This window comes from Atractosteus spatula, chromosome 9 (assembly GCF_055471065.1).
Source record: "Atractosteus spatula isolate fAtrSpa1 chromosome 9, fAtrSpa1.hap1, whole genome shotgun sequence".
Classification (NCBI taxonomy): Eukaryota; Metazoa; Chordata; class Actinopteri; order Semionotiformes; family Lepisosteidae; genus Atractosteus; species Atractosteus spatula.
The window spans coordinates 37492271-37614166 of NC_142714.1; the positions used below are offsets into that span (position 1 = coordinate 37492271).

A 121896-nucleotide genomic window follows, 5' to 3' on the forward strand; every position below is an offset into this window, starting at 1 on the left:
TATAAGTTAAGGATATCTCAGGAATTCCTTTTCTTTGGTTACTGATGTTGATCAAGTTAAGGATATCTTAGGATTTCCTTTTCTTTGATTACTGATTTTGAATAACATTCAAAAGAATGTTATTATCGCAAAAGTAAAGTAGCTATAGCTTTAGAAACATGATAGCTGAATGAAGGTAATAGCATACCAGCCAATATTTCAGGTTTAAAATCTGTTTTAGTGAAATCAAAAAGCTGACATCAGCTAACTGGACATGAAGCAATGTCAGCTGTTTTAGTCCTACTGTATTAATCACTATTTCCATAAATATAGAAAAGTTGGTAAAAACTAGATTTAAAAAATAATTTGAATGACAAAATCAGTGAAGTTGCAAAGTTTGGGAACACCATCCACAGAAAGAAATGGGTAGAAAACAATATTTGTAATTCTTCTTTAAAATAATCCTCCAGTGTACTAATATATTTGCATTCCTAAACTGCCTCCACTTTCAGAATACAGTATACTACAAACCCTGAAGAAGAAATTGACTATGTGTAATGGCAGCCCAACATTTTCGCCTTTCTGTAGAGACTGCTTCATGGGATGATATTAGGTTACATGGTTGAATAGCTGCTTAAGTTTTAAATCTTTGCAATAAATAGAAGATAGTGAGAGGAAAAACCTTTCACATGTAAATACTGAAAGCTAATATTAGGTAGCATACACACTCTACATTAGTTTTCCAGTAAAAGAAAGACCATGGGCAAATGTGTAACATCAACACATGAATGTCTGTGGTACTGTATTTTACAGGCTATAAGAGGAGATGGTTATTTGTTTCTGGTGTCAGGGCAGCAGGTGGTGTCAAGATGATTGAACCTGGTCTAAACTGTATTCACCGGTGCAGAATGTCCTGCCACACTCAATCACCTGATCACTGGCTAGAAGACAATTGGTAACGTGATGATTTAAAACCAGGAGGCTGGAAGGTTCCAATGAAAAAAGAGAGAAAAGAACAGCACAGAAAAGAACAGAGGACTCTTTGTGAAATAGTGGGTGCATCCCATGTGGAGCAGGGAGTCTGTGTGATGTGAGTGTTTTGGGAGAAGTCTCAGAGGTCTGAATTGTTGATGGTTTGTTTTGAGGCCAGTAAGCAGCTTAGCCTCCTGGTGTGAATAGTGAGGGAATCTGAAGAAGTCAAGTCTTTGAAAAGCTCAAAAAAGAGACAAACATTTGTGTTTGTTTTGGGAGTTTCAGTCATTTTCTAGCGCTACACAAAAGCCCTTGTTTTGTATCGTACTGCTGTGTTTGTAAGGCCTGAGACCCCCAACCCCCTATTAAAAGATAGCTAGCTACAGCACTCCAAACACCCAGGTATGTCACACTGAATGCAATTACAGTAATGAACCTGGGAAATAAAGTATGCTATTTTTTTTTCATTTCCCCTAGACCTTTTCCAAACTTTTCAAGTACACTGAATATAAACAACAAATAAATTAGGATTAATAGGGAACTGTTGGATTAATAAACGCGAAATAATGTTAGCACAGAAGTTCAAATATTGAACAAGTAAAGGTTAATTCCATTCTGAAAAATAGAAAGGAGACACACAATGATTTGGCTGATGAGCCTTTGTTAGGTGTGAGAGTTGAGAGCATGTCATTGCCCTTCAGGTTCCTGCAGTGTATACCCAGCAAGAAAAGACAAATATCCCTTTCATCTGAATTATTACACTTATTTAAGAAAACCATTAAAAACAATTAAGAAAATGTTTCAAATTTTTCAAAAAGAAAACATTTTTTTTCTTTTTCAGCCGTTCAGTCATAGATTTACTGGTACATTTTGGATCATTGGTCATAGATTTACTGGTATGTTTTGGATCATTGCCCTGTAGCATGATCCACAGCTAAGCATTAGCTGTTGGTCTCACATTTTCCTCTAGAAAGTGCTGTTATAGAGAGGAATTCCTCATGGGTTTAATGATTGTGAGGAGTCCAGGTCCTGAGGCTGCAAACCAGGTCCAAATCATCACCCCTTCACCACCATGGTTGATGGTTGATATGAAGTTTCACTAAACATGTCATTTTGCATTACAGCCAAACAAGTCCACTTTGGTATCATCCATCCAGAGGACATTGTTCTCGAAGTCTCGTGGTTCTTTAAGGTGTTGTTTTGCAAACCTAAGCTGTGCAGTAAGGTTCTTTTTAGAGAAAGGGGGTTTTCTCCTGGCTATCCTTCCGTGAAAGCTGCTCTTGTTCAGTCTTTTTCTAATGGTAGAATCATGAACTCTAACATTTATCATATTGACAGAGGCCTGTTGATCCCTGGATGTAGCTCTGGGGTCTTTGTGATCTCTAAGAACATCATATGGTCAGGTCTTGGAGTGAATTTGTCCGGGTGCCCACTCTTGAGTAGATTGGCCACCGTCTTGAAATATCTTCATTTGTCAAATTTCAAATAATCTTTCTCACTGTGGAATGATGGATCTACACTTTGCAAATGCAAGAAGATATATTTTAAGGTCACATGATCTTTTCTGGCAGTATATACATAAAATCTGCAACTACTGAATGTTGGGTAATTTTTTGTTAAATCATGACAAAATTTGTGTGTGTTATACTGTATGTCACATGAGGTTTAATTTATCTATTGTTATGACATGTTGTGGACTAAGTGAATGTCAGACATGTCTTTATACAAAATACCATAGAATTTTAAGGGGCTGTACTTTCTTTTTCACATTACTGCACACACCAAGACCAATGTTCCCAGAAGTCAATTAACCTACTAGTATGTTTTTTGGACTGTGGGAGGACACCAACGTAAGCATAGGATAAACATTCAAACTCCACACAGATAGCACACCAGGTCTGGAATTGAACTCTGGGCTCTGGCACTGTGAGGCATTAATGCTAACTATTGAGCCAACATACTACCCAACTCTATATCTTGCTCTCTTATTATAAAAGGAAACAACAAGAACTTCTTCTAGCAGGACCACTAATCAATTTTTGCACAGCTTGTCAAGGAAATAATTTTTCTGATCCCATTACAATTTCTCTCAGTCTGTTACGTCCACCCTTTGTACCCTTCATGTCTCCATCCTTAGCTTTGTCCTTTATCTCAAAACCAATCACATCTTCATTACCATCGTTACCATCTTTGCCGACACAGACCTTGACCTTGCCAGGCTTGTTACTTCTCCTGTTGGCCTTATTTGTGCAACCATCTGAATTATCAGCCCAGGCTTCACTTCTCAACTCCTGCTACCCTAATGCCTGGAGCCCCATGTAGAACACTGTTGGCACTAGATTTTCTCTGTCCATCATTATTTTTGCTGTCTTCTTTTGCCTTGGTTCCATCATCAGCCATATCATTATAACCTCCCAGCACCAAGCATCCTCCTTACAGCATATTTATCTTGTTCCTTCTTTACACCCCTTTCCACCACTTCTCCCCATCTAAAACTGGCTACAGCTGTTCCTCTCATTCTATCATCATCCAGCTTGTGCCCCTAGAGCCCCTTATTCAACCCTTACCTGACATATTCACAGTGTCAAGAGCAGCCATTCCCACGGGCTGCTTCTTTGCCTTGTCTGTGGTCTTTATTCCCTGCCTTATCTCTCCTGCCCCATCATTATTTGGGTATTACACACTAGCCACAGCTACATTCCCCTTAAATGCCCTCTTCTTTAACCACTCTTTCTGACAGCATGTAAATCAAGGTTTTGACACTAATTTATCCTCCTTGTGGGCCTTCCTACTCTACCCCTCCACATCAATCTGCAAATATCTTCTATCTTCCCTTTCCACTGCTGATGCCATCAAGCAATGTCATCGTTGAAGGGATCATAATCATGCCCTTTTCTGGGCTTCCTTTTGCTCAGTACTGGATTTGTTCACTTTGTGTCACCTTCTGCTACTACCTCTGCAAAAAGTTCTCTTTATTATCTTCTCTTTGTTCTGCTACAAGATTCAACAGGCTAAATTCCTGGTACTGGTAGTTCCATACAATATGCACCTTCTATTCTCAACTACCACTCCTGTGATTCCCTACCGGAGGAGAAACCTTACCAAATATCTATGTATCTTGCTCATTATAACTATGTCTCAGGCCCATTACTCCATTACTGTACTTCACTAGGAATAACAACACCCAAGAATAAAGTGTCCTGAGAGGATTATGGCGTGTTCAGTGAAAATTTGATTTAACCTGCTTGGCTGAGGGCTAACTTCCTGGCCATAGAACGAGGAGGCCAGGACCCCCATGCAGAGTGAGATGTGACCAAGGGGTAGATGCAGAGGTGAGACATACTGTATGCAAGGGAGAGAAGGAGATCATGTACAGTATATATAGAGTTTTAGGAGAGGAAATGAATCAGAAGTGATTGCTAATAAGATCACTTTATTAGCCATATACAATGGAACTTGTCTTTTTTGCATACCCCAGCTTGCTCTCCATGAGACCCACAGACAGAGAGAAGCTTGGGATCAGAGCACAGGGTCAGCTATTGTACAGCAACCCTGGAGCAATTGGGGCTAAGGACCTTGCTCAGGAGCCCAACAGAGTAGGATTCCTCTGCCAGCCATAGGATTTGAACCACTAACCTTCCAGCCACAGGCAGAGATCCTTAGCTACAGTGCCACCGCTCTGCCCAGCTACTGTAACTGCTAACAGCAGGACTGATTGAACGTGGTTGTTGTCATCCCTCCTGATCTCCCATTACAAACTCCATAAAAATGAATCCTTGTCCTTTCTGGCTAGCTCATTTATTTTATACTTGCAATTAGTCATGACCACTCTCATCTCTTCAGTATTGCCTCTTATATACCTTCCTTATACTATAACTTTATTGTAATTGCCAACTGTGTAGTGGAGGAAAGTTAGGCTATTACAATTGCTTAACAGTAGCAAGAGCCACAGCATAGAATCATATTACTTTCTACAATAATTCCATTTTGTGCCTTGAAGATCTTTAATAGTTTAATTTTGTTTCATTTCATTGCATTTGCAATATGGTTAGATGAAAGTGGCTTGAAGCCTGATGGCCTGAGGAAATATCCCAGTTCCAACTTTTGGATACACCTTTTGTGTTATGTGACCTCTCCCTTAGTTATTGCTCTATTCCTTTGGTTTCAGGAATTAGCCCTCATTGTTTCTTATATCATGTCCACTCTTCATAAATTAAAACCTTACAATTTTATTATTTTAAGACTTCTCACTTGCTGGTGCTTTGGTGCTTGGTTACCTGGTTATTTAAATAATGTTACTCTCTCTTCATTGCAGAAATTTAGTAGTTTGGTTTTACTAATTTTCCTCTAAACCAAACAAGTACATTTTGCATTTCTTCCTTAAATTAATAAAAGGTAACATCTGCTCATCAATTTCACACCTGTGTTTTAACTGAAGATTCTGAAGATGTCTACAAAAATATATAATTCTTCTTAATCAAGCACATCTAATCACATACATTAAATCACATACATCTTTCCTTACATAGCAATGTTCTTTACAGAGCTTTCTCATTCTCTGAAAATCAAATTCATTCATGACCAAAATGCACAACACCCTGTACTAGTTTTCTATGGTTTCCTTTTCTTTAGTCCTCAGCACCCAACATCTGCTTCAACCTTCTTTACTCCCATGCATGTCAGATCTTTCATTGTATTCTAATGGCATAACATTGTTTCATCTTAATAGAAGCAAAACTCATCCATCAGTCAAGGCTAACCTGGCTCAATCAACTTTACAAACATCTCCACTCATATTACCAGTTAAGTCTATTAAATGCAGCCCTTATTTCAAACTAACGCAAAAAATGTCCATCACAGTGTAATTACTGATGTACTGTACATTATCAAAATCATTTTGGGGTTTTTTCTGCTAATCACATATAAATGATATTGAAAAGAGAATCAGTCTTCGATGAGAACAAAGCCATTTTTGGAATTGTGTTCAATAAGGCTAACATTGACCAAACTACAAAAATAAAAGACTGAAATAAAGTTCACCTCTGAAGTTTCAAGCTTTTTTTTATCTCACGACCTTGCTTTTGTAGCTGTGAAATCACAGATAAGGTGATGTGTTTTTTCCCATAAGTGGTGACTTTCTCAGATTTAGCTTTGAAGCAAAGTGATTTCCATCCATTTATAGATTAGTATGTCTGCTGGTGTGACATCTAAGAGGGTAGCGAGTGTGGTGATGCTGTTAGCAGCAATGTGTAACTGTGAGAACTGTGGAAATGATGACAACCAGATAACGCTGACTGGATGATTATGGTAAAGTGCAAAAAATTTGTTAAAATTAGACTGCGAGGGAGCTTATTGATTAGCAGTCACTTTATAAATCAGTACAGGATATTTTTTTAGATACCTGACAAGCTTTCTTTTTGATTTGTGGTTTATCTGAATAAAACCTTTGAGCATTTGTTCTCAGACATTGCCAATGCATCTTTGAAAAAAACAAATAAGGGGAAAAAGTCTTAGTTTACCACTATGCATTCAAAAAGCTTTGAATGAGAAAGTGTTTTAGACATGAGAGTGAGACAGAGAGAGGAGGAGGAAGGCAGAGATGCATTAAGAATGTGATACTATTTATATCAGACAGGCAAGAGTGACCTAGTAACTCACATGTGTTATACAACATGTGAATGTAAAAGGGAAAAATACCAACATCTCTTAAAGGGTTTGATGGAAACACTGCACAGGCCTATTAAAATCAGATGATTTGCTCAAATGACTTCAGACTTGAAAGAGCGACACAGGAATGGCATTCTATGCAGGAGTGTCCAGCAGAGGAAAGAGACATTTTATTTCAAATAATCTATGCCTGAGTTCAATAGACAGACATTGACAAACAGACACATCAGTGAGCTACCCATCTGGGATCCTTGTTTCAACAATGATCAACCTTCTTCAGGCCTAGAAGCAACAAAGATGACCAAGAAAGAAAAAAATATTGAGCACTTTCCATTGTTTCACAGACTTAAACCTACTTTTTAGTGTCTGAATTAACCACATTACTTTAGGAAAAAAACTAAATTTCCTGCTCTACTTTGCTGCACATACTGAACAATGCAGAACTATTTACTGGAAATCAAAGAAGAAAAATGAAGGAGATTTATTAAGTGAAAATCTACGTTTAAAACAATCACTGCAATACAGTAGATTTCTACATAGTCTCTTAGTTGTTATATTGGTTCTCTTTGTTTACCTTTTATTAGTTAAATCCCCGGCATAAGCATTGACTAAAACTACCAAAAGTGAACAAAACTCTAAAATAAAACATAAAGGATGTATGTGACACATTTATATGTTTCTGCACTAGCACAGTGTGTGAATTCTGCCTTTTAAACATAAAATAATTATGTCTAACTGAGTTCTATACATATCAAAATATTGTGATGAACCCAAGTCTTTTTGTATTATTTGCTAATAAAAAATTAAAACTAGGGAAATTAAATACTGTATGAGGCAAAAATGGGTCCAATATATTGTGTACTGAATGTGTTTTATTGAATGTCACCTGTAGTAAAAGGGAGACATTGGGATTTTGTTGTTATAAAAGCCAAGAATTTTTATTAATTTATTACAGATAATGGAACCCTTTCTCTTGTCTAACCATTTTAATGTTCAGTGCTTGTTGAGATATACATTTTCCATTTTTCTAATGCTCTGAAAAATCCAGCAAATCTCTCTCAATCAGTAGAAATATTTGTGCCTACAATGGTCATGTACTGTACAATTTATTTTGACTACTAGCATCTCTGAAGCATGCAAAACAATTAACAGCTAAGACAAATGATATGCCATTCTTTTCAGAAGGTTGGCTAATGAAATGATAAAAGTACACAAATGTTTGCTGTTTTCATCTGACTAGATCTACTATTAATATCACATGAAAAGGTGGCGCTACTTCTCATGGTCTGTTTGGGTAAGACCAGAAAAAAGGGAGCTACAGTATGTGTTACCATTGTCTATGGGTTAATGTATACAATGTAACGAAAAAAAAGTTGTACTGTATGTGGACTGAAACACAAATGTTAGCAATTTATCTTCCTTTACTGTATGTAGAACATTCTCCAATGAGTGCTTACGTCACAATTGAAATAATTACATCAAGGCTGCTGGCTGCTCCTCTCATGGGTATGCTTATGGCACACAGAAAAGTCTTTGATCTTACTGTAATCATGCTAGAGCACTACATTCTCTCTCATCATTTCCTTCAGATGTACAATTCTCAATTGGTTAAGTGGACTCAAACATTTCTGAGATCCCATTACAAAAATTCAAGCTGGGTGCTTATAAGCAGGGAAACTGTATCAAGCAGTGGTGCTGTATCAACTGTGTCAACAGTCAGATGAATATTATGTCATATAGAGTTAATGCATGAAGATTCCTACACAATATAAGTAACAGTTTACATCTTATGACTTTTCACCAAAGCAAAGATGTGGAGGTTAAGACATACCAAATGCAAGCTTTCAAAATTTATGTAATAAAGTATGAGGTTAAAATAGCATCTTGTTTCTTCCTACATGCATTTGGTTAAGGGTAGCGGTATCCTTGAAAGAGGATATTTCTCGAGGACACACTTGTGAGGATGACCAAAGTAAAACTCCAATAGTTTAACAGACTACTTACTGTACACCCTAGATTCTTTAGTGAAACTGCACAATTGCACTCAAACCACAGTCATACTTGTGCATCTCCATGCAAAGAGAATTCCTTTATGTTTCCATAGAGCAGACAGAGTAAATAATTCCACAGTGTGATTTCTTATTTTGGTGTAGCAAATGCCTAGCATTCATTCTTGCTTTCAACTGATTACAGGGCAAAGTTTAGGACTATACTCTATTTGACTTGAACACATGTCTTCTCTAATTTCTGCTATAACTATCACGTATCTGCACATGACCTTGAGAAAGTGTTAATTGGTTTTTAATTTTCATGTGACCAAAGTTGCTTCTAGAAAAACATGGAAACTTGGAGAGCTGTAAGTATCACTTCTAAGGTGTGAGCTGGAATAAGCCAAGGGAAAAACCTGCACAAACTATTTTACTTTAGTTCTTTCATATGCTGCCTGTTGTGATAACTTGAAACTTTCCAGTGTTTTGTTTCAAAATCTGCAACACAATTTTATGATTCCCTTTGTATTAAAATCATGCTTACCTACAGGAAGAACCTTTTTGTTCCTCTACGTTTTTCCTAACATAGTACTATATATACATTTGTTAGCATTGCTGCCTTGCATTGCCGGGGGCCTGGGTTTAATTACTGGGGTCCTACTGTATCCATGTGGAGTCTGAATGTTCTTCCTGTGTTCATGTGAGTTTACAAGTGCTCTGGTTTCCTCTAACTGTCCAAAGACATGCTGGTAGGTTAATTGGCTTCTGTAAAATTGCTCTAGTGTAAGTGTTTGTTTGTCTGTGTGTGCCATGCAATGGACTAGTGCAGGGTGCATCCCACTTTGTGCCCAATGTTTCTCTGAATAGGCTCCGGGCCACCATGACCCTGAATTAGATAAATAGTTATTGAACGTGATTGTGATGGTACTTATAATTGAATGCTGTGCAGTCCTTCAGGTTTCATTGTGTCCAGCTGTTAGAATCTTTGTTAAATGTTAATTTATCTGTTGGATGAATGTCATCACATTTTTCATTTTTTATCTTTCACTATGACAAATGGAGTTTCAGAGAGTAATTCAGGAGGAAGGTTAGATTCTAATCTTGCCTGGCTTCACTTTCCTACATTTATATTTCTTCTTCTGAACCTCCCTTTTATACATCCTTGTGGCAGCTCCCTGGTTCATTCTTTGCCATAGTATGGAGGGATACGGTCAGCTTTATCCTTATGGTGAGGCTGCCATTCCCTCAGCCAGGTAAGTTATGCTAAACAGCCTCTAATACATTTTGTCTTTCTATCACATAAAAGAATGGAACTACTGAATAAAATGCCTTTGCAATATTTATTTTAGCTTATTTGTTTTGTGTGAACAATGAGGGGCATTGTATTGCTTGAATAACACTCATACTGAAACAACTAACACAGGACACTTCCTCAGGCAATCAATACCATCAAACTCCATAACAGAGGTTCACAAAGCTATGACCACACTTAAGGTGAACATACTGAGTTTCACTTGCACAGGGGTCCTGCTACTGGCCTGAAATATACAGAAAAATCAAAATCAAAGGGGAACTGTCAGTTTTATGAAGAGCTTTTCCACAGTTGATCACAACAATTAAAATGGTATGGAATTATGTAATCTCACTTTAATAGGTACCTTACACATATATGTGTGTACACCCATTTTCTTTCTCAATTCCCACAGATTATGTCTAAAAAATGTTTAAACAACTGTTTCAATTAAATGTGGTATTTTTCTTGATATCTGTTAAAAACAGCTAAAGCTTCAAAGTAGTGGTGTCATCACTTTTAACCTATTTTTGATTTGAGTACTCGGAATACTATGTATTCACTGTTTTGGAGTACATCCTTTGAAAATGCAGAGTAAAGCGCAGGTTGATTAATTGGATAATTTGTATTCAGTTTAAAAAGTGTATCCATGCTTGGAACAGTGCCGATGAGATACAGCCACAGGTTGACTGAAGCCATAAGCCAAGTTGAAGAATGCTATGCACATGTAAAACTAAAGGAAATGAAACACAAAACACATGCAAAAAGCTTCTGTCTCTTTCCTGCACTGTTGCAGGTTATCATGTTTTCAATTTTACTTTTTAAATCTATTTCAAAACAGTAAAAGACAGTATTTTGTATGTATATTCGGTGCATTCAATGATGAGCTTTAAAATTGAATGAATCTAGGGGAATTTAAGGTAAAAGGTTTATTTAAAAAACAAGCATTGAGCAAAATTGTGTAAACATATGTTTTTCTTAAATCTGTCTTTTCCTGATAAAAGAGCAAAAGTTACTAAAAGTAACATGGACGTTTTTTTTTGTAAGCCAATGCTATTGTTTGCACTGTTCTCTAATATTAAAATAGATGTACCGTACACACAAGCACGTATAATAAATCAATGTGAATGTGGTGGTGCATTTCAAATGGGGAAATCATCAGTCAGAATTGTGTAATTCCAATGAAGTTGGCTTTACTCTATGCTAAAATATATCCAGGTCTATATTTAATTAAAATGTTGCAGTAGCTTTAAAATCGGCACTTAGCCTTCACTAATTAAAGTGCTGGAATGGTATTGAATCATCGGGTAATTCTTAATTCCATGTTTTGGATTAGCTGTTTTAACAGTTTTTTCAGCAAATATTTTTGTTGTGGCCACGCAGCTGACTAATGCAAAGACAACGTTGAATCTCCCCTTTTCTTCAAAGTTTAAATAATTCATCACGTCATTTGGTCTCTCGTCTGTTGCTAAAAAGCTTTAAGACATTAACAATTAACCCATGTTTATTAGTAGTAAAAACAACGTTAAATTATTAATGTTGATGTTAATTATACGTACTTTTACGTATTCATTCCAATAAATTTACGGCTGTGCTAATAGCATCATCGTTGAATGACCTGTCCATGGTCCTGAAATCTCTCCAGGCTAAATTAGGGACATTAAGAATTGATAGGCTGAAGCTGTTCGCCTTGTCCCGGGGAGTTACAAATCTGAAGATTTTTTGAAGAATTTGCAAACAATCCATTTTGAAATATTGGGGGAATTTAATACAACTAAGTAAAGTTATAGCTTTTAAACTGTTAAAGACTTGTTTAAAAGATTTCTTCCGTTTGGCATCGGATTTAAACAAATTTCACCAGTTACATATTATTTTTCCACATGCGTGGCGACATATGGGGTAGACACATGAATATGTCACACCATAAGTAATTTTACATATTTAATTTACAAACTGTATAGGAGTTTTAATTTAACTAACTCTCCGTTAAATAATTAATCGTGATAAGGATAGGATGTGGTGATCTATATTTCATGGAAAACTCATTCCAGCTCCTGTCCATCACAATCATTTAAGCTTATACAGATCTAATCCTTTATTTTCTTTTCGGACTAAAACGAATATTAATAAAAGTGTGTTTTTTGTTTACATTTCTAAATGTTATGCTTCAGTCAAAAACTTGAGTTCACCTTCAAGGGCTTCGATGGTTTGGATCCTGACTCCATCGGTGAACTGTTAACTCATTATACGCCTACACGTAGTTTGCGTTTCATTGCCTCTGACCTTGATTTGGTCGGTGGGACAAACTCCAGTCTTACAGATGATCAGATACTGCATGTCAGTTAACACTTTAAACTCCCGTTTTAGAAATTTAAGTTTATAAGGTAGCATAGAATTGTGCTTAATTTTCCGCATTAATATTTGTGTTAACTATTTCTGTTATTGACTGTATGATTGCAAAGCGCTTTGAGATGATGCACGATGTAAGTCTCTACTGTATATAAAAATAATCTGCTAATTATTTTATTATACTCTCAAAGCAGTGTTGATCTTGTAAAATATGTCGAATATCCGTTCATATATTCAGAATCCGCACTATTCGTACGACCGTTGCACTTTTTGAGGCTTAAATAACCCATATAGCCTGAACCATGATATGAGTCAAAATATATATTACGGAATATGATTGCAAGAGATACAGGTGTGCGTATTGTACATAGTCTGTAACTGTATTTGTTTATTTTTTATGTTATATTCATGGCGTATATAAAACAAAAACGGAAATAAAAGCACGTTCACATCAATCACAAATACCTGTCTAAATCATATTTAATTTAACCTTATCATCAACTCTACACAGTTTGATGGTATCTACTTTCAAAGCGCGCCTTCATATTTGTCTCAAACAAATTAAATGTAAATGTGTGCGAACTCTGAGCTAGATGCGGGCCATGTTCCTGTCCCGTTGAAGTGCCTTGTTCCTTTAAATGTGTCTTCGCACTTAGCCTTCGGAACACTTGTGCTGCTGCTCTGCATCACTGCTCACACTGTGTTGCTAAGCAACTAGGCAGCACACAGATCCCTGCAGAAATTCTCATTTTCTATAAACAAAATAACCTTAATTTTTTGTGCATTTATTTTAATAGTGAAAACTCCAGTATTTTTTATCACTGTCTTCTAAAAAGATGTATGAATTCGGGACTATGCTGGTAGACCTTGTTCCCTGTGACATCAAAGATGGTCCCAAAGTGGCCAGAATTGCATAAAAAATGCACCGGGATACACTTACTGCATTTTAATGGGTTGCAGGAAGAATCGTCTCTTAAAGGCACCATTTCTCAACGTCTTTTTTTCGCCACTCGACGTGGGGGCAAGACAGATCTCTTTCGTCTTTGGTTCTGTGTTATCTTTATTGGCCATTTTTACTGGCATTAATAATTACTTTAAACATTTCGTCAAAGTTGTGATTTTTCCCTTACAATTATATTTAAAGTCGTTGTTTTTTGTTATACGTGATTTTTTTCGATTTCATTTAAGCATCATCTGTGCAATGGTGCAATGGACGAAATAACGGAACTACAAAGGTGTACGCGGAATGTATTGCTAGTTATTGCTTAAAAATGAGACCTATGTTTTTGCAACAAAGCTTGCCTATCTTTCGGCATTCGAAGTAGACTGCAAGATTACTAATACCGTGCTTATACAGTTACTGATGGAATTCGGGATATTTTAAAATAAAAGGGTATACCTTTTTCACTAAAGGGTTAATATAGCCTGCTATGACGTCTGAATCTCAATTTGTTCAGTGCATTTTTTTTTTGCAATGTGCAAATTTTTCCCTTAGTGACTTTGCAATGAGAGGAGCAAATCTACATCATCATCAGCAATAACAAGGGAATGCAGATCACCCCCCCACCCCTCACCCACCCACCCAAACGTTTACATCTGAAAAAAGAAAGAAATCCTTAAACACAAAACACACTGAGGAGCTTTCGCCCCTGGAAGGAGAAGATCTGGAACAATGTGTCTCCTGCAGATCTCGACTGGGAAATTGCAGCAGCTAATCTAACTTGGAAGAAGCTGCTGCATTTTTTTTTCCTTTATGTTACTTTGCCTGTTATTTTTAATTCTTTTTGTACATTCGTTTATGTACAAGATGCCTGATTTCATGGTGTTGGTAGAAGGGATCTGTGATTTGCACGGATTTCCTTAGGTGGGAAAATATCTGACGAATTCTTACCTTCATATATATATATATCCCAGCCTTATTGATTTTCGTGTATTTCTTTATTTTTCCAAGTGGATTTTAATTAATTATTTTACTGAATTAGTATTCTTATTATTTCTTATTGTACTATTCGTTTAATTTTTTGGACCAAAGGCGGTTGGATTATTGAAACTGTGAAAAAGGAATAGTGGAAATGTGGGGTCTCCAGGAAGAGAAATTATGTGGAATTTTCTGTGCTCTGGCGGCTCTGTCATTTGTCTGCTGTGCTCAAAGGTAAGAAAATATTAAACATTGCATTGAAGTATAAACACGTTTTTGACTTGTACACACGGGTACATAAATACACTTATCACAAGTACACTCAGAAATACATACGCAAACACCATAATGTGCACACAATTTTTAAAATGAGAACACAACATACACTTTGTGTTTTTCTCCCTTTAAATCCTTACTCTTAACACCTGAAACGCAAAAGAAAATGGCAAGAGTCTGCTGTTGATTGAATAGAAATTGACAGCTATACGGGTGTACGTGACAGAAGATCCAACACTAAATCCTATAATTCCACGTTTTCAAACACAAAAAATAAGTGCACAAAATTACATTTATGGTGGGGGAAAGGGGTGGAATTATTTGTAGTGGAATGGGCTGAAGTAATGCAAATTACTCAAATATGGATTTTTCAAAGCAAATTGTTGATGTATTGGGGGATAATTCTAACCACGTAGTTTTTTAACCAGTTTTAATTGCACAGGCAGGCATTGCACGTGCACAATATCACTTTAAATAATCATAAACGGATTTTGAAAGATATGCTCTGTTTAATAGCTTATTACTGTGAAATCTAAATGCAATATCGTATTTTCAACAATAAAGTAAATGAAAACAGTGCAGATGTGTGTCAACAGCAAAGGCTAACACCGATCATTGTGTGAGAAAAGCACAGGTGCAGTCAGGTAAAGACTTTATTTACAGTTATAAATACCTATAAGTAGATTTTTGATGGTATAAGCTTTTCTTTCAGTTATTCTTTCAGAGGATGTTCAAAATATAATTTGTCATTGTTGTATGTAAGATTTCTTTATATATGCGTGAGCAATGGAAATAAAGTAATCAGAACCATTCTTATTACAATAATTTTTTTATTAAAACGTTAAAAAACTGCTTGATAAAACGTAGGCATTGGGCAACTGGATAACCGTTATACTCTATAATGGACGTTTATTGTCGTATTTACTAAACCGCGGTTCTCACGAGTATAAACCAGCTGTAGCCATAACCTGAACAATATGTCTTCCATTTTGATATTGTGATATTTCAATTCTCTTGTTCTGTGTAAGACATATCCTCAACATGAAATATATTATACATATCACGTGTTCGTTTTTATTTTGCTTTGTAATAAGATCTACCAGCGTGAACCCTGACGAAAAAGGCCTTATCTTCGGACACATTTGTCAAGCATTTTATTTCGCAAAGTCTAAAATACAAGAAGTTAATCAAAGAGTCAAGATAATAAATTAATTAACTTCCCCCCCCCTTTTTTGGTAAATAAAAATGCATATTAATTTATCTATCAAGCTACTTAATGTATCTCTCTGTGTATTTATATTAATGCAAATATACAGTACCCTGTCATCATGTCTTCAAAAAGCTCAGTTTTCCATTTTATTAATCTTATTTTTAACTGAAGTCCAATTCTGTATGAAAGCCTCCCTGGAAGATTAAAAAATGGGGTTTGAGTGCATCCTTTCACAGTAATAGCGTTGGTACAGTACCTGAGAATGGAGAATTATAAACAGCCAAAGGAGTTACAGTCTCTGCATCCCTAATTTTTTATGCTGTAATACCAATTATAGGCAGAAATATACTGTATATTGGAACAGTTATGAAAACCAACAGTTTCAACTATTTCAGTTTAGTATTAAGTCTGAAAAAAAGCATTTTCTAATGTATTATATAACTGCTGTGCGTTCGGCAGAAACATTCAACTTTTTCAGACTTAATATTACAAAAATGAAATGCTTAAAATAAATTCTTCATTGTTATTTTTTATCAGCCCTTCCACCGGAAATATATCTGTGGCAAAAAAGACAGTGGACAAATTGCTGAAGGGGTATGACATCCGCCTGCGACCTGATTTCGGAGGTATGATACTGTAAATTTCATTCTGAGACTCTGAACAGTGGTCTCTTTTTTCTTTTCCAGCGAACAGTGGGATTAGCGATAAATGGGCTTTATGCTCATGAAATATGGAAGGTTGTCATTAAATTTAAGTAACAAACTTTTAGACTTCAAACCCATCCCACAAGCCTCCCTTGCACAAAACAGAAGAACATTCATTTACCTGGGCCTGTCATTTCTGTAGTTAGCCAGTAAATAATACAGACATTCAGATATGCTCATATGCTCCAGTCCAGGACAGACAGACAAATGGATTACCATCTGATTAATACTGTAGGTTAGGGGTTAAAAATCATTCTTTCATAATATTAGCCTTGGTCACGGATTGTTTTTTTTGTGAATAAAGTAATAAAAAGGTAATACCCAGATTAATATCTAGAAAGACTCACTAGATGTGGCAGACTGTTTTTTGACAGTAATCAGCCTTATCCTCAGGCCAGACACAGTCCATCATGTATTTCATGTAAGTTCGAGTGTCTGATGTGATTCTACAAAATGGAATAAACAAGCACAGATGTCCAAAAGTTACTTCTGATTAATTAATATTTGATACTTTTGTGTTTTTTCCTTTAGCGGAAACTGTAGTTTCACGAGTAGGAAATGGTTGTCTTCTAATTGTTTGCTGTCCATTCATGCTGATGGTGTGTAAAAGCTGTACAGGACAAACCTTTACAATGACTGACAAGTAATGTTAGCAGTTTTTGCAGGCAGGTCCATTTCAGCTTCATAGACACCCTTGAAGCTCTTATTAGATTGCACGTTTGCAAAAAAAAAGGCACAAGCATAAAAAAAACTGCAAGACATCTAAAAACTGACAAGATCTAGTTAAAGTGGTTACTTTCTGTTATAAATTACTTCTGTCATTCAGACAATAATAACATGGCATAACAGGTAAGGTCTGGTAATTTTCTGCTGACGTATTTTAAGGTGCCACCATTTTGAAAAGTATAATGCCACTTCCTTTTAAATGCACCTCTAGATGTTCTAGATTTGATCTATTAAAACACTTACATGGGGCTTGGAGTGTTGACACATGTCTACACACAACCCCAGCCCTAAACCTAATCTTAGCTCTGACTGTAATCCTAACATTTGTCTTTTCACTAGTCATAAACATGACTTTAATCCTAACTCAAAACCTAGACCTATAACTAGACCTTTTGGCATGAGGCACCAGGAGTTTTGTACAGTATATCTGTTCTTTTTACATAAACCAATTGGACTCTCATGTGTACACGTTCTTATGCTCAGAGGTTTTCTGGACTGGAAAGTTTTTAAACAGATGGTTTGCTCTTAAACTCTTAATGTTATAAAGACCCAGTGAATTAGTATATTCATAGTTCACAAAATTCTACCTATTTGCAAGTCAATATCTCAAAATAACAAAAAATCTGTTTAACAAATGGAAACAGCACAGCTAAAAATGGAAACATGCACACACACACATATGTGTGTTTAAAAAGATCTGTATATTTTAAAATCATGCATTACCACCCTAATTTCTTCTAATAACAGAGTCCAATTGTGTATTTCTCACCTTCTGTCTTCTATTTTGTACACTTGCTGAATTTGCCATTTAAGGCAGAAAATCCATGCTCTGTTAAAGGAAGTAGAGAAAACTGCAAGTGAAAACAAACGCACAGGCAGTTCTGACATCCTGATTGACAGGCTTGCTTTCTAAAACATTTACTTTTTGGGGCTGTTAATGAGTTTTAATGATTGCATTTAGTATTTTTCTAAACTCAGGTTTTTGGAAGCAGAGTTGCTGGAAAGAAATTATAAGAAAAAAATGCAGACAATGACAAAAACAACAAAGGATTTTTTTTATAATCAATTCAACTTTTGTTTTTAGAAATGATTGGTATTCCATTTCAGCATCTCAAAAACAATATGTAACATATCCCAATCTGTACGTTCCAGCTAAAAACTATCAATGCACTCTGAGTAATGAAGAAACCTGCTTAAATTCAGCACATCTTCTATTACAGTTCACAAACAATCTCAAATCTTTTGAATCTGAGTTTTGAATCTCAAATTTCACAATGATCCTTGTATTCATACCAAAGCTGTACTGCATATAACTTACCAGTTAAAACTTCTCTGGATTGGTGTACTGACCAATGTGAGTGAGAATGGGCTGTAATTGGTCTTGACAATTTTAAGCTTACTTTTATACTTCCCTGGTAATGTGAATCCATTAGCTTGCATTATTGCACCTCTCCCCAAAAGTAAGGGGATTATCAATTAACTTGAGTTTAGTGATAGCAATTTCAATCATTGAGTTCATATTCTAAAAATCACAATTTGCCTTTTGAGTGTTTTCTGAGGGCTGAATAGCTTCCATATTCCCAGTGGTTATGGGTGGTGTGAGTTTTTGATATCCCTACGAGCACAAAAAGCATTTTCCAAGAGAAAAGAGTGAGACTTCATTCTTTGCTCTTTTTAACACATACAATGTAGCTATTTTTAAGAAGTTTAATAAAGCTCTGAATAATCACTTGGAAATAGGGAATTGAGTGACTTGAAAGGCAAGTAGGCAAATATCAACATATAGTATCTTAAATATTATTATTTTCTATAATAGATGATTGTGAATCTTTTCTCATGAGGTGAATTGTGCATGGCATTAACAGGGTGAAGTTGTTCATATTTGCTTACTGGATTGTATTCTGTCCAGTTGTTTTAAAAACTGTAACACAAGTAATAGAACCACTACCCAGGACCTCAAAGACATCTGGATGACATATCTATTGCTAGAAGCCAGAAAAAAAGTGTACTTGCTGACAACCTGAAGTGAGATAGGTGGGGCCTTAGTGAATTTTGACAAAACGTATGAAAACATAGCTGAGGTGTGATTGTCTGAGAGTCTTGGATGCTATCCCTTACCATATGCCTATGAGTGCATTCTCAGGTTTCCTGCCAAATCAGGTCTTGTCCAGGTACAAGCTGAGTTGTCTGGGAGTAGTATGTTTTTCCATTTGGCTTCATTAGCGCACTGCTGGCAAAAGCCATGCAGGACTGACAGAACACAGCACTTTCCTTTTTTTGGGTTCTGAGGGTGAAAAAACTGCACCACGAAATGAGCATTTTAAGAGGTAATATAACCCATTCACTTATCACTTATTCACTTATTAATGATTGGGAATCTTTTTTAATTTTCTCAAGGTTCCATTCCAGTGGCACAAAAAATAATGTTTTTCAACTTAAACTTAAATAGGTAATAAGTCTGTTATATGTGGTTATGTAAATCTGGTCCAATAGAGTATCGCTTTTAGTTCAAGTTTAATTCTGCCCTATGCTTTATTGCACCAGTTCTTTTCCATATTTATTTGTTTTTGCTGCGATTTATCAACCAAAAGCATATGGAGTTATTATCAGACAAGGTCACAGCCAAGCAGAAACAGATATCACCAAGGGATGAACATACCAAATTTAATTAAACATTAAGGCCCAACAAATTTGTTAATTAGTAATGCGACTAAGAATGTTCACCTTAGAATTAATACCCAGGCTTTTACATTATAGGTTGTATAAATGTTAGCATTTCTAGAATAAGCCCTGCATGGTGGCACAGTGGTTAGCATTGCTGCCTTGCAGCACTGGGGCCCTGAGTTTCATTCCTGGGGTGCTATCTGCATGGAGTTTGAATGTTCTCCCTGTGTTTTCATGGGTTTCTGCCAGGTGCTCCAGTTTCTTCCCACAGTCCAGAGACATGCTGGTAGATTTATTGGCTTCTGGGAAAACAGTCCCTAGTGTGAATGTATGTCTGTGTGCCCCGGTGATGGACTGGCATCCTGTCCAGGTGTATCTTGCCTTGTGCCATTTGTTTGCTGGGACAAGCACCGTCTCCCTGCGACAATGGATTTGATAAAGAGTTTAGAAAAAGGATGGGTGGACGTCTAGAGAAAAGGAAGAAAAAAGAAAACAGGAAAAAACAGACCTCTCGTACACTCGTTAATCTGGTTTCTACTTACAAAATACTTGCAAAATATGAATGGGTACAATATTGCCTGATGTGTGACACTTACATAAAGTATGCATGAGATTAGCAATCTTGGTCTCCAGATTGCCCATTACTGGCTGGTTTACTGACATCAGTTATTAGCTAGATATGAGGTAGCCAATATGTGCTTAGTGAGGTTCATTTCTGGTGAATGGCCACGCAGTAGCAGTGTTCTGGTGCCTTGATTTGAGTTTCTGTCTTTGTATGATTATATGGGTAATTTTATTCAGGACACCACCTTGACCATTCTATGATGAATTTTAATGTTCTGAAAGTGTGAAAAAACACACTGGTTAACTGTGTAATTTACCACTCAGAAATTCAAAATAAAAGTATCTGAGAGTACTTGAATCAGTTAAAAGCATATGCATATTTTTCACACAAAAAAGATAACAAAAATTAATCAGAAAAAGATCATAACATTTAAAGTACAACATGCTAACATGTACCAAGTTATATGTTACTTGTACAGTCTACATATTATACATTTCTAGTTTTAAAACCACACTCCTAGTGTTATAAGACACTACTAACATAATATATTACAAAAAACTTTTATAAAAGTTTTATAAAACTCTACTCCTACATGCCCTGCTTTTCATAACTTCATATATAACTGCCTCTCCTGAGTACACCACCCAAACATATATCCAGTTCATATTTGGTTTATGACTATTTTAGCAATACTTTTCTCACCATTTTTAGACATCCTAAAATATGACAAACTAAAATGGCTAAGCCCTTGCATATCTTGTTAGATAAAGCTATACATAAAATGTTAAGTAATATCGTTTGAAAGGTTTCTAGCAGTTTTATTGATGTTGTTTCAAATATTCATTAAATGTTTATCTCATTTATTCTACCACTATTTGACAAGAAAGCATCCAATGGCAATGTCCCTGCACATACAAGAACCCAGTAGTTAAATGATGGGAGAAATCACTGCAAGAATTTGTGTAAAAGATGAAACAGAGAAGCTCACATGTGTTTTGTGGGAACCTCCATACAACAAGTCACATTAGTCACTGGCTTCTCCTGAGCTGTTAAATGAAGTGTTTTTTAAATGTTAAGTTCAACTAATGGTATAGTGTTCTTAAGGCAAAGATAACCATGTAGGTGTGAGGTGTTGATAGTATGTGTCATAGAAATTTACAGTAGATCATCATCTTATCAGCTCTGATGTTATGCTCGCCCTTGGATTAGAGATATTTATACTCCAAGCATCAAAGGAAGTGTTCTACTCTACTTATACATGTTGTTAAAAAATACATTCTAAAGAATTTGGATATTAACTTTTTTTTGTCATTTTGATGAATTGATCACCATTTAATGGTGGCACAGTGGTTAGCATTGCTGCCTCACAGCTCTTGGGCCCCAAGTTAAATTCTGGACCTGGGGTGCTATCTGTGTGAAGATTTTATGTTCTCCACACAGATGAAGTTTCTGTGGGATTTCTCCAGGTGCTCCTACAGTCCAAATACATTCTAGTAAGTTAACTGTCTCCTGGAAAAAATGACTCTGGTGTGCGTGAGTGCGTGTTTGTGTCTGTGTGTGTCCTGCAATGGCATCCCATCTAGGGTATATCCTACCTTGCCTTCTGTTCCTTGTTAGAATAGGCTTCTGCTACTGCTACCCTGTACTGGATAAAGCAGTAAGAAGATGAATGGATGGACTGATAGGAATATACTGAAGTGACTTTTACTGTGGCATAAGCACTAAATCCTCGTTAGTGAGAGAGCGAAATTGGCCACAAGTGATTTAACCTGTTAAACAATGAGAACCTTGAAAATTAAGGAAGAAAAGCATCCAGGAACCTCTTTTTGCTGCTTAACTAGAGAACATAGGTATGTTGGATACTGGATTAAATCAGAGCACTGTCAGAACACTGAGGTATTCACAGCCAGCAGTTTGCAACCTGGCAAGACACTATAGCCAGACCTTGCCTGTCAAAGACAGTCCATTATCTATCATGAGTAACCAAGATTGACATGTTATCATGCTACATCTTCATGATGATTTTTAATACTGTTTTCACTACATCATAAATATCTGGTAGCACAAACCCATGCATTAGCAGTTCATTTTTGAGGAGGCAAGCTAAACAGTCCTAATTTTCAGACAAATGAACACAAAGCAGCCCAGTACACACCAGTATTAATCAATGGCAAAGATATAGGTAGTGTGAGTAGCACCCCAGGTGGAGTCACCAATAGGAACAAAGAGCTGGGTAGTAATGAATTAAGGTGTATTGTAGACCACCCTCATGGATGTCAGGGAGCATGGTGCAGATGTGAAGAATGATATGCTAATTGCTGTGTACAACAGACCAATCGATGTGGAGCCCCAAGTGTGATGGACTGGGTAGGAGCATCTAGTCGCTAGAGAACTCCAGTTGTGATTGATGGCAACCTGACCACACAGTGCTCTATTAATCAAGTCCATGAGACCTTACTTGCAGCCCTTCCTGGTGGCTCATCCTAACAAGACAGCATTCCAAGAGGAAATGCATGTCCTTGTGATGCTTTTGTAACAGTGGCTTTCAGTTATGTCATTCATGCCCTGCACACCAGACTTGAGTCCCATTGAACATTTGTGAAATTAACTGGGATGTTGTGTAGTGCCTAGAGCTAAGAGACCACTGAATGGGCACATATTGTCCAGCATAACACAAGATGAATGGGACAATTCCACAAGACAGCATCTGTAACCTGATGCAAAGCATACAGTATGTCATGTATTTCTTGAATTCCTGCTAACAGTCAGTGGCCTCACACCACTAGCCTGTGACACTCACACTAGATCCTGTGTTGATCACCCATCACACTATCATTCTGCCTGCTACAAAAATATATTTTCCTCATGATCAACTTGTGAATTTGTTGCAATTGTATGCAATGATATTTTTTTCATGTTCAGAATATATACAATTTGTCAGTCAATCTATAAATTAACAAGCGAGTTTAAAGGCTTATTAACTGTTTGGTCAGTCCGTAATTAAGCTTTGTCCATTAATCTATAATAAACTGTAATTTCCAATATTACCTCAAATAACACTGCCTGCTATATGCCACTAAATTTTTAGGCAGCAAATACATAAATCTTACTGGTTCAGAGACTTACGGACTTTGAAAATCAAGTCTTTATACAAACATATTTATATACTGTACATACCTGTACACATACTGTACATACACCAGCCCTGAAGATCCCATGAATTATATTATGTCTGGGGCAATGATAAGAAGAGTTCAAAAGTGGTATATCTCAGGGGAACCACAAAATCCAGTGTGGTTAGTGTCAACTAGAGCCGACATTACTGACAGCTGGGGCAATAAAAATAAATTAATTAAAACCATTTATCATATTTAAACAAAACCAGAAGTGTTTGGTTGACATAGTATTATACATACACAATACTATATGCTGGAATTCCATTATCTTCCAATTTCCATAACTGATATTCAATGGTTTATGGCATTTGACAGTTGTAGAAATGTTTTAGAATATATGTTTCATCAGTCATCATATATAGAAATGTCTGTGTAAAACGGCTTATTAGGATGCAAGCCATGGTATTTGCCTTCTGAACCAAACATTTGATGCTACTTATCTAACCAGAGACTTTAATTGTTCCATGTTACGTAAATGTGTGCATATTTATTTATATTGAAGAGTCTGTACTATAGTTTATTAACATTATAAAATCATTATTAACTTTATCAAATAATTTCAATTAGATTGCCAAGTGTGATTCCAGGCTGGTGAGGCTGTAGTAATCTGTTTTCTATAAGAATCAAACGTGCTTCCTGTGTTGTCATTTTTTTCTATGATCAAAGACTTGTTGTCTGGATGTTTTTCAATAGAAATAGTCTTAAAATAAATAAATCAATAATTCAATCATCAAAGCGAAGTCTGAATTAAGTCACAACATGGGGAGGTCATTTTGCTTCAGGTCTGAAAGCATTATTCTGGGTTCAAAACCAGAGAAAATAAATTGCTTTTTCTAAATAGAAACATGAATAGAAGAACAAAGCTCAGAATATTAGGCGTCACAGGGGTTTGAATGGCATTAAGGAACAATGAAACACATCCATACTTCTCTATTAAAGTTTCATAGTATTTTGTAATGTTTTGGATGTTTCATCAGTCATTGTTTAGGATAAAATGCTTTATTTCCTGTCTAGTGTTATTAAGGAGTTATTGCTTCAGCTGCAGCTAATGTTTTTAAGTACCTTTCATATGGCAGCTGCCTTATTATTGTTGCAAAATAATAACAACACATTTTTGGTTATTAATAGAAAATTAATAGGTATTAGTAGGAGTGAAAATGTGGTGTGCATTTAAGGTAAAGCAAAATTCTTTAAAATTATCCCACATATGTCCAGGATTTCAGCCCAGCTTAACGTCTCAGTTACTGATATATCCAAGTCACTGATGGGCGCCAAATAGTTACCACTAATAAATACAGCCGAAAGTTTCTGAATGTTATACCATTCTCCTAAACTTTATTTCTAGTGAGATTAATCAGATTTAAAAAAGGATTTAGTTAAAGCTCTGGTGAAGGACATCAGCATCCAAGATATTCTAATATCCAAGGGAGTAGGATTTCTCTACCAGCTACAGGATTTGAACCAGCAACCTTTCAACCAGAGGCACAGATCCTTAGCCACAGAGCCACCACTCCACACCACGTGGTAGGGCTAGAGGGCTGCTAGTCTGAGTTCCCCTTAGATTCAGTTGGCAATCCAACCCTGGCAGCCTAATTGCAGTAAAGGTACACTGCTGTACACCTAAAAGAGATAGAGGCTAGTTATAGGGTGTTGAGGCACAAGCACAGTAGCGTAGTGGTTTGTGTTTCCACATTAAATGCTGGGGCCTTGGGTTCAAGTCCTGAGGTGTTATCTATGTGGAGTTTGTATTTTCTTCCAGTGCTCCTGTGGGTTTCCTTTGGGTGCACTGGTTTTCTCCCACAGTCCATACTGCTAGGTTAATTGGTTCTGGCAAAATAGGCACTGGCCTGAGTGGGTGCATGTTTCTTCTCTGTGCGTACCCTGTGGTGGACTGGTGTCCCATCCAGGGTGTATCCTGCCTTGTGCCCATTGCTGGCCGGGATAGGCTCTGGCTCCCCCACAATCCTGTGTTGGATGAAACAGAAAATGGATAGATGGATGGATTATGTAGTGTTGCATCCATGACAAATGAAATGGTAGAACCACCAGCATGAGGTAGGCATCAGCACAAGAGAACAATATTTGATTGTTGTCAGTTTGTTTTTGTCAACAACCAAAAAAGGAATATTTGAAGGTGGTGAGAAGGATTATTAAACAAAAATATGGGTAAGCTGCAGCAAAATCGTCCCAAAGCTACAGGGCCAATGGCAGCAGTCTTTGAGGTTCAGTGCTGTAAATGGTCAGTAACTTGATAAAAGGTGGTAAAACTGACAATAAATGTGGAAATTATGTTTTTGTATAGGAAATCTCAGGGTGGTCCACCTTATTCATATTAGCAAGTACTGAGTAAATGAAAACAAAAGATTTAACAGCTACATATAAATTTTTGTAATCATATTTTTTTATCTTAAACTATAAAATTTAGACTAACTGTATTAAAAACAAAGAGCACAGACCTGGTAGCTCTGTACTTTTAAATAAACAAATAGTAGCCTTTGTTGATTGCTCTCATGGTATACAAAGAATTTGAAGGGGTTAGTACAGACTTTTATTGTTCATTATGATGGGTTGGGCTCCGTCTCCTGCTTTATTTATAATTTTATTGTTTTAATATCCTTATTTGTATACCTTACATACAGTGTTGCAGTTTCAGTGAATTGTGGGCATGAATGTTAACTTTCAGTTTGTAAGCAAACCAGTTGACAGAAGTGTTTTGTGGCTTCTTATTCTGCATTTTTGTGAATGTAAAATCAAAACAAAGTTGGTTGTGACATTGTGATTGGACAAAGAGCAAAGTCATATTCGTTCCTAGAATTTATTACCTGGCATAAAAGAGGTAAAACGAACAAACTGCATTTGGCCGTAACATTGCTATTTTTTTACAAGAATCAACAGTACGTCTTTGACAGGAACATTGTCTTGAGCATGTTAATAATATATCATGTAGATATCACAAACACCAACTTGCATATAGGTTGCAGAATCTGAGCTAAACCCTAAAGTTTAGCTAAAGTTTGCCTTTTCCATTTCTCCATCTCATCTGCTGTGAAGGTGGAGTACCCAGTCCATAACAGTAGAATCCTATACAGGTGCACTTCAGTGGTAGATTATGTGGGTCCCATTGTATGTCTTAAGCGTTTTTTGGACCATTACAATAAATAATAATTTATTATAAATAATTCTACTTTTAATGCAAAGCCTTTTTCGTTACCGTATCCCACAGTCTCATCGACACTGTACCAGTGATGAAAACATTTGCTGATTTGCTAAGATACACATTCATTCAAACAAGTCTTTCTGCATTATGCGAAAACTTGCTGCTCATTCAATAAGAACCATTTTAGTTTGGAGAAGTAGCTCCCCTCTTCCTTTCTACTCCTTGTTAGTAGGCATTTCATACCATGTTAAAACAGACAAAAAGCAGACCATTGAACAAGTACATCTGATATGAACATTTTGCACTTTTACTTTTACAAAGTCAATTTTATTGATTTTTTTTTCATTTCCTATGTGCCTTCTATTTCAAATTTCAAATTGTTAAAAGTGACAAGAACACTATAAGGAATATAAATGTAACAGATTAAACATAGCCAAATTGTATAAACACACATATATAAAATCCATCTTTAGAATTTACAAATTTACCAGTAATACAGAGGAAATTAGAAAAAGACATTACTATTCCTTTTTAAAAAAACTGCAATTGTTAACTAGCCCTTTTGGTAGAAAATAATTAACAAAAATATAATTTATGTTTAGAATTAATCCTTGTTTTATGTGATTTACTCTTAATTGTTTAATAATACAGAAGTAAGCACCGCATGCCTTTCCATTGGCATACACCAAACTCTTTGCTTGTGGCTAAAGCATAAAAAAAGTGTTTGTTTTGTGGCAATAGTACTATTTTACCATTTTCTCTAGGTTATCAGTATAATTATTTCCTTATCCTTTTGACAAATGTAGCCTGCAGATATGAGGTATTAGCAGACGGCTATGGTTTCTGGACATCCATTTTGTTGATATGCATCCAAGTTATGTCTTCACATATCACAAATTAAATACTGCGTATTGTCTGTTTTGAAACAGTTTTTGTTAGGAAATACAGTAGTAGTGAGGACCCTTTGTAGAAAACCTGAACAATATCCAAAGGTGTAGTCGAGACGGCAAAAGTACAAAACTAGAAGCGGAGCCAAAGCAGTGAGGAAGCAAAGAGTCAAAACCAGAGCGATCAGTAAAGTGCCAAAACCAAAACCAGGAGACGTAGTCGGGGAACAAACCAGGGTCAGGAAGCCAATAAACAAATAGTAAGTCGCAGAGAAAGTGATAGTAGCTCAAGCCAGAAAAACCCTAATACTGAGCACAAAAGAGTGTGTAAAGCAGTATTAAACAGGGTGGGGAAAATTGGCCAATTGGGAACCGTGCTGGAGTGTGAGGTGGAATGACAGTTTTGCACTCTATCTTGCACATTTTTACTGTATTCTAAAAATAGTGCCTTTTTACAGTCTTAAAACATGTCCACAAATGATTGGACAGATACATAAAATAATGTTTTTTGGCCTTTTTTTAAACAAGGTTCTAATATATGTTTGTTGAATCCCCTTGCAATGCTGTATCTCAGTTCTCTCCTATTAGCTAAATTTCATAGTGGTTATACAGTACCTAAGTCTCAAAAATGGAACAAAACTGGATATTATCAAGGTGAATGCATGTCCATCCATTTTCTAACCACTTTATCCAGTTAAGGATCACAAGAGAGCTGGATCTCAGCAAGCAACAGGCGCAAGGCCGGATACACTCTGAACAGGATGCTAGTCCACTGCAGGGCGCAGACATACACAACCACAAACATGCACACACTTACGCCAAGTCCAAGTTTCCCAGTTCACCAACAGCATGTCTTTGAACTGTGGGGGAAAACCAGAACACCAGGATGAAAACTCACTCAAACATGAGGAGAACATACAAACTCTACACAGTTAGCACCTCAGGTGCCTCAGTTCCATGATTGAACCCAGGGTCCCAGCGCTGCGAGGTAGCAATGCTAATCACTGGTGAATGAATATATGAAAATAAATCAATATACTGCAGACTGCATTCATAAATTCATCAATGTCTAGAGGGAAGCCGTCAGGTGCTACATGAATAAAATGCCAGAGTTTCTCCAGAAGGTAACTAAACATGTCAATTAATACAGGAGGTGATAAGATTGTCATTTCAGTCAACAACTGATAAATAATTAACACAGTGGTCAGTGACAGAAACCATTGAATTTTGAGTTTGAATGAAATCATGAACTGATAGTTGCTAATCGCATTTGCTTCCTAAAGTAAGGTAGTTGTGTGTGATGAAAGTGGCCTCTGTGGTCAAATGGAAACCTCATAAAAAGGATTGCACAGTGAACTGTACCAGTGTTTTTTGTCTGCATGTCCAAGAATTTTAAATGCTTCTAGTAGATTTTTAAAAGCTTTGGTAGGATAATTGCAAGCATAATTATTTAATTTTAATTTTATTTAAACATGATTTTTTTCTCTTACACCAATGTGTACAGAATGTTAGTTTTTTTTACAACATTCCTTAATTATACGATAAGCAACTTGGAGGAATAGAAGATTGCAGCAATGTTTATTATCTGAAATAGGTGTGTTTAAGTTGAGGAAAAATGTTCTCAATACACAAACAAATGAAGGCTTTAATTTCCATTTATTTGATAATGTCTGTGTTTGAAATTAAAGGGTGGCAAGGTGGTAGAGTGGTTAGTATTGCTGCCTTGCAGCACTAGGACCCTGGGCCCAATTCCTGGGGAGCTACAGGCATGGAGTTTTTGTGTTTGAGTGGGTTTTGACTAGGTGCTCCAGTTTCCTCCCACAATCCAAAGACATGCTGTACAGGCAGGTTAATTGGCTTCTGGGAAAACTGGCCCTGGTGTGTGTGCCCTGTGATGGACCTGTGCCCCATCCAGGGGTGTGTCCTGCCCTACAGTATGCCCTCTGCTTCCTGGGATAAGGCTCTGGCTCTCCCATGACTCTGTATGGATGGTTGTTTAAAATTGATTTGGGGGTTTTAAAGTTTTAAAATATGTCCACAAACTTGAAAAATATTATGATAACTACTGAAAATTAGCCTAAGAAAAATTTTCTTTCTCATTAATAAAATTAAAATGATACCACATACAGATGTAAGATCTACTGTTCAGATGGATGCAATTGTGACCCTTTGAGACCCTTTGGAAGAGCAATTCCCCAAGTACTTTTTTGTGTATTACTAGATACATTATACTTTATTGAAGTTCCTTACACACAAAATGCAAGAGTGAAAATATTTCAGAAGATATAAGGTGCTATACATAAAATATATTACTCAGAGACTGGTGTCATTAAATGGGAAATAGAAATGCCTGCAGTAAAAAAAATCTATATTGTGCCGCATATAACTAAGCATATGCCTGCATGTGAGAATGAAAACAAGGCTAAATTAAAATCTTTAATGAGCGATATCCTCTTGCCTCTGATTTATTTCACCATTTGCATTGCTGAGCTTATATATTACACAAATGGCCCATGCATCTCAGATAAATCGCTATGCTCACTATAGCTAGAGAATTACAGAACTCATTAAGACAGTGATTTATTTAGTGCCCAAAGTAAAAGACGGGAAAAATGTTACCACAGAGGTGAGTGTGAGAACCTGAGGCTATAATTTTCACCTTTTTTTTCCAAACAAGCATGTGGTCCTTTCTTTCTTTCTTTCTTTATATTTTCATTTTCCAGAAAAAGTCAAGACCATAACGATAGGATACATAAAAGAGATACAGTACCTGGATCATGTGAAAATTTCCAGCAATTTACAATATACAAATCACTTTAGATAAATTTAATCAAAGACATGAGAGATAATTTTTAAAACAGAAATAGAAATATCATATAAATTGTCATACATCCACCCAAAGTCATGAAGCTACTTATTGTTAGTAAGGGTCAGAGCAGTGCAGAGTCTGTCCCAGAAATGCAGGACACAAGGTGAGATCACAGCCTGAATGGATTACCATTTTTTAAATGGTCATTTAAAAACATATTGGTTGATATTTATTCCTCTGTAATACATTTTATTTTACTGTTAAATGGGAAGATTTTGCTATTCTAAAATCACTGTTAATGGACTGTTTTTTTAATTAAATTTAGAGAAAGGTAAAAATGGTAGGAGGTCATTTGGCCCTCTATCTCATTTATGCGCTAGTAGCAAATTGATCCAATGGTTTCTTCCAACCATTTCTTAAAAGAGGCCATGGGTTTTGACAACCTGGCTAAGATTAGGTTCTTGATTGCTCTTCTTTGGACTGATTCCCGAGCAGAAATATTTTGTTTTGCACTGGCAACATGGTGACCAGACTATGCTGTCTTTTCAGGAGAGATCTATTTACTTGACTTTATTAATGTCCCTAAAACTTTTAAATACTTGATTCAGGTCCTGTTTTGACCTTCTCTTTTCAAGTCTTAAAATAATAATTTAAAATAAGACATCACTTAAATCCTGATCCTGTTGATCACTCATCTCCTAATTGATTGTAGAGCACCAGTATTGTTTTTGTAACACCGTAACCAAAAGTATACACAATATTCAAAATGAGTTCATACTACTACATTGTACAATGTTAACACAATATCACTTGATTATATATATAATTAAAACTAATTATATGTTAAGATTGCATCGTGAACTAGTAAGACCTACTGTATTTTAGATTATTGTGCAAACGTTTGGTCACCACGTTGTGGAAAAGATGTACTGTAGCTTCTCTGGAGTCTAGAGAAGAGCAATAACATATAGTGAATCTGGGGCTTAAGGAAATGCCACACACTGACAGGCTTGAACAGAGAAGGTTATGAGGGGACAAGTATTGAAATTCTCAATCAACCTAGCAGATTTCTTCAGAAAAAAAAATGTTAAACATGAAATAGAGAGCACAATGTTGAAGTGAATTTAAAACCAAGAACATAAGGCACTTCTTCACCCAAAGGGTTGTGGGAGTATGGAACAAGCTTTACTTAAGTGCCTGCAGCATTCAACATTTATTTGTAATACTTTGGGAAAGCTTTGTGTGCTTGAAACCTTTGTCTTCTTTGAGTTTGTCTATTTTGTAGCAAGAGTATTATATTAGCATTTTCTCAAAGTTATATCTGTATAAATGCTTCCTTATACTTTTGACAAATTTGGGCAGATATGAGGTATTAGCAACTGCTGATCCATTTTCTTGTTGAAGACAGTTCCCTATAGTAGTTTCTTTCAAGCAATGTCCTTCTCTCATTTATAAACTTTCTTATGTTCTTATGTTAAGTACGAAATGCACTTCCTAAATCGATGCTGACTGTCCATTAGAATCTTACTGCCATGGAAATTACCCTCTGTTTTAGTTCTAATTATCCTGCCTATAACCTTACATATAATATAAATAAGACTGATTGGTCAATAATAACATGTTTCAGTTCTGTCACCATTTTTATGGATGAGAGAAGTATTAGCAATTTTACAGTGAGTGGGTATTATCCCTGTATTGAGTGACTGTTGCAAGAGTTTTGTTAACAGTCTATAAATAACATCTCTTGTTTCTTTAAGTACAGTTGGTAGAATACCACCAATGCTGTGGGGGTTTGCTAATCTTAAGTGCTTCTAGTACCTACAGTATAGCACTTCTGCCTGTTCCATTCTAATACTATTTAGTAGCAATACTATCGATGTCAGACAGATCACATTCTCATCAAGCTGTGGAATACAGTTCTTTCTTTTCTTATGAAGAAAAATGTCCATGTTTTTGCAGCATTCCAGTTATGTATTAATGTAAGTGAAAAGATTTGAAACAGTACATAAAAGCAGAAACGGCACAAGACAATCACAGTGTAACACCTTGCATTAAAACAACACAGGTGTTTTAAACATGACTTACAGCTGCTTCATACTTAACTAGGCTTTTATCATGTTTTTATCTTGGTAATCCACTGCTCAGTAAACTTTCAGAGCAGGATAATGATGTTAGGGCACATCTGAGGCATTGAGTGTTTTCTACTTTATTGTTATAGTTAATGTTGGGGGGGTGCAGTAGCAGTCATTGATTTGGTAGAGAAAACAGAGTGATGTGAGAAGGAACTGTAAAGCAGCAGTGTGCGATGGAGTCTCCGCCAAGGGGATACAGTGTAATGATCTTGTGTATTCAGAAAACAAAAGCAAGACAGAGAGGCTAAGAGCTGAAACAGTGAGTGCCTCTGATACCTCTGGAGACCGCAGTTTAAATCTAGCTGTCATCACAAGTGAAATGGGTTTTATGGTTTTGGCTTCCACTGTTAACAAAGCTTGAAATAGTGGCGACATATCTCTAGCAGTGCAAACGTGGTTGTCCTCCCCATAGGCCTTGGCCCCACCAGGCCATGAAAGTGAAAGACTGCTGTCAAAGCGCTTGCCTCCTCAAGTTCTGTTTTAGTGCCCTCTGATGTTCCAAAGCCAAGTAAAGCTACAGTTCTGCCTTTTTCCTACATCTGACATAGGGGGAAAAAAGCAGGAGATGCTGGCGCAGGTGTCTTTAAACAGTTTTGTTTTTACCATTGGTGCACAGTCCTTTGAAAAGCTTAGCAGGATGAATCACAATTAAACCTGATTTCAGAGGTGCATCGCACAGTATGGGCATATTCAGCAAAGTTCATTCTTTCAAATCTTTTACTTTATTTTTGAAAATGCTGATGATACATTTTAAGGTACAATACCTAGAAAAAGTTTTTTGAACCCCAAATTCATTTTTTGGGAATTCTGATTTCTTACGATAATGCCAATGTTGAATCAAAACTATTTTTGAAATAACTAAAGGGGTCCGTATTTACCAATTCAAAGTTTCTTGAGACGCACTGCTTTGTGAAGAACAAAAAAGTGAATAGTTAAAAATAAGTAGATGTGGAATAATAAGTAATCCCCTAGTTACTTAGCACCATTAAAGGGGTTACTAGAAACAGGGTCTTAAATAATTGGATAACAGTCAAAAGGATGGAGTTTTGGCCTGAGTAGAGACCATATTGTCTCTCCCCAAAGCCAAGATCTCCCCAGCAGAAACCTGAAACATCATATAGAATAATATCTAAGGATCTGCAGGCATCTGACACATTAGCTAATATCAGTGTTCATTCCCTCATCACTCAGAAAACAATGGATGGGAATTGTATTCATGTTTGACAACCGAGAAGAAACAAATAGCATTACCTCTTTTCTCAAGTTTGTCAGATTACTAGAAGACAGATGCATCAAAAATGCCACTTTCTGGCCACAACGAGACATGTTTTTTGTGACAAAAAACAAACACTGACTTCCAAAATAAGAACATCCTCCCAGCTTTCAAGTATGATGGTGGGAGTTTCATGATGTGAGGATTCTTTGCTGCCTCAGGACCTGGATGACTTGCTATCATTAACTGATACACAATTACAGGAGACGTATAGTTGAAGTCATTGCTGCTCAAGGAGGTGCCCCCAGTTACTGAAACCAAGGTTTACCATACTTATTCACACAAGGATATTTACTGATGGATAATTTTTTTATTGAATAATTCAAATGTCTTATGTGTTTGAATGAATTATTTAGTAGGGTTATCTTAATCTTCCATTAAGACTTTAATGTAGATTAACTTTTTTTAGGTCCAAAATATGGTAGTACATACATTTAAGGAGCAAAAACTATGCTGAATTACCATATCTAAATGTTATGGAAAGTTTTCCTTAAAAAGTCCACAAATGCAATGCTAAGGAACTCAAAGATCTTTTCAAGAACAAAAATAGTGAACTTATGTCAGTGTAGTCATAGTACAACTGGCTTGACAAACAAAATTATAGTATATCCACGCAAATATCAAGACAAATACATTCTGTTTTACTCCCTTTTGCCATACAGCTCTGCTTGTCTGTTTTTTCTTGAGATACATTCATATTCTTCAATGGATACAACAATCTATAATGAATTAATAAGGACCTCAACTTTTCATTCATGCAAATTAAGAATAGATGTCACACAGGGCAGTGAAGTAAAGGTCAGTTTATGATGAGCTTGCTGTTCATCATCCTTAATTTTTTTAATTACCTCTGAGTTTATGAGAATGCAGAATAAATCCTCATAATGTCTTCCAACAAATCTGTTAGATGTTTTCAAAAGAGGAAATTACTTCAAAGAAAGCTTAATCTAAAGACAGCTCATGGTATCTAAATCACTTTTAAAAATATTTGCTATTTTGTGTAGCTTTAATTAGAAACTCTATCATTATTAGTTATCGGCTTTATAACATTTTTTTGTATTTAACATATATAACATATTATATCATATACATGTGATATTTATGTGTTAAGTTTTGAAATTCCACCTTAACATAAGACAGCTTCAGCATATTTGCCTCAAAAGACAAAAATATCAGACAGAAATAGCAATGCTATTTCTTTGTCTTATTTGACAAAGAAAGTTGGAATAACAAAATAATGCAGTTATAGCCTTAACTTAATTATTCGCACAAAAAGCTGACTTTTAAAATCCAATATCTTTGCCTTTGAATTAGGAATGCCTTGTTAATTTTTTTATATCACCTTTACAGTTGTTCAAAAATGTATATACAAATGCAGAGTTGAAAAACTGATGTCAATTTACTGCACTGAATGGCAGTAAATTTCAGTGGCCTTATCCCTTGAGAAGCAAACTATTTTAAGAGACGCCTAGTTAAGAAAAAAACATTAGTACATATATATATACAAATTATATGGTTGAACATTTGCTGCTTTCAGTATTGCAATAATTTCCCTTGATTCACACAAACGATAGACAACATTCACACAAAATAGACAAATCAGACATTACAAATACATATTTTTGCATAACGCATACAAATTGAGCTCTATGCAGCTATAAAAAGTGCATGCAGAGCCAGTGTACATTGTACACCTGCATAGATTCTTAGATTGCTCCTGATTCTAGTTTTTAGTCACTACTTATTACTACTAATTTTTATAGTTTCTATAAATTGAACAGTCTGTTTTGACATAATGAATTATATTTGATTCAAAGGATGTAGCCTTATTTAATTCTTTTTTCATCTCTATGCCTTTCAGATTTTTTTATTAGGTAGACACTGATTTAAATATCATAGAAAAAATAATATTGTGTCTTATTCTCTTCTGGCAAGGGTTTCATCTGTGATTTTAGTGTATATTGCAGTCAACAACATCATGACATTAATGACAATAAAAGTGAGTTTGTTTTTATAGGATGGTTAAGAAGGATTTTGAAGATTATTATTTCTTTAACAAACAAATCACTTACCATCAAGTATGTCTTCTTGTGTTTACAGCATCCATCCATCCATTTTCTAACCACTTAGTCCAATTCAGGGCAGCAGGGGAGCCGGAGCCTATCCTTGCAACCAACGGGCTCAAAGCAGGATACACCCTGGATGGGACACAAACATGCACACACTCACACCAGGGCCAGTTTTTCAACAAGCCAATTAACCTACTAGTATGTCTGTGGACTGTGAGAGGAAACAGGAGCATCCAGAGGAAACCCATGACAACATTGGAAGAACATACAAGCTTCACGCTAAGAACACCCCAAGTCTGGAACTGAACCCAGGCCTGTGCTGCTCCATATGCACCACAGTTTAAATTATTTTTTTTTAATTCCAGATGTGTCTGTCCAGAGAATTACAGTACAAATCATCTTTTCTCACTATTGAGATGTTGATTAATCATTTTCTCAACTGTACTTTAAAAGAAAGCAGGCGTTTCTTTGTGGGGGTGGAGGGGCTGTAATGAGATCTTTGCATGGAAATATAACACTAATTACTTTTTTATTTCTTGAAAAGAAATGTATTATTTTCAGCATTCTTTTATTAACATACACATAATGGATCGTATGAGAAAATATCAACTTGCACATCAATTTTTTTGTATTTTTCCATTTATCCATACATTCATAATCCTCGTTTTATTAATGTCACTGTCTGCATTAAGAGCAATTTGTCCACCAATACAGTATATATGTACTGAAGCTATGGACTAAACCTACACACTGTAGTTTAAGTTCCAGCTAAACATACTCAGCATTAAATATAAAGTGTTGTCACCCTGTAAAAATTAATATACAGAGATGTTGGAGTGATCTCTTCCTAATTTTACTTATTGCTATATGATTTATTATGAATGGACTAGAAGCATTGTTAGGCATTGTAAAATGTTTAAGAATGCTTTCTCCTTATGTCAGGTGCAAAAAAATGCTTTATCCCTACAGCATATTCTGCAATGTGTTTCAGGATCTTTAAAAATAACGCTGATCAAAAGAGTACTAGAGAATATCTTTGTGGATTTAAACCAACTCACATAAACTGTACACGTAAGAAATGACATAGCTAAAATGGTATTTATTTTATTTTGTGTTGAAATTAACCCCTTATCAATAAATGTGTAAAAGCCTAAAAATAATTCCAATGTTTTAGTCACTACCAAAGAAACATTTCAAACATGGGAACACCATGTTTGAAAAACCAATATAAGTATCTTATGTACAGTCTTTTTCTCTTTTTGAAATTTGTATTTAATACATGTGTAATTAATTAATACATTTAGATAGAGAGTTCTTTGATACTTTGATACATTTGATACATTTTTTTGTTTGAGGGAATTGTACCTCCAGAATGTTTCACATTGTCACACAAATACTTTACATCCATATCTTATGCCTTGACCGGGTGGCTAATGCATGACCTCAAGCAGGCAGACAAGCAAAGGCTAATAATTGTAACAGGAAAATAAAGCAACGTGGGAGGTACTCTAAGGTGCACTTACAACACATTATTTTTTAATTTAAGTGATTTCCATGTATGAACAAAGACTCACAGATGAAAGTACCGTACATAGTGTAAATACAATATAAAGTCTTTGCGAATAATATGAAAATGCCTATTTAAGACACTGCTTCTAAATTATGTAACACAATGTGTCTAAATGTCCTTTTTAAAAATGTAAACCTTATTAGCTTGTTAGTCTAGTATGAGGCAGTTTGATACAAGTTATAAATCTTAAAGACACCGACATCTCTCAACCTAATGTACAGTATTTGTTCATAACTAATGTTGAAACCTGAAACTTTTTTACACAGAGGGTCGTTGGAGTCTGAAGCCATATTGCTAAAAACAATTCTCTGTCTTACTTTAAGAAATGAATGGATGAGACTCTTAGATCAATTAGCTACTAGAATCCAAATGAGCTTGATGGGCCAAATGGCCTCCTCTTGTTTATAACCTTTTTTGTGTTCTTAAAGCCATTTAATTAGCTTTAGTTACACTAATTAAATCTCTTAATGCTTTTGAAGGGCTGATGTAGTTATTCTGGCCTTTGTTATATACTTACTTGATCTTTGTAAAAGGTTAATTATCAGTTATTCTTCGCTATTTTAAAACATACTTTTCAGACACAAAATACGCAGCTAAAGAAATAAAATTGTGTTGAACAGCATTAATGATTCTATGTTAATGATGGAGAAGGCACTTAAAAAACACATTTTATTTTTGAGGAGTTCAATTTGAGAGTTGTACAGGTCATGTCCTTGAGCCATCCTTCTGCTCTTTTCCATTCTTATTTATCCCGTTACCTGACCTCACTGCCATTTACTAAAAGACATAGGATAATAGCCTCTCTCCATTAGTCAAAACCACAAGTATCAGAAAGCCATTTCATTAACCTTAGTTACACTAATTAAATCTGTTAATGCTTTGAAAAGACTAATGTAGTTATTCTGGCCTTTCTTATATACTGACTTGATCTTTGTAAATGGGATCTAATCAGTCTCAGTTATTCTTCAACATTTTAGAATGTTTTAGCATTTCTAAGTCATAAAATAGTTAAAGAATGAAATTGCTTGTGTATTTATTCGCATATTGCGAATTTCAAAATAATTCAGATTCCTTAAAAATCCTACAGAACTATTAAAGGGCTTATTCTAATTTGAATATGTTTGGATATTTATTACATTTTTATGTTTCAGTAAAAGAACATAAAAAAGGTTATAAATGAGGCAATGGCATTCAGCATTTTGGTAGATAGTAGTTAATTCATCCGAGGATCTCTCGCAGCTCTTTCTAAATTAATCCAGGGTATCATCTTCAACAACATGGCAAGCTAGCATGTTCCATACTCTTTGAGTAAGCCTTTGTTCTCAGTTTTCAATACAGTTCATGTAGTTTCCATTTGTGCTCTCTGCTTTGTGTTTCACTCATACTTCTTAACAAATCTGCTGGGATGGCTTTAAAACCCTTACACCAACAAAATCCCTTTGTGCAATAGTTACAATCATTTATAACCGACATCTTTCCTTCAACTCCATATGTACTGTAACAGCTGAGCCTGGACAACTACTGTCATGCATTTATTTTAACATACTAGAATTATTAATTTCATCCACTTTTTGTTAGAAAATCTTAGAAAATTAAATTTTCTAATATTAAATGCATAATGAGGACCCTATGCAGAAAAACCAGGATGATCTTCAGAGGCGTAGTCGATATAACAGTCCGAGGTCCGAAAGCCGAAGGTAAACAAACCAGTGCAAAAGTACAAAACCAGAAGGGGAGCCATAAGCCGTGAGGAAGCCGAGAGTTGAACCAGAATGATAACCAAAGTACCAAAACCAAAACCAGGAGACGTAGTCGGAGAACAAACCAAGGTCAGGAAGCCAAAAACCAAGTAGTAAATATCTACTGAATGGGAATGGGAGTAGCTCTAGCCAGGAAAACCCTAATACTGAGCACAGGGGAGAGTGTGAAGCAGCATTAAATAGGCTGGGGCTAACTGGGAACTGTGCTGGAATGCGAGGTGGAATGACGAGTCCTCCGGAGGCGTGGCATAACACTTTTAAAGCAGCTGCAAGTGCATTTCATAATTGGAAAGGTGATCTGTCAAGATTTCTGGGTGTGTCTCAGCAGTAGATGGAACTTAGTTGTTTGAATGTAGTTTGAGCTGTATGATCCAGAGGACACAAGCTCAGGCTTGGATCATTTTAGACACAAGCTGGCTGACATATCCCAGGTATTTGGGATCTCTTGGCTTGTCTCCTCTCTGACTTCCCAGGTGAGGTGATTAAAAGCGTGCAGTAACAGTAGCAAAAATAATGTACTGCTCCCCCAAGTACCATTACCCCTATTGTATGCCTCTGTGGATCTTACAGAATATTAAAATTTGATTTCTGCTGCCATTCTGCCTGTGACATACAAGAGCCATTTCCTTGAACTGAGACATAAAGAAACAATAGGAGATTCCTAGTTGGACTGACATATTTCTAAAGAAACAAGAAAAAAGGTTTTAAGTAGCATTATATTGACACTCAGCTGACAATTTAAATTTATGAAAATTACTCTAAAATATAGTTGTACATTATAAATGTTATAATTTGCACCTTTGTTTTCTTATGCACAGTGCCTCTCAATGATTTTGTCTTTTTTATTGCACACAAAAATGAAAGACTTGTAACTTTGATCTACACGACATCAAATATCAGCAAGGTGTTGACTCATGTAGGCAACATCATGCATAATTTTTTACAACCCTGTTTTTGCAACAATTAATAGATTTCAATGTTATTTTAGATTTTAAGGTAATTTGTAGGTTCAATTGGGAACATGAAATGAAAACTGCATTATTTCTACTCATCGTTCAGTGTTGTTTTATATAATAATATTTCAAATCTCTTTACAATGGGGGCAACAGGGCACAAAAGAAGTAGAAGAACAATAAATCAGATTAGGAAGGTGTACATCAGTGACATTTACTCTTGTTCCAGCAAAACTAAACATTTTAACGTTTTCAGTGACTAAAGATTTGAAAGTAGAAGTCATTTAAACCAATTAAGTTAATAATTTATTAAAATAAGTCATTACAATCTCAGGCAGCATAAAAACTGAGGAAGCCTGAGCTGAATATTTGAAGTTTTGCGGCAGTTGTCTGTGTATCAAACATCTACAACATAGGTTCCTAAACCTAGTCCTGCAGGGCAACAATCCTGAGATCTTTATTCCTGTACAGCTCTTAGTGATCTATTTGAAAAAAAAATGAATGTTAATTGGAGCAGGATTTCAATTAAACACAGGAACCATATAAAAGGGGTATTGATATAATTTCAAACATAATATATTCAAGAAAACCCGAATAAAGAAACATTATTAATAAACCACTAACTACTGTATAACGTCAATCACATATCATTTGAAATGTAGAAAGTTGAAGGTGAGTGAAAAATATTTTCCAATCACACAGAAATTCATTAATTGTATTTGTTTAAAAGCAGGTACTGGAGGGTTTTCATGGGAAACTCAGGTTGTTTCATGTTGTGTCAGTAAGCTAAGCCATTGATTATGTAGTGCTATTTTTCTGCTATTCCCATTGAGTAATCCTACTTTGCTATGGTAAGAAATACAAATAAAACTTTCTATTTTGTAATAGGTGGTATGAAAGATTTAAAAAATAAAACTAGTAGATATTACGATCCCCAGAAACTTAAAAGGAAGATTTAATGCAATAGCTTTCAAACTAAATTGAATCAGCGAAAAAACATCCGATCTGGGTGAGGTGAAACTGAAATGATACAGAATTTTGAATGGTTCTTTGGATCCTCAATTGATGAACTGGTGGGCATTAATATAGCTGTCAGTAGTATTTCCTATGAATTGTTGGCACATGTTTGTTTTTGATAACCTCATAATAAATAAGCTCTTTGCTGTATAGTATGTTTCAAATGGAATCTATTTATTATATTTTACAGTTGCATAAAATAGTAAATGTGGTGATGCAAATTGCTTTCAAACTGTCTGTTTTTATTTAAATCCTTGTTTCACTTTCCTTAAGGAACATCATGATCTTCGTCTGAACTGGAAATAAGTTTGTATATATTGAATATATATTGAATGTAGGATTTGTAGTACTTTTAATTTCTGAGTGTCCACATTATTGGAAGGGAGCAGAGCAGCAGACTAGATCTTGCATTTTGGCTTCAAAGCTTCTCTTAAACATACGCATTGGTAATACAAAATTCTTGGTTTTGAATATACAGTATTTACCTCAGCTCTCAAATGAGAGCACTCTTCCGTCATCAATGATGTGTCCCAAATGGTAACTAGCCTTCTGCAGCCATGTCTTAAACACAAAGGATTTCCCCACAACTGTGAAGTCTGAGTTATGCCATATGGGAGATTTTGAACATGGTGATAAATTATTCTTGACAGTTTTTCTTGCTTTCCACCTAGCTTTTAAACTGCTTGAAATCCCCTCTCCCATGTGTGTAAGAGTCCAGTGAAATAGATGTACATACTACAGTCTCTGTATCTAAACAAAAATATTTTTTTTACCACTGCTCTAGGTAGATCCATTTCAAAACAAGAGATTGAATAAATCAGGTGCTGAAAGTCCCCACTTGGATTTTCTCTTTTGGATTGTTATTAGTCCTGCAACCCTGAATTGGATGAAAATGGATGGTGTATTATTAGTTTCTATTTTTTTTTCTTTTTCTAATAAGCTATTTCCTGTTTTTTAAGAGATACAACCCATTTATTTTTTGAAAACTTAGTGATCATAGAAAATAAGTAGCTTAAGTATGGGAGAAATTTGAAGAACATTCAAACCGCACTGATATTTCCTATTAAAAAGAAAGATGACTACACCATCTGTGCAGATCTTCAGTAATCATCTCATCTCAAAGTGGTAGCATGGCTTAGGAAATAAAATTAGCAGATATTACAATTCCCAAATACCTAAATGGAAGTTTTAATGCAATAGCTTTCCAGCTAAATTGGATCAGGGGTAAAACATATGATCTGGACCAGTTGGTATTAATTCATTTATTGATGAGTTGGAACACCTCTTCACTAACTTTGATTTTTAGTAAATTTTAGTTCATGTGAGTACATAAAAATATATGTATAAACTAGTTTCATAGTACAGTATATAGAGACGTTTGAGGTCTTAATACCCATTATGTTGCAAGTCTGTCAGATTGTAGCAGCCAAAGGTTCTTTAAAAATAGAGAAGAGTGGATTAAGGTCAACCTTGTCTCATGCCCCTATACAATCAGAAGGAACTTGTAATCACTGAGGCTGAAGGAGTGCTATACATAGTTTAAATCAAGTTAAATGTTTTACTAAATCAAAAATAGTCAAAAATTACAGTATGAACAAAAAGTACCGCAAAATGTTTTTTCTACATCTAGAGAGATCATTAGTGTAGAAGTGTTTATATTTTCCGATACATTAATTAAATGGAAGAGGTGTCCAGTATTATGAAATAAATTTGTGACTTAAATGCGGTTGGTTTGACCCATTAAAAACTGGAACTGGTTCTAAACATGTAGCTAAAGATTTGTAGATTATCTTTAAATCAATATTTAAAAGAGAGAAAGGCAAATAATTTGAACATACAGATGCAGCCATCTAGAATGTGTGTGGTATCCTAAGGCATGCCACGTTTGGCACTGAGGTGTACAGATTCCCAAATCTGTACATGTGGCATGTATATCTGGCACCTCATTCTTATTTTTCACAAATTGTCAAATGCAGAATTGCATTATTTTTTTAATATTGCCAGGTGGCGCAGTGAAGACTTACATTTCCAAAACCCTTTGCTGCTGCACACTGGTGTGCTGTCAGTCGAGGCTGAGTGTGTGTGTGTAAAAGGAATTAATACAATTTATCGCACTGCAACAATGAGTAGTAAAATTCCCAGTTTTATAAGTACTATAGACTATATACAATAATTAACGATTACGTATTATAATTGATAATTAATTATAATCTATATCATAGGGACAAAATAAACCATATATGTTAATACAATGGCAAATGTAATTACGATTCTACTGTTTAGCATGTATTGTACTAGTAATGTTTTTGGGTGTACAATATTACTAAACAGGCACGGTTTTAACATTTTCACAATAAAAGTTTTTTTCCCACTTACATTGAACACATTTAATAATAATAATAATTATAATTGCTTACACTTATATAGCGCTTTTCTGGACACTCCACTCAAAGCGCTTTACAGGTAATGGGGACTCCCCTCCACCGCCACCAATGTGCAGCATCCACCTGGATGCAATCCACATTTGCAGTGGTGCATCACTCTGAAGGAGTGATTTAATGTGTGGGTCAGTGGGAAATGTAGTTTATTAATAATGTCTTTAGTGCTACGAGCTAAATTAGAAACTACAATCATTGCTTAGTGATGGGTTTATTTGATATGAAGTTTCATTTTCTATTACACTGCAAAGAAGCATTATGTAAAACATATAAACAACAAATAATTAATATTACTGACATCAAACAGTAATTTCTTGCAGAGAAGGTGAAACCAAACAAACCAGAACCAAAAAGTAAGCGTAACTACTGAGAAAAGAATCAGAAACATTATAAATAACAACATATTATAAATCAAAAACATGTTGTTGTTAATATTGTGGCATTGTAGTGAAAGTGTGGCTCTGAAAGAGAATCTCTGGTGCTCATTGAATATGGGTAAAACCTGGAACAGCAGAATACAGTCAATAACTGAACAGATATATTTTCTGAGTCTATATTTATACATTTCTTTACTGCATTTCTGTATTGTTTACTTAAACTTTCTAGGGGAAAGGAATTAACTCATATTTCACTATACTGTATACTAGAGTTCTTGCCAGCTGTTTGTACAGATGTAAATTTTATCAAACTCTTTTTGAATTGCTTTTCCTTTTTCTACAGTGTTTGCTAATTCACAGGAATTGGTATGATATTCAAACATGACTAGTTTACTAGCTTTCATTTACCATTGCAAAGGTTAGCAATGTTTACAGCTCATAAATTGATTGAAGGAGAATCACAGTGTGTAGGGATCCAAGAAGTCACAGAACAGTTCAGTGAAGATTAGAAAATTTTACACTTGGGGACATAGAGGTGTCTCCAAGATGGGAGTAGTGTAAATTCACAGTAGACTACATAATACATAATACTCTTGGCATTCTTTAGAACCTTCTTTTTGTAGAGGGCATTAAGTTTTATTTTATTTGCTTCAATGATTTTGCTGCTTATCTTAATTAATTTTCCCAACCTATTATACTTAAGTGCACTGATGTTGCCAAACCAACAAGAATTTTAAAAGACTTTTGAAAATTCTGACAATAGCTTTGTCTCTCTTAAAGAAGCTGAGATTCTGAAGAAAACTATTCTGTCGCCTTTTTCATAAACGTTCACTACATTTATCACTGTTGTCCATTTACAAAAAACAACAATGGGACGATTTACATGATAAAGTAAATGCATGATCTCGTGCAATTTAACAGCTTTCTTCTAACTACTGGTAACATTTTTGAGCAGGGGCCGGGAAATGAGTATAAATGCTCCATGAACTGCTGGGTGATTGTACAGTTCCAGCACATTTTGTAACATGAAAAGTTAAAAATAGAAGTTGTGTTATTTGCTAGTATCATGAATGAAGATAGTATATGTTGTCTACTCTGTTAAAGACATGCCATACAGCACATCATTTAGAAATATGTATGGGTTCCTAAAAACCAATTCATGGATACAGTAAATAGCACTTTATAAGCCTGTTGACCCATTTTTATTTTGTTTTTTTCTCTAAAGAGAATCTCTAAAGAGAAACGTGAATAAAATATCAAATCACAAAAAATATGAAATTGTTGTACTACATTTATATCATAAAAGTCACAATTAAAATGATCATTTTCATCGGTTTGAGCAGTGTGTAAAAAATACTATACATTATAGACAAATACATTTATGACTAACTAGTTGACAACAGTAATAATGTATTTCAAATTAATTAAAACGAATAACCTTGAATTTCATATTTCATTAATTTCATATTTTCATATATGTAATTAAAAAGTACATCAATCAAAGAAGGAACAGATAATTCCATAATAATGTGGCTCTGGAGAAAGTTGAGTAGAAGAAGGCTGAGTGGAAAAGCTGAAGTAATCACTGCAAAAACGGCATATCCCAGAAATCACCTGTTCTGCAGGTCCTTCCCAGCCCTGCTGATTTATAAGTACTTATGTGACTTATTTTTGTTCACTCATGTGTTGCTTATTGGTTTTCATTTGAACCTTGCAAGTATTTATGAAAAATGTATTTAAAACAAGCATGTTAAAACCTTCCAAAAATAGCCACAGCAAGTAACTAAGTTAAAGAATTAAATACAAAAAATGTTTATAAAGACATTGGAATAGTGTTTTGTACCTTATTTTTTATTTTTAGCTACCGCTACCACCAATATAAATATTATTAATTTATAGTCGTTAATTAATATTTAGAAACAATATAATATATTTGGGGTATTTTTATTTTAAATCTAAATTTCCCTTTAGTTACATGATTGCATATTAAGTGGGTTTAAAGAAGTAGGCTTCTAGAACATGAATGTTACTGGACTGTACCTCGATGTACCACACATAGGGGTCTAAGCCGAGAGCTTTCAATCTGACTGATCCAGACTCCATTCATGGCATTTAATCCAGGTTTCAGAAAAAAATAACTGTACTGACAAATTACATTTTAGAACCGTAACTAAACTAAGTATTTTATATTTTAATATAACATATAAAATATATTATATTTTCAACAAATGTGATTATTAGACTAACAAAAACAGATTAAATGAAGCTACAATTTCAATAACATCTAATGCAACACAAGTGCCATCTTTCTTATCGATCTTTCTTGAGCAGTTAAAGGCTGGATTCAGTATGCCTGACCAGAATCCAGTATACAACAGTTTCGTTTCCACTAACATGAGTTTTGATGCACATACTATTTGGCTGCATTTGTAGGAAGTGGTCTTTATTGTGTTCTAATATTACTGAGTGCAGTGTTCTTTGTTTGTGATAGATGATCATATTATCATATATTTGAGCTATTTTTAAATACATTTCCTTAGTTTCTCATGAGCTGCTGATTTAAAGAAAACAGGATATAGCCTTCTAGAATTGGAATTGGGAGCTACAGAAAACATATTTGTAAATGAACAAAGAGACTATAATTTCTATGTACTTAGCAGTATCATCCAATAATAATAATAATAAAGGAGGCTTACTGAATATAGGAATCAGTACAGTTTAAAACACACTATCCTGAAAACAAAGCTTATAGCAAGATGAGGGAAAGCCCAAGAGATCGGGTGTATATGGGGTTAGAAGTGCGGATAGGTACCACTAAAATAGTAGTTGGCAGAATAAGAGTATGTGCCATAGCTGAAGGGATTTCCATTCATATTGCCCACTGTTTGGTGATGCAAGGTTTCCGAGAAAAAAATAGTAGGGATTGAGTCTGCACCCCCTAGTGATGGCAACTGCTTTAAACACTGCCATACAAATATGTACACAGATGATAGTGCCATCTGTCTCCTGTTTGTAAAATTAGGGGAAAATACAGAATTTTGAAACCATCTAAAATCCTAAAGCATAAAGCTTTCATATAAGGTTTTATTTTGTGTGAACTCAAAGCTTAGATTCTACTCATGAGTATATCTTGGATGTCTCAATTTTCTCAGCAGTTTTATTTTTTATTTTTTCTCAGCAGTTTTATTTCTTGTTCCCGATAGTAGTTCCTTGCTAAACTGAAGCACCTTGACAAATTCTTTGCTTACTCTTTAAATTAAAAGTGATCATTCTCCTTTCTTATTCTGTTTGGCCTTCAGATTTGGACTTAGTAAAAGAAAACTAGTAGTAAAGTATGTAATATAAGCACATACTTTAACTAAAATATAAAAGGAATACATTAATATTTACATTCACGTACTCTTACACAATCATACAGCATGGATCCAAATAGTGCATTACATGTTAGATGTGATGGACAGATATCCAAAGCTCCACCAAGAAAATATATAAGTTAATGCAGTTTTCTACCTTATACTCTACCTTATTTTATATGAGTTGTATTGTAAATATGAGTGTAATTTTCAATACATTAATAAAGTCTCAATCATACTGTACTGTAAGTTGTGACAGAATATAAAGATGTGTCCATAGATATTATGTTAATCTGTTCATTAATAAAATAGTACCGTGCTATTCCTGGGCAAAAAGTACAAATGTTAGGTAGTTAAGGGGCTAGGAGAGAGGTCTCAACACAGCTCTAAGATCATGGTCTCTTCTTTAAATCACATTAAGCAGTTCTGAAAATTTTGCAAGGCCTTAAATTTCTTTTGTTTTACTATGATCAGTTCTGTTTTCAAGCTGCATTATTAGAGTGGGAAGCTGTGTCAGCGTGTGAGCTGCAAAGCGAAAATCAGAAGTTAATTACATGCTGAAAAAAACTCACCATTCCAACTGTGGAGCTTTCTGTGCATTACATCTTTGGTTTTCTACCTGAGTCTTCTTCAAGGCAACCCAGCCTCTCTCACCCAAGCCCAAAAACTTCCCCTGATTTAAGCCAGAAAAGTGTTAGTAGAGAGGATGAAGAAAAGAAGACTGTCATTTAATGGATTTAGTTGTTGATTGTTGACTACCAAATTGAATATTTGGTAGAGTACTCTGCTGATGGTGATTCGTTCTTGTTGAAGTTAACTGTGTCTGCATACACTGTAAATGGTCCTATACGAGTTCCAGGGCTTGAAAGAAAAATCATGATTTACCTTTACATTGTTTGCATAGGATGTGTTCTGCACATAATCATACTCCAAAACTGAGATCATTGAAAACTTTCTTAAAATGTGCCTTTCTTAAAATTAATTTCCTTCATGAAATGTAACTTCTTACAGAAAGTTCATATGTGGTTCATGAAAGTGTAATGAGTCTACCACTTTCTGTAATAACTTTTCTTTCTTTAAGGTAATTACCTGAGGCAAGAGCCTCAGAGACTGAACTGAATTTAGAGCAACACATAACATTGTTTAGGGAACCTTCCTGGTTCTTAAATTAGATGTGGTGGTAGTTGCAGTACCTTTATATGATTTACATTGATGTTGCAATGGATGAATTTTGATGCAATTGTTTATTCTTTATGAAACATTTAATAATTTTTAACATAAACATAAAGCTCAATAAAACTCAAGATACTGTAGGTGAACAATTTATCTAATTTAGAAGTGTTTGCTGCTTGTACATTGTTGAAGGTTAGTGGCTGGTCATGGGTGCCCTGTATTTTGGCTTTAGCACAGTATGATACAAGGCTAAATGGGAGGACTTCATTATAGAAGATTATACGTGATCTTCAGTGAGAACTGTAACTCTGCAAGTGTCTTAGCAAATCATTACTTATATTGCATACTAATGGTCATTGAACGCCTTTTTCTTGGAGTTGTTCCCAGCAAGAATTTGTGAACCATGCACTGCAGGATCCATTTTAATAGAAGGTACAGGTTCAGAGCAGTAATGCTGTCTCAACACTTTTCAAGACCATTCAGAGGACTGCCCATCCACATGAGCACAACTAACAGTGTCCATGTAGAGTGCCTTCTCCTATCCACATGCAAAAATCTGATGTGGGTAAAGAAAAGACAAGGAGCATTATAATAGTCAAAAGTGACATTTGAGATGCACAGAGACTACTGCAAAATGCAATTGATGGGAGATGAAACCATTTTTTTTCCTGCGGCATGATTCAAAAAGGTTTTTTTTACTCTCACCCAGTAAAACCAAGGCAAAAAGCATTCTGGGCCAGTGGAGCAGTGTGGAACTTTTTACAGTTGTGTCTGCATACATTGTCCTTTTAGAAAAGGAAAGATGATGTCTTTCTTCCAATCTGTTAGTATAAAGCCTCCAGGTGTTGAAAAATCTTGGTTAGTCATTTTATGAGAGCTGGTCCTCCTGACATCAGCACTTCTGTCATTCTGTTGCAAGCACCCAACTGTTCTACTTTTTTTTCTAAGAGCAGCTTTCGCTTGTCCTCAGATGGCTAAAAGCAGGAGAGCTTGAGGTTTTCAGTTTCTATTTCTGCGATCAACAAGCATACTTCCAGGGGAGATGATGGAGAGCAATTTATCAGTTAAAAGTAGAATTCTTTCCAGTGTACAAGTTGAAGGCAGTCACTGCAATCTATGATTGGGCTGAAAAATGCCGGGCTACAGTAAGCTCCCAGTCTTCATCCTAGCATTAATCCCACATCAGCAGGGTCCGCTTGTCGGCACGCCCATCTCCATTTGGTGGTTTGAACCAAATCTTTGAGCTGACGTTGCCATTAAATGCAACCGCGAATACTCCAACCGGCACATCGCTCCACCTGCCGTCAGAGTGGGGGAGGAGAACAAAGTAATGTAGCCAATTCATAGAGGGGGATTATTAGGAGGCATGGGAAATTTGGCAGCAACCTTAGTTTTTCCCAGGAGGTCTCCCATCCAGGAACTGGCCAGGCTCATATGTGCTTAGCTTCAGTGGGTTGCCAGTTGTAAGTTGCAGGGTGACATGGCTGCTGGCTCTACAGGAAGCTCCCAGTAGCTGCTTGAATTAAAGGTAGAATAGACTTGGGAATTAGTGAGTTCATGGTCCACTGTCCGTTTCTTATCAGCTGATCTATGGCAGTAAAGCTGGGTCTGGGTCTTGCTCAGACCCATGTAGCTGTGCATTGCTTTACTTGGCAATTAGGCTCTATGTCTCATCACTGATCCACATCTTATCTGGTTCCAAGGAAGTTTTAGCAATATTATTTATCAAGTTTCAAAAAAGGCCACAATATGTGTGCACTTCATTGGAGAAGGAAGAAACTAGTTTTTAATATTCACTGTGAATTGCAGTTTGAATGCTAATTGAGAGGTTTTGAATGTTGAGACAACGTTGTAGGGGTGATCTCATGTTGGGTATTTGTCATGATTTCTTGCTGCCGGCTACAAAACATGGCTAATGATTTGTGTCTGTCTCCCTGGTCTGGTAAACGTAAACGTTCGAATTGGAGTTAAAAAGTGCATGGTCAACTGGAGTCTGTCTGTCATTTCAAAACCAGGTAAACCTATGAATGCCAAAACATGAGCACCAACTCCACAAGCCAGATTCCTGCAGAGAAAATTCAGTAGCCTTTCTGGGATGTCATATATGTAAATACCACTACCATGGTGGATTGGCGACCATATATAGAAGTGATAGGGACTGTATTAAAATCTTTGAGGCACATGATGAGGTTCCCTGATTTTGTAGGGTGTGCCTGTTCTAGGCGTTTACGCTATTATTTTGTTTTGTTCACTGAATATTAAGCAATCTGGGCTTGCATTTCTCTCCGTTCTTAATAACCAAGGACTGTGAACAGAAAGTAATGTAGTTTCCTGCAGCCAGTTTACCAGCACCTATTCACTACACCTTCTGGAGGATCATAATCCTATTTTGTATTCTCTCAAGTTCTTTTAAGAATAAGAGACTGATTGGCAGAGGTCGGCTAGGTGTCTACCCAAAATGGTTTGCTTGTCTTGAGTCCTTTTGTAAACAAACATAAACTTTTTAATATAATATTTGATTTATTTTCAGACTTTGTACATTTTCTTCATCAAGATGTAACAGCAAAACTGTGAGTTGCTGCACCAAATGTGAAATCCAAACCCATATTTTTCATGGTTCCTTTCTGTAGCATCTATCCAGGTAAAATGCTATCATCAACAGTCTCAAATCAGTAAAAAAATATCTTGTGAACTTTAAAAACTAGCCTAAGCAACATTAGCAAAAATTACAAGCATGCACTGGTGATCTCAAGTGCCATAAAATCTATTTGTATTTTATTTTTAAAATTCATTACATTTAAACAGCTTGTATTTATTGAATATTTGTCAATATGCCTGAAGATTAGCAAAGGTTTTCTTTTTTTAACAACCACCTAAATACAGTACATCCTGTCTTTAAGAACTAATGTGACTATGTGACTAGTGACTATGATCATCATATTTTGCACACACCTATGTATTTATTTTTATTTATTTTATTTTTATTTAGTATAATTTGTCGTCTATTCTGATGTCTGTTTTTGCTTGTCTTGGGCTGGACTGCTGTAACACATCTATTTCCCTTCGGAATTAATAAAGTCTTATCTATCTATCTTATCTATCTAATAGAATCATGATATTAAATATGAAGTTCTACCTTTGCAAATCATGTCACATTTTGTTTCTTTTACTTATTATATGTTAATACTAAGTTCACATATCACTCACTGCTGCAATCTACATGAATATAAGGACCATTGATTACAATGTATGGTCAATGTCTTAGAGTGTGAGAACTTTCTTTTAACCATTCTGTCAGACCTATTATGTCAGAACTATTATGCATCAGAATTCCCATACTGTAGGAGGAGTAACCTGTTTTCAGCCTACTGCTTTAAGAGGGATCCCCCACTAGTTTATAATGATACTAAATCAAACTCAAATATAGTAATTAGTACACTAATGTTAATAAAATATTTAAAGAAATCCAGCAAGCTAGGAGATGGAGCATTTCTGTTGATGAGAGCAAAGTACTTATGGAGTCAAAGCATTGGATTGATATGAATTCCTTTGGACAATGTGTTGCGAGGCTTTTCCAGTGATCACCTATTCTCCTTTGGAAGAGCCGGTTCTGACTCCTGTGAAGTGTGTTGCAAAAGACCCTATGCGTGATGGTATAATTCGGAAGTGTCTGGAAAAGCACATCAGGAAAGGTCGGGTCAACAGAAAGGGGGCAGTGACAGTGTTGGTCCGGTGCACGGGGAAAGGGAGCAGGTAACAAATCCAAGGGAGGTCCAATGGGGTAGTTCGGGCGCAGTCCAATGTCCAACGGATGCCGGGAGGTCCATCCGAGAGAAAGACAGTTAAAAACTGGAACAGGGAACTGGGATCAGGAACAAAAAAGATAAAAACATAATGTGACTGGGCGCTCCGAGCCCCAGGCTCAGAGGTCAGGACGCCGTGATGAAGCCAATGCCCTCGAGCCAACCCTGTGCCTGGTGGTAGGCGGGCTTCCGGGCGTCCGTCTTCCAAAGCTGAGCCCGGAACTGCGGAGACGCTGGGCTTAAATAACAAAAAGAGGGACAAGACGCAGGTGAAGGTACTGTACTTAAACTAAACATAATACAAAAGAGGTAGGACCTACCACAACAGCCATCCTGTAGTTGTCTCACTTTTTCATGATGCTAAACACGTCAAACGCATTCTCACCAGTAATGTAATTACAAATACAAGATCCCATTGCCTTGGAGATTCTTGTTTAGCATATGCTATTTTAAGAAGCAATCTTTCTTCTAACAGTCCTGTTACTGTCAGAAATGCAATTTAACTCTTAGATGCATAAACCTTAAATACAGAAGAAAAGAGAATTGATAGACACATAAAAGGAGTGTCCTTAAGAGGTTGAAAAAAATCAACAAAGCAACCAAGAATAAATCTGGTGCATTTGCTTTTTAGAGTAGACGTACTGTACTTTAAATAGGACAATAAAAAATTCTCTTCTTGTGGAACTGAAGCTACCTTTTCAATAGTGCGAATTTTGCTCAATCCTGCTATATACACTGAAGGATTTCAAATTCTAACCACAGAAAGCTTTGACTAATCTGTTTTGGGGAAATATTTTCCTCCTGCCCGAATTGATTTGGGACAACCAAAACCATACATAATGAAAAAACTCAACCATGGTTTTTGAAAAGAAGACCTGGACAGGCATCACGATGGTGCAACCACCACTAAATTTCTGTGGTTCATGGAACATGGTCAAGTACAGTAGGAGGTGAAGAGTGAGGTTTAGCTGATGGAAGGGTGGGGGGGGGGTTAAATTGATTTCAGTGGGGGAAGGGAGTTTGATATGTGACTATAGAATGAGTAATATGTGAGGATATTTTTAAATAGACACCATAGGTCAATTGCTATAACTTATTCATCATTGCAAACAGAGGAGACAGAACCCTGTACCTCAGAACCAAAACAAATAATTATTTGAAGAGAAAAGACTAAAGTTTTAGAATTAAAATCAATTCTGCATTTTAATTAAAAAGATAAAAACCCACAAGTACAACAAAGCAAGACTGCATTTTGTTTAAAGAGGCTTGTCACCTTTAGTCATGGAAGCTTCAGAAATCAAAGAGCAGAATGATATACTGGCAAACACTCAAAAGACAAGGATATTTTTACATTCCTCAGCACAAGACCAGTGTTGGCCCGCTGCCTGACGTTATTAAAAACACTTTATAATTCTTTAATTCATCTCATCAATACCCTACAAGATACAGTATCATACTAATCTCAGAATACCTCTTACACCCAGAAATCTCTGCAATTTATTTGTTGGCTGCTTGTGTGAACACAGGGAGGTGCTGAACACAATGCCTTAGTGTTAAATTATTTTAAGGTGCTAACAGTGTGATGTGTTAATTGCATGTAGCAGAGGAGATGTTTCTCTGTCCGTTCTTAGCCTTGCTTGTGCTTGAGTCCTTTGAATTTGTCAGTAGTACAGAGTAAATGAAAAACTACAATTAACAATAGCATAATGTGATTTATGGTCCATATACACTCTGGTGCTTAAATTCTCCTAAATATTTATGGCCATTCTGGGAACTATAGGAGCCTCACAGAGTGCATCTTAGCATCTTGGGTTAAATTTTATACTGTATATGAACACAAATTAGAATATAATATATGAATTCATGACAAGCATATGTGGATTCCATGTAAAAGGATGGCTCTAAGAAATAATCTGTCCTACACCAAAACTAAACTTTTCATATATTTGGAGAGTTCTATGTCCATTTAACAGCTGTATTTCACATGGTGCCTGACACTTCTGGTATTTCAGGCAAGCAACATTGTTTTTGCATTCAGAAGATACAACAATGGGGCTGTAAGTAGTTGAGCAAATCCCTGGAAAATCCAGCCTTCTGTTTCAAAAGGATAGGTCAAAAATAGGCAGAAAGAAATCTTTGCACTCTCTGTTTACGTTTGTGCAGGAATACAATCTGACATCTCAGAGGAAAATTGCTGCTGTTGCCTAGAAAATGGCTTTCAATTTGGTTTTTAGAAAGATGGGTCAGAGAATACCATAATGCTGCAGGGCACTGAAGAGAGAGGTGGGATGCTGTGTCAATATGGCAGCAACAAAGATGAAAAAATTGGTATTATAAAAGGCCACACTAAGGAGAACTCCACTCACTGTTGTTGTTAATACTGTGTAAAGCAGAAGGTGGAGAAATATGATAATTGTTAGGCTGGACAGACAATAAAATAGGAGAAATATTGTTGCTGTTAGTCCAGTAAGAAATATATGAGGGGAAAAGCTAGTCTTAGGTCTCTTTGTGATCATAGCATGTCTAGTTGTTATTTTTTAATGGAATATGATGGGTTCAGCTTATCAAAGCTTTTAAGAACCGCTGTCAGAATGCAGCTTCATTCTATACAGAGCCCTTTCTTAAGAACTGCGGATTGGGCTGTCCTGCAGGGCAGCAAAGAGACACTCGAGACTTATGGTTCAAAGCTTAAAAAAATCTTTCAAATAGGAAATAAGAAAAATAAAAGGGAATAGACCCTATATATGGGAAAAAAAAACAATAAAAATACAAAGCAATCTTAATGGCTTGGAGCACAACAAAAGAAAATAACTAATGACACATTGCAAAAGGACCCACTATTTACTCTGTGGAGTCCATCAAAAGAATGAACTGAAACAAAGCTGTCTCCTCTGCTTTTTAAAAAGACTGCAGTCTTATCCCAGGCTGCTGATTGAGTGATTGTCCAAACAATAAGAACAAGGCATCCTGCCACATTCTCATTTAGATGAATCACTCCATCAGGCCACCCAAGTAGGCCACTTGCAAGCCTAATCAAGGGTTTGTGTGCCTCATCAGCCAGACAGACAGCTCATCACACAGATGTGTATCAATTAATATCCTCAACACCAAAAAAACTATCAAAAAGAGTGGGTGGGAAGGAAGATGCTTTGATGGTTATTCATGGACAAAAGACAACATCTGAAATCCTCTTTGCTTGTCTTGTGCTAAATAAATCCCATAAAGATAGTGTTGAATGAACTGGAGTACGCTAATGTAAAAGTTAAAAAAAAATCAGTTATACATACTGTAAGTTAGACCACAGCTCAATGACAGGCATTTCACAAATCAATAGTAATGTAAGGTGTGAGCATGTCAAGCAGTGAAAATAAAATAATATGTTCTGCTCTAGACACATTAATACTGTACATGCATGCTGTTTAATACACCTGTTTCACTAAAACATACATGCATGCTGTTTAATACACCTGTTTCACTAAAACATACAGGTACAGTACATACAATAACTGTATACATAATAACTAATATGCATTACTTCATCTATAGCAAATGTGAAGTTTTATTTGATATACAGGATTATGTAGAAGATTGTGTAGAAGTCACATAGTACAAGACCTTATGGTTACAGTTTACATAAAAACTAATGCTACTGGAAAAACTGGGTCTTACAGTAGGTGTTACAGTAGTTTTTGTTAACAATTTTAATTTTAATTGTAATGTATTTTTTAAATTAATTACACAATTCTTAATTATTAAATTTCATATTTAAAAAAAACAGTAAAAACAAAACAATCCTAAACAGGAAAAAAGCATTTCTCTCATATCTGCTAGAATGTGAAACTGTGTATTCCTTCAATATGGAGAGAGGAAAGAAAGGATTTCTGGAAGAAGCTTATGATTATGGATAATAAGAGAAAAAGAATGCTGAATCCTCTGGGATTTTATTAATCTTTCTACCAAATTCCCTGCTGTAATTAAGTGTGCAATTATTACAAACTGTAATCTATTTCCTTCTCAGTGGCAATAGGGAGCACTATTATACTGTACTGTATATTACAGTATGTCTGTACCTGTATGTTTATATGGTCTATACAAAACCAGAGTTTCCTCAGTTGGATGTACTGTAAGGATATAGAAAAGTAATAGAATCAATGAATTTGGTGATACTTTATTATTTATTATTAATTTATTATGTTAATGCTTAATGTGAATGGATCTGCATAATACTTTAATAATCCCTTCATAACTGCTTCAGTTATGAAGACATGCTAAAACAAATGTCATGGCCTCTAACGCACAGGTTCTGTCAAAAAGTGTTATGTTTATTATTGAAATGCAAGCATGGCATCCTGCTTGAAAAATGTTTTTAAAAGTCAATGGAAATACAAACAATATTTCTGAAGTGTTTAACCTGTGTCACAAACTTTCTCTACTCTTAAAAGTAATAATGCAGAGCAATTGATTTTATACCCTCATAGAACACTGAAATAATCCCAAATACTTAACACATGAGACAACGATTGAGAACCATTGTCTGCTAATAACAAAATCTACAGCACACAACAAATATGCAATGATGAATTTTGCTGAAGGAATTGGGGTTGGAGATAGTGGAGTTGAAAGTGGACATTCCTGGCTAATGCCCCTAGAAAAAAAGAAATTTGTAAGAACACTTGCTCCCTGTTTACATTATTGATGAAGGATTGTCATATGATTTTTTATCATATTCATGAAACTAGATCTGGAGTCCATAGGATGTAGAACCACATAAAGATATTTCCACTCAAGCTTGTCAAAGGTCTGATGGAAGAAAAGCACAAGAGGCAGCCAAGCCTGTAGCTTTTTATTAGGGGGCGCAGAAAGTTATCAGATGCAAGACTCCCTCAAAGCTAGTCTGAACGTGGAATATTGATTTGGTCATAAAGGTCTCTGGATGACATAACAGCATGAGAACAGTTTGGCATCAGAGCAAATTAAAGAGATGAGATGACAAAATGCTCAAAGTGAGGAATATTGTTTTTCTTTTAAGGGATATACAATCAGTAAATATTATTTATTGGCAGATCAGTAAACACTGAGTTGTTTCACATGTGATTCCTGTACCATGGCTGTATATTTTTTCTGCATAGAGGAATTTAGCATGCATATGCTCCAGGGCAAATTACAAACATTAATCATAGGGGCTGGATCACATCTGAATGTCAAAAAGAAATAAATAAAGTCTTGAATGAATAAAGTATATACAAAGCAGCTGCTAGGTAAGGAAAAGGGAGACGAAACTGTAGAAATATAAATTATCTTTTATTTCATTTAATTTAGTTAAATAGTAAACTCAATAACAAAACAGAAGAATTAACAAACACTGTAGAAACAGCAAAGGAAATACGAAAAGATTTAGACCATTGAGCGAACACTTGGCAGATATAAGTGCAGTGTTTCATGGAGGTAGAAAAACATAAATATACATCAGAAACAGAGATCTTTAAGAAGCTATTTCTAAAATATGCATAATGTAATGTAATGTTTGTGTGGCGGGTAGTTCCATTGGTCTGCCATTAGGGCCTTAAAGACTTGTAATATAGTTAATTTGGGTAAAATCATTAATTAGATAATTGAATCATTCTTTAGTTTGCATTTAGTGTGCTCTGATGTTTAGTTAGTGGAGTATGTGTATTTAAGGGTGTGTCACTGACTGGAATAGGAGAAGATGTTGATTTTGAAGAAGTTCTAACTTTGCAAAATTAATTACTATTTTGTTGAAAGGGTTTCAGAGTAATTAAAAATAATATAATGAATCTAATTAATTATTATGAAAATCTCAAGTAAATAACATAAATATTAAATATAAAATGGTATTAACAAAGGCTGTTTTGTGTATTTTATTAATTTGTGTCCCCTGAACTGATATAACAGAAGCAGTGATTTTCTACAATATAAAAATGAGGACAATAGGCACTTTGTATACAGTGATATAGGAATTGGGAACAAGATACCCAGCCACGTTGCTGAAGCTGAAAGCCTGCTTTTTCTAAGAAAGGATTGCATGAGAATCAATTGAATCAATTAGCTACTAACAGCCAAAGGAACTGGACTGACCAAATATTATGTTTCCCATTTATAACTACGCTGTATTTTTACTGTATGTTAGCAATAATACATACTTCAGTCTTGAAATCTGCAATAATTTAAGAAACTGGACAAAAACAATTTACTCAACAGTCAATCTTTTTCCTCTTTTGTTTATTTTTCTTTTCTTACCGACAGGTATTGTCAAGCATTAATATATTAATACATCCCAAGTATCTGTTTTTGCCAAAAAGCTTATGCATGGTTCCCAGGTAAAATTACATTCCTGAAATATGTATGACAGAAAGAAAAACTTGTGTTTGGCAAGCCTGCAGTTTCAAAAACCCCAAGGAAGACATTTTGTTGAAGACAAAACTCATATGCCTCATGAAACAAAGTGTGTCACAATTCAATATCAATAGCATGCATCATCTAAGGAAACAAAATGGGAATATATTTTGAGCAGAAAAAACAAGTAAGGGTGCATGCTGTATCCAAAATTGATATTATTTACATAATCTCCCAATTAACATTAAATTACAACTATGTAAATGTGTAAGCCAGTGCATTATTTGTGCCAAGCTTTTTCAGGTAACGTGGAGGTGTTACAATGCAATATGTCATACACAATATTGCAGCACACAAGAATACATTTTCTGTCATTTTCATTCCACCTTTCACATACAATTATATAACTTTTGTCAACACATTTTATATTATGAACAATAAAACAGTTCAAAAAAAGAAAGAGAGGAACTGTATGAAAATGACCATACACACTTTTATTTTATGTCAGGGTAATCATAGCAAATCATAGAATTCACAACAAATAAAGCATTCCCTTTTAACGATAGGAAAGTATGCTTAAATGTGATATATAACATTCTTATAACAGTAAAATATAACATTATATTTTATCATATGCAAAGAAATTGATTGCGTATACCCCATGTTCATTATAAATTAGAAAGCTTGGTATTTCGAATTGGGGAAGGTGTCTATTTGACCTTGACCTCCTTTCCAGTAAGGTTACTGGCTGGTATCAGAATTAGGCAATGGGCAGCACAGTGGTTATTGGTTAAGTTGCATTCTGGACCTGGGGTGCTGTCTGCGTGGAGTTTGTATGTTTGCCCAGTGTTTGTGTTGGTTTCTTCTGGGTGTTCTGGTTTTCTCTCACAGTTAAAAGACACACTGGAATGTTAATTGACATCTGGGGAAATTGGCCCTGGTGTAAGTGTGTGCATGTCTGTGTCTGTGTGCTGGGGTCCAACAATATGAAGAAGCTTGAACTTTTTTGCAAGGAAGAATGGGATAAAATTGCAAAGTCCAGGTTTGCAAAGTTGCTAGAGATTTATTCACAAAGACTTACTGCTGTAATAAATTCAAAAGGTGCTTCCACAAAGTATTAGTTGGGGGGGAGGGGGTTGTGCACACTTATGCAACCAGGGTGTTGTAGGTTTTTTAATTTCATTTATTTTTCCTAACAATTATTTATTTGGTTTTCTCTTGAATTCTGTTGGTTGCAAGGTCACGTTAAAGATGAAAAAATGTCTGACATGATTTATCTTGATTTCTGGCTTTACATCACAAAAACCTGCAATTTCAATAAGGTTGTGTAGGCTTTTTATATCCACTGTAGTTTCTTTTGATTTCCTTACACATTTTCATAGTGTCTTATGAAGCCCACAATTTTAGTTTATTAAGGCATCACCACATTTTTAAGGGTCCCTCTTGCTCTGTGGTTCTCTATCCTAGTCGTGTAGGATATTCCTCCAGTGTCTTTTGGTTTTAATCCAAGTGAACTCTTAATCACTGTATCACTAGTCGGTCCTGTTAATTAAACATCATGTTTGATTAGACATTTTCACCCTGCACTCAGTCCTTGTTATCAGAGACACTCTGCAGAAGGTATATCGTTGCCAGCCAAATCAAGAAACAGCTCCACCTTCCTCCTCAATGTCGATATGGAGGGATTTCTGTATTTTTTGTGGATCTGTGAATAGGTGAACAAGTAATGATGTATACAGTGTATTAAACCCTCCCTCCCTCCCCCCAAAACAAATCACTCTGTGATCTGCGGAGGCTAAGACTTTTCCTGTACATTCTACCTGCCAGAAAGAGGCCATGTGTGAAATAATCCTGTGCAAGTCCTTGAACTGAAAACATTTCTTGACGACCAAGAATAAATAAATCATACTGATTTGGAGACTAACTGATAAAGAACACGTGGAATGAAAACCAAAAGACCCAGGGGTCTTCCAGGACAAGGGCTGAGAACCACAGCTGAGGACAAGGCCTTTACAACATCCTCAAGTACAGTAATACCCTAAATAAATAGTACAAGTTGCTAAAAATAACTACACTACTGAGATGATCTCTAACCCTTCATTAGCAATAATATTTTTTTCAGACACTGCACAATTAAAAAGTATTGACATAAATATTACTATTCTGGAGAATTATGACATTATAACACCATTATAACATCGTTATAACAGTAATTGTATTTTTAACTCTTATCACAAATTTCAAACCCAATACTTGATAAAGCTCAGATTTAAACCAGGCTTCAGCTGAGTGATTTTTGACAAAACTGTCAATTTCAAAATGTTTACTGTAAATGTCACATTTAAAGAAGAGAAAAAATGCATTTTAGCCTTCCAATACACAAGGAAAAAATCCAAATGTGTAATGTATAAAGATGCTTAAACTGTTTATTTTTAAAAATGTCTCGCAAGTGTTTTGTGTTAATGGGAAAAAGAACAACCAGTGGTGACAATATTGGGTAGTGATTTGATTGATTTAGAAAGTTGCACTTTTTCCCCAGATTTCCTTCTACATTTTCAAGTTGTCTTACAATAATTTTAGTTCAACTCAACTGTCAAAGAACATCATTATAAAAACTATGGTGAAGAAATGAAAGCAAACAATGATCAATTCTTTGATTTCACTATATTTTTGTTGTTGTTTTTTTTGCTCACAAACATTCCTTCAGGTGTCTCTCCTGGAGCTTTGCTGTGTTCTCCACATGTCACTCTCTTCAGGCAGCATGTGTTACTCAGGCTCAATGTGCTTTTGTGTTAAGCTGCTTATCTGAACATTTATAGCAGTTACCTCCAAATTATCATGAACTAGATTTCCTTTGAAAATTATTTCTGACCACTTGTACACTTTTAGATAAAATTTAATGAAACCTGAATTCATGTTGTACCTCACACTAATCTTAAATACTTCAGTAAAGTTACTTTAAATGGATTTCCTATATAATGTAGTTTAAAATATCTTGTTGTTACCACCTCTGTTTGGGGTTTTATGGTATTGGAGGATGGAAATTTTAATGTACAGGAAAGGTTGGTGAGATTCATTAGCAAACATACTTTACTCAATATTGAACTGCAAGTGAAAAAGAAACAGCACAGTGTCTGAACACAAACGGATAGAAGTATATTGTGATTTGTAAGCGAGACAGTGAAAAGCATATCAATCAGGAGACTTACTAGGCCAACAAGCTCCTGTCTCAATAGATGTAATACTGGAGTAGCTTCAAAAGTTGCCATGTGCACCAATGTGTAACCATTCACAGAAAACAAAATGCTTTTACAGTATTATGTTTCAAGTAATGATTGAAAGAAACAGAAGACACGAGACAGAAAAAGTTAATAATTTGTCTTTTGTTTCTTATTGATCATCCACAAATATGTTCAAAAGCTTGCCTTCTTTCTTCCTTAATATCACACACACACACAAAAACATCCCAGTGGCCCAGCAAGATTGTTCTGCAGTTATGTAATGGTAGTTTGGTTAGATATAGTGGAAAATAACTCATTTACATCCTGCTGAAGTGGAACTAATCTCCAGAGCTTGAAATTCTTTATTCAATACTATGAAAAAAAATCCAAATCAATTATGTGGGGTTGTAGAGGAAGCATCCTTGTTTGGGACAATTTGAGCCATGCGATATATATTGATGCATTCTCTCGCTTTCTTGAGACCTGTCTTACTACGCAGCACATCAAACCACAGTATCATAAATGCTGTATAAAAGGAAATTAACACACAATGGGGCTCTAACCCAGAGCTTATAGAACAGGTGAAAATTAAATTATGGAGCCTAGCATCAGTATCACACTCAAAACAAAGCAGATACCCAGTCACTTACCAACAAAGCATTGCAGTGTTGGAAAAACCCGTGTTATGAATCACTGCATAAACACCACTGTGACCTGTTTTTAAATTATTTACTATGTGGCCATCATGCAACTATTATTGATTGTAGTGTATTAATAATAATACTTAATAATTGAATTTATTTCTTTGGAATTTAGGTCGCGTGAACTGTGACTACAGAGTAATCATTAATGACCTGTAAGCATATTCACTGCTTGAATCTATATCACAATGATATTTGTTTTGTGATGCTTTTTATAATTAAAAATTGTGTGTGTTCTGTTCTAATTTACTGTTCCTTGGAAATAGGTTGGTTTGTTCCTTACAAAATCATATTGGAATATATATATATATCTTTAAAAGCAAATCAATTTTTGATATCAGTACAAGAGAAGGGAGTCTTACCCCTTTACACAATGGGTCTGTTTTTGAATATGTTTGTTGATCATTGTGTTATAAAATTATTTTTTGCAAACATGAATGGTTTCAACTTTCTAGTGGTTTTTCTAATAATAAAAATCAGTTGTTTTTTTTTTGGAAATACTGTGCACAGCTACAGGCAGAAGCACAAGTAAATGATAAGCATGTCCCTGTTACTACACAAATGAACACATCTTTTTTCAGTTCTTTATATCCGGGCTACAACAAAACTAAAATTTTAATATGTCTTAACAGTCCCCTGAAACCCTGAATATTATTCTAAATAATATAACATTTTTAAACCCAGGGTGGCACAATGTTTAGCAGCAGTGCTAACAATTGCAGAGCAGTGCATTACTGCCTTGCATCCCTGGGCCCCAGAGTTAAATTGGGATGCTATCTGTGTGGAGTTTGTATGGTCTCCCAGCGTTCATGTGGGTTTTCTCCCAGTGATCCAGTTTCCTTCAAAAGTCCAAAAACATACCAGTAGGTCAGTTAACTTCTGAGAAAATTATCCCTGGTGTGAGCGTGCATGTCAGTGTCTGTAGGTGCCCTGCGTTTGACTGACGTCCCATTCAGTGTGTACCCTGCCTTGCGCCCATTGCATGCCAGGATAGGCTTTGGCTTCCCTGACCCCCTGTATAGGATAAAGCAGTTAGAAATGGATGAATGGATTTTACAATCTGGTGTGTTTGAGATTTGAGCACCCAGCTTTAAAACCAAAATAATCAGGCATTTTATCTTCAGGGTTGCAAATGCTAAGGTAATGACTTGGAATGTTATTAGACCACTGTGGTTGGGCAACATTCTGAAGATATTTTCAAAACAAACATATTTTCAATCCAACTTAAAAAAAAACAAGTAAGTTCTGCCTTACTTGAAGGTCACAGATACACTTCAATTTGTTAAGGAAGTGTTGGAAGAAATAATAATAATAATTGAAATTATTCTGCATTTGAAATTCAGCAAAATCTATGTAAATGGTTGGTTTATTTATTTTTTATTTGTTCACCACAATTACATGAATCACATCCACAGCAAGGAAAAGTAAACAATTTGTGGGAAGACATACATTTACTGTACCTTTTCTTTTGAAAAGTCTAAAGAAGTATAACAACAATTGTAAAGGAGATGGGTGTTCAGTACATGAGATTTTGCTTGCCTGGTTATTTTTAAAGTGACCTTCTGTAAAAACAGTGTGATAATCTAAAAAAAACGTGTAAGCAGTGCAAAATGTACGAACACATGAGTAATGAAATATGCAGCAAGGAGTAAGTTATGAAATTAGCAAAGACCCATTTATTAAATGGAATATTTTTGGTGAGGTTGGCTAAAATTCTCTTGTTTAAACTTTCTGACTAGACAGTAACATGAAGTGTTTAAACTCTCATCAGATACTAATCAGACTAATCAGATTAGAACATTAATGCATGGAAGGATTATACACAGTACAATGTGTTAGGAAATGAATTACTGTCACTCAAAATGTCCATTTTTAAGTGTGCATGTGAGTAAAATTGATTTTCACCTACAATACCAAAAAATGTGTGATCCATGATACGATAGTTATACTATTGCAGTCTTTACAAACTCAAGGAGCAAGTTTTATGTTTTTTTTACTAAAACTTCCTTTGTTGTATTTAAGGAATCAGTGAAGTACAAGTGAGGAGAAATTTCATGCAGGAACAACCATGCAGAACATCTACTATTTCTGCAGACATACCTGCAAGTCAGCATAATGCCTGCTGCATATACAGGAACAATACAAAACTCCAGAGAGAAAACATTTCTAATGTCATCAAAGGAAAAGGTACATCTGGTAGTAAAACACTTTGCAACAAAACCCATTGTTGTTTATTCACTGGTAACAATGATATGTTTTTCACGCAATATTTCCACAATAAATTAAACAATATTACTAAACAATAAACAATATTAGCAAAATTACTGTAACACTATTGCTCCTCAGTTGTTTCCAATCTATGTGCAGTAATTTACATTAATTTCAAATGTAGCTATAGTGACTCAAATTATAGAATGCGATTTGAGCACCATCTTGCCTAGCTATGTATTTACCCCAGCTATTTTTATAGCTACATTTTTAATTTGGAGTACAGGACACACTCATTACCAAGATAAAAATGTTGGGTGTTCCTTTAAAAAATAGAATAGCAGAATAATTAAAGAAAAATACAGTATGATAAATAACAATACAAAGTAACCTCCTTTAAATTAACTCTTCCAGTCTTCTCTCAAATTATTAAGGCGGCACTGATTAAATAAGATAACTTATGTCGTTTTTAAGACTTGTGCTTTTTGGCAGATGTTTCTGTACAAATTATGCTAGCAAAAAGAAAAATGTTTGTTTTGTTATTTTTTTTTCTTTTCAGTATCAAGACCATTATGTTTCTCAAACACATGAAAACAGGTCTTGTCTGCAGTTTTCATTATGGCATGCTGTACATTTGGAAATTGGGACTGTAACACAGTATTTTTATATAATTTGTCTCTCTCTCTGCCAGATCTGCCAACTGAAGGATTTTCTGAAGAATTCTTATGTCAATGTAGTTTTGGCTTTGACAAGATTCTTAATAATGACAGATCCTTAAAGTACATGTCTGAGAAATCAGATCTCTCCTTTTAAGATGTGACATTGCAAACTCACAGCAGCTGCAAATTTATGCGTTGACATATCTTTTCTTTACAGTTTCATAAAAAGCAAAGATTCAGAATACTTAAGACTAAGACAATATTAGAAATGCATGCTATTGCCTGCTTATGATCTGCTAAGAATTTCCAGGTGTGCTTCCTATACATTAAAATACATCAGATTATATTTGGTTTTAAACATAAGACTAAAATTTGGCTTTGCACAGTCATTTTCTTTGGTGGCACCAGGCTTGAACCAATTGATTCTGGTATCCTTCCTTTCAGTTTGCAGAGGCATAGATTGGAGAAAAAGTGACTTACAGTAATCTGAAGTGAAGCCAATTCTCAGGCCAAATATTCAAAATGTATAATAGCGTATGTAATACACTTGACTTTTTACTTTTATACTAAAAGTAAAAGAAGGAAAGAAAGAGTACAGTGTATTACCCACATAAAACCACTTGCCAAATTAAATTATATATTAAAAAAGTTTAGTGAGTAGATAGGTCTGTAAGCAAGTTTTAAGCATGTTGAGAGTCTTAGTGAGTTCCACAGATGCAAAAGGTGGTTTTGTTCATGGTGTGGAGCCTGGTCTTTGATAATGTAAGAAATTCACGCAGCAGATCAATGCAATAAATCCTTAAAATAACTTGGAGATAGACCATTCAATGCCTTAAATGTGAGCTAGAGATTCTTTAAGTCCATGCTAAATTTCCAGTGCAGTTTGCATAGAACAGATGCTAATCCAATGTAGTTCTATTTCTTGACTCATATCATTCTGGCTGTGCTGAAGCCTATTTGGTACCTTAGAGGTTAACCAAATAGGAGCCATACCAACTAAGGGACGTACCAGTGATATCAAGATTATTTTCCACATGCTCTAGAAGAATGCCATGACTGACAGTTTCAAAAACTGCCAGAAAGAGCAGAATATTACAGGACCTACTGCAGAGTCAGAAGCCATCAACAGATCATTAACTAATGTCACAAGGGTTTTAATTCAGCGCTGTGTCTGAATTCCAACTCCAAAATTCAAGGAGCTCATCAGATGCAACATGAGATTGGATTTGAGCTGCTCCTACCCATGTGAAAAAGCAGTTGCAGGTGTATAATATGCAATGTTTGTGTGTGTGGGGGTGGTGAAGTTTCTGTGTCCTGCCTGGACTTCACAGTGAGTGTTATTGTATGAGGATACCATGTTCACAGACAATAATGGGGATTGTCCTCATTTGCTGAATCATTGTATTTTCACCATGTCACCAGAAGGGAGTTAAATCACATTTTTTAGCACAGAAGGGGTGTATTCTTATACGGTTCTTCTACATGTCTTTGTATTTCTATAAATTGTTAATGAATTTCTGTTAATGAAGCAAAATTAACCACAGTTGTTTGAAAGTTGTATGTCAGAAAACAACGATGTTCAAATGAATACAATGATATGTTGCACTCTATAGAAAAAAATCCATCTGTGAATTAAGGGTTTCTAATTATCTATAAAGTATGACTAGCATAAGACCTGACTAAACACTTCATACATTTCCATGAACAGCTTCAAATACAGGAAACCTCATTAATAGAACCAGTTTACAAACAACAACAATAATGAATATACTGTACATACAGTAGGTCACTCAATATAGTGTAATATATTCAGATTTTCAGAAAACATTTGGTGAAGTATCTCATAAAAGACCAAGTCTCAAATTACAGACAGTAAATACTCAGGGAAATGAGTATGTTTGGATTGAGAAACAGTTAATGAATAGGCTATAAACACCATAAAAAGGTGTGAATGATCTGATTGGAGTTGAGTAATTAGTAGAGTACCATAGGGATCTGTATGTACTGTAACTACTGCTGTTTTTAATTTATATCGGTGATCTACATTCTGGTATAGTTAATAAACTAGTTACTGTAAGTTTTCAGTTGATACCAAATTGGGAGGAATATCAAACACTACAGAAACAGTAAAGGAAAAAAAAGATTTAGAAATTATTTTAGCTAATTATTTTTAATATAGACATACACAGGGTTTTTCATGCAAGTAGTAAGAACAAAAACTAAAAATACAATATAAGTAACTGTGCTAGAAGTGACTTCTTGACTTCTTGGTGTTTATTTTAACATATAATTTACATAATCTATACAATATGGGACAGCCAGTACAAATACAGTATAGTTACACCCATATACTGTATATAGTTAAAATCATAGAGTTTAGTCAAAGGATGTTATTTTAAAACTGTGCAATGCACTAGTAAATCATTATTTAGAATTTTGTGTGCAATTTTGATCACCATGTTACAGAAGGGTTATTGCTACTCTGGAAGCAAAGCAACCAAATAAATTCTAAGGCTTAAAAGACTATCCTACAACAGTCTAAAAGAAATTAACCCTCTTAAGTTTCGAACAAAGAAGGTCTTAAGGGGACTTGATACAAGTTTTCAAAACCCTCAAAGGCATTGACAACATCAACTTAGTGCCCTGCTTCAGAATGAACAGCGAAACACGGTGACAGAGCAGTGGCGGAGTGGTGGCACTCTGGCTAAGGATCTGTGCCTGTGGCTGGAAGGTTGCTGGTTTAAATCCTGGGGCCAGCAGAGGAATCCTACTCTGTTGGGCCCCTAAGCAAGGCCCTTAACCCCAGCTGCTCTAGGGGTGCTGTATAAATGGCTGACCCTGTGCTCTGACCCCAAGCTTCTCTCTCCCTAAACTGGGGTATGTGGAAAGACAAGTTCCTAATGCAAGAAATTGTAGATGGCTAAGAAAGTGGTCTTAACACAAAGCAGAGGGCAGAAGTGGCAGCTACATGGAAGTGTCACGCCCACAGCTAACCAGATTGCAACATGGAAACATTCTCACTTTTGTTGCACTCCAGCCCTGAGCACTTCTAGCAAATGACATCGTTCTGACCAATCAACCAACCACGCCACTTCACTAACCACTGCACCTTCACCTCCTGTAATACTTAAAACTCCACTGCCCTCAGTTCACTGCCCGGTATTGGTCTCTCCTTTAAGAGGTCCTTACTTCGCCCTCTCATCCAAGTTACTTCTCTAGTCTTTTCGGATTTGAATCTAGTCCTCAACCACGTCTACAGCCTAGCCCCGTCTTCAACAACTAAGACACCGCATAGGGTCCAACTACTCGGAAGCGCCTTTAAAACTGGGAATGAGAAGCATTCTTATGCAAAGGGTTGTGGGAGTGTGGAAAAAGTTGCCAAACCATATGGTTGAAGCTGATATTCTGTTCTTTTTCAATAAATTGCTGGAGGAAATTCTAAGATCAAATGTAAATGTACTAATTAATCAAACTGGGGACCTGCTGAGGGACGGGTTTCACATTAAATCTACAACAAATCCAAATTCCAAAAGTAATAAAGAAGTTCTTCTTTAATGGCACATTGTACATCATAAATACACATGGTAACATAAGAAAGACTGTAGATGTCAGTGAAAACTGCAATATCCTGAATGTTACAAAACCATATTTTATGAGAAAATGAATTTCAAATTTACCTTTTAATATATACTTTGTAGTCCTAAATAAGATTTCTACCATATAATTAAAAAAATGGGAAAATCTAAATTCATATTTTATTGGTTTGTAATTCTGCTGATACACCACAGAGTTATGCTTTTTTTAATGGCTTCCAATAGCATGAACACATAATACGTAATTTTTATAACATTGATTTTCATGGAGATCATCTTTGTGCTTGGCAGTTCAGTGTCGGTGTTTCATGCCAAGCCTGGGATGCTGTTGGATTGCTTACATGGTTGTTCCAAAAATGTAGTCCTTGAGGCTTATCTTGTTTTTGTTCAATCTAAGCCTTTAAAGAGGCAATGAAAATAATCACTTATTTAATTATGCTAACAGTTTACCAGGTGTAAAATGGAAACCATAAAGTAAGTTTTAGTAAGACCTATAAAACCATGTAAATTGCGTCTCTTGAAGTCTAACACCAAGGACGTTTGTTTTAATTAATCTTTTTGTTTCAACAGTTTCAATTACAATACATTGTGTGTTGCAGATGGTATAATTATTGTGTTTGTGTTGCTGTGCAGTCTTTTTAGAGCAAATTAGATGCTGTGGTAAAGACCAAATATGGTTTTCTCAATGGAAGTTGCCAGGACCTTAATACTTCTGTCTCATGAGAACAAGCCATCCAAATGAGACTCCATCTGGCATTTTCTGCTCCATTCCCCTTCATTACAACCCTCTGCACATTATTTTCCACTGCCTGGGTTTTCTACAGTGACCTTGTGGCACATACATTTCCATGAAAGGGCAATAATAAACACCATACCTATAAGGTGCTGTATATTTAAAATTTATACTGAGAGTCAGTAAAACCACAAAAATGGTGTTGGTTCCAATAGTAATTTCTTATGTTTTTAATGCCTCTTAGTGTCTATATTGTATATATAACAGAATATACTGTATAACTATGTATGTTCCATTCTATTAAATGTGACTGCATCAGAAGAATTCTGCATGAGAAATTCTACAGTGTTTCTCAAGATTGTTGGGTGATCTCTACCAATGTAACCCGCTTGATGTCATGTATTTTGCAAAGCTATGTGTCATAGTCCTTGGATGCAGAGATTTAATCTTAGTCAGCAGTTAGAATTTCATAGATAGAATCAGGCCAACAGACCTGGTAATGTCTCTGTTTCATTCAACCTGTGAACTTAATTGAAGTAATCAGTACTGAAGAAATTAATTATTTTGATAATAAGTCAGATCACCTCTGTTTTTAGACCTTAATCATTTGGTAGTTGAAGCATACATGATCATGAACATGAACCCACTGAAATTTGCCCTTCATACACCAGAGTTGCCCATCCCTGATATCAACAGATGAGTATTAGAAACAGGAAATTTGAAATTCTTAGAAAATTGGTTATGTTGTAATACCTCTCATTTCTGTAATAGATTATAGCCAACATTGAAATGGGAATATGGACTAGTTTCATTACAATAGATGAAAGGAATACAAATCTGTGCCTAGCAACTGAACTTCATATGGTACTTTATATTGACGCTGTAAATTACAGATGTTATGGGTGTGTGTTTGCATTTTGCCTATTGAATGTTACTTTTTTATTTATTTGTACAGTACTTAGCCAAACTATTTTATTAAGGTCATACAGAACACGTATTTCAGGACCAAGAAGATTTCTATGATCGGCTAATTTTTTTAGACAGTGATAGTCTCAAACACACTCAGAAAACAAGGGGAAATTCTTATTTTATTTGTTTTTGTTGAGTGACTAAGATTTCTTCTATTAAAAAAGAAAAAGACAAACCACTTTGGAATAAAAAACATTGTTGACACAAGCAGTGCCCTTACAATGTCAGTGTTACCAGATTAGGCTGAACCTGTGGGAAAACAGTTTATTACTGGAAAAGTACATTTGCAGTATCCATTTGGCAGTCATCAGTTTGCTATAATTTATAATTGTGCATTTATTCTTTGCTGAGCAGTTACTGTATTTCTCTCTGGCAGGGTACTATAAGGTTCTACACTCTATTGTTTTAAAAACCAGAGATTCCTTATTCAGAGCCACAAAGGCAAGAGCTGAAGCTGATGTAAAACATCCGTCCATTTTCTGGCCACTTCATCCAATACAGGGTCATGAGGGAGCCTATCCAATCAAACAACAGACATACTGTTGGCAGGATACACTCTGGACAAGATAGTAGTTCAGGTGGGTAGCTGCGTCAGCATGCGTAGGCTGCAAAGGAACAAGTAATAGGTTTATTCCATGCTGAAAAAAAGAAGAAAGAGAACACAACGTTTCGGCCGTGGAGCCTTCTGCACACCTGAAGAAGGCTCCACGGCCGAAACGTTGTGTTCTCTTTCTTCTTTTTTTCAGCATGGAATAAACGTATTACTTGTTCCTCTGGACAAGATGCCAGTCTATCACAGGACACACACGGACACGAACACACACTCACACCAGAGCCAGTTTGCCAGAAGCCATTTAACCTACCAGTATGTCATTGGACTGTGAGAAGAAACCTATACAAATGCAGGGAATGTAACGAAAGCGTTCTTTCAGGACCCTATGCAGACGATACAATCCAGGGAAGAGTGAGGAAAACACAGGGAAAAAAGCATGCAGGGGTCAGGAATGAAAACTGGGGGCGTGTCCATGGTGCACAGGTGTTCTGGGGGGGTGAGTCCAAGGCAAACTGTCCAAAAGGGAGTCCAAAGGGAAATCCAAGATGAAGCAAATGTCCAGAGCCGGGCGGTCCATCCGAGACGAAGACAAACGGGATTAAAAACCGGAGCGGGATCCGGTGGAGGGTCGGGGGGAAAAAGGGGGAAACAGGACCAGGTGCTCTAGGTCCCGGACTCGCCTGGTACAGGAACCAATGCAGAGCCTGGAACAGAGTGAGCGTCTGGCTTTTAAGGTGGGCTGAATAGGAGGCTGGAACAGGGAGCACAAAATCAACTCAGAAGTGAAAGACCCGGAGCGCCCTTAAGGGTGAGGGACTACAATCGTGACAGGGAAAGCATACAGACCCAGGGCACTGATGCTGTGAGGCAGCAATGCTAACCACCGTGCCACTGTGCATCCCCGATGTAAAAAACAATTTTCAAATTAACCATTAGAATGAATTGAAATTCCAATTTGACCTCTATTTTTACAGAAATTATAACATATTAAGCAACCAAAAATATGTTTTTTTTATTTTTCAAACCTTTAAGCATTAAAACATGGCACTAAACAGATTTTCTCTTGTCTTATCTTTACCAGGTCCTCCAGTGATAGTTGGCATGAGTATAAACATCGCCAGCATCGATTCAATATCAGAAGTGAACATGGTGAGTACGCAATTCACTTGTGTATTGATTAAAGAGTATAAAACTGGTCAGAGGGCCCAAGAGTGAATATCATTCCAGATTTAAAAAATTCAGGTAACTCTTGCAGTGCCACATCTTAACTTTGAAGTTTTTTAAATCAATTTAAAATTATTGATTGCTTCCACTGACTTTTGATTACAAAGTAATTTACATGTGTACCTACTGTATGTACTGTATACACCAAGGTTTTTTACTGAATAATTATCTGAGCATAATCCCCTTGTAATTTCATTTTACCAAACAGTTAAAAACAATTAAAAAACAAACACAAAGACACCAAAAGAAAAGAGCAGAGGACATCCATGATAAAGAGAGCACTAACTACAGTGCATCTTGTGTCCAAAAACACTGCTACACTGACAATCCAAGACAAATCTTCCTTTTATGCAAGCTACGTATTCTCTCAATTTGCACCGTTTTATCCAATGACTTTTGTCCATTCTATAAACATTTTTTTTTCTAACAAGCACCACCTGGTCCTTATACTAAAATAATTTTAAATAAATGTTAAATAGGTTATGTTCTTTACTATTTCTCATTAAATTACGTAGATATAAAAATGTGTTGTAGGTTACAACAAACAGTGTGTCATTGAGAAAATTAGATTATCTGTGAAAAATAGCCTTCCTAAAATAAATATACAGAAGGAAACCTTCGTAGTAAATGGTTGTCATTTCCAAGCCCATCAGGCATTTCAGTATTTACTGTATGTTTAGTTTTAGCTTGTTTCTGAACTAAATTCTCTGTTCTTTAAGCCCTAGTTTTTTGGAGGCCCTAGGCAAGATTTTGGAAATCTTCTCTCATCACAATTGGATCACAGTTTTCATGTACACTACTATTATCAGCTCCCACCCCAAACTTAGTTTACTATTTAGAACAATTAAATAAATGAGTTACAGTATATAACTAGAAAACCTTTTATTAACCAGGTTTAAGAACACATAACAAATAACTTACAAAGAAGAACAAGAAGTACACATTTTACAAAGATAACATGAAAATATTCACATGAATTGTGAATCTCCTAACTTCTATTAGAACAATTCATGTCATACATGTCTAGTTAGAAAATGTGGCATGTCTACCACTCGCTATTTACATGAATCTGACAGACTCAAAACCAAATGAAATGCAAATGCTTTCTCACAGTGACTTGATTTGGTGTACCTCTGTTTTAAGACTTATCCTGCTCTTCTTTTCTGTGCTTCCTTTTCTCAGTGACCGATAAGTACAGTATGTCATTTTGGAGGACGGTGTGCAACTACAGTATATGATTTTAATTTAAAAGCATTACAACATAGTCTGCAGTGCAAGTAAAAAGTCACTTGTAATTTTTCATTTCATGTTAGATGTAATGAAAGATTAATAACACTGATTATCACAACATTTACTACTTTCCGAAATTAAACAAACAGCTTTAATGGTGCAGCAGCTGAAACCGCACTGATATTGTCAGTCATGGTGAAGATGAGAGTCATTAACTTATATCAACAGTGAACTAAGCTACTACACTTAGATTCGCAACTCATAATATCATAATTTATAACCAACAAACATTAATAGCCTGGCTTATCACAGCAGCAACAGAAAGAGCCACTGGAGGGAATTTATGTTTTACATTTGTGAACATGCTGATTTAAAAAAAAAATATGTTGTGTTGCCCATTGAAGGACCCCTTGGGGGCCTCAGGGCCCGAGGCCGTTACCTAATTCGCCTAAGCCAAGAGCCAAGCCTGTTTACAAAAACCATAATGCAGTGTAGTAAAGCAGTAAAAATGAATCCCAACCAAAACAACAGTAAAATCATGGAAATCAGCATATTTTGTCTGCTCCGTGCCTTCCTTCACCTCTGTCATAGCTTAATGGATATTGTTTACACAAATGTGTTCTGACACAGAACAATCTGGCTGATCCATGTTTTTTTGTGCGTTTGTGTGTGCGTTTGCATGTTGGGTGTGTAGTTGTGTACACGAGAGTGACAGGTTGATTGCAAAGAGCAGGGAATTATGTATAGGTGTACAGTATCTGTGATTCCAAACCTATTCTGCATAGTGTTCTAAAAAACATTTCCATATATGCAACTGTTCAGTATTTCCATAGGTACTTTAACTGGCAGATACACAGGGCATCTGGGGAAAAAGCAGCAGAAATCACGCAATATGTCATGAAGATTTGTGGAGCTGTGTTAAAGTGTTAGAATTCAGGCACAGTGCAGATTAGATATCACTTTAAACAAAAGCATGCTCTTGTTTTCAATTACTGTTAAAACATAGGTATTAATATACAAATCTTAAATAATATAATGCATAGCACAAATTTAAATCACTTAACAACTGATTATTTTTATTATTATTATTATTAGATAAAATCTGAAATGACTAAACTTTTAAAGTATGTACAGTCTGTAAAGTAAGCCATGTATTAATTATTTTAATAGTGATTCATGTTAAATGTTAGAAAACATTAGATACATGAATATAAAAGTATTGCATATTTAGGGTATTTGCATTTGACAGCACATTTTCAATGTGTAAGACAAATGCTTTTTGAATACTTTCCAAATTCCACTAGTAATTGTGATAAAAAGACAATGATCAATTACATGAATCATAAGTCAAAATATGCAATTAGCAGTTTCAATTGTAATTGATACATTGTGAGAAGAAGTTACAGTAACTGCATCTGCATACAGTACTTATAAGAATTAAGAGGGTAATTGGAGGTGATGAAGTGCTATGAAATTAAATATTTTTAAAACTTTTAAGTTGTCAAATTGTTTCACAAAATGTTTTGTGAAATTACAGTATTTTTAAAAGGAGTAGTTACTAATATAAATTATGATACATACAATATTTAACTGGGTGGCACAGTGGTACAGCAGTTAGCATTGCTGCCTTACACTGCTGGGGCCTTGGCCTCAATGCTTTGGCTGTTATCTGTGTGGAGCTTAGAAGATGGATGGATAATATTTAACCCTCATCTGGTCCCAAGCTACACAGAAGATACCTCATACACCAGAGAGTATATAATGAGCAGTAGTTGAAATTAAGCATTAAACGGTTTTTCACGTATTGTTTGTTTTCACAGGAGAGTTTTCTGATAAAAAAATGTGTTTTATATATGAGATGGCAAAACTTCACATTGACACGGTTTCAAAAGCAGTTGGTATAGACAAAATAGCCATATAGCTGATTTGCCTTGAAAGTGTGTGTTGAAAGTTAAGAACCTCCTACCCAGTCATTTGTTATTGAGTCTCAAGGAGGAACACTGATTCGCTATTGTTAGCCAAGTCAGCCTCTATCTCCTGTCAATCAAACAAATGGCATGCTTTAGCTTATCAATGTAGATGGATTTTGAAATGTGCCAAAAAGGAAAAGAAGATAACTTGTGAAACTGGATACTATTGAAAATGTACAGAACTGCCTGGAATATAGGTATTTTCTTGCAATAATTATCTATTTCTACTCTCTCCAAAATAAAATGGAGTAAATTTAAATGAAAATGGTTTTGGAAGTGAATGCAAAACCAACAGATGAAATCGGTACTGGACCCAATGTGCTAGATAAGCAAACTTTTCTTCTTCTGTAAAGATTTCCAGCTCTCTTCAGTCTGTTTGGGTGTTTAATTTACATGTGATAATGATGTGATGATGATCCTCTTTCTCAGCTTAAGTAACATTGCCAGTCTACACCATACAAGTTGGCAAACACTGTCCCTTGATAACAATTACTTTGTCAACTGCACCATTGGATGGAAATTCTGGTACAGAATGCCACCTATTGGTCAACCAACAGCATCAAATACAGGAGTAAATATGTTTTCCCTAGGGGCCTTCCATCCCAGTAGTGATCAGAGCAACTGTGCTTAGCATTTAAAATCTGAAAAATGCTGCTGTTAAACCAAGAACTCCCTTATAGTTAATTGAATCAAGGTCTCTAGCATGACCGGCAGGAATATTTTGCCACTGTACTCATTATTTTACTAATATGGAGGACAGAACAAGAAGGAGTGAAAGAGTTTTTGTTGACAGTGCTCTATTGCAGTTCATCGTGCTGTTCATAATGTTATACGTGTAATGCAATAATCAGCTGTTAAACAGTGATGAACCATTTTGGCACTGTGACACAGGAATACTTAATATCAGAATTCTGGATTATATCATGCTTTTGAAAGTATTTTATACACTTTTTGAAAGAGTATTATACAACCACATTTTCTTCTCAGACTTCTTAGGTTCCTGAGATTATTTTTCTATTATAGAGACAATATTGTCCTTTTGTTGTGCTAGTAAGTAGATCAGTTTATATATTTCAAAGGACTATTCCTTGGTATATAATGGTCATCAGTTGAAATTAAGCAATAAATGTTTTTTCATAGGTTCCAGTGTCTTTGCATTAAATATCATAATTTCGATTCTGCCACTAACATCCAGTTGATTTAAAACTGGATGTTTAACAATCCAAAGTATTTCAATCCTGTTGCACATATTTCTCGAATACCTACCGTATGGAATAACAAAGGGGAAAAAGTTTAAAAATAAAATGATAGTTTACATTGATCAATTATTAACATTCCCCAAGTTAATTCTCCGTTTGTGAAACACATAGCTTCATACTATGCGTTTATAAGTTATGGAAAAAATCTAAGCTTTCAATGCAGGTCTGCCTGTATTTTTCTGGTTTTTAACATTCTACATTTTTACTTTTCTGTCAGAATAGAATTAGGTCAAACTCAGGTTATGGAGGGGTTATAATGACCTGCAATTGAGTCCATGTTTCATCCATAATGCATCTCTTGCAGCTAAAAGAACCTGCTTCACCAGTAAATTAGAAATCTGTATTTAAAAATACAAAGCCACCCTTCTCCAGGTTCCCTGAAAAGGCCAATTTTGTGATGCATTCAGAAGCTACAGCAGCTCTATAAATAAAATGAAGTCTGCATAGTGTATTTCGTCTTGTTCAGCTCATTCATATGCAGTTGGTCACTGTAGTATGTCTGTTAAACAAGGGGGATGAGGTGCATGGTGTGGAAACTGAACACTATGAAAATGTATTCAGCGTATATACTGTATAAGCCTCATCCACATCACTACAGAAGATACCCAAAAGAAATGCAGATAAAATTCAACAGGAAACAAACAAACAAAAACATAAACGTTGTGCAAGTGATTAAGTTAATTTTTTTCTGCGTTAGCTGAAATGGAAATATCATAGATTCCAAGCTTGTGTAAATATAATATTTTCTTTGGTCACAATGATGAAAAAGCTTGCCCTTGATGAATGTCATCTTAATCTGGTAATTAAGGGGGTAATTCTGTCCATTGTTCATTTAATTTGGATTTCTTTGCCTAGTGATATAGAAAGAGGAGTTCCCACTAATGGCTTTATGAGACAGCATTATCAAAGTGTGCTCAAAGGTCACCTTATAATGTGATTTTTATTAAATGAACAGCAATGTAATAAATTCTTGGAATGTTAACGTCCTGGATTCACAATTCAGAATAACTGTTGTTCCAAAAGAGATTAATGATATGACAAATAAATAATAAAAGCAGATCTTTTACTTGGGTTAGGGAATCCATTTGTTTCGTAATTTATTAAACTCACCCACAGTCTCTGGAGCAATCTTAAATTAAATATACTATAAGTAGTATTCAATATCACAATTGATGAGGATTTATACTGTAGTTTAATCTGTTGATGAAGAAACAATTCAAGGCACCTGCAGTGGCATGTGTCTGTAAAGAAAGCCACATACCGAGGGTCTTCTCCTTTCCTTCTGCTTTCATTACTCATATGTATGTGTACTGTATGTGACATGCTTACTTGAAAATTAGATAATCCTGCAAGCAACACAAAGTTGCCTTTTCAGAAGACATTCCTTGCAGTGCCAGTGTAACTTTTTGCTCTGATGCAATTCTGCAGTAAACCTTTTTTAAATCTCATTTAAAAAAGCTTTCATTTCTCTTCCTTTGTCGAGCAATATGGTCCTTTGATTTATTCATTATCAAGTTATTGCAAAAACATCCTTTGTGCTCTGCTGTTTTTGAAGACACAGCATGTTCTTTTGGATTTTATTTTTTGATTGCAACCCAAGATGTCCGAAGAACCCTTTGAAAAACAATGCTGAATCAGACAAATGTTGTAGCTGGTTTCCAAGACTATGAAGTCTACCTATTACAATGCTCATGGACTAATTCAGATTTCATTTTTTTTAGAATTGCTGTAAGAATTGTGGGAATAAAACTGTTTATGTCTATGCAAGAACAACCTCATCACTTCTTTAATTGATAATTAGCAAGATCCATATAGCAATTAATGAGGTGGTTGCACTGAAGCAGATTGGAAGGGAATCTGACTATGCTTGCAAAATCTAGCAGACTTTAGAAGTGAATAAGGTGATAATTTGCAATGTTTTAGGATGCTATATTTAGGAAACTCTATATTTCAAATACTGATCTGACATTGGTCCAGTTTACATCACGTTTACACTAAAGCAATGAGAATTAAAAATAAAAAACAAACAGTTTTGTTTTAATGTTTTATTTTTGGAGTATTTTACAAAAACAGACTAGAAATGTAGGTCATCTTATATCCAGTTGAATGACTGTCATACGTATGCAATATCCAACTGAATGAAGGCCATATACTGTAGAGTGCCTTGCAAAAGAATTCAGACCCTTGCAATGTTTTTGCATTTTGTTGTATTAAAGTGTGCACTCATGACACACTAAATAAGCAGTCATTTTTATATATGCAACATACTTCACACATTTGTGGCAATAATAATAAAGAAGTAAATATTGAATATGAAATAACAGTGGAAAAGTTATGATTGAATATACAGTATATTCAAACCTTTTGCTTTGGCAAACCACATTTAGGTATATACAATTACATTAATTAGTCACACAATTAACCAAACTACTTGTCTGTGTGTAATAATCTTAGTATTAGTATTAGTATTAGTATTAGTAATATTATCGGGGATTTCCAGCTAAACTCAAGCTGAAACTGGGGAAGGTTAGGAGATGCACCACAAGGATGCAGCATTTGTATGTAGACAAACTGAAAGATCCCAAAGAAAAACAATTTCAGTATTCCACAGGAAGAGGTACAGAACTTCAGCAAGGCCATGGAAGAATCATAGAAGGAAGTGCTGGGCTTCAGATGGAACAAGAAGGAAGTATGAACCAGCAATGAACCTTGGAAGAAGATTGATGAAAGAAAGGAGATAAAGAAGAGATTCTGGCTACTAAATCACCCCTGCAGAAGGAGACAGTCGTGCAGGAAAATGCAGCCAAAGACATGGAGATCAAGAAATCTGCAAGGCAAAACAAATGTATAGTAACTTCGCTTTAGATCTGCAGACCTGGGTATAGACTTTGGTCCTATTACAGAGGAAGAAGTTAGAAATGCCATCAAGTCGCCAGTATGGGAAAGCACAAAGAGATGGTGCAGAAATGATCAAGGCTGGCGTTCTGTTAACCCCAAAATCTCTACAGCAAATACTAGAAAATCTGTGGCACTTAAAGAGTACCTGAAGAGTGGAAAATTGTCAAGTTAACAAAGAAAGAGGACTTAGGAAAGTGTGACAACTGGAGGGGCATCATGCAGCTCTCACTCAGAAGTCTTCAGTCGGATCCTGCTACAGAGCACTTTTGGTCTAAAAACAAAGTTTTAGATCTGATTCAAACACAACATAGTGTATGACTCAGACAAAAACGTTCCTACTGTCAAGCGTGGTGGTGCCAGCACTATATTGTTCTGCTTCTCATCATCAGGGACTCTGAAGCTTTTTAATATTGATGGCAACATACAAGAGATGGAGGAAAGTACTGGCAAATCTTAGACAGGAAAACCTGCTTCAGACCTAAAACTGGGACAAAACTTCACATTTCAGCAAGACAATGACTGAAAGCACATGGCCAAAGCTGCATCGAAGTGATTTCTGAATAAGAAAGTAAAAGTCCTTGAGTGGTCAAGTCCTATTAAGAATGTGTGGAAAGACATGAAAACTGCTGTTTATAAATGATCACCCAAGTAAATTGAGATAATGGGTAAATCTGCATAGATACACAGCTGTGCAAGATTTTTGGAAACATTACATTAACATCCATTAACGTTTCCTTTTTTTATACTGAAAAACATGAAAGAATAGGCAAACGATGCACGAAACTGGTGTGCAAAGTTAGAAGAGGCTTATCCAAAAAGGTGCTTCCACCAAATATTATGATCAAGAGTCTGAATACTTATGCAGTCAACATGTTTCATTTTTTTTCTTTTGGTTTTGCTGACATTTACTGTACTATATCTTGCCCTTAGTATTCTTTAGCATGAGGATTTGACCAAAATATTAAGTAAAGGATGTGTACACATTATTTTGTACTTTCACAAAATGGGACACCATAGTAAAGGTGTCCTTTAATTTAGCATATCTATCTTCATGCCCGTTATAAATTTAGATTTAAAATATGATTGACTCATTCTTTAACACTGATTTCCCAAGATTCTTGTAATTTGCCCCCATAAGATTAGGTATATGTCATCACATTGATCAGTAGGATTTTGTGCAGACATCTGTTACAAGGCATTCTGGTCAGGTTTTATGTCTTCCAGATTGGAAATGTGACAGAAATATCTAGTGACAAATTGGCAAAATAAAAAATGTCATTGCAGCAGCAATGACTTTAGATGACATATGAGGATTCATGCATTATTTGGCAAACCATACATAAGTACACTGTTGTGCAAAAGTGGTACAAAAATATTTTGTATTTTTACATCCTTTAATACTTAATATTTTTGCTGATTTATACTGAAACACAATTCTATAGAAGTATACTAAAATGTTAGCCTTGTTGAAGCTAATAGTCAACCTGGAAAGATGTTGTATGTATTTTGTACGATGAAAAGTAATTGGTTCAGTTTATAGAGTAGATATGTTAAAAAGCACAATTACTGTATGTTAATGACATGGAAAAGCTGACAACAACTCAACAATATCTGCTTAGTAAATATGAAGGATTTGTTATTTAGTTTATATTAGTTTATAATATAGTTTATATTGGCTGTCTGTGCATTGTTGTCCTTGAGTTGAGGTGTGATCACATTTTTGTTGGATCTGATCTCAGTTAAAAACTCCTAAATGTTAAGCTTGGTTTCTCCCCACCCAAATTCACCTATTTGGAATGAAGTAATTAATGGAATAGCACAGAGGTCTGTACTAGCACCACTGCTCTTTCTATTTTATATCAGTGATCAGGAAATTGTATTAATTACTTCGGTTTACAAGCAGTAACAACAATGGATACAGTGGATAAATACAGAGCATATTAGGTCATATTTATATTTTCAAAAGTATTTTGATTAAGTTTCTGATAAAACATTCATTTTCAAAATACAGACAGTAGATATTTGGAAACATGACTTCATGTTCATAGATAAAAAATAAAGAGCACAAAAAGTGTTGAACGCTCTGATTGGGGGTGTGCCGCAGGGATCTTTATTAGGACCACTGCTGTTCTTAATCTATATAAATGATCTAGATTCTGGCAACAAATCCAATTCATAAAGATTTAGATAAAATTTTAAAAGTGTAAAAATGTAAGCTATAATTACAAAATGGGAAATGCTAAGCTAGATGAGGCTTTGATTTGAATGTTTATGTTGACACAATATCTAGGTGTAGTTCCACCTTTTAGAAAATGTGGGCAAGTAGTTAAAAAAGAAAACAAAATGCTAGATGTACAGTCCACTGTAAAGCATAGTATTGGGACAATGAAGTGAAAATTGTTTTTTTGTTTTTCTGGCTACCAATGAAATTTGTATTTCAGATAACTGGATCAATATGAGTATAAAATTTCAGCTGTTTTTTCTTGGTATTATTTTGCATATAGGTTTATTCGTCTTTTGTTGTGTTCAATCTGAAAATTTCAGGTGAACATAAGTATTAGAACACATAGTAGACAGGACTTACTACTTCTTGTGTTCCATGTTGCAGTATTGTTCAAGACATAAAAGAGCTGTCAATGTACTGCCTTGGTTCCAGCCTTTGGAGTTTCTTATTTAGGTTTGCCTCTTGAGATAGAAAGCATAAATCAAGATGAAAACAGTTGTCTATAATGGAAAAGGAAGGAATTGTGAAGATGGGAGCAAAGAGAATTCCAATTAGAACAATTATGAATAGAATGGGCAAAACAACAACAAAAACAAACAAAAAGAAAGAAATTACTGGATGAGAAAGCAATCGGCAAAGAACAGGATTTCCAAGGAAGATAACAACAGTTCTGATGACAGAAAAATCATTAGAGCCCTGCAGAACCATCCTAAAAATAACAGCAATAGAGATTGTAGATAGTCACACAGTGCAGGGTTGAAAGTATCTCGATTTACTGTGCACAGAAGACTATAGACAGTGGAAGTACAAGAGCTACATTGCAACATGAAAACCTCTTATCACTACTAAAAACAAAAAGACCAGATTAGAATTTCCAAGGAAGTACAAAGATGAGCCACATCAATTCTGGAACAAAATTTCATAGACAGATGAGACGAAGATAAACCTTTACTGAAGTGACAGAAAGGCAAAAGTGTGGAGAAAGCGGTACACTGCAAATCATCCTAAGCACAGCACGTCATCTGTGAAATATGGTGAAGGTAGTGTCATGACATGGCTGCCTCTGGAACGTTCTCACTGGTCTTTACTGATGATGTAACTGATGAGCAGCAGCAGAATGAATTCTGAACAGTACAAATCAACTTGTCTGCCCAAACTCATTGGGTGGAAATTCACACTGCAAGAAAACAATGACCCAAAACATACAGAGCAATTAACTAAGGAGTTCATCAGGAAGAAGTGGAAATATTTGGCCAAGTCAGTCTCCTGATTTGAATCCTATGGATTTACTTGTTGAAGAGGAAACTGAAGTCAGAAAAAAAACTGGCAAAGCATCTCGAACATATCAAGAGTATGATGATTTTGATGGGTCGCAGACTTGATGCAGTTATTGTATACATGCATAAAGAGTATGTGACCAAATACTAACTTTACATTAGTTTAGTTTAATTTTCTTTAAGTTAATTTGCCCCAATTAATTTGCTCCAATGCTAACCTGAAATAGTGTGTGTGTGGGGGGGTGAATACAAAAACAATTTTGTTCTAATGTGGTTTGTCATGTATGCACAAAAATATCTAGAAATAAAAGCTAACATTCTGTATGTCTGCCTCACATTTAGAACTGTACAGGTTTGAACAGTACACTTGAAAATGACTCAAAATGTCTCAATAGTTTTGAGAGCATAGAATTTAACTAGAGATGTTATGTTTAAATTGTGCAAAGCATCATTTCATGCCTCATTAAGAAAACTCTGTATATTCGTGGTCATTATGCTACTGTATGCAAAAATATTGCTGGTCTGGAATCAGTCCAAGGGCTTCAGAAAATGTCTGAAAGAAGTGAGCCTTTTTGACTTGAAAAGAGTAGAATATCCGTGTACGTGATACAATGCTCAGAAGATTTAACAAAGTCCACCCAGTGGATTTCTTCAGAATGAACACGAACGAGAGGGCACAAGTGGATACTACATGAAAGCACATTTAAAGCTGAGAACAAAAGCTTACCCAAAGGTTTATGGGACTATGGAACAAGCTACCCAACCATGCTGTTGATGTCAATACCCCAGCTTGTGTCACAAAAAAGCTAAACTAGATCTTATCATTAATTAACTACTAAAAATGGGCTAAATAAGTCAAATGGCCTCCTCTTGTCCTTAGCCTTTTGTATGTTCCTACAGTATATTCTTAATTATACTGTTTGTATAGCAAACATAATTTCTGCCATTCTGATTGTGTTAGAAGTGTGTGGTCTGTCGGGAGAGAAATGCTTATAATTGTATGTATTAGCTGTCTTTGTAGTGTCCAGTAAAATGTTTAATACCTTTGACAACTGTAGAGTGCCAGATTCAATTATTTTTTGATGGAATCTTATTCCACTAATGACCCCTGGAGTAGTGAATGATAAGCCACAAATCTATAGGTTTTTCAGTTGGAATAGTTTGGGATACAGAACTTGTATTGCAGTAGTGTAGGTTCTGCTCAGGAAAATTGGCTCTGTCTCACTATTTCCCCTCCAGTAGAGTGTCCCTGTTAATCAGGAAAAGATCGGCCATATTCTATTTTTGTGGACTCAACAACGCTTTATAATTTCTTTGATTTGCTGAGGCATTACAGAATAGACCTTGAGAAAGGACTATCCCCTATACTTACCTATACCTGTTCAAACTGTATGTACAGAGAAGTGGTGTTTTAAAATGGACATAAAAATCCTAAAACATAAAAAAACAAAGTGTGATATACTGGGGCAATTAAAACAACAATGGTTTTGTGCAACCAGCAAAGAACACAGTATTTGAACTTAGTCTTATAAAACAATCTTGGGACCGGAGGGTTATAACACACAAACCATTGTGAAAGAAGAAAAAAGATCAAATGTATTTAAAATGTATTCAAAATATGGGAAAAGAAATAAAAATACTACATTGATACAGCACATAAGCTATAGTCTATGCAGAGTCTAATGGGTGTGCTGTAGGTCGTTGAATCACCTGTAGAACAATCCAGTACACACAGCAGGGATATATAACACTGCCTGTGTATGCAGCTGCCCCTCTGACAGATTCATTGATATGCACAATCTCAGGCAGATTGTCGGCAAATTACAGACATACGGTTACAGGCCTGCTTTGCACCTGCACCGAATGCTAAGTGAGTTATTCTATACTAAGTAGCCCCAATCTTGGCATTGGACTACAGTATAATGAAATTCCTTCTAAAATAGGTTTGGTCTCCCATGTTCATGTTTCAAGAGACAGGACATCATGCTCTTATACTCTAATATGTTTAATCACAAGGCACAAGGTTGTGGATATATCATTTAACAAAATGCAATATTTGGATGTGCCACAGCTACATATCACTATAATATGTAAAAAAGATTAACCCTAATTAATGATTCCTAAGTGACCTCTCACATATATTTTCTGTAATACAAGTGTTTACATAAGGTGCCATAAATCACATTTTAATCTTGTCCACTGCCTGGGCATTTCTGTCGACAGCAGCAATATTTTTTTGGGCAAACAATGAAGTTCCATAAAGCCATTCTAATATCTCTTCCAATCAAGATATAGTTATTGTCTTTTGCAAATTCCATTAGCTTTCATGTCATTTGCATAGGTAATAACAAATCAGCTAAGATTTCCATGTCTCACTGGCCTCCATATTTAAAATGATCCTTTTTTGAAATATAAATGGAACTTTACTAATTGGCTGAGTAATAGTAATAATAATAATAATAATAATAATTGCTTACACTTATATAGCGCTTTTTCTGGACACTCCACTCAAAGCTCTTTTACAGGTAATGGGGACTCCCCTCCACCACCACCAATGTGCAGCATCCACCTGGATGATGTGACGGCAGCTATAGTGCGCAAGAACGCTCACCAGACATCAGCTATCAGTGGGGAGGAGAGCAGAGTAATGAAGCCAATTCATAGATGGGGATTATTAGGAGGTCATGATTGGTAAGGGCCAATGGGACATTTGGCCAGGACACTGGGGTTACACCCCTACTCTTTACGAGAAACACCCTGGGATTTTTAATGACCACAGAGAGTCAGGACCTTGGACAGACGGCGCCTGTTTACAGTATAGTGTCCCCATTACTATACTGGGGCATTAGGACCCACATGGGCCCACACGGGCCCCCTGCTGGCCCCACTAAAACCTCTTCCAGCGGCAACCTTAGTTTTTCCCAGGAGATCTCCCATTAAGGTACTGACCAGGCTCTGCTTTTTTTTAATAACAATACTACTGTGAAATCTTGCTTGAATGTAATTCATTTCTAAGCAGATATGTAGCTGTGGTAAACAGAGGAAAGCTGTTGACATATTAAATATTAAGAAAATGAAGAAGCTTCTTCATGAAATTTGTAGGAATTTGTCATTTTGTTCCACCCTTAAAAAAAGATAAAAATGTAATTAAACTTACTTAAGAGTTTTGAAGTGCAGGATTGATCAAATGGGACAACTCCCCCTCCCTCTGACTACTGAATTAGTAAAAGACATTGATAGCATTTATGTACACTGTGAAGGTACATAAATATATGAATTAGTGAATATATTGGATAAGCCTTGACCAAAATGATTAGAAAAAATGTTAAAGAAAGCAAACAGGACAAAATGGGTATCGTCAAACAAAGAAAAAAGCAGACCCTAAGTTCAGTAATGTATCATTATTGTGAAATCCATCCATCCATTTTCTAACGACTTTATCCAATACAGGGAGCCAGAGCCTATCTCGGCAAGCAACAGGCACTAGGCAGGATACACGCTGGATGAGATGGAAGTACATCGCAGGGTGCACACAGACACAAACATGCATACTACTAATACTAATGTCTACTAAAGCATTCCCAAATGCTTTATTGCTTATACAAATATTAAACAAAAAAAAGAAAAGCAGGAGAAACAATTAACATTAGCTGCATGCTCAGATTAATTGTTTGCATGATTAACAGCCATGGTCAAATTTTAAATAAGTATTATTAAATGATTTTAAAAGTTAAAAGGTGAAATGAATGAGCTACCCTAAAATCCTCAAATGTCCCTGAATTTGGTATGTTTGTTATTTATAAAGCTATATTATAAAGTTATATTCTTTTTTTCTTAATGTCTAAGGTTTGGATTTACAGTATATTCTCCATAACAGTAAAAACAAATAGAAAAATGTATGGAAAAAAGATTCAAGAAAAAACATGAAAATAAAATGCTTATGCAAGTAAACAAAGGAAGTCATTTTATTTCTTCTTCTGTTCAGTTGGAATCACTTTAAGCCATTATCCAATTTGAAATGATATAACATAATTTGTATTTCAATTTTTAGTTTACTACTAAAATATATAAATAATCCATCTAAAATTAATAATGGGATACTCTCTGGGGAAATTATACAGTATATTCTGTTCTTAATTACATTGTTCCAAGTAGTCTTGTTACACTTTACAGTTTAACAGGTGATTATTTTTCCAAATTAATGTGTCCAAGCACTTGTTTTCCCAGTAATGAAGAGATTAATTTTCCATCTGTGTGAAAAAAGTCACAAGACTTTTCTTGCTCACAAAATAAAAAATACTGTTCAGTATTCATTCAAATATAAATTGTCTCTTTTTTGAGTACCTGTAAGTAAAAAAGGATTCTTAATCTATTATACTTTTTCTCATATCTGTGTTGAAATCCATCTTTTATTAGATATTTTAGCAACTTTGCTGTGAGGATGCTATCGAAAATTTATAGCAAAAGAGGAGAGTCTTTGCCTTTATCTCATAACTTTTAAAAAAGGCTTGTGTTTGTGAGAAAGAGTTTGTGTGAATGTCAAGGACACTTGAGCTGCTTGTTGTAGTATTAATTCATAGATTTAAAAGGGTACATTGCAAAGCTTTTTAATAATGCTATTGTAACTGCACTTTGTGATGTCAAATTGAATGTTGCTTTATGTTCAGCAAAGCATACAGTATACTGTATACACTTGAGCACTGAGACTGAATAGAAAATGTATTGGTCAATAGAGGACCTATTTAATGATGGACACTTGTGGGTACCATTAAACTTATATGAAGATACTAATTAATAATATCTTTTCAGAAATGTATTGTTGTCCTTTCAGGGGCTCCAGGATTTTACTGTAGTTAATCTGGTAAAATATGTCATTCTTTGTTTATGTAAAAGTGACTACAGTAATTCAACATTCTTGAAGATATTAAAGCACAGTATATTTCAGCCACATTATCACAGATAAAAATAGCTCCATCAGGTATGAAATTCCTGATTTCAAATAAAAGAATAAAGAACTAGTAGGCATACTTATTCATCACACAGGAAATGGCAAAGCAAGGCAAGTCTATACCTTCAAAAATAACATAACAGGAATAAGAAGTTGTTTTTAGAGTAGTGCTCTCTACTCTAAAAATCAGCATGTTTGTCCTGCTGCCACAACAAAGAGTAGACCAAAGGCAGAAGACAAGGAAGTATATATATAATTCAGTAATAATAATAATAATAATAATAGTAATAATAATATGGCCACAGGTTCAATTCTGGACTCTGGATTCTATTTGCATGGTTATAATTTGTTCTCCAGATGTTTGTGTGGGTTTCCTCCAGGTGCTCTGGTCTTCTCACACATATTGGTCGGTTAATTAGCTCTCTAGGAAGACTCTGCTAGAAAGAATCTCCCACATATTGGTAGGTTAATCACTCTGCTGTGAATGTGTCCGTGTTTGTATCTGTGTGTGCCAGGTGATGGACTGGTGTTGTCCCTGGGATCCTAATTTGGAAGAATTGGTTTGAAAATAAATGATTGAATGGAATCATAGTAATTAATAAATATACAGTATCAAGACAAATTGTTGTTTCTTTTCACAGGATTATACAATTACAATGTATTTCCAGCAAAGCTGGAGAGACAAACGTCTAGCCTACACAGAGCTTGCTCTCAACCTTACTCTGGACAACCGTGTTGCTGACCAGCTCTGGCTCCCAGACACCTATTTTCTTAATGACAAGAAGTCTTTTCTGCATGGTGTGACGGTGAAGAACCGTATGATCCGTCTGCATCCGGATGGTACAGTGTTGTACGGCCTAAGGTAATTTCCTTTTCTTTAATTGTCTGTGTTTTGATGTTCTGATGCTTGATGGTCTTGCTTGTTGAATAGCTTAGGAAAGAATTTAATAACAATTTATTTCTATCACACAGAAAAGCTTTAATCCTCAAACACACGACATTACTGTATATGCAGTATGTCTTAGTATACAGTATGTACATACAGTGAAACGTATTAACCACCTGACAATAATGTCACATTTTGATAAATTGCAAGTAATGTATACAATATTCTATTCCAAACTTCAGTATTCAAGTTAAAAAGGAAAAAAAAAGTTCAATTTACTGATTGCATAAGTACTCAGCTCCCTGAGCCAGGACGTGATGTAAGCACCTTTAAAAGCAACTTCTTATGCCAGTATTTCGGAATATGTCTCTATCAGCCTTGCCTTGTGACTGAGGTCATTGTCCAGCTTGTATATATATATCCCAGTTTGAATTTTCTGTGTGTGTCACTTTACATCCCTGCAGTCCATGCTATTAAGATGTATCCCTATAATGTGATACCGCTATCATCATACTTTACTTGACAGCTATACAAATCAGCTTTGTGTAGAGAATAGGGTATTGTCAATACAGTATGATAAACATGCATCAAACTTCAAAATACAAAGGTTCACAAAAAGAAATGTTAATTTAACAAAACATATCTCAATTTCTTCTCTGCTTTTGCTTACAGTGTACTTAAACAAATCCTTAAGAAATACATATTTATACAATATAAGCAAACAAAAACCTAAAATCCTTGAGTAACATCCTTGGAAAATGAGTGAAATATTGAAAATTTAGGGAAGTAATGAAACAGGAAGTTTAAATCCTGCAAAGAAAAATCTAAAATATCTTCCAGGTGGTCATGCTTTCTATCATACAAAATGGAACATGGATCTGGCAGTTATTTTAAAGGCTGGTTTGCACAGACTTCTTTCTCCAATGCAAATGCGAGTGTTATACATTAGATATAGGCTTAGCTGTTTGAGCTGTGTTAAAAAAGCAGATTCTAATTTTTTTTTAAAAATCAAGAAAAACATTTGTCTTCTTGAGATATTAGGCAATTATGCCAGTGAAAAGTATGTCAGATACCTTTCACAATCAAATTTTCCAACATTTGTGCACTCTGCACTAAATTACATATATTGACCTGTGCAATACATCATCTTGATTTTTCATTTGTATTTTTCTTACGTTGCATTTTCCACAAAGAAATTGATTTAAGGCTACCTCTTAATAAAATATTGCATCATATTCTAAAGCAATTGAGTATATATAAACATCATTAACTTGATAACTATGTTCATGCTAAATTGATAACAGAAAACAAATTCCTACCTGGAGGATTCATTAACAACAAAGAATGAAGGATTAATGTATTATTGTTTGCCGAGATTGCCATTGGAGGCACATTGTGGACAATATTACTGCACTATGAGAGACATTTTTCAGGTTAGTTTGATAGCTTTATGCTTTTTAACACACATGGGTGGCGTACAGATACGGAGTTTTTTAAATGCTTCGCTGTAAAGAAAAAATGCTTTGAGGATATACAGCGCCATGCCTCAGAAAAAAAAACACTGTCACCTTTTGTAAGAAAACTTTTGACTTGGGTGGAGGTCACCCTCACAGAATCTCAAATGATTGCAAGGTGAGTCAGTTGTGTAATTCAGCAGGTATCTGACTGAAACCCCTAGAGATCAACTTTGTCCACTTGGGATAATAATTTAAGCTTCAGATGTAAAGACCACCTTGAATAACCAGGAAAAAGGTCACTCATTTATATTGTCTTGCTCACACATATACAGTACAGTAAGGGTGACATGGTTAGTGAAATGACATAAAGGGCATTCTAAATCCAATAGCAAAATTAGGTCTGGCAAGAGCATATTAGTTCTACTGTATACTGTTTATGTGCTCCTGCCAGACTATTTTTGCTGCCATTGTTTTGCTAATATACTGTGTACATGTGTATACATGGTCCTGCCATCTTATATTTGTATGTCAGCATATATTAAATTAGATATCTTGTATGCATACAGTATGATATTTTTAAGTACTATACGTACATACACAAATGTATTTGCAGTGTATTTATAGTTCAGCCATTCTAATGACCTGGTTATTTTCTGCCTGTTAAACCTCTTTTTCGCTTGCATACGTCCTATTCTATAAATAGCAAAAACATGGAAACATGGAAAAGAAGATGCAATGCACTCGTAGCCTTTATTAAGGGTTATATAAACAATGATGTTCCACAACTGTTATTATTTGTTCCACAGGGCAAAAGCACATAGTAAAATGTTTCAGAGCTAAAAATAGTCAATTATGTTAATTATCAGAAGCCTCCAGCTATTGTATAGTATCAAACCTTCTATATTTCTCCCCCTTCCTACTTAATAGGAACACCTTCTTCTTAGTCTCATTATGTCCAACATATTTGCTTAGCATCCTTTACAAAATGGATTTCTAATACTATTTGTTTAATGATTATATTTTCAGACTAAGAGAAGAAAAACTTGCGGAGATGTGGAATAATGATAATGAAATACTTCTCTGTTAATTTACAAGCTGTGGCAATGTCATTTGAACTGGAGGGAGGGGTCCTCAGAGACCTAACTGTACAGATTGAAGTAATGCCTGACTCGCATAACAGAAAGGTCGATGGCTTGCACTCTGCTTAGCTGCTTATCTGACTGGAAGCCCACAGGAAACATTGCATTGGCCTCTATTGTGACATGTAGTCCAAAGGGAAGATTATGTGGATTTGATTTCTTATCCTACTAACAAAACCAACCAAGTTGATGCTGTTCAGTTTTCTTCTGATGTCTAAAAATGTCTCTAAAAATTAGGACGTACAGTAAATCTCACTGTGAGCTTGACACTGGGGAACTTCTACCAAGTGTGACAAGACACTGGTGAGCTGAGAACCTCTTGCTTTAGTTTCCTTGTTTATTTTCTTGTAAGTGAGAAAAAATGAAGATGGGTGCAAAACGTTTTTAATACATACTCAGAGGGAATTCTCATAGGAAGCAAGCTCTGCTTCTTATTTTCTTGACAGAGCTGCAAAATCTTACATTTAATTTTTAATTAAAATGGTGAATAGTTCTGGTTAAGAGAAACTTTTTCAAAGTTTAAAAACAGTTTTTGAAAATTGTCTCTTCTGACTTAACTGAGGCTTTGAAAAAAATAGCTGGTCCAAAAAACATTCCTGTTTAGTTGTTTCTGATAATTCCAGCACATACTGTATGCATCTCTCAAACTTATTAGCACAAACCTGATGGAAGCAAGAAATAAGAGTAAATTGAGATATAAGGGAACTGTAGATAAAGACAAATAAGAGAAGGGACATCCAGTAAAGTTTCTGGTGAGCAACCACAGAGGATAGACACTATTCTAATGCACTGATAAAAGATGAAAGGAAATATGATATAATTGATCACATTCAGTTTTTGTTAAATATTATTTACCAACCTTACACTAATTCTTTGTTCACATTCCATCTAAAACTCATGCTTTAAACTAACATGATGTTATCATATTAACAGAAAAAACCCTCAAGGAAAAACAATGTTGGAGAAATGCCTCCCAGGCCAATTAGAAACACAAATGTTTGAGACAAGCGCACACTCATTTTAATGAGGGCACAATTGTTTGCCTGAAATAGCAAAGTGAGCCTGTCATTTCATGGCAGATCTAAATTAAGCATCCAGTTGCGTTTTTTCAGTTAATGTTGAATTTCTAATTAGAAATTATTACCTGTTAGAACCTACCTATTAGGCAAATGCTTAGATGGATTCTGCTGAGATATGATTTAAAGACCAAACATGTGAACTAGTGTACTGTGACAAACAGATTTTATAGAATGATGTCTAAGTGAGTACAGTCTAATAGCCTCCTTTTTTTTATTCTAATAAGCTGTAATTAGAAAGACATTTGCAATTGGGTCTGTACAATCTGCTGTTTTTTTCACTATGACTGTGAGGATGTGAGTGAATGCAGAAATACAGTATACTATAGGTGACAATTTTGAACAAAGTGAGCACTACGATTCTTAAGATTAAGTCCTTCACAAGATTTACAGGGCCAAAGAATATCTCATTTTCTGTAACATTTGAAGATTACAGTTACAAGACTCCCCTGAAAGGAGCACAAGTCCTTTGCAGGTTAACCAAGTTAATGCTGATACTGTTTTTTAGAACTTTCGGCTGATACACATCCCATTTTTTCAATGGATGAGTTTTAGTGATTTGTTAAATTTACTATATATAAAATGGTCTTATAACTGTTCTGTCCTGTGAGTGTCATGCCTCCCCCACAAGGACTACTGTGGTGCAGTAGTGTTGCTGAAATAAAAGATGAAGTTAAATTCATTTTTGCTTCCTTGGATTGCAAACTGTTTCATTCTCAATAAGAGTAAAAAAGCTGACTGCGCTTGTATGATTCAGTATCCCAAATGTAATTATTAAAATGTGCTGCACTAGCAGGCAACCTGTACAGCCACTAGACCCCCACACACCTAATAGGTATCAAATTCCCCCTGTTTTGTATCACTGCATTCTTTACCAGAGAAATGATAAAATGACATTCATTCTGTTCCAAACATAGAGAGGAGTATTTCATTTGCAAAAGGAGCTGAGAGCTGACAGAGCTTGTATGATTTAATATCACAAATGTAATTACTAAAATGTGCTGCACTAGTAAGTAATACGATGCCACACTCCCCCTTACACACACATGAATACTCAAATATGTAACAACATCAAATGCTGTTTTTATACTACTGATTTCCAACTGAAAGAAGTCCAGTTGAAATGACTTACTTTGCAAAATGTGCCTTGCTATTTCACAAAGACCAGAAAAGGCTGTTATGTGTAAGGCACGCAGATGAAATTGTGCTAAAAAGATACAGTACTAGTACTATTAGACAGAAGGGTTCTTTAGTGTACTATGTGGCCTAAAATAATTAGGCTTGTGTAGGAAGCCCCCGATGGAATGCAGAGAAGTCATCTCCCGTTGCTGGGTGTGGGATGTGAAAATAAGTAGCACACAAGATGCTGTCCTGGAGATGTGATGATTTCTGTTCCATTTCTGTTGTCTCTTTAGTTCCAAGACATCTTTTTATGCACCAGTTTTTGAAAAGATAAAGACATATCTGTTGATTTGACGAATTGGCACAAGATCAAAAGATATGTAATCTTCCTAGGGATTCTCCATACCAGGGGATCACATTAGAATGGCATTGTATTATTTTAACATGACAAAATAGAAGCAAATCTTGTTAGAGGTTAAAAGTTAATGATCATGAGCTGCTATGCATCTCATAATACCACTGGCTTTTACTTTCTTAAGTTATAATCTTTAGAAGTGTTTTGCAGTAATATCAATAGCCATTGGTGAGAGAAATATAAAAGATCTACTGAAAAATTGATGAATCAGAAAAAGCTTTAGATACTGTATATTTAAAAATATATATGACAATTTTTTAAACAACTTGTCAGTGTTATTTTTAATGTTTTGAGTAATGTAATGGTCATGCTTTTGAGGAGGTAGAGGGATTGGATTTCTGAAGACACTTAAATAAGTTATTGCAAAAGGGTAATTAATTTCACATTTTAATCTTCATTCCCCCTTAGGAAAAATATATTTTTTATGTAAAAGCTTTATTCACTATTCCAGAATAAATAAAAAGCTCCATAATATTCCACTCCAAATTCAACTCCAAAAAGAATATTAAGAAACAGATTCTTCACATCAGGAATAGTACAGATATGATGAGTCCAAAATAAAATAATAAAGGTTTTATTCTTGTTTATTTACTTCTTGTTTACAGTACACAGCAAAATAAGATTTGGTCTTTTTTATTGATGGACACTGGGGTTCACTATATTAAAACTTAAAATAGAAAACAAATATGCTGTAAAGACAACAACATTTTCTAAATGCAGCATGGCATTGGGATTTAAGATTAATTAAGACCTTTATATCATACGGAGTGCATATCATGAAAGCATTTTCATAATGGACATATTACTGTCAAATATACATTGTCCACAATTCCTTAAGTGTTTTAATCTAATCAAAACTTCGAGAAAGTCTTGGAGCTTCTCCACCATGGAGTTCCTCACCCCATGGAGACTTCAATTCACTTTTCCTGCAGCGAATCTTAGCCGCAGGCCTCCAATCTGCTCCACTCCTGTGCTCACACAGTACACCTGCTATTACACAGGGGATCCTCAGACTAAACTCCTAGGCTTTTCATGCGCTTAGACTAAAACCTTCCCTGTCAATTCCTGTGTTTTTCCGCAAAGCTTTCATCTATCTAATTAAGTAATACAGTATATAACAGTGATTTAGATACAGGTCAATGCAATGTGTGGACATGGTAACAGTATACAATAACAAGGTGAGGTCATTTCAATGAGCATAAAACTACTAGGGCCTTTGTTCTGTTAAGGATTTGATGTGTTCTGTGATAGAATGTAACTGTATTACAGGAAAAAGGGAAAAAACAGATAAATGGCCACAATGAAAGGCAACTCACTGAAGCCATTCTATCCCTTTGGCCATGCCGACCAGTCAAAATTGCAATTGTATAGCTACTTGGGCTCCCGTTCTCTTCTAATGATCTAAATTCCTGCTGATGTAAATATCACTGCACTTTAAATCCAATTCTTTCCTGCTGGTGCTTTCCCAAAAGGACTGCTTTTCTATCCCCTTTGTAAACATCATTGAATGTGATGCAAAAAAGGGCAGAACGAGGTTATATTTTTGCATGGTGAACAAACGACACATTGGCATGCTCCAAGCAGGCGCTGGACAGCTCATTGAAAGAGCTTCTACGACGTGCTTTCCTGCTTTTTCCATGGGCAGGCATGAAAAACAAAGGCCCTGCATCCAGAAGAACAGCCCAGTTGCAGTGTTTCCCTCTTTTCCTGAAGAAGGACCACAAGCAGGTTGTATTCAACCTTAGCAAGCAAGTGATTAAAATTTCTTTCAGCACAAGACAGCAGCTGCTGAAATTACTCATTTAAAGATTCACGTGGTGCAGTCAAGGCTAAGCTGCAATTTCCAAAGGTTTCCAAGGTAACAGTAATTCTTTCTATTCCTTTATTTTTCAGGATAACCACAACGGCTGCCTGCATGATGGATCTGCGGAGATACCCCCTGGACCAGCAGAACTGTACCCTTGAAATCGAAAGCTGTATGTTTACTCCCAGCCCTGTTTATTTGTATTTATTTTAGCTACATTTAACTTTATTGGTTTTAGGGTTATTGCACAGTACAATTCACCGTTTTAATCTTGCATTAAAACCTTTAAAGGCTGGGCATCTTTACACTATAACACAATTTTTGCTCTATGTGGTAGAGTCATGTGTGAAATATATCTTTCCTGTTATCATAAGTGGCCACACTGTAACCATCTGGCTTCATAATCCGACTCCCCTTTCATGTGATAAGTCAAATACAGCCAGAGATCATAACGTTGATTTCAAATCAGCACCCAAACAAAATCTGTAGTCATTTCATCTGCCTGATATACTGCAAAAGTGTGAAACTTCTGCTCAAAATCTGTCCTCCTTTTTGTGAGGCTTTTGTCAAAGTGCAGTTCCCCCTTTTTGATTTTTGAATAAATATTCAGAATTCTGAATCCTCAATAGAATTTGATAAACCAATTGGGGAATTATATGCCAGTTCCTCTTGTGATATACAGCATGTATGGCCAGTTACGTGTTGTACAACTGCATTATTTTTGTGCCAAATCTAAGGACATTCTTCTATGAGATCCTTCAAACAGCCAGTTGGCTTTAGAAACAAATATTTGGAATTCTATGACACTCACTAGACTAGTCACACAACAAGAAAACCCTGGAGGATGACAAGAAGAAATATTAGCTAAAAGGAATAAACAAAAAGGTGAACAGGGAACATCCAAAAATAATAATAATAAAGCTACATATAGAAAGCCAAATGATGGATTTGTTCAGTGCACCACAGACAGCATGTCCCAGAGGCAGAGTATGCTTACTGTAAAACTGCTTCCCTGTCATTTTGTGTGGGCTTCCTTAGTATCTTTGTGCATTGGGCAAAATCTGTACCACTAGCTCAATGTCAAGTGTATAGTACACTTATGCTCTAAAATTACAATGAGCATCTATTGCACCAGTGTTCCTCAATAGTGTAGTATGCAACTCCTTCTTAAGGTCCTTTTCAACTTAATGCTGTGATTATAACTATTTATTTTGTGTTTAAAGTTATGTGAGTAGTTGTTCATCATACAAAAAGGAACATATACAAGCACAAAATACATACTGTTAAAAGTAACATGCTGTCTCCTTCTCTGCCTAGAGACAGACGCTGCACAAGCCTGGTATTATAGGAAAGACAAAAAGTGTTTAAAAAGGATCCTTATAACAAAAGGCTCTTCACGTGTGTTGCATTTCATTTTGTCTTCAGTTTTCTTTTTCCTTATGTTGCCATTCACTATTCTAGGTAGTGTAGAACATAGTAGAACAATCACTGAAAAAGACTGTGGTGTTGTCCTCACAAGTAAACATGAGTTACAAGCTGAAACGTCATTAAATTAAAAACTAAATTTAAATATTGAAAAATTGTGTTTTCAATCCTGCATACTGCTTCTGTATCTGTTTCACATGATTCTGAGTGAGTAGTACAGTGACTGATTTAAAGAGAAATGTTAATGATTTACAGTATTTATAATAAGTACTGAAACTCTTCCTAAACCACACCAGATCCCGGATAAATTAAGATGAGACAAAGCTACAGTAGGTTTACATATACAGTACTTCTACTAATAATAATGATAATAATAATTACATTGCTTACATTTTTATAGCACATTATATTTTAAATTTTTCTCTTCATTGAATCCCAAGTGCAGCGCCTATCATGGTAAAACACAACATTCATTATGCTCTAGCAGCCCCACAACACAGCAGATCACTACTTCAGACTAGACTGCTTTACCAAATGAATTAAGGAGAAAATTATAGGAGACCGAATGCAGAATTTATCCAAGACACCAGGATTAACATTCCTACTCTGAACAAGTGGGCAGGATCTTGGTTCAGTGTCTCCGCTAAAGGATAGTACCTCCTATAGCACAGTGTTCTCTTCACTGTACTAGTAAAGTCCAGTCTACACTGGGATGGGTCATTCAATCAGCACTAAACCTCCTACACAGGACTGCACAGACACTGCCATGTTAAAAAACTAGGCATGTTTGAGTCTGCACACACTTCTTCATTTTCCCCTGTGGGTGAGAGAATGAGAGAAGATTTGAAAAATATACCTTTATAATACACTGCCAAAATATACTATTCCAATCGGTTGTGTTTATAACAGAAAAGGGGTTATTTATAGATCTAGATTAAACAAATGGGATACAATTCCCCGCAACTTGTTATTCATCCATATTGATGCTCAACCTGTACTTATATAACCATATGCCACTTAGTCATTTAATCAAGAAATAGGTCTTCTGAAATAATTGTGTCAGCAACTATAAACTAAACTCTTGCTGTGGAGACGTTTTCCCACATTTCCTTCCTGGGTGTGATAAAAAGTTCAGAGAGTGTCAAGTGCTCATAAGTACTTCAAGTCAGTTGGTAGCACAGTTGTGAGTCCAGTGAGGATGCATAAATGGGACCAAGTGTATTCATGTGAGAATGTTCTTGCCAGCAAAAATTCACACAGTATTTTACCTCTTTCATTGAACTTTGCTTAGTGCCTAAAATTAGCAACACTGTGTTTTAGAACATTGAAGTGAAAACACACTTATTTATTAGCACAGGCACAGTAACACCCTCTGTCATTTTGTGGTCTGGTGTTAGTGAATAAAAAAAAAGGATGTGAGCTCTTACATTTTGTGTGGAGTTACCACAATCTCTAAATCCCATAAAATAGGATTCTAAAAAGGTAACTGATGTTGCATAATTATTAGTTACAGATGAAAATATCTGTTAGATTTTTAGTCTTCCAACATACTGTACCTACAGACCAAAAAAACCCACACAAAACTATAAAACAACAGCTTACACTAATACACTGCATAGGTTTCCATTCCAATTGCTGTATTATTGCTAGATTACAAATAATTATAAAGAAGAGCTTAAATGTATCACTTTTTTGGTTGTGAGAACTTAAATTTTGTCCTACGGTATCTGCCAAAACCTGCTGTGATCAGTAAAAAAAGCAATGGTGTTTCAAGGAGGGGTTCACCTTCACTCTACGTGCTGAAAATTTGAGGTATAATATGTATTTTTCCCTTTATGTAATCACCAGTTTAGAATTGCTAGCTACACCCCAACTCATAAGTCACAGGTCAAAGAATCAGCGGGACGAACACAAGGGTGTCCTCCAAATATAGCTGTGTCGCACATTCTTCTCATTTTGCACATGCAGTCCAGAAAGCAGACAAACTATTTAATCAGACAAAGGACCCACATAGCTTAAACTGGATGCCACACAAACATGCAGCCGCAGGCAAGGCAAGAAAGCAGTAAGTCAGGGGATTCCCTGCTATTTTAAACCCAATCAGTTCTTGAGGTGCCCACCCAGTTTTGCACCACTCTTTGGGAGCTCCCATTAATAATCACTAGAGGCACAACATGGATTCAAACCTGCAATTTCCAGTCTTTGCCAGGTACATGCTGCAAGCTGAGTGGCCAAGTGACTTGGGGGCTATGGTTGATGTTAGCTTATTCCTCACTTAAGAGCATGTTAAAGGCAAGAGGACCAGGTCACCAACCTTAACCTAGGCATAAATAAGTAATTGCTAATAGATGGAGGAAACTTTTGAGAGACTAGAAAAAATGTTTTTGAAGTTATGAATCTAAGCAGAAGCAGCAAAACATAGAATATCAAAACAAGAAGTAAATTAAAAGAGAAAAATTAGGATACTATATCAAGTGCTCACCTAAATAAAACAACTATGAAAACTCCAACTAGGAACTTACTGTACTAACGTAAAATTAATTGGGAAAATGATTTACTTACTGTGACTGTGGGACCAACAACTCACTCACTGATGAGAAATATTGCATTGGAAAGATACAGTCAAATAGATTCCTGTTTGGATAGAATTGTGATAATTTTAATATGTCACTATATAATCATTGATTTGTAGCTGTGCATAAATATTAGAATGCAGATTTTGTAGTCAATTAAAACATGCTGGTTATGTGTGCATTCTTTACAAAAGACCTTTCACAGAACATCTGATGAAAGATGATTCTCAACTTCATTAGAAGATGGAATTATCCAAGTTTAGTTGTTGATACCATCATTTGTTTTGACAGTTTCTCCACAACATGACTTCCGAAGACCCCCTTGTACAGAGGGACGAGCAGTTATGAGCAGTTAACTGTTTGCTCTCTCACAAACATGGCTGTGTTTTCTTTAAGCTTTGTTTGCAATTTTTTGATTGAAGGTAATTAAATGCTAGCACCTGTAAACTCAAAAAGAAAATGATACCTTAACAAGCATTTAAAATGAAAGGTGAAATCTTATCATAACAAGGTTCACTTCTGTTGATGAGTAAGCCCTTCTCTTCAGGTGTGGAGGGGCTGTTATAGAAACATCAGTCGGTTCCCTGCAAGGGGAGTGCAGATGCTGTAAAGTAAATAGATTTCTGATAATGATGTCTTGCAAGAGACAAATGAACAGTGAATCTGCTGTTGATTCACCGTGATGCTAGTTTATTAAAGACCTTGTGTTTCACTGATAGCTTAATGAGCCTTGAGTGTGCAGATGAAACAGGCAGTCCTCTTGTTCTGCAAGTCTAGGTGTTGTCTGCATAGACATTGGACAGTACAAATGATTGTATTTCTAATAGAAAAGAAAATATCTAAGACCTCCTGAAATGGTTGTCTGTGTTTGAATGTCTTTAGAAACTGAGACATGCAGTTTAAATGTGTACTACTCTGTATTGTACATTTGTTCTTTCTTGCACCAGGCTACAGTATATTGCTTGCGTTTTGCTTTTAATCTGTTCCTTTCTCATTCGGTTTTATTATTGTTGCCATATGCAGCATCAAAAATTGCTGTATTGCAAACTATTATTGATTACACAGCATTCTCTGTTCTAGTAGGAATGGCACTTTTATAAAGCAGGAATTGCTCTTTTTAAAAACAAAAGGAAATTTGGGAAATGTAGCAAATTGCAAATCTTTTCATGCATGAGTTTTATTGGGAGATCTTTTCTATGTCTAGCCCATTATTTACGTCAAAATATACTCTATAGTATATTAATATAGACACTTTTGAGACATGACCAGTTATGCCCAAGAACAGTTAAAGAATTACAACTGCTAAATAAACAATAGAAACAGCTTAATGCCTAACCTTCTGAAAATATACGTCTGTGACAGAAAACCAGCAAGCTGGTTTGTTAAAAATGAATGAAATGTTTAAAGGGCCAAGAAAACCAAAAGCGGTTCCCATTGAAAATTAAGAAACTAAGTATACTGTAGGTATTTTCTCCTGTTGGAAACAGAACTGGTAGTATATCTAAAAATACTAACTCTAATCTCAATAAGGTATAACTCGACTGTGTTTACTGTGTCTTAAAAGACACCATTTAAGAGTGAAGAACAAATTCATACCAGTGACATGAGCATACAGTAAATGCTTTTAGCTCCACAGAAAAAAAAGGCTTAATGACATAATCTTTGATAGTCAGCTACAACAAGGTAATGTAAAATGAGGAATCACAACACATTTTTTAATTAAAATACATGAATTTGCACATTTTAAACTGAACCAAAAAGCTACAAGGGGTGTTCTGCTAACAGTTTATTACTACTATTGCTATTCTCCTAATAGTTTATTACTAATATTTCTATTACTATTAAACTTACTTTATTAGTACTTTATTCATGTAGTTGTGGAAATAAATGTGGTGCAGAACTGTTCAAAAGTTCGACATGGTCTTGGAGCTTTATTTTCTCTCACTGTACAGTACTGTACCTTTAAAACCTGTTTTGAGAAGTGCAAAACCCTGACTGTCCTTAATTGTGGTTTCTTTCTTATAGATGGATACACGACAGACGACATTGTATTTTTCTGGCAAGGGGGTGACAATGCAGTTACAGGGGTAGACAAACTGGAACTGCCTCAGTTCTCAATTGTTGAACTGCGGCTGGTGTCCAAGGAAGTCAGGTTTACAACAGGTAAGGGTTTAATCTGGTATGCAGATTTCATACCTATCATAATAACCAATACAGTTTGTTTTCCTCCATTACATGTGCTAATTTTTCACTTTCTCCATTTATTATGGTACAGTACATATGTTCACAGAGGCTGACCAAATTAAATCCTTAATAAATATTCATTAATAGTATTGTGACTGCACAAAAATATAGATAAGCAGAATGGACAGCCGAAATACATCTCTGTCCAGTAACAGCCTATCTAGTACATATCTAATATCTAATGTATACACAGAAGCATTGTGTAAAAGGTGGACAATTTCACTATGGCTCCAGGTGTTCTGTTCAATATGGCGGAGCTCACATTTACTCCTGTCTTTCTTTTTGCATTTGGTTTGGTAGAATTTTTGGTATCTAACTTCTCCACTGGGCTGCCTATACTACATTTTGTCTGCACCTTCAAATATTCAGTAGGTAGTAGAACCATTAGTAATTCATTAGTTGTAGAAGCATGAGAAATTCATAAGCATGACAACTGACTATCATTGTCTCTTTCTTGGAATTCTTAACGAGACATTTCCAGTTTAATTACCTTCCATCATCCCACATCAAATATTTTGCAAATAGCACTGATCATGGACAAAAAAAAAAAGTAATCCGTGGAATTCACACTCAGTGACTCACGCACTAGGATAAATGAGAGAGTTGTAGAAAGGGAAGTGAATTGTCATGAACATTCGATCGACTATTTGCTAAACAGGAAAACAGGATAACTTGATCATTAAATCCACAGAAGCAAACCGAATTCACAATGAGGTACTTAAAAATTCAGAGAAAGAAGCCAAGAGCTTTAAGGTCACTCTCATGACATTCCTTTGAAATTGTGATTTGAACATGCTGTTATAATATAAAACAGCTTCACCTCCACACTTAGTCAGATCATTGTACAGCTGTGATGGTTAAATGTTAAGTTGTTGTCTTCTTTGATTAACTCCTTTCCTTTTAGGAGAAATGACAAGCAACAGGGCAGACTGTCTATTTTTAAGTGCAGCAAAAATGATACTTTGTCAGCTTTCCTTCTGCTTGAGTTTTAGCAACATGAAATAATCAAGTATTTTGTGTTAGCATTTACTATTCAAGAAAAAGGATCAATTAATTTTCTGTTGTAGCTGCAGCTTTGCAAGAACATTGTTTTCTCCTCAACACTGCTCAGAAATCACTGTATTTCTGTCTCCTCCTTCACCATTAGGACAATAAGCTGTAAAAATGGCACTTCTCTGTTTTTTACCCTTCTTATTGCTGTACTGTAGTACTTGGTAGGTTGTCTACCCTATTATTTTGCATATTTTAGAAGTGGTTTTCTGTTACATGTGAAGTGTTTTATTTGATATTACTGTTTCTACTAAGGTAATGTTCATCCATGTCTTCCAAAAACAAGATCATGGGGGACAAAAGTATAGAAAATAAATAACAGATGAAGAGAGAAAAACTCCAAAGTTCATATTACGAGACCTCTCTGATTCTAATTAGCATCCTCTGAGCAACTTCCTGTTAATTAGCTGGAGATGTCTATTCAGGAGCTATTTATATCCAAAAAGCCTTGTTAACATGTTTAATAAAAACAGACAAAAGTTTAAATAACAGGAAAACATAATTGATACACACCATTCAAGTGAGGCATGTAATACAACTACCAATTGAAACAAAATAAAAAAACTCATTAAATTACTGTATCAAATGCAAAATAAAAATAATGATATCATTCAATAAGCTTGTTTCTTTGTATCGTGTTTTATGGGACCACTATTGATTAATGAGATTGCATTTTTTTACTAGATCAAAGTATTTCTACACAAATGTTTCAGTGTGTCTACAGATGCTGCAAAGGGTGTGATGCCTTAATACAAGTTCCTCTCATTCTTCTACTACAAGGAAGGCATATTTAGTGACTCAGAAAGCTACACTGAGAGGACTGAATGTTGATATTGACATTGTGGAGTTATGGAGATGTTTGGAACATACAATTGTTTCACAATAAATTAGTATACTGTGACTTGCACTTTGGTATAATTTATGTTTGGATTTTATTTTAACTGGATATTCCTGTTTACAGATCATGACCAGCATCTCAGTTTTTAATCATTTAGGTGTACTGGAAGATACCTGGAAATCACAATATATTTTCAGATTTAATTATTAAATATATGTTTTATTATAAAAATAGTATTACAAAATATAAGGTTTTAGCACCTTTCCTGCTTATGAAATGACCAAATCTGAGATATTGTAGTGTACAACCTTAAATAATCAAACTTAATTCAAACTATTAATATAGCACCTTTTGCAAAAGTGGTGCTTCAAAACAGTTTACATGAATGAAATATTAACATGGCAATATTAAACATTTAATTAAAGTATAAGCAGGAATAAAATAAAAACAGTAAAAAATAATATTAAAATAGTATATAAAAACAGTGAATACAGAATACAACAAATATAGAATAATAACAATAAACTATAAATGCATTAATAACTAACAGAAAGGTTAAAACAATGAATCTATGAAACCCCCATTCAATCAAATAAAGCAATCATTTTTAGGAAGAATAGAATTTGTTTTCTTAGTCTAGTTTTTGTTTTCTGTTGGTCATTCCCTGTCAAAATTGTTATTTTTCAGATAATAGCAGCAATTTGTATTCCTAAAATCCCTATTCATCATTTAATTCATTATAGTTTCTTGGTAGAACATGATTATCCCCTCATAAATGTGCAGATGAGCTTCTCATTAGATCTAAAAGGCCCAGTGGACTATTGCAACAGCTGTCTGCCCCGGCAGACAAGGCATCTAGCTTCTGTATTCCAGATATACCTTCTGGGTCCCTCTAATATAGCAGCAGATCCACTGTTCGTGAGTGGCCCAGAGGATGTGGAATGACACTTCCATCTGGAGATTGAATCCCATATGTTGGAATGCTTTTGTCGGAAGCTGAAACATTGTCAGTCATGGTTCTTTTTCCAGGAGTGGGACTGCCTATTGGACATAACATAACTTGGTTCAGTCATGGCCCAGAAAACCCCCTAATGGCTTCCTACAGTATATAGCTCTCTTTCTTCAGTGTCTCCTGTGTCTCAAGATAGACAAAGCCTGTGTCATCCTGATGGTCCCCTTCTGGCCTCTGAGAACCTGGTTCTCGCTGCTGGTCTCCATAATTTTAGACTGGCAGTGATTGCTGCCTACTTACCTCCTCATCCAGACACACTAAACCTTTGGATCTAGCTCTTGATAAGGACTTCTGCCTATACCAGGTAGTAGTTCATGCTTTCAAGTGTATCCACATGTTACACTTGGCACTAGCACTCTCACATTTGTGTGTTGGGGTGGTTTAAATAGAGTACAGTACCTATCTCTCCATCTCCACAGTACCTGAATTCATGCAGTACTCTAATCTGAAGTCTACCTAGAAGCTATTTTGGCTTAATTACAGAGTTCACGGGGGGACTGGTGATGCACATTACCTAACCACCCATTTTTTCAGTAATGATGGACTCTGGCTTGTGACCTTTCTTTTGGTCGGGTAGGCCTTGATGCAGGCCTGCTTTGAGCCTCTAGAAATGGCATCCCCCTACACACACTTCTAGGTGTTTCAAATAGCCTTTCTTTCAGGTATCGCTTTCATTCACATGATGGGTGAGATTCAATCTCTGATAAGTCTCTGTGACTGCTCCCTTCGGATTTCATCTGACCTGTTTAGGTCCTCACTGTGACCTAGCTTTCTTACATAAGACAGTTTTGACCCTTGGGGGTTTGACATGGACCTGTTGCTACTTTTGTAATGTCTGAGTTTGGGCAATGGAGGTCTACATGTTTCCTTGTACTGTGCCTGTTTAGCAGTTAGATATCCAGTCCAGTACGTGGTGTTTCTTCATTTAAAGCATTTAATGCATATTGTGAATGTAAAGGTAATATTGTATGTATATCTCAGTTCATTAACAACACCTGCGAGAGCAAGATGTGCCCGAATTTCTCAACCTTTCTGTTGTAATTTTTTTTTTATTAAGGGGGAGATTCACTTCGTAAACTTTTGGATTCTTGATGTGAAATATCCCAAGCATTCTTTTGTCTTCTCCAAAAGTGTATGGTTATTTGATTTCACATCAATAATTTAAAGAGAAAATGTTGGTTCTGTTAGGAACTGAAATTAGCTAATCACTGTTCTTTGCTTGGAGCTTTAAAGAGTTGATATTAACTTACTAATATAATATTAAATAACGTCACTTGTCAGGCTCCACATATGATTCAATTTGATTTTATTGCTTGAACATGCTTCTGTCATTTTGGAAGGAAAACACTGAGTGTAAAGGAAAATGCATCATCTGATGTGACAGTATGACCTGTAGCACAAGTGCAACCTTTCTGATTATACAGTCATTGATCAGAAAAATATTCACAGTTATTTGTAACCTTTCTAAAGTTTTTTATGCTCTTATTCAAAAGGATCATAATAAATTATTTCGCTAATGCTTGTTGGGCCATTGAATAGGCTGTAATGTCAAGGATGTACAGTATACTACAGTATGTCAAATTTGAGTGTTTCACCACCAAAATGATAGGCAGATGATGAAATGTACAAATTAAAATGCATTCCAAATTGCAATTTTTTTGGAAAATGCCTGAGCTAAATAAATCATTTTGGCAACCTGACAAGTAAGTAAGATATTTAATATTTTATCATTTTGATTAATTTATATAAGCTTTTTCTGCATAGTTACATTTGAAATAATACTAAAATTGGTCATCAGAAGAGGGACCTAGTACCATTTGTGTATATATTTAAACATTAAGAAAAATAACTAATCAATTGCAGCAATTTGTCTTTTTCAGCAGGTTGGATAGATTATTGGGCCAAAATACCTTTGCATTGCTTTGTTGTTGCAGAATTGCAATTTGTACTCATAATAAAAGAACCTTGTGTTCTTAGCTCGGTAGAAGTTTATGCTTCATTTCCTTTTGTGTCCACTGTTTCAGTTTTTGTGCTGAAAGTGATTTTGTGTTTTGGTAATGCACTTAAGTGGTATTTGAATGAAGAGAGAAGGTTCCCCAGGCCTAGTTCATGTCATAAAGTATGCTATTACCCATATAAATGTGCACACCTTTCTCCAATGCTAATAAAGTTGCTTTTCTTTTTATTTAGGTTCCTATCCCAGGTTGTCCCTAAGTTTCAGGATAAAAAGAAATATTGGATATTTCATTCTGCAAACATATATGCCTTCTATCTTAATCACGATCCTCTCCTGGGTTTCTTTCTGGATAAACTATGATGCCTCTGCTGCTCGGGTGGCGCTGGGTAAGTGTTATGTTTGCATTGTGTGATTTTGGTTTTCAGAACCAGTCACTGTTTAAGCTGTCAATGTGTTTGAGAGGAGCAACTGCATACTGCACAGCACAACCATGTGCTTGGTTGCTAAGAGACCAACTGCTACAAGGCGAGGTGGTGTGTGATTAAATAAAGCAGCACAAACAACACAAAGTTTTTGTTCTTTGCAGGAGCTCAATTTGTTTTTGTTCTGAACAGATGACAGTGCCTGTCCCCAGTTTAAGGCTATTTGCAATGCTGACTAGTTATCCTAATAAGAAGTCACTCATTTACCCCTAACTAACATGTAGATGAAAAATAAATATGAGAATGACCAGCTAGCATAACCTTACAGCCGTAGGATACTTGGAGTTCAAATGGTTTATCATTAAACATAATGACAGTGTATTGTCTTATGTGCTTGCAGAGCTGTACACATCAACTCTCAAGGATAATGGGATGCTCTTGAATATTCATTGCTGTTGTTCCATTTTCTTTCATTGTTTTAAAGGTGTCACAACGGTGCTCACCATGACAACCATCAACACCCACCTTCGAGAGACCCTCCCAAAGATCCCTTATGTGAAAGCCATCGATGTCTACCTCATGGGCTGCTTTGTTTTTGTCTTCTTGGCCCTGCTCGAATATGCCTTTGTGAACTATGTCTTTTTTGGCCGAGGCCCCCAGCAACAGAAAAAAATCAACGAGAGACTGAATAAAGCTAACAACGAGCGCCCACGATATGAAGAGAAGCGCCTGAGGGAACAGGTTTGCATTTCCACTTCTAACTTTATCTCTTATTACATCTTTCAACATGTTTCACGTGTATGCTAATCTGAGTTTCAGAAAAATGCCCAGACTTTGCTTGCCAAGAGTCTCTTTATCAGGGGTGTGTGTGTAGACAGGAACACTGATGAGTCTGTACAGTATATCTTTTTGAATAATTATTTATTTTTTTAATTAAAATATTCTATTAGAAAAAATGGACCAATATAAATGCATCTAATGTCCTTTTCTAGCTGTATGGGTGTATATTAAAAAGTACTGTATTACTCAGCTTCATTATTAAAAACTTGGAATAGTGTTTATTTGATAAAATTGTACTGCATAGTTATTTGAAATGGGATTCTAGACTAATGTTCAGTTATCTGCGTTACAATATCAGCTCTTTGTCCAAGGCACTAGGAAGTATTCCTGAATTTTATCTTTGACAAATGCACATATTACACTCCATACAATAAATCCATCTGCCATTGCTTTCACATTTGGCCCAGTCATACTCCGCTGAGTTCTGAGTCATTTAAAAATGCTTTTTAAATATAGAATTGTCAGAGGTGGAGTAATGAATATTTCCATTCTAGGCTTGTTTTGAAATAAATTAATTTTTCATGTAAAATTTCTACAGGATTTGTAAATGGATACCATACGAGGTGGTTAGACAGATGCTCAGGCCTCAAAATATTTTTTGAAGATATGCGTGTATTGTAGTATATGACATTGGAATTTAAGGAAAGCATTCCTAGAATACAAGAAATCCATATACAACCCTTTTAACTTGATCAAGGCCAAAATTAAATTGATCTTTTATTGTGCAGTGTATCCACCTAACTTGGACTTGCCAGTTCAGTTTGACTTGACTTTATAGCTATGACTTCTGGGCTGCACAGAAAGAACCAGGTCCTGCTCTTCTGCCATGCCCAGATGTCAGAGCCATTTCCTTTTTTGAAATATAGCAAACTCCTCCTCCAACTAGAGAAGCGGTCCATCTCTCACTGATTTGACTGCAAGCTTACAGGCACGTAACAAGTAACAAACAACCCTACCCCATTGAAGATCTGTCAATTGTATGCTGCCACTTGGAGAATTCCAGTCACAAGTGGATAGTGACATGACCCATCCCCAAACAAGCATCCCTAGTAGTAAGCAAAGGAACAAGTAATAGGTTTATTCCATGCTGAAAAGAGAAGAAAGAAAACACAACATTTTGGCTGTGGAGCCTTCTTTGGGTGTGTTTTCTTTCTTCTCTTTTTTAAGCATGGAATAAAGCTATTACTTATTCCTTTGCAGTCTACACATGCTGACGCAGCTACCCACCTGAACTACTATCCCTAGTAGTAAACCTGCTCTCTAAATTAGAACCACTTGGGAGTCTGAATAAACTGATCATGATCCTGATTGAATTTCATCTTGATATTAACAATTAAATGACAGAAGTAGAAAGAAATCAATTTGCATTAGTGCTGTTATTATTATATAATATATTAGCAAGCCATTCAGTGCTTAATAGGTTTCAAAGTTTTTTTCCAGCACCAAAGTTAGTTTATTGCTTATCTGGTAGAAGAGTTGGCTGGGCTTTTGCTTGTTTCTTATGATAATTGTTTTGTCTTTGTTTAAACAAAATTGCGATGTGTTTATGTATTGCTTTACTTCATTTTTTACTGTAGTTGATTTTCTGCATATATATATATAAATATGTGCCTTTTTGTAGCTGTTTTATGGACGTTTTAATGTTCTTTTCATTTTTTTTTCAACATTGCAAGGATTCCATTTCAGCGCCGTATCAAACCAACACCATCAGGTCATATTCACAACGAAGGAATCTGTATCTCGAGGAACAAAGAAAAGTTGGGGTACATGCATTTAGAAATCATATTACTTAAGAGGCAGCTATTTAACAAATAGCGAAAATGTAAATACTGACCTTTTATGGCCATTTTTTAGCAATTGGTATTCATTTGAACTGAAAAAAGGGCAACTGTCTTCTAATAACATATTATTCTATTTTCATTGGTACAGTATCTAACATTTAAGATGTATACTTAACTTATACAGTGCATTTTATGTTCATAAACCATCATTCCATTTGCTTTGCATTTAAAACAGTATTAAAGTAATCATGTTTTCATTAATACATTTTCTTGCAGTTCCTAGCTGCTTGTACAGTATCTGTTAGGAACTGCAAGAAAGCTACATTTTGACAGTTTGTATGTTTATGTGTCTTAGGTTGATCCTTATGGGAACATTCTTCTGACAACATTGGAAATGAACAACGAGGTGATGCCTTCTGAAGTTGCCAGCAGTGTCAGCGACTCCAGGAATTCCGTTATGTCTTTTGATAGCTCCGGGGTGCAGTTTAGAAAGCAGATGGCATCGCGAGACGGGTTTGGCCATGCAACGCTTGACCGTAGTGCTGCACGCAACCGTGCCAACTGCCGTCTACGGAGGCGATCTTCTAAGCTGAAGCTTAAAATCCCAAACCTTACAGACGTCAGCACCATTGACAAATGGTCCAGGATTGTATTTCCTATTACCTTTGGATTTTTCAATTTAATCTATTGGTTGTACTATGTGAATTGATGTGCATCATCCCAGGAAACGTGGGCCATATTTTGAGAGCACATAAAATTGGCTTTGTTATGACTGAAAGAATTTACACACACATATATATGAAAATATTTATATATGTGTGTGTGTGTGTTTAAAAGACCTACCGATGTAAAAAGTATTATAAGAATGACTTGAACGTTTAAGAAAAAAAAATGAGATAAACATTTCAAGCCTTTGTATTTCTTTTCCTTCTTCTGAAAAATAATCTAAAAAAAATCCTACAGTGGGATTGAACTCAAGACTGCATGATATTTTTGCTAAAAGAAAGAGTTCTTAAGCAAAGACAATTCAGACTGTACCACTGGATTTTTATCAGTACATATTCTACTCAGCATTCTGCCAGCAGCTCATTCAACCAGTGGATCTTTTATTTTCCAGGAAATCAGCTGTACAAGTTCATAAGCAGCGTCTGAATCTTCTTTTTGTTACCATGGATAAACATACAGAATTCTCTGTTTTTACTCTGTATAGTAACTTTTTGGAATATGTGTTGTTCCTCGGTTCTGAATTGGAAAGGAATCGCTTAATGGACATTGGCTCTAGCTCTGGCCTACGTTTGGTAGCCATCTTGAGTGATGTAACCTGATATGATTCAGAGTCAGCGCAAAAATGTTGATTTTCATATCATTATGCTTTGGAGAAATTCCTTGGGGTATTTTTTAATTCTTATTATGATTATTTTGTCTTGAAAATAATGTGTTTCAGGAGAGTGTCACTTTCACAAACTCTAGGATTTGTGCATTATTAGATAGTGAGGCACAATTATGCATAATTAATTTATATTTAAAAATAGCATCTACTGTACATTCTTTCAATCAGTAAGTACATTTTTACATGGTCAGTTCGTTACTGTATTATTTTTATGAACTGGTTCTTAGTGCTCCATCTGTTCTATAGATATTCACTGCTTTGTTTTATGTGTAGTTAGTGAGAAAACCCCTAATGAGCATTGATTATTCACAGTTTGGATAAGAAGAGTATTCCATCAACCATATTCAGATGTATAAAAAATATTGTGTATTAAAAAAAGAATATCAATTAACATTTTTTCTATTTTAAGTGTAAAACTACATCTCAACACAGTGTGGACTATATGATATACTTTGCTCCTTCATCATATGTACATATTCTTTTTTACACCCTGGAAGTGTTACTAATATTTCAGGTTGTTACCAATACCTGTCAAAAGTTTCATGAATTGATTAGTTTGCCTTTTAAACTGGTAGCATGGTTAGTGAAACCCTGCTCACTAAGTTCCATCTTAGATCATATACTATTTTATGCAGCCTGCAATATCGTTTCTACAATACATTGCCTTTGTGCACAGCTGAGTATGAATCTGGAAATGGTTGGAGTTTCAGGGGGTTAAAAAAACATTTTAATGTCAAACTTTCTGTTCCTTCATCTTCAAAACAAGTTGTACTCTTGGATGACCTCCTTTGCACACGACAGGAATTCAGCACACCTTAAGAGAGAATCTGTCAACATTCTTAGGAGCCTTCCTTCATAAGAACAGTTCTGTAGCATCACTCTCCTGTATATTTCAGTCACCTTTCACAATAGTACATATCAGTCAGGAACCCCATTGTATCTCAAATAGAAGTGCTACAAAGTATGATTCCTGTTCAAAGACGTTGGCTAGAATGCATGGTACTCGACAGTGGCCAGGACTCCCAAGTGATGTTTTGTAAGTGACTGAGCATTGTCATCTGTGCTTCAGCTGGCCATGATATCCTAATCCTGCCACTCAGCAGTGACTCCTGGGATTTACAGGCATCTCAGTGAGAGGCCTGTTACTCCTCCGTCTGACAGTAAATCTGTTAGGCACTGTGGATCCCATAACATATCGAATGGTGGGTGGTTCTACAGGAAGCATAGAAGTAATTAATTTTGTAGAGTGCTTTTCATTCTGTTGAATCCCAAAGTGCTTTACATATAGGAAGGGACCGGGCTCATCTGTTCCATTGGAGTGCAGCATTCACTTGGGTGACACGTGGCAGCCATTATGGATCAGCAGCTCCACTGCACAGCGGATTAGATAGAGAAGCGAGAAATGGAAGGCCAAAAGGCCAGATTTTGCAAGCCCTGGTGAAATAAAACCATGGCACTGGGATTAACATACCTACACTTGCAAACCGCGCCATAACATCTAATCCAAACCATGGCACCTCCTTCGGCACAGTGTGACCATAGTGGTTTGCATTGGAAAGTCTGGTCCAGAGGCAAGAGTGTCATCTACAGGTCCACAACACCAGCTGCAGCAGCAACCTGCTTTTTCTTAGAGAAGTAATCTAGCCCAGCCTTGATGAGATGTAAAAAAATCAGGCCGCAAGGTGGTTCTTTTGCTGTCAGAAGAAAAACAGTCTAAGTTTTTGTTTCCTCCTTGCTAGTACTGGGGCTATAGCCAAGATAATAGGCTTTCCAATTTGGCAATTCCAGACTGAGTGTCTGAGTGTCTGAAAAGATAAAATAATTAGCAATTTCATTTTTTTTAATTACAGGTGCAGCCATCTTATTTCTGAGATGAAGATTTTTTTTCACAGCAATGCCAAAGAGGCCTCAGTCATTGTTACTGCTTTTTCTTTTTAATTTGAAACTTTACTGTGTGAATACAATCACAGGATAAAATGGTGACTGCATTGATGAGCACTAGTTTGTAAATGGAATGGAAAGCTGTTGAAAAATCAAACTATTTCTTGATTAGCACGTCGTAGTGAACACTAAAGGAACGCATCGAGAGAGTAGTTTTTCACCTGCACTTACATGTCATTTTATTTCTCAGTCGGTGCCTGTCCTGTTGTATGTGTCCTGCTGTATTGTCAAATATCTTTTGTGCAGATTGCTATCTGACACACAAATGTACTATTCCAGCAAAAATAGTAATTGCTGGAAAGACTTCAAAGCTCAATCACAGAAAGTCACAATGGGGGGCTTAAGAGTAGAGCACCAGCTAAAGCAAGATAGGCTGACAAATGGATTTATTTGTGTCATATATTTTGACATATATTTGTGTCATATATTGTTGAGAAGATATTTCAGAAGCCAATGTTTTCTTTAACATTTAAAAATGCTAATGGCCTAATGGAAGAAAAAAACAATGACACAAAATGCATCACAACAGAAGGCAAGGTAAATAAGGAAGAGGGAAGTAAAGATGATACAATTAATTCTTACAAAAACAAAAAAGGAACATGCTTGGCACAAGTCATTTGATTGGAAATAAAAATAAAACAGGATCACACTAACACTTGATATCTTTGATAATGGTGTGATCACAGCAGGCCTAAATTTGAGATTCCAATCCATAATAAGGTGTGAGTCTTCACACATAACTTATTATGATAAACCAGTTCCCTATGACAATAAGTAACACTTTTATTCTGAGGTGTAATTTTTTTTAAATGTTAGCCACTTGAATTTTTTTCTAGGATTATTTGTTTTTATTTGTTTTACTGAATATACTTACACACTTAGTCATGCTACCAAACACATGATAAAAAGCCCTAATTTTAACAAAATATCTACAGTAATAAAAATGTAAAAAGCCTTAAAATAACAATGAGAAAATGGATTTAGTAACTTGGGAGTGATAAAGAGTGACTCCAAAAAATTTGAGTATCTGTAAACCTAGTGGATAGAATTATGAATTAGAATTAAGCACCCATATTTCCATTTTTATAGAGTTTTCTAAATAATTTCAGTAAATACATTATAAATAGTGTTGTGTATCTGTGACTTCAGTTTACAGCCAGGCTTTACTTATTCCCTATAAGAACTTTATACTTCTAATATGATGAAGAAAGACATGGATGCAAAATGTGCAAGAAGTTAGTGGAACAACCAAGATATTGCTATAGCTGAATTAAAAATTCAATGACATTTACAGGGTGTAAAAATAAAATAAGAACCAAAAAAACACATTTTAAAAGTTAAAAGGATGTATATTTAATGAAATATAGGCCTATAATTTAAATGTATGAGAAAATTATTTATTGTACATAAGATGGTTGCCAATTTGAATCTTATATCTGTAAACTAACAAAATAATATAACCCTTTAAAGGACATAAAATGAGCTTCAGAGTAATCTCTCAAGAATAATCAACTTGTTAATTATGTGCAGTAGATGAAAATCTAAACTCTTCTGATTTTGTTTTCCAAAATGCAATTAATATGCACAATAAAGAACTCTGAGCTATGGTTGAGCGGGTACTTAAATTTATAAAAGGAGGTTAATATGAATTCAAAGTGGGAAAATGAAAGCTCCTTCTGAAGTTTAAGAATTTGTTCCAAGTAGTAAACATGTAAACTTTTAGGATCTTAATTATCGGCAATAGCCAATGTTCAGCTGCATTGAGAACTATTTGATTTCCTCTTGAAATTTTATCAGCTAACCAGGAAACCGTTAATGTATATCTACTGTAACTATGCATTTTTGCTTTATAATGTTAATACAAATGCATGTATCACAAAGAAATTCTGCACTAACATTGGTCACAATGCAATGTTTGCACTGCCTGTCCATGCAATTCAACTGCTTTGTCTAGAAATCGTAATTAAGACACCTCCCCCAGACAATGAATGAGCTTTGCATTATATATTTCTCTATAGTGCCATACAATGTGCTAATCAAAGGTGTTTTAAAACATTTTTTAAGTGACTGATCCATATGTAAATTAATCCAGAATCAATTGGAGTTAGCTAACATTTAAAAAACAACACAAACATATGGGCAAGTTACTCTTTGTTCCGTGATTTTAAATATTATTCAGTCGCTTGGTATGAAAGTTTACAGATACCTCAAAAAGATACAGTACAAAACTGAACACAATGAGCCTTATGTAGATGATAAATACTCTGATATTTATTTCTGAACTATAATACTTGAAATAAAAGCTTTCAGTATTAGACATGGAAAAGAATAAGGAAACGCATGGCCAACTAAATGTGCTGTTATTTTAAAAATACATGCAGTAGTAAAACATTGGTGCCAATGTGCTTATTTTGTAGATCTGAAACTTGTTCACATTCTCTGAATATAGTGTAATCATCACTTTTATGAAAGGGGCTGCAAAAGAAGATTATGGTGCCACGTACTTGTAGTTTTGCGCATGACAGGTATACAAAATGTGCACAAGTTGATAACTACAATCACATGAAAATAGTTTTCAGCAATGTTTTGGTTTAAAGCACATTTTCATTGTCCCGTGTTATTAGAAATTAAAGTAAGAAAGGTTGAATGATGTACCAGTAAATTAGCAATTCTGTGACAACTATTCCTATTTAAACCTGAAAGCCATAGGTTTATTGAGCAGAATCCAGGACCGTTAAGTTTGTTTTTCCCCAGATTCTTCTAATGTGGCCTTATCGTAGGGCGCCACATATAAGAATGAAAAAAAGTCATCAACCATAAGTTCTGACTGAGTGGAAGGCAGTTGTTCAAAGCTACTGCGTAAGAACCAGATGTTCGGTGGATTCAAATGTGGACTATGTCACGAAGTGGAATTTCTAGCCGGCAATGAAACTTCTTGCCTTGCACCTCATGGGGGCTTTGCCTGTGTGCCACCTGTGTAACTAATAAAGTTTGACCTTTTTCCATCTTCATTTGGGTTGTCAGAGTTTTTCAACTCCAACTCCTGAAGGGTGATCATAAAATGTAATATCTGGCTGTGCCAGTACATGGCATTTAGTTCCTGTGTTTCACGTTCCAATTCACCCAATAGCCAGGTTTCCAGGGTTGTTATAAAGAAACCATTCAGATTCTTTGACTTACAGCCTTGTGGGCAGTCTGATTACTTTTATTGTGAATGGATGGAAACCTTGTTGAATGCTTTTCTGGCCTTAATGGAAATGAAATAATTTTCCGCAGCATTTAAGGCATTTTTAACCTTTTCTTCAATGTTAAAACTGGTGACCGGATAACAAACGTCACTATACTGTACATGTAGTTTACCTTGGTGGTCACAAATAAAATCTTATCAGCTTACGGAGTCACACTGTGAAATCCCTTATGCCACAACTTTTCAGTGACAGTGGGAGTATACAATCCTCTTAATATCACTGTAATATCCCTTTAGTCTCTTTGATAAAAAAAACATAGTAAAGACAACCCTCCCTGAAAAGAAGTGCTATTTCCTTTTCATAGCGGAATGACTGGATCATAACACATCCAAGTTATGGATTTAGGAATAAAAATAACCTATGCAGTAAAAAGTCCCAGCAATGTCCTTACAAAACAATATTTATCAAACTGTTTTTGTACTGGAGTTAAGGCTCAAGAATGTGGCCCTTTTTTAACAATTCTGTGTATAATACTGCTCAGCTGTAGCCAAAAAAAATTTAAAATATTGGACTTTATAACAACCCGTTACGTGTTATACACATGAATTCATTTTGGGAAAACTGCCTCTTGGTGCTCTGGGCTTCAGAGCTGACCCTTCGTACTGTCTTAGGAGGCTGTGAAGAAAGACTGGGGATAATGTACTTCTTTTTTTCGCCATATCTCTTTCGTTGACACATCCACATAACACGAGAAGATGTGGAGGTGCAAATCTGTGGAACTGTTTCAATGTGAATTTTCTTGCCTCTTGTGTATGTGTGTAATTACATGTGAATTGTACTGTAAATATAATAACTTCACTTAATATTTCTTAATGCATGAACAACACAGGGCAGTACGTAATGGCAGCTCGCTTTTCCTCTTAGGCATGTACAGCTTTTGCAGCACTGGCATTCTTCTGCAAATGAAACCTGCTGAAAGATCTTAATTTCGCATGACTTTAGTTCAAAAGGTTTATTTTTGTATCTTTACCAAAAAGTCCTTTTTGTATGTGTTTTGTTAAAATGGTATACAAAATTCCACAAAACCATGTGTGTGATAGAAACTGCACATAGTACTTCACAGATAGTAGTTCATCATCACTGGCTCCTCATTGAAACATATTGAAAAAAACAATTACAAACAGAAAAATGCTACAAAATGCTAATGACGCTAGGGTCCACAAATTGCTCTCTACTGGTTTGAAGTTTGTTCAAAATACATTGTAACAGACATGTTAGTACATAAGTAAAATTATGAAAAGAATTACAGAAATGTTAACTGGAAGAAGCTAAATTAAACTCACTATTATGGGGTCAGTCTTTAGATAGGCCCTTTCTTTTCCCTTCAGATGAGCACTTTAGGACATAAAATGTGAATATTATCGTAATTGACTGTGATACATGCAGAACATGGTCATATTTTGGTATAAAGAATAAGGTTAATGACTAACTTTGTGAAAACGTTATCACACATGCTCAGTTTCTATTACCTCTCCATTGCGGAGGTACTTCTTGAACATGGATCTGTAGAATTTGTTTAACAAACACAACTCTCTCAAGGAAAGTTTTTATCACAACGTACAAATTCTCGGGAAGTCCTGCAGTATACAATTCATTTGCTAAAGCCCACTAAACACAACACTTTTTTCTTTCATTTACATAATCCAATTGGAAGAAAACACATTTCTAGTTACATCCTGCCCTGAAAAAAGTGCATTTTTTATGATATTGGTTTATTCACACATTTAGTGATTCAATTATTTATTTAAGTGTTTTGTTTCTTTCACATACAACTCTTTTTCATAATTCCAGAAATTTGATTCATCTTTTGTATAAAGTTAGCTATAAGCTGTATTCCTTCAATTTTTTGTCAGTGCCAATTAATGTAACGTGTAAATCTGCTTTTCTAGATGTTTGAGCAAAATGTGTTTTTTACTAATTCAAGATGTATGTGGTATACAAAAAAGAGTTATAATGAAACCAACTGAATTTTTACAAATAAAGGCTTATACTGAATGAGAATGCAAAGTCTTTTCATTTGCCCTTTGAGGACTAATTACCACTATCTTTTTCTTTTGGCAATTTCTGTTTGGTCTCAGGATTTGTCTGATTGGTGGCAAATACTGGCATTTACTCAGTTAGTCCCCAAATGGTAAATAATTACATTTTTGGAAAACAGTAAAAACAAAAATTCTGTACCGTGTTCATTTCAAGCCATTCTGCTGGTTTTTACTCCCTGTTTATTAATTAGTTCTTTTCAAAAGAGGTGTTTTTCGTAAATGAGATGGGTAAATCAATTGATTGGGCTTGTTTCAGTCATAAGTGAAAAAAACTTTTTTTTTTCTTGGAATACATCCAAACTCAATTGCAAAGTTGTCATATCAGAAGGAAATATCGTTTTTCTTTTTTTTCTGAATATAAAAGCAAAATAAATCTTGCTGAAGCGCACAGAGTTTACGTTTTCTGAGTGAATGGCCCTTTTCTGAAGAAACGTTACTAACATAACAAAACAACCATAACGTGAATTGATGAAGCAGAGCTATATAATGAGACATACTGTAAAGAGAAGTAAATTATTTGACACTATACAATTTGACACAATGATTGCTTGAAAAGACCATTCTTCAGACGAAATGGGAACATTTTGAGATGTTTGAGAGATCTTATTTCGATTTAATTTGTTTAATTAGTTCTGTTTCTAGTTGACAGGCATTGTGACCCATTGGCTAAGACAAGATACAGTACATGGTCAGTGTAGGATTGTCAAAGGTTAGGATTAACGTTGCCTAACCCTTTCATTGTAAACTGGTTCTAACTCTATGTCACTGAGAATGACAAGCAACTGCTTTTTCTCAGTTATTCTTCCCTTCCGTCTGAGTAAAAAAAAAACTTTGAAAAAAGACGCAACTGCTAGGTGTCTGAGGTGTAGGGAAGGAGATGGTATCCTATAAGGAACCCACTGCATGTAAGGTGATACTGGTGATATTGGTATTTAAATATGCTGAGTGAAACTTTACAGGAATGGTCAACCTTAAGTGAAACACTAAAAGCATGTTGTGACAACTTGTTCTTTATTCCTCTTATACTGATTTATTTCAGTCTAATTCCATCTTGTTTTATATCAACATAAATGCTTTTTTTCTGTAGATCTTAGCTAGCCCTAGTTTTGAGCATTGTTGTGTGTGAGCACTTTACAGTATAGATTTGGTTTTGATCTGATTTGTTTGGGAATTAATGCTTGGCCTAAGGACCAGAAGCCCCACAAGGCGGGATGAGTCATTGCAAGGACAATGATGGGGTGGCCAAAAGAACACAAAGTGATGAATGGTGGGAAAAGGGTGTTTGTTTTTCATAACTGTACCATACAGGCATATATGAAGTGGCTTAATGTGATTCATGGATTTTTAGGTTTCTGGCATCCAAAAATGTGAGACAGGTGGAATGTCCCCTCTTGTTTTGATTTTTTACTTGGGATATTCAAAATGTCGCATGTGTAATATGTACTTGTATATTCTGGGCATCAACAGAAACATCAATTATCACTGCAACAAATTTCTATTATTAATAATTTATCAGAAAAACAAAATAATTTGTGTAGAAGGTACACTGACATTTTATTGAACAGAAATGAAATGGAGTTTACAATGAAAGTTCGGGAAGGGATTATGGCAGCCAAGTCCAGTTTGCCTCAGCTGTCCTAAAACATAATTATTTCTGATTTCATTTTTATACATCTAGAAAATAAAAACGTAAATACCATAAGTCCTTTCTCTAATTCACATTCAACTTTTGCATCCCCCCTCCACCCCAACTCTACCTTTGCAGCTAACATATGGTTAACTCCTCACTCTGTATGGGAGTTTCAGCCTCTTCATCCTAAGCTAAGACAAATTTACTTTGAACACTCCATTATCATTTTTCAATACATTTAATGTTTAGTTGTTGTTGTTCCTTTTGAATTCATTACCTACTGTATGATATGAACATTTTGTCATCACATAATATGATGACATCTGATAACATTTGTCATTAATAGGGTCGATCAACAGGGGGTCTACAGTGAAAGTCATAGGCTAGTAGCATATTGTATTTGACAACCATTGGAAGGTGTAAATTAGCGACACATATATTGTACTAGGTTGCAGATGCTGTCTTGTGGGATTCTGCTCCATACCTCTTCTAGAGATTGGACAAGATTGTACCTATTCCTTGGTCTCTGAGCACTGATGCCACACATCATCGCAGCTCATTCCGCAAATGTTCAATGGGGCTCAAGAGTTGTCTATAGGGCATCCATGGCAAAACTGTCACACTTCCATCTCATGAGAAAGGCTTTGCTAAAAGCAGTATGAGGACACGCGTTCTGTACTGCTAGAATCGTGTCACATCATGATAAACCCACAAGGGCAGCAAGTGTGGACTTGATCAATGGAGTGCCATGGATTTCTCTAGTGAAGACATTCCTGTCCAGATCAACACACTTTGACTTGCCCAATGTTGGCAGGTTATTGTCAACAATTAGCATATCATTCTGTTTCACACTCCTTATTTTCTGGTAGAGTGGTCTGTACAACACCTTGACCCATCACTAAATAGGATTTATTCACTAAATAGACTTCTGGTAAGTCTACCGAAGGTGTTGCTCCTATAATGGCTTTGTTCTCTTGATAGGTGGGCCATAGTGGTTCCTTGCGTGTATTTGTTTTTTTCTTGCATTATATCAGGCTTGACATTAATCTTGATGTGGGCTGTGCCCACTCAGCTGTCTCACTAATGAGGTGATTTAGTGGTCATTCAAGAAAATTAACTGAGATCAAACCTTGCAAATATGGCATCAATGCCATAACTGTCAAATTCTCATATCACAAAAAAGACATTGAGACACCAGTAGCATGAGGACATGAATTGTCCTGCTGGAATGTTGTCACCTCAAGATGAGCCACCAAGTGACAGCAAGTGAGGTACCAGGGCTTGGCTGACAGAACAGAGCATATATACTGTATAATATGATTGCAGTCAA

The 121896-nt window shown here is 35.5% G+C and overlaps 1 protein-coding gene across 1 annotated transcript; it reads left to right on the top strand.

Moving 5' to 3' along the window:
* Positions 1-12941: 12941 nt before the first annotated feature.
* gabrb4 (gamma-aminobutyric acid type A receptor subunit beta4) lies at positions 12942-112094 on the top strand. The gene is made up of 10 exons (XM_088925630.1): positions 12942-14398; positions 16188-16276; positions 72329-72396; positions 88919-89139; positions 96266-96348; positions 102200-102337; positions 107509-107661; positions 108182-108438; positions 110211-110300; positions 110674-112094. The coding sequence occupies exons 1-10, from the start codon at positions 14319-14321 to the stop codon at positions 111025-111027; spliced, it is 1533 nt and encodes a 510-aa protein (XP_088781756.1). The 5' UTR covers positions 12942-14318; the 3' UTR covers positions 111028-112094.
* Positions 112095-121896: the final 9802 nt, after the last annotated feature.

Excerpts from the sequence above, each read along its gene's own strand:
- gabrb4 (XM_088925630.1), top strand. The coding sequence starts at position 14,319 with ATGTGGGGTCTCCAGGAAGAGAAATTATGTGGAATTTTCTGTGCTCTG. Across the intron at positions 89,140-96,265 it reads ACAGTGTTGTACGGCCTAAG|GATAACCACAACGGCTGCCT; the intron begins GTAATTTCCTTT and ends TTTATTTTTCAG. Across the intron at positions 102,338-107,508 it reads GGAAGTCAGGTTTACAACAG|GTTCCTATCCCAGGTTGTCC; the intron begins GTAAGGGTTTAA and ends CTTTTTATTTAG.